This window comes from Accipiter gentilis, chromosome 34 (genome assembly GCF_929443795.1).
Source record: "Accipiter gentilis chromosome 34, bAccGen1.1, whole genome shotgun sequence".
NCBI classification, from domain to species: Eukaryota; Metazoa; Chordata; class Aves; order Accipitriformes; family Accipitridae; genus Astur; species Astur gentilis.
Window position 1 is genome coordinate 2,613,503 of NC_064913.1, and position 144,179 is coordinate 2,757,681.

Below are 144,179 nucleotides of genomic sequence, written 5' to 3' on the forward strand. Positions count from 1 at the left end.
AAACCTCTCCGGCTGCCCTTCCACCTCACCTTCTGGGGTGGCACCCTGCCTACCGAGCCCCACAGCCCGCTCCCCAGCCCGGGGGGGAACGACATCGCCATCGCCCTCTCCCGCCTCCGCCCGCCTCCCCTCACGTCCCGCTGGGGCGGTTACGGTTACCTCACACCGCCGCTAGGGGGCGGCAGCGCGGGTGGCCCACACCTGCCTCCCTCCCCCCCCCGCGGGCGGTGCGACCGTGGGGCGCATGCGCGGCAGCTGCCCGGCGCCCCGCCTCCTCTCCCCCCCCCCCCCCAGGTTTGCTGAGGGGACGCGGTGCGGCGGTCGGCGGCGGCCGGTCTGGCTGGGCTCGGCAGGTACGTGGCGGCGGGGCTGCGCGGCCCCGGTGGCGGGAGCGATGGACGGGAGGAGGATGAGGATCCCCGGTAACGCCGTCGTACCTACCCGGCGCCGCGTTCCCGGGAGTCTGTGCCCGCTCGGGCGGAGCCGGCGCCGCCGGAGAGGGTTGCCCCTTGTCGGGGTGAGGTGACCGGGCGCGGGGGGGGTTCTCCCGTGGTGGGACTCGCCCGCTCGCTGTGGCCGCCCCGGCTGCGGGGGCTGGGGTTGGGGGTTCGTCCCTTGCCACGGAAGAACGGGGGGGGCAGGTGGCGGCCCGGGCCGTGCCGCTGTGGCCGTCTGCGGCGGGAAGGAGCCGCTGGCCCGGTCGCTGCCGGCTCCGTCGGGGTTTGCGTGGGTGTGGGGGGAGAAGCCGGAGGCAGAGATGCGCTTGGTCCCCAAAATCCAAGGGGCAAAACTGGGCAAAAGTAGTTCTCGGGGATTACCCCGGTAAAGCGCCGGCCGCGCTTGCCCCGGGAGAGAGCCGGCGGCGGACAAAGAAGCCGTCGCACGCCCGGAGCCGGCGGCTGGGAGCAGCCGTCGGCCCCTCCGGGTTTGCCGGGGTGGGGAAGGGCGTCCGGGCAGGAATGACTAAAATGAGGAGGGGGGAGTTGCGAGGAGAGGCTAAGCCGGCGCTGAAGTCTTCTCCTCCGCTCACAGACCCCTCGGCCGGGGGGGAGAGGGGGGGGTCAGGGCCGCTCGGTGGGTTCACAAACTTCGTCCCTCTCCGCGGGGGCTGGGGCGGCTGGAGACGGGAGGGGAGGTCTGCTGTGTGGGACCGGGGAGCTGCGCTCGCCTCTGGCGTTTCTGGCTGCTTTAAGGTCTTCGAGCGATATCGAGGTTAATACCTGGTCGCCGGTAAGTATTCTTGTAAGCTCTAGTAGTTAAGCAGCAGGGTTTTCCAGTTAACCTTAATTTCGTAATGCTGTTAGGTTAGAGAGTAGGGCTCAGGAAGGAAATTCTGGTTACAAGTTGATTGCGAGTGATGAGCTGTGCAGAAATTTGTGCTGCCTAAGTGGTGATGCTCCACGAGTTGCCCGAGAGTCGCAGGGCTCTGGAAGCAGGAGAACCCCAAGTGGCCAAAGCCTTGGTGCTACCCTCTATGCTCCTCTTGCTGACAAAAAGCAACAGGGTTTTCAGCAGTTTAAGAGTGTTGTCCGTTTTGTTTGCAGACAGCGTGCTAAGCTTTATATTGCTCGATTCGTTCACCGTGTTTGTTTGTGAGCATGTTCTTAGGAAGTCTTAAAACCAGTGATCTAGATAGCTAAAATAATTAATCTTCCACAGACTTGCTGTAACTGTGAAATTATCAGCTTCTCTTTTGAAGCAGATGTAAGGTTATTCAGTATAGAAGTGTGTATTGGCAGCTACCATCTGTTCAAATATTTGTATTCCTCAGTAAAATGCAGGGCAAAACCTGAGGTCTTGTTGCTTTAATATTTTTATTGTTGTTTTTATTATAGGTCTGTTTAATGAGTTCTGGGAAGGGTTAAAGTCAGGCCTTCTATATTTGTGTCTTGGCAGTCATTCATCTGTTGTGCTAGGTTAATGTTACCTAGTGAGCAAAGAAGAATAAATAATTTACCATTCTCATTATGCTTTTAATAAATAACAAATGGGAGTGCATCTCACAGCTGCGACTGAAATGTCCGTCTTGTGACATTATATTTAAAAGGGGAATTTTTTTCCTGTAGGAGAACAGTCACAATAAGCCTTTTGATTATAGACTGCAGCTATCTTCATAGATTCTATTGACTTGATTTAAAATTCATGTAAAATGCCAGATGAGCTGGTCTCTCAGTGTTCCACTTAAGTTTATGGATTTTTCCCAGAAAAGAAATGTGTACTTTGGATTTTTATTTTTAAGACCCCTTTTAATATGGCATTTAAGATCTTGTCTTACTGTAACTTGACTAACGCTTGTATCGGACACTTTAATTATGCTCAGTAATATGCTAACCATTTTTTTTCAGAAGTTAAGAAAATGTTTCTTTACATGCATTTGCTGGTACATTTAGAAAGCTTTACATATCATGAAAATTGTGATAATTTTTACTTAAGTTTACTAATTGAGTATTTTCAGTGTTAGCTGAAAATGAGAGGGTCTTTGGGTCCAAGTCTTGGCAAGAAAGAGACTGTAGTCACAGTCACTACGATCAGACTTAAACCTGAGGTGGAATTGTGAAGTTGTTTCCAAGATAAGGCAGAACGTTGTTTAAAAAGAACAGTGTCTGCAAAGGTAATCATATTTGCAGTTAAATTAACTTGGTGTAAAGAGTCTTTGTGAACCGACAGCATTCTTTGAATGTTTGTTTACGATAGAAGTTTGCAGTATTCTACCTTGCAAAGCACTGATTTTTCTCTTTAGTAAGAGGTGTACTAGCTACCAGACTCTAAACCATGTTTATTTATAGGTTTCACAAGCACTTCATAAATATAGGTCCTTGAATCTTGTGTGCTGCTTGTTTCTGTAAGAGACGCTTGCTGTCTGCACCTGTATTTTTCTAGTTGAAGATATCCCTATAATAAAGTTTTCAAAAGAGATTTTTTTAATCCTCAATTCAGCAAAACAAAAATTCTTTTAACTTTATAAAATCTTGCTATCAAATAGACTGCATGTCTCTCTTCAAACAGTGTGAAATAGTGTTTTTGAATGCTTAACATGAGAGTAAAGAAGAGAGAAGTCCCACATCATAGCATTATATGACAACACTAGTGGGAATGCAGTAAAAAAATATTCTCACGTTGAACCAAGTGTGGTTTTGCTAGCTCTTGAATTCTGTAGTCTTGCCTAACTTACAATTTACCTTCTGTTTACCATCTTGGCTAATCTACCATCTGTTGGTAAATATGTAGTGTAAAGTCATTTGCAAATAAAAGTAGAATACGTAAAGACTGGAGTAATACAATGCTTTCTTTTCTCTCGTATCATACTGGCTCAGAAAAAACATTTGTTGCGTGTTTGGGCTCCTGAAGCAGAAATTTCTATCGTAATTGCAAAATTGTAAAGGTGGGAATTGTTTTTTTGCAAGCCCTAAGGGAATTCCTCTGCCAAATCTTGAATTGTGTTTGTGCAATGAACTGGCATTGATAACAGTGTTTGAACTTGCTTGAATTCTGTGGGTTAGCTTAAATACAAAACAGATTAGGGAAAAAAAATAAAAATCCACCAAACTTCTTTGTCCTCTGCCAATATCTGATGAATATCTCACACTGGATACTTTAAATTAGTGTCCGTATATGCTGTACAAGAATTTTACTTTTTAAACTGCCTGCTTGCACCTGATAGGTCTTGGTATGGAGTAGCAGTACTTAATTGAACTTCTTTAAAAGGTATTTATTAGTCCAGTAATCTAATTCCCTACTGAGTTCTTTAGCACTTAAAACATATTATATTCCAGACTGTATAATACCAAATATTTCAAAACTTTTTTTTTAAGCCCACTGAGAAGAATGCAGGCCCAGTGGTGGGCTAATGCCAGTCCTTTTGAGGAACTGCTGCAAAAAATCCACTTTCCTATCCCCTGCCAAATTAACTAAAGCAGACGTTGGAGTCTAATAAAGGAAGTCCTTGAGACTTTATTACATTTTGAAAGGCCTGCTGTGTGAAGATTAAAATGCTATACCTAATAGGCACCTTTTTTGGTAAATGCTAACTAGAATTTACTTTTCATCAGAAAGTTTAGAAACAGTAACTTGTTTTTCCTTATGTGATTTTTTTTTTTCACTTGAGCAGGTAACTGTTCTGTTGTGATGGTGCTCTTTACTATTAAAGCTAAAAATGAGATTTTTGATATGTGAAATTTTTGGTGCTGGCATTGGTTTTAAATGGGCTATAACAATTAGGAGATTGTTTTAAGTTGTCATCTTCAACCTGTATTGTATTTAAAAGCAATCTGTGAAAGACAAACTCCAGAGTTTGTAGTAGGTGGTTTTTGCCAATACTTTTTTTTTTTCCGGAAGAAAACAGACCACAGTAAGTTACTACTTTTCAGGGAGCTTTTTAGTATTTAGTTATTGACTGCTTTGATTCAGACAAGTAGCTGAACCCCTCTTAGACTAATAACAAGAAAATTAGATTAAGCATTTTGATTTGACTGCTGTTGAAAGTGTTCACAGTTCTTGATTGCTGTTAGAAGCTATAGAAACATGTTAAACTGACTGCTGTTAAACTGATTTCTTCATAGTATGTTTTCATTTAATATTAGATAAAATAGTGGATTAGAGCATCGTTTTGTCGTGAACTTATGTGGGTAGTCAGCAGTGCAAGTGTGGCAGCGGAGAGGTAATAAAAAGCTGCAACATTTTGACAGCTTCCACCAAATTTGCATTATTTCCAGATGAAAGTGTAAGGAAATTAATTTATTTTGTTATTTCATCCTGATTTATTACGCTGCTTGAATTTTGTACATCATCCAAATTGCATACTATCAAGACAGAAATAATCATGTATTTGGTAGGCACTAATGCTACTCCAAGCTTTCACCATATATTAATGTGGTAGAAAAAGTATTAAGAAAATTCACGATTTTATTCTAATAAGTGTGCTGCCCTGAAATGTCAGAATATCAGCTTTGTTCACAGTAGCAGTATTACTACTAAAGAGTGCTGTGTCAACACTGTGGTTTTTTACACACTGTCAGCTTGGCTTCTAGTAAAGCTATCTGCTTACCATGTGCTTCGTGTTCCTTCACAGCAAGGCTGTTCATTGCTGCCTTAGTCAATAATACGAAAACCCCTCGCAAGCCTTACCCAAGCCTGTAGTCTTTAATGACGCGGAAATTTAATGTGCTTTTTTCCCCTCCTTTTGTTTACCATTACTTTGAAGAGTTCTTTCCCAAAAGAGAGCTTTTATTTTTAGGACTGCCTAGCTTTTTGCATGTATGTTTGGTTTCATTAATGCAAAACGTGTGTTCAGCTGATGTCTTGGTAACAACGTAATGGTGTTGTGAATCTTGAAACGGGCATATTTAATATGAGCTGCTCTGTCTTGTATGGGTGGTGTACCCAGCTTATGCCTGCTCACTGCTAAGTGAGAAGTAACGCTAGGAAGGAAAAAAGTTGTGAATGGGAAGTGTTTTACACAGATGGTATGCTTACGAGTGCCCATTTGACAGGCTATGGGAAAAGTTTAGCTGAGGGACTTTATTTTCAGCTCTTCCAGGAATAACTTGTATAACTTCTTTACCTACTGTATCAGAAAGAGCTTGTTTTTTGATAACTGAGAAATTATGCATGGATTTATTTACTCATAAATGTCTGTTGTTTAGGCTGAGATTGATATTTAAAGTATAAGCGGAGTGATAGTCTTGTAAATAAAATTACATAATCTTTTGGGATTTGTTTTTTTCTTTTTTTCTGACTATTAAAAGCACTGCAAGATATAGGCAGGTTAGGTAGAAAAGCTGTAGGAAAGGAGTTAAATGGAACATTTCTCATAGGAGTAGGAGCATGTAGGTAGCATGGATTTTTTTTTTTTAATTTCCTTTTAATACTTTTTTTTTAACAAACATACCAGTTTGCTTGGTGTAGATTGATGTGATGGTCCTGAGCTAGAAATGCATTTGAACATTTGGAAGACATTAAGCAGGCTTCTAATCATTTTTCTCTGTGTGAGTCAGTGTGACTTTCTGCACTTCATAACGTAGCTGAATTTGTGTAAATTAGCATAAAGATATGAAATGGTGCATCTTTGAGCCTGTCGCTTACTTGATGTACTTAAAGTTTTTGCTCTAAACAGATAGCCCTGAGATTTGTGCAGAAATAGTAAAATACATTAAAAACTGACAAATTTTTCCTGAGCCTTTTTTCCCTTGGAAATGGCTAAATAATGTTTTTTAAAAATCAGTTTTGGGGAAAAAAACCAACAACCTTTCATAGAAAATTTCAGCCCAATGAGGTATGCAACTGAAAACGACCAGTGGTACTGGTGATGCGAAATACTGTGGTACCACTATTGAACATCCAGTCAGATTGTGAGTTTTCAGTGGAACTAGGAACATGTCTTTCAAACTAATCAACAGAGGGGAAGATGTGGCAGAAGAGTTGTTCCCATTTTGCTCTTAGCTAGGCTCTCAATCTTTGCTTCTCTTGGATGGTTTTTGGTGCACTTTCCTAGGTGCTGTAGGCATAGAAAAGGAAAGGCGTCTAGGCAGCCTTTCTACATCCCTGTTCAGAAGCCTGCATCTTCTGTTAATTGTGAAGACTGGAATCCAAAGAATTGGGAATGTAGAGACATCTTCATGGTGTTGCCAGTATAGTAGTATTGGGTATGGCTTGCTTGGTCATCAAAAAAAGAGGAGGCTGGTGGGAACAATGAAAGCGAATGCGTTTGTGTAGATGTGAGTCCGAGTTTGAGACTGGCTAGATAGGTGTTTTTCAGCTGGGCTCATGAACCTTAAAGAACTGTTTCTGCAATTTTATTTTTTTCAAGATGGCAGTATTTTCGCTTATTAAATGTAAACCAATGACATGTAATAGTTGCCCTGTAGAGCTGAAAACATTTTTGAAATTTAACCTTGAAGAAATGTCCTGTAGCTCTGGAAGTCCCTTCATTTTAATTTCTTGACTCAGCAGTCTTTATTTTTATCATCACTTAGAGCATGTAATTATAATGCTTATAACAGTTAAGAAGAACTATGGGGAAAACAAACAAGAATATTTTTCAAACTTAAAGTCAAAAATAAGCTGTTAATCTCTATGTTATGGCAGAAAAGCTCCAAAGCACAAAACTGACAGTGTTTTTCTGTGTAAATCATGTTTGTGCAACTGCTGTTGATAGTTCAAAATAAAACAAATTTCTGTGTGAAACTGTCTGCAGAAACCACCCCACCCCCCCGCAAAGTCCTTTTTACTCTTGTAAGGTACTTTTTGTCCCTTAAGTCTGGGTAGTTTCTTAGAGGTGGTTGATTTTGGTTTTTTTTGTGGGAGCAATTAACAGAGAGAAAAATTAGTAACATACTCTTTCTGTCTGAACAAATGAATTTTTGACATGTACCTGATAATGTGGAAAAGCAACTCGTTTAACATGGATGTATACACAGTACAATACTTGAGGCAAAACAGTTCTGAACAGTGTTCTCTGAGTTTAAGATGAGCAAAAAGTACTGATGTAAATAAAACATTACTGCATATGCTAATTTGGGGATTCCATTACTGCATATGCTAATAATGGGGATTCCATTCTTTGTGTTTTCCTGTGTGTTTTATGAAGTAGCTCATGAACTGGACCTACGTGTAAGTAGATGGCATCATCTCTTCATGGGCCACCATCTTTCTAGATCTTCTCTCTGCCTTGTCTTTTCAATTGTAAGATCCACGCAGATTTCTCTGTAAAATGCAATGTATTCTCTCATTTAGATGCTATGGTTCATTTTTTGCATGTTAAGTACCTTTGTGAAGCCTTGATTTTCTCTATATTTATATAACATGGAAAATGTTTTTTGCAGTGAATAATCGCTGCTAAGTAATTCCTTCACAAATTTCTCCATACTACTTTAAATTTTTAGTTTTGAATCATGCAAAGATTTTTGTGATCTCTGATAAGCTGCTAGAAAATAGCTTTCTGTTAGGGCTTGTAAAATTCATGTGTTGTGCTTGTTTTGTGTTGATCTTCTGAAAAACATAGGGAATTAAAAAAAAAAAGAAAAGAAGCCCAAACTAAAAGATACTGTCAGTTGAATTGCCTATTCATAGTACTCTTTTACCTGTAATATATTTTTGGTATGATAATTAGTCACAATTGTTGTTATCACTTAATCACGTGATGTATTAAATACACATCGTCATACTTCATGAGAAGTCTTATCGGCTAGTTCTGCCATTCCAGTGAACTGTTACAAGATCAGATGTGTAATTTAACCAAAATCACTATGGACTGTAATTTATTTAAAGGTTCACTGATGTCTGTCTCTAGATCATTTGCTTCGCTGAGATTAAAAGTCAAAGCTTTAGGTTTTTAATTTTTTTTTTACTGGTTCCCAGGGCTCCCCCTCTTTTATGAATGTAATATATTTGTGTTTTGATACAAAACAGCTCTAGGCTATATTAAAGATGATTTTGTTTTATGATATAGAGCATGTTCTTCATTTCATCATCCCATTTAGAGGCGAAGTCTGTTATTAGATCTTCTGCACTCAGCAGTCCAATGTGTGGGAAAAAATTGGTGGTTGAAGTTCATACTTTTGCAAGATTAGTCCAGAATTTCCATTATATGATGAAGTATTCTGAACATATTTGTCTGAGTGTTTTTTTTTAAGTCAAATAGTTGTCAGATATAATTAAATATTTCCTGTTTGCATTCTGATAATGTGATTATTTAATTCAGGGTTTCATATGATGAGGCTTTTATTATGGCCAGTGATCCCTTGGAAGGCTTTCATGAAGTGAACCTCGCTTCGCCTACTACACCAGATCTTCTTGGAGTAAATGAGCCAGGGACTCAGGAACAAACTACCTCACCCGGTGTTATTTACCGACCGCATCCTTCAGTTGTGTCCTCCACACCAATCCAACCCAATGCATTAAATGTTTCTGACCTTCCCACACAACCTGTTTATTCATCTCCCAGACAACTGAATTGTGGTGAAGTATCAGGTGTCAGGTAAGTTCTCTGTGTCTTTTTATTTAAATTGCTGATGTTTGTTGCATATAAACTGTTTGCTTTACTAAAGATAGTATTTTAATATTACTTACAATGTTGTAATATTAAATTGTGTCCATAATGATACATTCAGCACCACTACTGCCATTTCTAAAATATTTCTTCTTAATGTATTATATAAATAAAAAATATATCACTCTCTTTACAGCATCAATGTTACCGACGCAGTACTTTGTTCTACCTCTGGACCCCAGGGTGGGTCATTCAATCACAATAATTCCAGAAAGGAGAGCAATAACGTAGAGAGAGAGTTTTTGCAGGGTGCTACAGTAGCAGATGTTGCTGAAGGAAATGAAGATATTTTTGGGTTGAGTACAGACAGTTTATCTCACTTACGGAGCCCATCTGTACTGGAAGTAAGAGAAAAGGGCTATGAACGATTGAAAGAAGAACTTGCAAAAGCTCAGAGGGTAAGGCTCGTTGTCTTGTCTCCTCCTGCTTTTTCTCTCTTCAAAGCGGTTCTAATATTACACAATGATAGATGGGCCAGAAGGTGCAGTCTGAGTCTGCTCATTTCTTATAGAATTATTAGGATGTAATTGTTTTATGTAAAGTTTTCTGAATGTGTGCAGTGCTAATAGTTTAGAATTATTCCTTGATAATGTTTTTTTTCTAGTGCTGCTGCTACTTAACCATGGAAAGCTTTTGCTGCAATATCTGGTTAAAAATGCTTTTTCTTTGAAATGTAGACCATTCCTTCATTCTGACATTTGAGAATAGGAGTAATTTTCTGTCATTCCATTGTTACCGTATAAGTATTTATAGATGCTGATTATATACCTCTCGAGTCTTCTTTCTCCTAGAGTATAAAAGTGTAGCATGTGTCATGGAATATGCTTCAGAACAAGGGTGCTTGTGATGTTTCATAGGGGAATGCCTGCATAGGAAAGAAGCAATAAAGGTGTTGCTGGTCTTCAGAGTACTGTTACACCACACTTGAAATTGAATATGGATACCTTTGAAGACACTGTGGCTCAATTCATTAATATTTGTAAAGCGCTTTGTCTTGTTTGGATGGATGGTGCTATATAAATGCAAAGCCATTATTTATCATTTTAACATCCCTCTGTGCTTAAACTTTGGAGTAGATTTTGTGCTATTTGTATCTGTGTCCTTTCCTCTGCTCTACATGATTCTATTTTTTTGATTTAAGCTCATCTTATCTGGTGTTTGAACTTGTTTTCCTCTGTCTGTTACCTCATCTTGTTGAACGTAGTCATTGTTTCTGTCATAGTTGCATTTGCCTTTGTTAATGTGAATCTAAAATATGGATTCTGATATCACTTCTTCTGTTGATTATTTTATTGCTGACTAGTTGCTTCCTTTGCTAATGTGTTCGTTTTACTTAGCATTTGACCACTGAAAGGAAACATTAACCTGGGTTAAGTTTGAGGACCTTGCATGTGAATATATAATCCTAGCAGTTAAACTTGGAACCTTAGAAAGCAAGAACAAATTAAAGTTTAAACTTTAGAAGAGCTCTTCCAGCTCCTGACAGTATACCAAAATACAGCTAACGTACTTGAAAACAACAACTCAGATCTGCTGCTGTTACCTTGGGATTACCTGAAAATCTTAACTCCAGTGTATACCACTTTGTCTCTTAACGATTGAAGTGTTTTCCATTTCACTCCGAAATTTAAGGTCATTTTCAAGGAAATGGCATTAAGGCTGCTAGGACATACTAACTGCATGTTGTGTATTTTCACACCCTTTGGGTCTTCTTAACAAAAGCAATTCAGCACTAACTTGAGACTGTTGATGTCAAAGTTCTTGCTAATTCTCAACCCATCAGGTTGATTCTTATCAGTGATGGATAACTTCTTTGTTTGCTTGTCTTCCTAAACTTGCACTGTTTCAGAGTGGCTCAGTTAACACATGAGTCACAGCAGAAGTCTTTACAGACTGTACAACAATAGACCCTATTCCTTCTGTAATATCTACTTTGTTATGCTTCCTGCATGAGGACTAGTTTTTTCTAGCCCTAATTCGTCTCTGATAGCTTTTTTCCAAAGGTCATGGCTGTTCACATAGGGCTGTGCCCACTCTGCAGTATTCAGTATGTCACGCAGTCTTTAAACTTTCTTTTCCAAGTATATTCACTTTTGCCGATGTGTACTTGTTTAAAAATCTGTAGATACAATTAACAGGTAGTGCCTGTGTACAGCTGGTTGTTTTTTGCATAATGTATTTAAATTCTCTGTAAGTCTTTGTGCTGTTTATTAGGAACAATGAGAAAAATGAGAATTACAATTTGCACTTGAATTTGTGAGCTCATTGAGCCTGGAAACCTTACAGACTACAGACTTTCCAGGAGTGAACAAAGTAAACACAAATTTGATATCTTGCTTTTGTCATTTGTTTCAAATTTCTTACCCAAACTGTATGCTATTGTAATATGCATTAAAGATTGATTTGAATTTATTGCAGTTGTGATCAGAAAGAGAACTAGAAAGGAAATAGAAATTTTGAAGCTTGGGGATCCACTATCTGTGTGTTTTTTTTTTTTTTTTTAACGTCTCTGGAGTGCAACTTTCTTCTTAATATGCTCTCATTTTTTCTATATTGGAGAATATATGTATGGCATGTAATTGCTAGTCATTTAAGTATGGTTCTTGAAGAAATTATTCAGGAACAGAATAAAGATTTCTTTTATTTTTTTTTCTCCTTTGTGTATACCTTGTATTTCTTAAGACCTCAGACTTCACTTCTCAAAATGAACAGCATTGCTGGCAAAATTGTTAAAAAAAGTCTTTCAAAAATGTGTTTCTTGATAAGAGGAAATACACTTTCTGCTTCAATCTAGTTTGGTTGCAGCACCAGATCATGTCATAAGATTGGGAGAAGGGTTGGGTCAGAAGTAACAGCAGGGCAGCATTCTATACTAATGGACCATATAAGATTGGACATACTTTTGTCTTAAAATGCCCCCTTAATTAAAATGACATACATTTTTCACTCTTTGTTGAGACCATTCAGGTAATTTTTGCTTATTTTTTTCACTGAAGACATAATTTCTGGCTATATTCTATAAAGTGGAGCTGAAGAGCCCTTGCTTTATATGATCTGAACCTCCCTCCTTGTTTTGCTGCCCTTTTAAAGCAGCAGCAGCATCACGAAAACAGGTGTTAAAAGGCTAAGTGATTCAGTGCCTGGGACCTTATCTCCTCATGTCTCTATGAATTTGCATTTTTTCTGCCATGTTTGAATTGAGTTGTGTCACTGTGGTTACTGAAGGTAGATTAACCAGATGTAGATAACATCTTAGAGAATAGTGATGGTATTTTGATATATGGTATTTCTTGATGTGCAAGTTTAGTGAAGTCCTTGCAAAGGAATACCTTCTGTTTTTCATCTTATTTAACCAGCATGTTGCATGTATTTTGGATAGCTTGTTTGTAGTTTCTGAGCTATGGCAGTTTGTAGTCATGTTTTCCTTGAATTTTTGTGTGATTTGGCCCTGAAGTTACTTCTTCATCAGTCGGACTGTCAATATAATGATGTCATCCATGACTGCAGAAGGAAACTTGGGGTTTTTTGTTGATATGTTTTCTCTTGAAGTGTTGAAATTATGAGCTGTCACTGATGGTTAGCCCCCTTCTTTGATGAGGAAAGAACAGTCTACCAGAGATGAGGGTTGCAGATACTGTATTCACTTTGAGAATGAATTCTTTGCTTCCTTTATAGTAAGATCTGTAAGCTTGTTGGTAACAAGTAAAACCAGTTTTACTTTTTGTAGTAGAAATCTGAATTACTGATATTTCCGGAATAGAGTAAAACTGAGGGTTTTTTCCATGCTGATACAGTGATTCTTGGGAGAGAGGTGACAGTACAGAATGTGGTATTGTAGACTTCAATGTAGTTTAAGAACTGGATCCTCAGGTCTAGATTTTTCTTTCAAAGGTTTCAATTTCTGTATGCATTCTTCATCTCAGAAACAACCTGAGTGTTACAATTTGATCTCTTGTCTTCAGATCTTGTGTGTTGATACAGGATTTGAAGTAGATTTTTTTTTTTTTCCATTATTCTGCCTGTATTGTCAAAGCATCCAATGTAACAGAGGCTATTGCCATTATTATAGTGTTTCTGCGCAGGCTAATGCTGGCAGTTAAATCTATTTTTCCACAGTAAACGCAACACTTTAAAACTCTGCATGAATTAATGAATAGATTCACAATAACTACCCAGGAATTCTAGTAGTACCGTAGAGAACATTAATAATTTTTAAATTTCTGTTGTCATTTGCTTATAAGTTAACAAACAAAAAAATGAGGATGCTCTAGAATAATATACTATCTCACATCTCCACTGAAGAGCATGCTTTCAAGCTTTTCTACAACAAAGTACAACAAAATTGCAGTTGAACTGTAAGGCCACTGGCTTGTGATTGTTAAAGATTGATTGGTTACTGAAGGTGTTTCAGTGGTTCCTTGCTCTACTTGAGTGATGAAAGTTTTCAGTTTCCACACCTCTGACTGATGCTGTTGTAGTAGTATATCGTAGGCATAGAAAATTTCTCAGGCAAGTGGAAGACTACATGCAAGCAAAACGGAAGCGTCTTCACCCACACTATAAGATGATGATTCAGTAGTTTGTGAAATGCTCTTACCTCTGAAAAGATATTCTGGACCTTCTCTCATATTTAAACACCCTTGTAAATGTGTTTGCAATGGACTGATTTTTATGTAGCTTGTTTAACTTGGGTGCTGAGTGAAGACCAGTCCTATAGAAATAAATACCCATATAAATACAAACATTTTTGACAACTTCAGAATTCAGCAATATATCACAGTTCTGATTTTAGGTGATATCTGTAGAAAATCCTTGGTCTTTCTGTGGTCTTCCACATCTAGTTCTGACTCAGTTAAATTGCTGAACTAGATATGGGATGATTTTCTTTCTAGAATTTAAAATATGAATGGTTTTGAAGTAGTAATTTGCATTCCTTATCTCACTGGTTCTTTCTAAAGACCCACCTTGTAGTCTTGTCTGTGAAGATCAAAGTAAGCAAGAATACAACTCTGTGATACGGGATTTTTTTTTCCATTTTTAAGATTTTTTTTTTTTCCTATGCAAGTTAAATTTTTCTTATTGCCTACTTTGGTAACTGTGTGTTGTGCTTTACACTAGCTTATCTTTTTCATGTAGTTACTTTTCAGAACAGTAATGTGGGAAGGACTGCAGCATGGATGGTTAGTCTAGCACACACAGTTGTCTTTTCTGCTGCTATATTGTGAATGGCTGGGATGTCTCCAGTAATGCCTTTAAGACATAGGCAGTAGTAATGTTTCTAATAACTGCTAAGTTTTTTGCTTTGGGCACTTTTTATTTCTACCCTGCTTAAAAAATCCGAGCTATTAAACATGCTTGGCAAAATATTGTGTTACATTATGCTCCTCCTGAATCGTGTCATGGAAGCTTGCCCAGTGTTTGACAAATCTAGCTAAGCAGCCATGCATAGTAGACTGCCTGGTGTTGTCTCCTTTTTGTTTTCATTACGCAGCATTACTTGTCTACCTAAATTTTAATCTAAACCCCCCTAATCTTTCCAGTTGCAGGCAAAACTGTAACCATTTTACTTAAAATAGTGTATTGATAGTGGTAACCCAAAAGTGAACCAAGGGGGTTCACCAAGCCCCCAAGTGAAGAAGGGGTAGTTCTACCTTCATTGTGAGTTTGATAACTCTTGACCTGAATATTAATATAACATCCTTTTATGATTTATTGATGTGTATGTAGCATTTTCCTTGCAAATCAGTGAAGTAAACCAAAGGAAATGTGTTGATGTGTTCTCTGCGTTCATAGGAACACATGAAACTTGAACATTAAGCATTTTGCATCAGAATCTTTAATTTCCTTATTAAGAACCATACTTTATATGGAAAGTACTTTAAACCAATACAAAATTAAAGTTTGTTTCCCTTTTCTTTTTTAACCCCTTCTTTTTTCCAGTATTTTTTTTGCTCTTTGGCTTTTCGTATTACTTTTTCCTTTTCTTTCTTCTATCTGTAGCTATGTTCCTGCCTTTTTTTTTTGAGAGAGAGAGAGAGATGCCACTGTGTGCAGAATAGTAGCTAGGAAGTAAGAGTTGAGTACTATTTGAGAAATACCATGTTTTGGGAAAAACCCCCCATCATTTAAGCCATAATTTTAAAAATAGTTAAAAGGTTGCATATGGAAAGCAAAAAAAAAAAAAAAAAAAAAAAATCAAACTGGACTAAAAATAAATCAAAATGTCCGAAGTTAAAACTATATAGAAGAAGGGACAAATAATGCCTTTGATATTGAAAGAGTTTAGAACAGCCTTAAACACTTGTGAAATTTAGGAGCTGAAGACAAACAGGACCCTTCACCTTAGAGGAGAATGTATTGCCAGTTTCACTGCAGAAATTGAGAGCAAGACCTAATATCAGCATGCAACAAGGCAAGATCATTTCCACATCATGGTCGTGTACACTTTGGGAGAAATACTAACCACCTCCCAGAAATACAAGGGAAGGTGCCATTTGGGCCTTTTTATGACTCTCCAGTGACTGGCTTCCCAGAGTTTTCTGAAGGCAGCTGTTCACTGGTTTCTGGAGTTTTTCAAAGCAAATCATTGCTAGATTGTATTTGGAGTCTTTAAATGTCAGTGGCAGGCGTGGTTCCCTCATTTCAGGAGCAATGATAGTGTAATAGCTAGCTTGGCAGGGAGAAGAGGAGAGGAGGAAGAACTAGTGGGGGTGGGAGGGGAGTTACGGCCAAAAAAAAATATGCTTGAAAGGTCAGAATGGGCTGTCTGCTGCTTTTCTTTCCCTTATTTTTTCTTCTCCATCCTTTGTTTCTTGCAAGAGATTCCAAAGTTTAATGGTTGGGGAAGGGAAGAGGAGCTTTTTCAAATTCCTTGTCGAACTTTTTGTACTTCTCTGTAAATTACCTGACTTTTCCCTCAAACTTGGGACAGTACAGATGAGATTGGGCATGTGTAACCTTTATACTGTCAAATCTGTGAAAATCTTACTGTAAAAGTGGTATGGTCAGGCCTTGTTCACTCAATTTTTAGTGCTGTAGACAAATAACAATTTGAATTTCATTAAGTTGCTTTGACTTATATATCTGCATAAACAAGAGCAAGGATATAATTACTGTATGATTTTGGAATTGTGTTAGTTGTAAGGAGATCCACAGGAGAATATTTGTAGTAAAATATGTTGTAAGATTCTTTTAGAATTGTGGATTGTCTTGAGACAAAGTGCGCCCCCCCCCCCCCTTTTTTTTTTTTTTGAAAGGATTACTTTAAGTGTCTGTTAAGGAATGGGTAAACAGAACTGGTATTCTGTCTGTCCCAATAACTAATTTGATCTATATTTTAAGTGACTTTAGTCTTCTACACTTTCAGGAAAAAAAGTTGTTTTTCCTTCAGAGTATTTTGGAAATGCTGATGTCTAGCTTAGAGACATTTTAGATTGGCCTGGTATATTTCCGTATAGCAGGAAGAAATAGCTATGTATGTGCAGCATTAATTTAATTGCTTCTAGTGTTAAGGTTAATTTTTTGAAAGGCTTTGTTTAGCAAAGGTTTTATGTTCCTCTGATTTTTTTTTTCTTTTTCTCTCCCCTCTCTGTGGTATTAGCTTTAAAAGGCCAAATTACTACTCTAAGTCAGAATAAATAACTTTCAATTTTCCATAGGAGCTGAAGTTAAAAGATGAAGAATGTGAAAGGCTTTCTAAAGTGCGAGATCAACTTGGACAGGAATTGGAAGAACTTACAGCTAGTCTGTTTGAGGTTTGTTGGAGTCTTCGATGTGATATACTTAAAGGAAGCTGAGCCAGATGTTTTATATAGAATCAGTATATTGTATGCTGAATTTTTCTGCAATAAGCTTATAAAGGGATTTCTGTCCTGAGGATCTGGGTGTGTTGAAGTAGAGGCTTAAGAGCAAGCAGTAGATTTTTCACTTAGATGAAAGAGACCTTGTTTAGCTTGTCAGTCTGCCTAGAGACAAAAAGAAGAAAATAAGGAAAATGTATCAGAAAGCTTAAAACTATTTAGGCTTATTTTTTGGCATAACTATTTTGAGACAGCTTCTCTGTCTGACAACAAGGCTATCTAGATAAGAGCTAAATTTGGGGTTGCCATGGTGACTAAATAAAAAAGTAACGCAGTTCCAGATCAATGGAGGTAGTAAGTACATAACTTAACCATACTTTCAGCTTTTGAGTTTTGGGTCTGGCAGCATTCTACTCCCACAAACTTGAAAAGAAACATTAATACAGAGTGATGCACCAGAGTGGAACCTGGTTAGCAAGTGAGAAGCCTGAACTTTAAGTGGGACCTTTTCATTTGAGAAAAAGGCAATAGAGCCAGCAAAGATTGTGAGCTTGTATTACACAGAAAAAAATCTTAAATCCATTCTTGAAGCAGGATTAGTTCTCGTTTTAATCATAGGAATATATATAGGAAAACCTAGAGGCTAAATTGTGATACCTATAACTGTCAGAATAAATTTCATAATCTGGAGATGATTTGTATGTGTACCAAATCAGAAGTATTGGTTTTCAGTATATGCATAAAGATACAACATTAGGTATGTATTAGAAGCAGTATTTAAACCTGTGATATTGTATTGGTATAAAAGTGCTATTAAAACCTTGAAAGTACTGACATTCAAAAATTGAATTACAAACTGCTCTGTGGGTTGGCAATGCATGTTATTTCATCATCCCGGCAGGGCAAAGTTACTTAAAATGTTAAGCAGTTCCTGTGTGTAGAGAATAAATGGGAGACTGGAAAGGTACTTTTTAGCATAAATACTTGTGTATGTTGGGGGTGGGGAGGAAAATGTTGGGCAGGTAATTTAACTGTAGAGGAATAAAAATTATCAGTGAAATTTTATATTAATGACACTTCGTAACTTAGAACAATGTATCAATTTGTTAAAGCTATATTTGAAATACAGTGTATTAATAATTGTTTGAGTTTTAATTTTCAGAACTGTTGTGGGCATGTCATTTGAATTTTCTGTTGTGATTTGATATCACTAAGACGCCCTAACAAAACAGTGTTGAATTTCTTGATTTATGTACTGGGTTCTACAGCCCTTGAATTCATGTTCTATTCTGAATCCCACTAATCTCAGTGACCAAATAAGTGGATATGCTAAAGTTTATATTAATGCATCCCAGTGGAGGATCGAGACTTGTTTTGCACAGCTGGGTGTATATATTACATTATTACACTGTAATAGCACTGTAACATGCTTTGCTTTCAGGGGTGCATCACTAAGCAGAAACTGCATGGTCAATGTTAAATGTATTTGTACACATTGTATAAATGTGTATGTTCCCATTCCTGCATGTGTCTGTTGTTACTTAAGAGAATTTTACAAACCCATATTATACAGCTGTGTTGTATGCCAGTGGGAGCCAGATCTTTTGGTATGATGATGTATGAACTTTTTTGTTTTATTTATATAGCGTCCAGATATGTGCTAGGCGCTTTACAGATATGAGAAGGATCCTATCCCAAGTAATTTAGTTGGTGGCCCTGATCTTTCAATCTTTGTTGCCTTCAGTAAGTACCAAGTGAGAACTGTAATTTGATCATAGGTGCAAATTGCTGGATCAGAGCCTAAACAAATACATTATGCAGACAAAAGGCTTAGAGGTATGAGGTAAAAAGATGTTTAAAAAAATCCCCAGTCCTTTTATGCTTTCTTCTTTATTGGCTTAGCCTTGTTTCTTTACTTGGATTGATCTTTAGTGCTTTTTCTGTTCTGCTTACAAAGTGTTTATTAATCCACAAACTATTTTTCAGCTGTTGCTTTGTTTTATTGATGGTAAGAATTTAGTCTTCATAGTTGTTTGACCGGTTCCTTCATGCAGAAATTTACAGTTGACTAAAACTGGTTATTCTGGCTAGAAGAAGGGAGAAGTTCTTTTGAATGTGCTACTGTGCCCATGTTGCTTTTGTTGCTACTGGTTGAGTCTTTCTCTTGGGGGTCAAGGAACTTGACTTGTCAGCCACCGAAGCGTGACTGGAGCCTGGAGTTCATGACAGGTATTGTTCCTGCTGGAGCGGGGTGGGTGGACTTGCTGAATTTCTGAATCTGGGCTCAGGAAAAGGAGAAGACACTTGGTAGGCCAGTGATGAATCCAAATGATAGATTTGTAGGTATTTTTTGGTATGTAACTATTTAATTTCAGACTGTTGCATAACTTAATATTCACAAGTAGTTTTTGTGAAGCAAAAGTATGTCCTTAGTGTTTTTTTTAAACTGGATATTGTAAATTTGTGTGAAGTATTTACACTAGCTAAACATTTTTTTATAGGAGGCACACAAAATGGTTAAAGAAGCTAATGTCAAACAAGCTGCAGCAGAAAAACAGTTAAAAGAAGCACAAGGAAAGGTGAGTTTTTTCCAGCTTGCTTTGTCTTTTCACATGGTTATAAATCTAAAGCGTGAATCAATATGTAAATAGAGCATTATTTGTATACGTTATTAAAATACATACTAAGTTGTGTTGCCTTGATGTATTCTTAGCTAGCACCTATGGACACGGCTGGTATTTCGGCATCGTATCAGATAGCAAGCAAGGTGCATAGGACGCCAGTGTTACTACAGTATGTAGTTGCGCAGGCATCTGTGTATTAGTGCTGTTGGAAGATGAAGTTTTGATTTGGACTGAGATAACTGGAAATTTTGTTAAATGATTTAACGTATTCATAGCCTAACACAATATTTTTGTTTGTTAATGACTTTATTTCCCCCCACTCCCCAAGATTGACGTCCTCCAGGCTGAAGTAGCAGCATTGAAAACACTAGTACTGTCTACTTCACCAACATCTCCAACTAAGGAGTTTCAGTCTGGTGGAAAAACTCCTTTTAAGAAAGGCCATGCAAGAAACAAGAGTACAAGCAGTGCTATGGGCGGTAGTCATCAGGACCTTACCATGATGCAGCCAATTGTAAAAGACTGTAAAGAGGTAACAGTACAAGGATTGTCCTCTTTTTGCTGATAAGTTGGCCTTATTGTTTTGTTTTACTCACAGTAAATCTAGTATACATTAAATCTTCACGTAATACTATTTTACAGATATTTTTCATTAATGAAAGAAAATTTTTCTTATATGTGAATAGGTGGTGATTTTTCCAAGTCTTGTTTACCTTTACATCATTAAGGGAAGGTGACATAAAATTTGAAGATGGGAATTTTAAAAAAAAAAAAAAAAAGAAAGAAAAATATAGTATAACCGAATAAGTCCTGGTGGCTTTTTACAAGTCCATCACTGAAAGTTCATAAACGTTCATAAACATTTCATAAACTGTCATGTAAAAGAGGAAGAGTAATTTTATAGATCAATAATGGGTGAAAGAGACTGGGAAAAAGACAGAATCAATGATGTATTAGAAAACAGGAGAGTTCCACAGGACCCTGTGATTATTTTCTTTTTTTTCTTTCTCTTTTAAAATCTACTCATGTAATTGAAAAATGGGGAAATAATGAAGCGACAAGTTGGTGATTGAGTCCTTGGAATGATAGTAGCAAAAAAGTCACCAAAGAGTGGAGAAAGGTTTTATGATACTGAGTGGTTAGTAGAATAGCAAATGAAATTAAAAAACAATAAATGGGAAATAAGGCATCTAGGGAAAAATTGCAACTCTTGCAGATATGCAGTTTTGGACTTAGAAATAGCTACATTGTGCTGGGAAAAAAAAGAAGCAGGGTACTTGTGGATAATTCTCTGAAAACACTATTTCAGTGTTCAGTGATGGTCCAAGACCCACAGAGCCTTAGGAGTTGTTAGGAAAGGAATAAATAGCAAAAGAAAAAGCATTATACTGCTGTGTAAACACATAGTAAATGTGTGTGTCTATGCATGCAGCTATGATATCTTCATCTCAGAAAGGAGATAATGAAAATGTCTCATATTTTGAAGTGTGACATAAATGGTGAAACCTATGGAAGTATTTGTAGAGACAGACACCTGAGGTAGAACAAAAATCTGTGCAGTCACAGGTGACATAGGGAAGATGAATGGTGAACAAATATTAATGATTTCTTGTTGTAAGAAAACTCTGGAAGCTAAAAGGAAAATCATTTTCAGTCGGTACATAATGAAGCTTTACAACTCATTGTCACAAGTTAGCAAGATTAAAAATATAAATGTGTTCAAAATGTAGTCACGCAAAGTGACAAAAGAAAAGCCTGTCAAGGTATATAGAAGACAGATATGACATTTGGCTTAGGAAGCTTCTTTAACTACAGAATGCTAGAAGTTGGGAGGCTGTAAAATGAAGATACGTCACTGTCTGTCTTATACTGCTCTGCAGCCAGCTCTGTGACTGCTGGCCATTGTCAGAGGGGTAACAGGCTAACTGGATCTTTAATGTGATTCACAGTGGCCATTTTTGTACTTTGTTTTGCCAGTCATTACTAAGTGTATTTATACTATACATCTTTTTACTATAAATCTAGAAAATAAAGGCATTTTCCAGCTTCTGTTTCATACTTAGGCTTCAAAAAAAAAAAAAAGCTTTACATCCTGCCTGCCCACTTTCAGTGGTACCCAGGATGTTTTCCTTATAAAAACTGAATCCTTGTTGCCCTTCAGGAAATGGGAGAGCTGGGATGGAATCCAGTTGCTTTCTAAGCATCACACTGAGGTCATGACTCAATGAAACTCTCAGTGTCAGGCAAGAGTGAGGGGAAAAATCAGTTTTGCCTCAATTTCTTGTGGAGAGGAAGTGGTGAATGTGAAGGACAGGCTGCAGAAGGTCCGGTCTGCAGAAGGTCTGGTTTGCTTGACATTTTTCTTTAGTTCATTCTCCTCCTTTTTGTTGGCTGCATCAGGAGACACTTTGAGGCTGATCGAGGCTGCTTAGAAATGGTGACTATTTCTTCCAGTGACAGCCCAGGGAATCAGTAAGAAACACATGGATTTTTTACTCACTGCGACTTGAGTCTTTCTATCTCTCTTCTGAGTAGGAGTATTTATTTAATGGAGTGCAACATGGGGTGAAGAAAGCAAGACTGCCTCTGGCATGGTACTTAGGACATACTTTTAAGCAGGGGAGACATGCCTTCCCTGCTGCTTTTGTTATCCAGTGCTTTGTGGTTTTGTTTACTGCTTTTCTTTATTGTTGGTGTAAGCTAAGTGTTTTTATATTTCTGGGAGCTGGGTCTGAAATCTATTTCTGCCCCCTACTTGATAATTGTTCTTGCCACTGAGTTAGGTTACCTTTTGCATGTTGTTCTTCTGATTTTGAGTGACTCGGCTTCAAAAGGGGGGGCAGAGAGTACCCTTGCTCAGGGGTATGTAGTGGCCTTGTGGTGTGGGGAGCATAGCTTTGGACTCTTGTGGAGAGTCTACCACCTGGAGCTTTGCATTTTGAGATGTTGGATGGAGCTGGCTGGGAATACATGTCAACTCTAGGGTTTCTTTGTGGAATGTAGACAGAGTTAGAGTATCTGTCTGCCCTAAATGGCAGAAAGGTGCCAACATCCCAGAGAAATACTTCCTAGCATGTGGGAGTGATCTCTAGGATAAGTAGACATGTCTAATTAATTTAGGTATTAACGGGATTTAGCTGAATAGCTGCCTGGATCTTAGGTAGGCAGGTAGCATCCACTCAGCGTAAATGCTGATAAATGCATCAGTGTTGCTCAAAGAGAGCAGAAATGTTTCTCTGATGGTGTATTTTACTGTAAAATGAAAACATTAAAAAATTAACTAGAATTATTAATACAATTGGCTGTATATTTAATTGCAGGTAATCAAAACTTTGATCTAGTGAAAGTGCAAGTAAAGGCAGGGAGGAGATACACATGTAACTGTAGATTGGAAAGGAAGAGCATCAAGCTATATTCACTGAGCTGTTTTTTCAAGGCAGCTTCTTTATAAATTGCAGATTTGAGGAAAATTGAGTTAAATCTAGAAAATAACCAAGTTAACAAGAAATGCATCTTAATTTTTAGAACAGTATAGTACAAATCAAAAACGGCTTTTTTTCCTGCTGATATGTCTTGATTGTTTTCATTTTAAAGCCAGACCTGAGATGGGTTTTAAGGTATGGGAGATGTTCCTGTAGGGAGCAAGTTACACCTATTGAATTTCATTTGTACAATGAGGTTGGTGGCTTAGCAACCAGAGCATTTATGGACTAGCTTAATTAAGATGGTTGTTCCTGATTGTACCTGAGTGTAAGGCAAGTAGCTCTAATGGAAAACAAATTTGCTAGTCTAAGTTTTGCAGGTTCTTTTTCAAGAAAAACAAACAAAGAAAACCAACACAACAAAAATGACAGAAGAACTCCCCAAAATATATATGTAAAAGAATGGCAAATGCTGGGAGCTCAGAGAAGGGGTAATGCATGGGGAAAGAACAAAAGACTGAAAGAGGTTGGTTCAAAGCAGTTGTCCTGGTTTAAGACCAGCTGGCGACAAAGCACCATGTGGCCACTCACTCACTCCCCCCGGTGGGATGGGGAGGAGAATCAGAAGAAAAAGGTAAAACCTTGTGGGTTGAGATAAGGACAGTTTAATAGGACAGCACAAGGAGAGAAGAAGTAATAATACCAATAATACCAATAAAAGAATGTATAAAGCGTGTGATGCACAATGCAATTGCTTACTACCTGGAACCCGATGCTCAGCCCATTCCTGAGCTGTGATCCATGCTGGCGCCCTCAATTATGTACTGAGCATGATATCATATGGTATTGAATATCCCCTTGGCTAGTTTGGGTCAGCTATCCTGGCTGTGCCCCCTCCCAGCTTCTTGTGAAAACTAACTCTATCCCAGCCAAACCCAGGACAGCAGTGTACTGATCTTTGTAGTAGGATTAAAAATAAATTCTTTTCCATTTTTGGCATACATTATTTTCCCTCTGTCACTATCTTATCTACATTATTTGTTTTTATTATTACAAAATTTTAAAATTACATCCTGGCTTATCTTTGGCCTGCAGTGTACATCCCTTCCTATAGCTTTAGGTTTGGGTTTTAGGAGTATAGATCTGCTATAGTACAAGAAAGGGATTTAACCAGTTAGAGGGGAAAGGTGCTGAAGTCTGTGTCAGCAGAATGTCAGAACTAGTCTGCGGATGGTGTTGTATATCCCATTGGGGACTGGCATTAGTCTTTTACATTGGATTAGGAATATGCGTCGGAAGCAGTCGTCCCCACTCTGCTTGGTTCACGTCTTGGAGCAGCGTTGGTGCCTGTGAACAGTAACCCTAAACTAGATGATGTGCTCTGGGAGTACCTCAGTGTGCTCCAGCTGTTAGTGGGTTGCCAGCCCGTGGGACAGGCTGTCCCATAACGCAAACCTGGATTTTAATAGTGACCTAGTATCAGTCTCCTGAACGCCAGACTGGATAGGTGCCTTCCCACTGCTAAACTAATCTCAACACGGAGGTGACAAAACAAGGTGTTTTCAAAGCAGATAAAACCATCTCTTCCTAACCCAGACCATGCTTACTCTTAGTGTGATTTAATAGCTTGTTTTAGTATTTCTCCATTGACAAGAGGAGCTGTGGGGGAGCAGGCTCATAAATCATGCCCAGGGAGTATCCTTGCCTTCCTGTTGTAGCATGGCGTAGGAGAGAGTTTGGGCACAAAGGTGAAAAATGAAGAATAAGAGTATAGTTTTAATTGTTTTGTATATTGAATTCCTGTTTTCCTGTGTTAATATATTAGTGTGTTAAATGTTCTTTTAGCATTTGGATAGCAGTATGTTATGTTCAGATGCAGGGTGAATGTCTAAGATGTCTAGGATTGCAGTTGTTTTCTTTAGATTTCTCTGCTTTTCTGTAACCTGCGGAAATGGAGATGGGTGAAAATACTGTAATGAAGATACATTAAGAAGAAAATTTTTTGGGGGGCTTTTTTCTGTTAAACAATCACTGAAGTTTTTCAAAGCTATCCTGGAAGCTTAGGAAAAGGGGGAGAGGTAATTAGCATGTCCCTGGTGTTGTGGTGACCAGTGAATGCATTACCTCTGTGTCTTGAAAATGATATGTTTTGATTTGCTTATATTTACAGTCCTAGGAAAGTGGATTTAAGAAGGTGTTCATAGCTGGGGCACAATAGCATTCTTTCATAGTGCAATGGAAAGCATTTAGTTTTAATGCTCATTATTTACTTGTGGATATTTGCAAATGATAGACACTGGTGTGGTAATTGCAGTACTAAAATATGTGAATCTTTGTGTGTGTTCTAGGCTGACCTATCTTTGTACAATGAATTCAGATCTTGGAAGGATGAGCCTACTATGGACAGAACATGTCCTTTCTTGGACAAAATTTATCGGGAAGATATTTTTCCATGTTTAACCTTCTCAAAAAGTGAGGTAATGGAACTAGTCTAACTATGGTCACTGATGCTTTTCCCTTAAATATGTTACATGAAGCCAATAGACTGTATTAAAAATGTTTTCATATGAAGTTTAACCATTTTTGTTTCATTAGAGCGTGATGGTTTACAGTGAAGTGCTGAAGTTTAGTTTGGAGTATTGAAGTGATCATTTTTTCTTCACTGTTTCATTTATGCTGTTCCAGATGTGGCCTTTTAAGGTCTATTCCTTCAGATGTTACTCCTATCTGGCAGAATCTGATGTTTGTAGGAATGGATGATGGTTTTTTTCCTGTTATTTCAAAGATACTGTTTTGTAGAAATAGTGCCCTGTCACTGTCTTGTGTTTATATAGGGGGCAGCAGAGACCATTATATTTGATTTTGTGGACCAGTTTTCTCTCGTATCAATCAGAGCAGGCTGCAAGGACATTCTGAGTGTTTTCTTGAAGAGAGGTTTGAGTTACAAGAATTAGACTTTGCTACTTGATATGATTCAACAGGGGCTGTTTGGGAATGTGGTTTTAGATGAAATGAATTATGACACTTTTTTTCCCTTGCATTATTCCCACACACTCTCCTATACAGAGGAAAGACTGGAGTTTTACCCATCCTGGGAGTAAAGTGGAACTGATTCCAGCTCCAACTGCTTTACGTAGTTTTTGTTCTTAAGCAGCATGTACAGGCTGTAGTTGTGATATCAGTCTCTAGGAGAAAGTGACCATATTCTTAGATCTTTATAAAATAAGAATAACAAATTTTAAGGCCCTCAGACTTGATCATTTCCCCCCCCCCCCCCCCCCGCCCCCCCCAGTTAAACCCTTGCATGGAATGTTTATCTGTTGTTTTTATGTGGTATGTTCTTTCCCCATGCTTTTCATCTACTGTTACTTGCTGGCCATAAGTATGCACGATCTTTTAGTTAATTGTATACTAGTTCATTATGGTTGTTGTACAGCATCATATGAACCTATCCCACTAAAAAGTTTACTTGGTTACTATGGGAATTAAATTGCTTCTGCAGTATGTGTAAGTAGGCCATCCTGTTGTTTTTCCCAGCATCTCCATTTTGTTCTTTTCTGCTTCAGTGGTGATATAATTACTGTAGATTTGTATTTCCTCTTAAGGAAAGAATGAGGCTTCTACCACTTGTCAGTTATATCAGTTATTGTTTCCAGATGCAGTGCATAGTGACCAACTTCTGTTTTCACTTGAATATTGATAAACTAATGTGCAGTTAAACCAGACAATAAACTACACATGTATTGTGTTTTTTGAATAATTGGAAATGCAGTTATCTGAATGGTCGAAGTATTACATTAATTCTCAGTAGCCTCTCATGTTAAGTGTGTAGTGTTTTGCTTTTGGGAGATGGCGGAGAGAGTATTTCATATGAACAATTTCAATAGTAACATTCTGCTTTTAACACATTTGAAGTACAATAGAAAAATATCTTTATTACTCAGTAGGAAGGAATCTTGGCACAGCATTACTTCACTAATAACATAAAGTGCACCTTCTTTTAAATCAAGTAATGGCTATTACTTGTCTGTGCTTAAACAGTAGTCTTGGGCAAGTGTTGGGTCCAATGAAGCAAAATGAGCATATTTCTAGTGTCTTATGATTGTGTGTTTATAAAGAATTAACATAAAAAGCCTGAGCAAAGTTGCACTTTGTTTCATGAAGATAATGTTTTAACTAGACTAGTGTTTGAAAGTTGCAACTGGCTTTTCTTTATATTATGTTGGCTTTTCTAGATATTGTTCAGTCCTATTTGTTTGAACACCTTTCTAAAGCTATCTTTGGCTGAAAAACAGTGACATGATATTTAATTGTTTTTTGCAAGATAAGGAAGCACGCTGCATCATTTTGTGTTTCCATAGAACACAACAAAATTGGACTAATTTTTTTAAATAAACAAGGTTTGTGCCATATCCAGTCTCTGACACAACGCTGCATGTACAAATGCATGTGCTATTTGGGCTTATGAGGAATGACTGAAAATACAGTTAGCATTTTAAACATGCTTGACTACATTCCCAGCTGTAAAGGCAGTTATCTTGCCTCAGGGAGGGCAGGGTTATTCGGAGGGCAGAATTTAAACTGGAGCCTGGAAATGGGACCTCTTGCTCACGATGAAAGCAAAATCTCATTTGTAATTGAATTTCTGTTTGGCGAGTTGATTTTTTTCGGTGTTCTTAACTTTACAGAAGAAGAAATATGTCACTGCTTTGAGGCAATGGATAACATGGAGCTGTTTTTAAATGCTTTCTAAATTTCTCTTGCAGTTGGCCTCAGCTGTTCTGGAAGCTGTTGAAAACAACACTCTGAGCATTGAACCTGTTGGCTTGCAACCTGTTCGATTTGTGAAAGCTTCTGCAGTTGAATGTGGGGGACCAAAGTATGTTAAGCTATAACAGACAGAGGGGGGGAAATCTTGACTCATTTGATATAGTAGTTTTCTCAATCTAAGAGTTAGCAATTGATCACTTTAGTCAAATTTGTGTTTCTTAAACTTTATTTCTTAAAATCTAAGACTTCAGGATTGCTAGTTACAAAATTTTATGGGGAAAGTAACAACTAATAAAAAACTTTAAAAAAAGACTAATGCAGAACAAACCTCTAAGACAAATTCCCTTTTTGGGAGAGCTGTTTACTTCACTTGTTACTTTTGTGGTCAGTGCATCGTATTTACTTCTTTGGAGAAGACCATCTCGATACTTAAAACAGATGCTTTTGAAATAAGGGCTCTCTCCTGGAAAGCGTCGTGAAAGAAATAGGTACTAAAGCAGTACAGGTTGAATATCGGACATGTGGAGTATTTGTGGCATAAGAAATTTAGGACATGCATAGCACACTGACAAAGGTAGCTGAAAGATTTGAGAGGCGATATATAGAGTAAATCCTCTGAATTTGAGCAGGAGGAATGAAATGAAGTGGGAATGAAGGTGAAGGTGAGTTTGAACCTAAAGCAGGAAGTATGCTTGGATGACAGGGAGGGGCTTGCCTGAGGCACTGGGGGCTTTGATGGATGTGGAGAAGGGAGGGATTTGTAGTGTGCTTTAGTGTATGTCAGGGTTAAGCAAAGAAGGTCAGTGTTAATCTGGAGCCTTCCAAGTCTTGAGAAAGCCTTGCCTTTTCTGCTTGAGATCTTTTGGACAAGCTGATGATTCTCCTTGTAATATTTGTTTTGACAGAGCTCAATTTTCTGATGGAAAACTTGTATCAAAATGCTTTTGTCTGGCCCTTAGGAATTTTTTTTTCTTTCTCATTGCTATTGTTTTTTAGTTCTTGGTTTTCCTCTGTTTTTGAGTAGAAGCGATAATAGGTTTAATGTATTTTAAAGTTTTTTTTCTTTCTCTTTAAAGGAGCTGTATAAAATGAAAATTGTGGTTTATAACTTAGTCTTTGATCCCTTCTAGCCTACAAAATTCAGGCATTCATATATTCTTCAGCTTACTCCCATCACTAGAAAACATGCTCTTTGAGCTGTAACAGTCCCTCGTCAGAAGGATCCACCACCAATAAAGGAGCTACTCAAGGGGTGGTGATTTCAAGTCCAAGATACACCACTGTGAGCTGCGTTCCATAAGGGCAATAGAGAATCTGGGCAGCCAGAAGCTATGACAATGCATGTCATTAAAGAGCGATTGGCAAATTGGTTTAAAATCACTGTGGTTCAAGCAACTTCCCTATGTCTTGACATGATGAAATATTTACTCAAAAACAGGAGACTTAATTGCATCATTCAGAAGTTTAATGAGATTTTTAACCTATTTTCTCCAGTGTAAGATAAATTTTCAATTAGAACTCACGTAATCCTTAAATAGTTGGCTAGGTATAGATTAACATTTTGAGATGACAGTGCACAAATTGTAATTTAGTACTTTAGGTGTATCAAAAAGCCAGGTGTACTCCTTTCTCCCTTTTCCCGCTCTCAGGTAGCAACAAAAACTTTTGTGGTACTGCTTGTAGATAAGTAATAGGTGAGGAATAAGCAGTATTTAAGTGTAATTTGGAAGCAAATGTGCTTTGTCTTCTGTATGATTACTGGCACTGAAAGGGAAACAGGTGTTCCAGTTTTCACTGAATCAGAGTAGCAGTTTCACATTTTTTATTTTTATGTGGTGTAAAGCACTATTTTTATTGAAACCATGTTCTTAAATAGGTAATGCAATATAGACAAACTGTAAATAAATAATAACAAAAAACTAGAGTAATGTTTTTAAAGGAATTATTTTATTGTACAGTTGCCTGGGGGGTGGGGGAAGAGATGCATCAAATAGTGGGTAGTAGCCCAACAGCAAAATAAGGAGTGGAGGGCTGAGAGCTTTGATAACAGTGAAGAAAGGTTCTTGATATATACAGAAGTTATTGAATGGTGCCTGTGATGGTGTGTAGTAAGTGCTGCCTTAACGAAAGACAGCTGGGTTTCCCCACAGGATTCAAATAATTGTCCCCATGGGGAACAAAGCGCTAAGCTGCATGTGTGCTGTACAGTGCAGAACTGAGTCATTAGTAGTAACTGTCATGCCAGCATTTAACCTGGTGTGATGGAATATAACATATAGAAGGTAATTCTATAGCCAGAAGGGAAAAAAGGGCTTTATTTTCCTAGCATTGAAAGTCTGTCTGTCTTCTCACAAAAGCTTGACTGAAATTGCAATCAGCTTGCTTCAGCTACTGTAGGATTTCTTGGATCAATAGACTGCTGTCAGTCCTCATAAACTGCTGTGGAAAATCATATACACGCTTCCATTTTGTCCTGTCTTAACATGGTTCTGTGGACCAGCTGCAGGCTATTTAAAAGGGCCTCTGAGCCACTGTTTAGAACCACAGAAGCTTAGTAATTTTTGTTTCACTTTTGAAAGGCTGCTTGTTCTTACACTCCCTAATTTCGTGAGGTAGAAATGGAAGGGAGAAGAGCCAGCAGCTTTTAAAATCAGTGAAACCATGGGTGCCATGACAACCCAGTTCATCTGAGATGCTACAATATAGAAATTCCAAGTATATCAAATTCCCATTTTATTTACATTTATTATAATTGTATTAATAGCAGTTTTTTCAAGAGATTCAAAACACCTTCTACTAAAGAATGTTGGAGGAAATGTTGAAAATTTTTTGCCTTTCATGAATTGTTTTTTGGGAAGAATTCATGGTGACTACTGACCTTTCCTTGTTCTTGAATACAACTTACTTGCAATACTCCAGAATAAGCAAATTTGATTATTTTACCATCGCTTTTTGTAGTAGTAATGGAAAGAAGTATTGCCAAGCAGCCTCTTTTCCTTTGTCCCAAATTATTTTATACTCTGAATATATTGGGCATAAATGCAAAGCTGGTCTTAGAATGCATCTGTGAGAGGCTTCAGAGAGTTGACTGCTATTCTGTAGGGCTGATACTTTTTTAATGATAAAATGCAACATCAAGCAGAATTTTTAAAAAAATCTGTGTAAATGTTGGCATCAACTGATAATTTAAGCAATGTTTATTTCACATGTGAAGAGTTAAAGAAATCCCACTGTTCCAGAGTTGTCAAGCCAGCTTGAATTAGTGAATAGGGAAGTACATGACCAGAGCTGAAGAAAGTTTTAAAAATCAGAAATGCATCACGATGCACTGGTATTGAAACAAAATTAGTCCTTGTGGAAGTAAAATAATTGACAACATAATGTAATAATTGCAACTTGTAAAATGAAGGCAGAGACTTGGGTATCTGTGCCAATATGAGGCAATTACATTAACACTTTAAACACATGCAGGTGTTTAGATGTTAATGTCAGATTTATTCATTAAATCATGCAAACTTTCTATTTTGTAGGAAATGTGCTCTCAGTGGACAAAGTAAGTCATGCAAGCATAGAATCAAATTAGGAGATTCAAGCAGCTATTACTACATTTCTCCTTTCTGTCGTTACAGGGTAAGTAGATTTACTGTGATTTCATTTTAAGTAGTAGTTATTCAGTTGTTTTTTCCGTACCATTATGCAAAATTATACTAACCACCATTATTTTTATATGGGTTCAGATCACTTCTGTGTGTAACTTCTTTACATATATTCGATACATCCAGCAAGGACTGTTGAAGCAGCAAGATGGTGAGTAGGGAATTGTATTTGGCATATATAAATAGAAATATACTTAGTGCATGTACCTAAAATGTGCTGTCTGTACACAATAGCACTGATGTGACATTACAGAAAGGCTATCTATTGGTAGTCATTGTTGTAATTACTAGAATTTGGTGATACTCCACCTTCCAGTAAAATTACTTTTTTTAACAAATTAAAAAGCAGCGATTTTTAGACATTTACATTATTCAGTAAGAAATGTTATGATAAAACTCTGTAATGAGAGGTGTCAGTCACAGTTTTGCCACACAGTATTCAAAAAAAATCAAGTGTCTCTCATGGAATAGGGAGATATTTTAGACCAAAAAACCTTCAGTTTGGTTTGATCTGCGCTGTTTTTTCTTCTTTCACTTAGTGTTTTGGTGTGTCTTCACATTGAGAATTCAGACAGCTGTTCTTGTCAGACTATCTTGCAGGGAGAAATGGCAAGGATGACAGTATTTAGGGTTAAATTGTAAAAAATAAACATGAAACCATACTGTAGTCATTCATCTGAGTGCAGCTGAGACATGAGGTCTGGGTCATTGCTGTGGCATGGCAAAGACTCTTGATTAGGGCTCTGGTTATAAATGTAAGGCTTGATTACCCTCCACCCCAAAAGGGAAATTTTTATTTATTTAGTTATTTATTTATTACTGCCATTGCTTCAGGCTGTGGGGTTTTTTTCCCCCACCATTGTTGCCCGGTTGCTTTGTTCCTGTCAGCATATCCAACAACTGACTTTTTAAACTCTGTCTGCACAGTAATTTGGAAATTTGCTTAACTGTGCTGTTCAGTTTCAATATGTCCATATAAAAGAAGATGGTTATGAAAACGTACATGCTGTACACCTAGTTACTTAATTCTGGAATTTAAAAATAGATTGCATGTTGGAGTTTTAGTTATTGGTCTTTATGTGCAGGACTATTTTACCTGTTTATCACTATAAAAGAAAATGATGATGATTTGGTTGTGTTTAAACTGTATACAGTTGGTTTAATTGTATTGCCTGTCCAGGTCAAAGAATATTGTCCAACAGCCTTCAGTCCAAGTTTTTTTGTTGTTGGGGTTTTTTTTGGTGTTTTGTTTGGTTTTTTTTTTTTTTTTTTTTTTGAAACAGACTATATCACTTAGGCTCCTGGATTTGCTAAGCACAGATAGTGGGGAAAAAGTGTCACTAGCCCTGTGTCAATAGTTAATTAAAAAAAATTGCTTTCACTTGTAAATTTTTTTTAATTCAGTTGTATTTTTGCAAGTAGAGTAAAACAGCATTGTAATGTTTATGGATGTCTGTGCTTTTCATTCTTCCAGTCTTCAAGTCTGTGGGGATTTGCTTCACCCAGAATTCGGCTAGAATTAACCCCACTTTGATCTACCTCACCTATAGTTATCTCTTCTGATGTTTCCCCATTTCAAGAGCCCAGTATTTTAGCTACATTCAAATACTGTGTTTTCATTTCTAACCCGAAGTAATCCTGAGGTGACAGAGAGACTGTTCCTTACAAAAAATAATGCTGTTAACTTTCCTTGTCAAAGGGAATTATTTTCATGGAATTTGCCTGAAATTCACTATTTTGTACATTAAATTATGCTTAATAAAACCTTGAAGTGTTGGTCACTTATACTCATTTACTAGCATTGCAGAAGATCTTGAAAATGTGTTATTTAAGTTTTAATTTGGTTTATAGTTAAAAGGCTTTTACTTTGACCAAAAGGTCCTATATAGTTTCAACTAAAAATTGTTTACTTTGCTACTGAGATAAAGAAATTAAGTTAATATTTTTTTCCATCAAATAACGAAATATTTTCAGCATTATTAGAATTGTTCATTCTTCACAAGAAGTTTTGAAAAAAATGGAGTTTGGTGTTCCAGCTCAATTGTCATCTTTACCATTAAAAACATAGAATTTGCATTTGTAACTTTATATAAATATTTCAACAATACCTTTACAAGAATGTAGGCACTTATGATAATTGTCTGCATAATGCGTTGCATGTATTTCTACTCATGCACCATATAATTTTTGAGAGAGAGGTCACTTTTGCAAAAGTGGTTTTTGAAATATGATAGGGAAGACCTTGTACTTGTTGCTCAGGTTAATAATCTTTATAGTCATTCTACATCATGATCTTGACTGCATGGAAAAATTTTTTGTCTTGAATAATTACATACTCAATAATTTTGATTTATATTGCTGTGGCATCTAGAAGCTTAAGGTATGCACTAAGCTCATCAAGTTTAGCAAAATACAGATGAAATTAAAAAAGGTCTTTTTCCTCCCCAGTTTATTGTTGCTGGCAGATTACTGGTATAAAAAAGAGGGAGAAAGAAAGACTACAAATGGAAAAATTGTAACAAAATTACAGATTCTGTGATGGAACAATTTTTATCCAACAAGTTCTGCTTTTTTTCTTTTTGTAGTTCTTTAATTTTGCAGAAAATGAGTCAAGGGGCAGGGCAGTTAAAATGAGACACGGCAATTAGTGAAGCTGACGAGAAGTAGAAGTGTATTTTTTGTTCCCCAGTTTAAAAAGAAATCATTAAAATTTGGGGAATTTTTTATAGGACCATCATTTAGAATTATAATTTAAATATTTTTTAAAAATTTTGTCACAAACCAGCACAAATAGCCCTCACATCTTAATTCTGGTTTTACTAGACATTCCCCTAAGCTGATGTACAGTGAAGCAGCCTGTATACATCAGTTGAAATAAAATAGGAATTCAGTATGTTTAATGATATTTCTGTCTCTTTTAGTGGATCAGATGTTCTGGGAAGTTATGCAGCTGAGAAGAGAGATGTCACTAGCAAAACTTGGCTATTACAAGGAAGAGCTCTAAATCTTTTTACTCTTGCGCATGCATGAACTTCATTGAATATACATAACTAAAATGGCTGAATCGTTTTTTTGTCACTTGATATTTATTTCCACAAAGTGGGTCCAAGATCTTTCTCCTTTTGCAGATTGCACTAAGAAGTACTGTGATTGTTTTACACTGACCTATGCTGTATATGCGTACATATAATACTCAGTTGTACAAATGTGGTAAGCACTTGCAGGTGTATTAGTGATTGTAATTTACATTTAAAAACAAAACTTCTGATTAAAGTGTTAGTCTGAAGCAGTGTCTGTCTTCTGTTCTTTGTTGTGCAGAATGATGTGAACCTCCCTGATAGGTCATGCCAAAGTGTAAACCAGATGATTTTATGAAGAGGGAATAAATGCTTGACATTTTCTTCATTGTAGTGTTTAGATACATGTACGTATCTCTATACATGTATGCCAATACAGTTAACAGACAACTAGGAGAACTTGCGATTCTTTGAAGTGCTGCTTTTCTATATTTTTCATTTTTAAAATAACGTGAGAAGAGAAACATGAAGAGTCAACAGCATAATAAATCTGGGTATTTTCCCTCTAAAGTTGGGTGCTTTTCAAACATCAAGGAACAATAAAATTACCTTGGTCACTCTTTGATTAGAAATCTGTCCTGACCCCTATCTGACTGCTAAAAACTTTCTCTTCCCCTCTAATTTTCTTTCATGAGAATTTTTTCATTCCTTTAAATGATTTTTTCTTTCTTCCTGCTCTTTTGGGATTTCCAGTTTCCAGTGTCTTATACATCAATTTCCCACAGCTGTCCTTGAAACTTGAAAATATCCATTACGTGGTTGCTTTAACATGCTGATGATAATTTCCATATAATGTTACCAGTTTCTTCACACACACTATTTGCTACAAAGAGAACCCAAAAAAGGATCATGGCTTCTTAAGGAAGATGCTTTTTCTGTTGAGCTGCTACTTTGGCACTTCACGTGGTCCTTTTTCCCTGGGACTAGTCTAATCTGAAAGCAGACAGTTGATTAGGTTACAAGGAACATAGTTGTGGGTGTACTAGACTTGGTATATAAAAGCTCTTTTGGAAAAACACTAGGTCTTGATCACAACAGCTGTTTATTAGTTACAGGTAAGATTAAAACATTGGCAGGTAAACTGACAAACAGAAGTAAAGGCAAGTTTATATAGTTGGTTCTTTAACAAGAAGCATCTCAGTGGATACAGATGTCTTGTGTTTGATGCCGAACAAACCCAACACTATTCATCACTCTCTTACTGGACTGTTCTCTGTTTTTACAAGAGTAAATAGAATGAGCAGTGAAATTTCATACCATACTTGCATTCCTTGCATGTATGTGCCTGAAAACACTTCACAGATGTTGGCTTTGACCAGGCATTTCAATGTTAAGATTAAAACAAACAATTGAACCTGAATATTTTACTAGTAATGAAGTATGTCCAGCCTGGGCTATTTCAGTACTGATGAAATATTTTTATCAATCACTACTTCCTGTTGTAGAAACCTGGAAGAATTCTGCCTTAAATTGTTAAAAGTGTTGTTTGTTCTTTCAGTAATGCTAAGGAACTCTGGTTTTATTCACTCTTAGAAAACAAACTATATTTGTTGGTATGATGTTTTATGTTAGGCTGATAAATGCTTCCTAAGTGATTGTTAATCCTTAGTTTACATAATGAGATCAAACTGTTTCCAGGATTAGCTAACAGTAGGTAAATGATAGCTGGTAGCTGCTGCTATTCTGACTTAATAATCCTTTACAAGTGTTGCTCATTCAAGCAGAGAGAAGGGTCCTTTGTATACATGATAGTGTCAAGACATAAATGGTATCTAAAGTTTATTATGCTGAGGTGATTTTCTTGGACTAGGGACTACAAAGATGTACCCAGTGTATCTGGGTGGTAATGACTGTTTGGCTCGATTACATCAACATCTTGTAAGTGCTGATGGGCTTGCTTCTGTCTTCAAGTCCCTTCCCTGAAATTCTCTTCTATATTTTTAATATAAGCTACCTATCATGAGAAGCCTGTGTCACTGAGTGCCTGGGGCTTGTAAAAATTGCACAACAGTTATTTGTCTGGTGAATCTAACTACTTCAGAAAATGATCTTATTCCAGACTTCTTGACTTCATTGAGGCTTTTGTTCATAACCAGATGCCTCTGACAGATGCCTGCTCAAAACATCTGAATATTTTTCTCCTGTTTGCTGAGGGGTGACAGAACAGGGGCAATTTTCATTGTACAAAGATCAAATTAAAGAAAGTGAAATAGGGTTTGCCGCTGGCCTTAAAAGACCTTTCTTCAGCGTTCAGCTTTCCCATGTGTTTTTCAATGTTACCTTAGACAAGCAGGTTAATCTGTCATTTAGTTTAGTTAATAATAATGTGGAAGTTCTGCTTCCCTATAATCAAATTGCTGAGATACAGTTTTTTTTAGAGCAGTTGGATAGTCTGACGCTCAATTGTTTATGGTGAGACTGGTGATGGCTTTGCTGTTGCATTTGTGATTACTATTGCTTTCATCAGTAGTATTAATTACATCACCTGTGTGAAAGTACAGAGACAAGATAAGTAATTTTTATTGCTGCATTTTTTGCGCATGTGTAATTATGGTTAGTACTGGGACCAAAGGTCCTTAAAACAAGAACATTAGACGTACTGAACGGAAGAATGCACGTCACCTTCATCTTGCCTCAAAAGCCTTGTCAGATTCTCCTTTATGTGTAGCAGAATTTAAGTATAGTCCTGGCTCTAGTTATGGAGGAAGGAAATCACCTGGGACAAAGTCACTGAAACCTCGGACAAAAGCATGGTGTGTTCCTCGGCACGTTCGTAATCCTCTGGAAGAGAGACAGTGCGTTCTTCTCAGTGGTACTCTTCAAGCAGTAAGAAAGCAAAACACTTCTGGCTTTCCATGGATGTGGTGGGAGAAAATGAGGCCCTGCAGCAGTTCTTTGAAGGTAAGAGTCTAGTTGTAAGAGAGGGTCTCAGCAATTTTTGGTGGCAGCAAAAAAAATTACAGTCATTGTTGGGGGTTGGTTGAAGAAAGGAGGAAGAAAAAGAGCCCTGAAACCCAAAGCTCTGTTTACACAAGTCCATGGCGTAAGGCCGTGCCGGAATGACACGGCACAAACGGTACAGATGTGCTGCAGTGCCTTTTTCCTTCTGCTTCGGCCGGCAGACCGAAGGGAGGCTGGACCCAGCAGAGCCTGCAGTACTGCCGTGGTAATTCCCAGGAAGAAAAAACGGGAAGTGGCTGAGGTCTCCTTGCAGTTTATCACTTCTGAAATCTTAGCGATTTTCATGAGGTTAGAGAGCTCCCTCCCTGCTCTGCTCTACCAGGTCAGGTTAAAGAGGGTTTTCTTTCCACTGATACCATTCTGAAATGGCCTGATTATAATTGGGAAAATGGTAATTGTGGCAGGATCTTTGAGCTCCTTCTGAGAAGTAAAACTCGGATTTTTGTGATTTTTGGCTGGGATCTGTCCTGCCTTTTTCCCAAAGACATTTTATATTCAAGCAGGTCCCATTAGTCTCCTGCCTTTCTCTTACCACACAATTTAATTTCTTAACAGATTGCATGATAAAACTGCATTTCTCAGGCCTTGCCATAACATGATTCAAAATGGCTGTTCAAAGGCTTATGTAGCTTTTTTATTTTTCTAAGTTTTTTTTCTCTTCCTCCAGTTTACACTTTTTTTTTTAAAAAAATATTAACTGTTCTATTTCAACGTTCTCCCTCTGTATTTGTTTTCTTTCCATTACTTGTGCAGGTATTCACCATGATACTGATCTCAACATAACTTGGAAAACTACTTTTTCTGTTTTGGCTAATATGGACAACTTTTGTTTCCCTGCATTTAATTTCCATTGTGCCAAAGTGATTTTTTTTTTTTTTTTCTTCTGTTGAGCTTGGTGTGAGGTGGCAACTCCCAACTTTTAATTTCAAGCTAGGAAATTAAAGCATCTCCAGCATCGATCAAGAAAATGTATTTAAGCCGAGACATTTAAATCAGTGAACAACAATCTAGGGCTGCTAGCCAGCAAATGTGTTGTTTATAGATGTTAGGAAATTCTAAATTCCATGTTTCTTAAGTTCACTTTAAGTCATGGGGATCAAAAGCTAACTTTCTTGGCTTTGGTTTCAGCAACATGTTTGGTTTTATCAAGCTATTTGTTCAAGTACTGCATTGCATAGCTGTTAAATACTCCAAATAGTGTTGGAGATGAATTATATAGTAAAATCTCACAATCAGAAATTTTTCTAGGAACTGACTTGGAAAACGGGACTTTCCTAGGGAGTATAGATTAGGTTGTTGGCTTTTGTGACAATGATACTTTGATGGTAGAAGGTATCTCAGAGATTCTACCTGTATGAGGTCTTTAACTAGAATCAGTAATTGTAATTCTAGATTTATTAATTTAACTCTCTTTAGAAGGTAGTTTGGCAGAACATCTGTCTGGGCCAGCGCGAGGGGGAGAAGCTCTGTCGTTTCCATTTAATTGCGGGAGAAATGCACCATCTTGGGAGGTTACGTTCCTTGGGTAACGTCATGTGGTTCTGCTGTGCAGTGCTGGAATACGACAAAGGTCTGCGAACGCCGCGCAGCGTGCGGGGATGCTGTGAGATGGCCGAATTTCATTATCTGGACGCTGAGATTAGATACGTGTCAGGGCTACGAGAGCTAATCGTTATTTGATTCAGCAGGCAGTAGCTAGGTTCCTCTGGCTGCTAAACTATAGGTAAACCAGAAAAAGTGATTTAAAGGCAGGGTTTGCACTCTTCAAGCTGGGGTTAACCTCACTGAATGCAAGGCCAGCTTTAACTGATGGTCTCTCTCTAGCTTAGCGCTGCGGCGTGGGGGTTGGCTTTATAATGCCACCTCGTGAGGCAAGAGCAATAAACTGCTGGTGCCAACTTGGTGGCCTCTGAGATTAGTCATAGCAGCGTTAGAACATTGTCTTTCAAGGCTACAAAAAAAGCTGAGTCCTGCAATATCGAGTGGAGCCAATGAAAAAGTCTCTCCGCTGCGTCGGTAGTTCAGTTTTGGTTTCCAAATACATCAGCTGGCAGCTGAGCACATTTGTAGATCTGTTTTGTAAGATTATTTGAAATTCATGAGCAAAAAGGATCTCATTTTCCACATTGCTTTAGTTCCTTACAGTGCAGATTTGTTTTGACTCTCATTAGTGAGATAAACTCACATTAGCAATATTGAGAGGGCACAGTCTGAAAAAGGAGGTTTTTTCAAGGAAAATGAGATAATGTTTGTTTTCCTGCTGATCGCTCCTTTCAATAGTTAATAGACCTCTTAGATTAGATATGACTCTGACTGGGATTTGACCTTGGCTTTTTCTCATTCAAGTAAATGGCTTTATTCTTGTGTTGTGGTCATTCTGGGAAGTTCTTGTCTTTTTTCTGTCTCATTTCACTCCCACGCTAGAGATGTCATCTCTGATGCAAGTTTTCTTTTCTATGATTTCTGTTGAAATTAGTATTTTTGTATTTTTAATTAAAAGATCTGTATTTTAGGATCAGAAATTTCCTGTTTGTCAAGGGAAGGTCAGAATTCCTGATGTCCGTGTGTAGCAGAGCAGTCTATTCTTGCTGACGTTATCAGTGGGTTGAGGAACTCGAATGAAGGCCAACCTAGTTAAAACGTTAAACTGAGTCTTGTCATTTTTCTTGTTGTTATTAGAAGGTACACTGAGGTGTCTGAAGTGTGTGTGTTTGGTCTCAGTGCTCTCTGTGATCTAAAGAAGTGGAATCGCCACCTCTCTGTATGCTCATGCTCCTGCATGGATAACATGGAGTATAGTTTAGAGCTCTTGCTAAATAAATTAAGCCACAAAACAAACATGCCATTAAACGCAAAATGCTTAAAACCCAAAGCTGTCTCATACCATTTTAAGGATGAGAGATTGAAACAGGAGTAAAAGATGAAATGGGAAATTCAAAATATTAATGGCAAGTTTCTCTGGCAAAAGTTATTTTGGGGAAAAACCATCTATCTTGACTCAAGCTCGCTCCTTACCACTTGGAGTTACGGGTCTTCCTGATGTTGAATAACTTAGACTGTGATGTGTCGTGGCTGGGCGCAGTTCTGCCAAATACAGTGGTTTGTCTTTAACCCATCCCTGGTTCTCGCTGCCCTGTGCCCGAGGTCCGTGGCCGTAGCTCTGCCAGCCCGGCAGCTCTTACCAACGGCTCCGGGTCTGTTCCAGTCAAACCGAACTGGGCTATCTTGAACACTTTGAATAGTGACCAGTACTTGGAGTCCTTTAGCATGAAAGAAGTTAATGAACTCTATAACCCTCGTAAGCGATATTTATCTTAGCGTGAGTCGATGAAGTTCAGCTGGACTTTCCACTGAGCCTGTATAGCAGAGCTTGTAAAGTGCTGAGGCCTGTTTTAGTGGTGAAGTATTCTGAGATGAAAATCAGTTAATAATTCTCAAGTAAAAACGTTCCCTTGAAGTTGCAAGAGCTTGTAGCAAACATTATGAATTTGTCCTTTCAGCAAGCGGGAATTGCCAAGTGCTGACCGCGGTCCGTGTGCCATTTTTTACACCTCAAGCTGTATTTAAGTATTGTTCCCTGTACAGAGCAGCTGAGGTTTTAACATGAATCTTACTACAAATAGCTGGACTTGGCTGGGAACTTCCTGGCATTCTCTTTTAATGTCAAGAAATTACCAGTTTAGCATTGATTTTTAGTCAATACTAGAAGTTTTGACAGAGTTTTTTTTTGATTGTGGACTGAATTTATGTTTGCAGAAAGAGCACCCTGATAGCCTGGTTATTTGGGTACTCCTCTGGAAAGCGATGGCTGTGGCTCAAGCCAAATTCAGAACAGCGTCTGGCTCTCTGAAATGGCTGCGCTATTAAAGACACAAAACATCCTGCAAGGAAATTTTCTGGTTCTCTGTCCCCCCTACTTCACTTTGCATTTAGATACTGTTCGAAAGGGAGCAGCTGATTTAAATGCGGTCATACGTAAGGCACTACATGGAAACGGTGGGAGAATTAACTGAGGCGGGTAAGTCAGGGATGGAGGCTGATGGCTACGGGGGTATAAAGTGCACGACGAGCCTCGTGGCTGGAGGAAGGGCAGGGATGTCTGCCAGAGAGATGAAGCGAGCAGCTGTCGGATGAGGAGGCTGGAGTTTGGACTCATCCTTGGGGACACGGGGCTGGGAATAGGGACAGGCTAGGTGAGAACGGACAGGGAAACAGAGGGTGGTGGCAGGACTGACAGGTTTTAGACTTCAGATTGAAGGAGAGAGAAAAACACAATACCAAGCTTACAGAGAAATGGGAAAAAAAACATCATACGCTGATGTGTCCGCCGGTGCAGACTCTTCCCGGAGATGTCTGGGCAGCTGAAAATTGGGGCTCGCGATGTGCTCGCAGGGGTCTTTCGGCAAGGCTCGTCCCACCGCGTACGCGCGGTTCTCTGTCTTGCAGCCACCCAACGTCCAGGCGAGCGGCTGGCTTGCGTGCTACCCGTATCTATTAAGTGCTTACTGGGATCAAATGCCTGTGAAATGGATGCCACCGTTTTAAATAAATTTGCGTGCCATCCAAGAGCTCCTCCTCTGTTTAAACAGACGCCAGCGCGAGCGTGTGATGCCACCGGCCTGGAAAGTACATTCAGAAAGACAGAATAAAGTTCTACAGGGCAGCCCAGTGCACTGGCTCTTCTCTGCACCTCTGTTGCGAATTTTGTTTTGCCCACCTTCTTCCCGGTGTGTTTCCCTCCTCTCCCAGCACAGAATCGCTTATTCCTTCCTTCTCCTCCTACCCATTTAACTGCTTATGCAAAGTGGGGAGATTAAGAGGGGGTGATAGAGGTTGCTCTTGTCATCACTTGGCAACAGAGCTCATCTCTGGACTGTGGGATGCCCCTATTCAGGGCATGTCCTTGTTTGATTCGTAGCTGTACTTCAAAAGGGTCTCTGAACTTGGTCGAAATGAGGAATTCTTGTGTCTGTGGTAAAAGAAAACACTTTGTATCTGACCTCTGGCCTCATGTTAATTACAAAATTATATCATTCTGCATGAGGGCTAGGCAATTTGAACAGGACGGTAAAAGAAGGAGAAGGCGATGGAATTGTTTTCCTGTGGACTACATTAGCAAAAGGGGAAGTGTTTGAGATTCGAGGGGGGATGTCCTAAATTCAGACCTGAAGGACAGAAAGATGAGAATCCAGCAACCTTGGGAGAGGTTGCTAAGGAAAGCCAGGCTCTCTTGTGGTCTCAAGCTGGTTTTACAAACTGTTTTGCTGCTATTTCAAGACTTTCCATGTTACAATTTTGCTGAGGCAAGTAAATATGCTGCGCCTATTGAATCTGTTCTTCTCTGATATGCGGAGGACGGGCTTGTGTACAACGTCGGGATCTTGGGATGCAAGGATGTATCGGTAGCACACCTGCGAGTTGCTATCTCACGGTGAAAGGCAGCCAAAATTAAGTCAGCAGCAGCGATAAGCAAACGCTGCCTAGATTAACCTGGGATCACAAAGCAATTCGGGAGATGTTTCTTAGCAATGTGAATTTACATATTGAGACAGACACATGAAGGAATTCCTACACGTGGTGGTGGAAATGGATTTTTAAGGGAAATGGCGTGTCAGCTGCTCGGGGCTGAGCCACGCAGCTCTGGATGTATAGGCTTGCCCATTTTATCTTGGGTAGCAGTGCGACAGCCACACACGGCTCCTGCGCCTTGCTGGAGGGAGCAGGAGCTTCAGTGTCCTTATCTTGTTTGCTTTTGCCACACCTGTATTTAGGGAAGGCGTGCTGGAGAGGTGGGGAGCCTACAGAGTAGTTCTGTTTGTGGTTGGTTTTTTTTTTATTATTATTATTTTTATTTTTATTTTTTTAGAGAGTTCTGGCTGACTTTCTAAGAAAGTTGTCATGAATACTGGAGAATTTATAATCATAAAATCTGTTTATAGCCCTCAGTTACCAAGCAACAAAGGACAAAGTACTGAACCTTTCTATTCATTAATACGTTTAACATGTTAGTGGGCTGTTTTTTCAGGGAGGATAAAAGGAAGCCACCAGTCAAACATTTCTCAAGCTTTATTTGTGCTTTCTTCAAGCTCAGGATGGTGGATTTTTAAACTGAGTCTGTCACAAACTCACTTGCAGTACTAATGCAGAAAGTGGATCCGTGTGAGACAACGTCTGAGCTTTGACCCAGTTGCCTCTTTTGATCCCAGTGTAAAAGGGTGTGAAGTTATCTTCAAAACCCCTTTTCCCAGTTGCAGACTGGGGCCCTTCATCCTCGTGCTGTAGCAATTCAGCGAAGCCTTAATGCCGAGGATGAACTGGTGTTTGCCTGGTGCTGCTGTCGTCTTTGCCTTCCCCTGCACACCCTCATTTATTCTGTATTTCCCATCATCTTTTCTCCCAGGGTGACTAAACCAGAAACGTAACCCACCCGTTACACACAAGACAGGATGGATTTGGTTTTCCGTTGTGCAGGAGAGTGGGCAACGTTACTTAGCTGAAGTACCGACGATTCCCCCCCAGTTCCACTCTCATAATTTCTGTCTTTCTGACATTCTTAATTTTAGGGCAAGATGTCCATGGAGCCTTGGAGAATCCCATGGTGGATACAAGTATGTTGGAAGAATTCATCAGTAGTGACGCAGAGTTTGGATCTTTGTAAGTATCACCGTAACACGTACTTTCTCTCCTTAGCAACATCTCTTACGTTGTTTTCAGTAGTGCCATGATAAAATCGGAATGCAACAGTCAGACCTGAAATCTGAGTTTTAAGAGGATTGTGGCGCTCTTGATATTGTTACTTACTTGAAGCTGTATAAGATGATGTGGAAAAATGAATTACAGGCAGTAATGGAAATACAGTCATCTTGTTCAACAGAATGAATGATAATGAAGTCTGGGATAATTCACAACTGTTATGCTAATTGGGGCATTAAATGCAAAGCTGTTATTTTAACATTCCTGTAAGTGCTAGTTTAGTGTTTATGTACAGAATAAGTGATATAAGTGACACTAATGTATAGTAATTTGAGAGAATATCTTAAACCTCCCAGTCTGAGGGAAGCAGGGCTACTGTTTTCATTCTAATGCTTCATTCAGAACAGAGAGACTATCCATTAATCTCTTCTGAGACTAACTCTAAGAGATACAAAGGATGCATAATGCAAAGGGTCGTGGCCAAGGGTGGAAAGTTACGCAGCATAGATCTGTCAAAGACTTCAAACCCAAATCTTTCATCTAGACAACTGTCAGATGACTGTTGTTCAATGCAAAATATTATTAATGGGCTGACACTTGCACTAGCCAAGAAGCAGAGCAAGAGGGGATGTCTTAAAAACAATTAAATATGCGATTTTTTCATTCCAGACACACTCAGCAGCACACAAATTTACTTATGGTGGGCTAAATAGGCTTCTACCTGCTCTAAATCATGAATAATGAATTGATTCTCACTCTGCCCACACTATAAAAGTAGAGAAGAATGAAGAGGTGGTTATATATAAATATACATAACCTTTATTTTTTGAATAAGTAAACACGTATCAGGTAAACAGATTATTGAACTCCTGTATGACAACTTTGAAATATTATTCTTTTGCTTTTATACACAAAACATAGCAGAAATATGAATGTGTATACGTATCGTATTATGTAGCTTAGGTATGTTAGATATTGTAGTTGCAGTGCTACTAAATATTTACATGCAAGGAAATAATATGTAAAACTACTACAGGTTTGCAGGTTCAGCAAGATTTTACACTGATACTACAGTAATACTTCATTAATTGTAGGATTAAGAAGAACATTTACTGAATCATTAGATCTCTAAAAGTCAAATTATGAAGTGTTTGTCTGTATTGCAGACTATTTGTGCATAAACAGAATAGAACCTCATAAAGGAACTTGCCAAAATGCGTCAAAGGAGAAAAATATTAAAAGCCTCCAGATATATACATCAAATGCAGATCAGCATAATGGCATGTGCAATAGTGAATGCAGAGTGCAATGAATAGGGTGCTGTTACCACCAAGGTCTTGGGTGCATCTGGAAGTGTCCATTAAAAGTTGTCTTGCTTCAGGCAGGCTGTCGGCATTATATCTATTCTCCTCTTACACAGCATGTGAAGCACCATGTGATTTCCTCATCTTTTCCTACAGTGATAGCTTACTCTTGAGCGGTGGAAGGAGAAAAAGGGTTGCATATCCTTTCCTAAGGAGGCATTTAATTGATATGCTATGTCTGTAACACAGGATCACTTAAACTACAGAATATTTTTTCCTTAAAAAGCACAATACCAGTTTTAGTAAAGTTCTAACTTGGAGACATATCCCTACTACCTCTGTACTTCATGAGTACTTTATTTGTCCTATAAAGTGTTTGTCTCTGTGTTTTACTGAAATACTCTCGCTTAAAGCAGAAATTGAGTACCCAAGACAGCATTTGAAACTAGGAACATGAACCAAATGTGTAGAAGGGAAGTTTTAGACTTTTATGGATGTATCTTTTTAAATTTTACAAGGCATATTTAGAATTCAGTAGCTATGGATTAAGTATCCCACAGGAAAAAAAATTTCAAATGTTTACCTACTCTCCATTCAAAGTTGAAAACAATATTTAGAGCAGAAGACACAATATATAAAAGCATCAGAGAATTTGTTTTGAAGGAAATCAAAGATTATTCTGATGTGTAATTTTTAAATTTATTTTTTGAGAGTAATCATGTAGTTGAAGCTAAGCCAAAATGCAGGGTTGTGGATAAGGCATGTTAGAAAACCAATAGCAATACCTTTATGAAATACACAAGAACATGTCAAAAGTAATAGGCTGTGACCAAAAATGAAACTTTTCTCTCTCATGGCATCCAAACTCAGAAATACAAAACCTGAAGTAGAAACAGTAGAATGAAAATCCAGTGATGGAAATTTTCTGTTGATGCTTGAAAATATTTGCTGTGTATGTGGGAACACGTGTGTTTTCGGAATATGTGGGTGTCCGTTTAAGCAATTTTTTTTTAATTCAACTTCTGCCAGAACACTGAGCCTTAGTCGAGGAGGTGTGCCCCACTACATGTCTGTCATCCTTCCTCTGCTCTAGCATTTTTAGCCTGACATGTGTCATAGAATCACAGAATCATTTAGGTTGGAAAAGACCTTCAAGATCATCGAGTCCAACCATCATCCATGCCTACTGAACCATGTTCTGGAGTATAACCACGTTCAGGTAGTGCTTCAGGGCAGTGTTTGAGGCTACAATTCACAGGAATACCCGAAAGGGTTAAGAGTCCATTTCTTGAACCTCCGTCTATTCCTAAAGTAATAGAGAAACCCTCTGTAGGTCCTTTAAATGGCAGCGAGGTGGCATAGGATTGTCTCTCCCTTAAACTGCTTTGAAAGCGCCATCACGAAGGACTGAAAAACCTGAAATAAAATAGGAGATGTGACAGACCTGAGCTGAGAGGAGACAAGCACAGCCTCTCCGTAGCGGTCTGCCGTTGACTTGGGATGCTCCTGTGTTCAATGCAGAAGGAATGAAGTGGTTTTGCTACGTGGTGTGGGAACATCTGCTTGTTGCTGTGACCTACTCATGAAGGACTTGGCCTAGCTTAACTACGGGGTAGTTCCAGGTCTCACTCTGAGTAATCCTTTACACGCTGTCTGATAGAAACACTGTAAAAGCAAAGCACAGTATCACAGGGAGATATAGTGCAATATAATGAAGCATAGGTACCAAAGAGTAAATAATCAAGAACCTTTTTTCAAACCTTGGGTATGTGAATGGGCTGAGCTGTTGGAGACAAGCAAAGCTCTTAGTCACCTGCACACAAGGAAACTCAATTCCTGCCTGAAAATCGGGAGAGAGCTGCACAGTAAAATATGGGCTGGCGTGTTCTTGTACAGAGCAGTGTGCCTGAAGTTCTTTAGAAAAGAATTGTAAGAGGTCGTGTTTTCCAAGATTGACCAGTTTCAGTAACAAAAAAGAGTGAGCACTTAAAAATCACAGAGCACGCTTCAGTTATTTGGCTTTCCACCATGACCTCTCCAAGCAGGGGTGTTAAAGCATAAATCTTTCCTGCTTGGCTGTGGGGTTTGCCAAGGAGGTGGCTGTGGAGCACGTGGAATTTCTTGGTTCCCAGCCAGGATTCCTCTGTCCTGCCTCTAGTCCCTGGCTCTTGCCACAGCTGTGAGAGTGTAACTGCCTTTCCATCTTGTAGTCCCCGTGCCTCTGCACCTGCTCCCTGTGTTGTGGTTTAACCCCAGCCAGCAACTAAGCTCCACATAGCCCCCATCACCAGTGGGATGGGGGAGAGAATTGGGGGGGGGGGGGGGGGGGGGGGGGGAAGTAAAACTTGTGGGTTGAGATAAGAACAGTTTAATGGAACAGAAAGGAAGAAACTAATAATAACAACAATAATAAAATGTCAATGTTAATAATAATAAAAGGATTGGAATACACAAAACAAGTGATGCACAATGCAGTTGCTCACCACTCGCTGACCGATGCCCAGTTAGTTCCTGAAAAGCCATCCCCCAGCCCCACTCCCCCCAGTTTATATACTGGGCATGATGTCCCATGGTATGGAATACCCCGTTGGCCAGTTGGGGTCAGCTGTCCTGGCCGTGTCCCCTCCCAACTCCTTGTTTCCCTCCAGCCGTCTTGCTGGCTGGGCATGAGAAGCTGAAAAACCCTTGACTTGGTATAAACCCTACTGAGCAGCAACTGAAAACATCAGTGTGTTATCAACATTCTTCTCCTACTGAACCCAAAACATAACACTATACAAGCTACTAGAAAGAAAATTAACTCTATCCCAGCCAAAACTAGGACACCTGTGATGCTCCCATGGGGGGCTTGAAGGTGCTGGGACCTCCCCTCGCCCCAGGGTGCCGAGGGTGTTCCTCCTGTGCCCTGCTGATTGCCGACAGCCCCGAGCTGCTCTGGAGGTGGCTTTCCAATCCATAGGACGTGGGCAAGAGAGCCTAGACCCAAGAAATTTGTACTTTGATTTGTTACCAATTAACGCAGACCTTTGATCACTGACTTGTGTATTGAGAAAAAGAGAACATAAACAATGAAATGCTGAGGGAAACATCCTTCTTGCCCCCCTGCCTTTTCAAGGCTCAGTTTAAACTGAGCACTCAGGTGCTATAAATAATCAGTCAGCAATGGTGTTTGGGCTAAAACACGACTGAATGGCTTGTCTTCTGTGAGGAATGAGCAGTTGTTTTCTTTTTGAAGCTTTTCTTAGAGGAGGCTGTTGGGATAGACCTGTTGGTACTCTTTATTTTCAATTCTGTTGTGATTTAGATACAGAAGGTATTAATTCTTGGTCCTCCACTGTGTTATTCTAAACGGAACTATAAGGTTGTGTAGGACAGAAAAGAGGGAAGGTAGCTTGTCACCCGTGGAAACCCCATGTTAAGCTTCTGGATCTTTTTGGTGAGCTTGTAAAAGCTCTTGTTTCAAACTGGACTGGGCAAACGCGCTTCCCCCTGCGCTGGGGCTGCCTCTTGTGGTGAGCAAGGTGCTAAAATGGGACCTGCTGGCATCTGACGGAGACCGCGAGCGCTTTGGACACACTCAGGTCTTGAGAAATTGGTTGGTGGAGGAAGATGCCACAGATGTTTGACCTGCAGTCTTGAGGGAAGGGGTTTAGAGCCCTTGGGGGCTCCGTGTACTCAAGAGTCGCTGGGGTGCCCGGAGGCGATTGAAGAACGGCTCGTGGGGAGGAAGGAGGTCTGGGGTCAGGGGGTTGTGGGGGGACATTTGGGCAAGAGCTAGTGGGGATGGGGCCTCCCTGCATGGGGGGGGGAGGCGGAGAGCCGTAGGAGATGGTCTGGTGAAGTGTAAGTGATGTTGCTCCTGTGAGAAGGGCAGCAACCGTGGTGGGCAATGTTTCCTGAAGACCCGTGTCAGTAGCCTGATGGTGCCCCTCTGGCTGCTTTCAACGTTGCCTTGTGGTCATCCTCCATGCTTCCTCCCAGTAGAGATGAAAATTTCCTTTTTATCCCTAGGCAAAGCCAGTTGCCAGACTCCCCACCAGACTCTGGATCGGAACCGTGTTCTCCACCACAGCTCCAGAGTAAGTCGCGTGAATTCAGCCTTTCCCAAGCCCGTAGGAAGGTCTCCAGCAACTTTTCCTTGTCTTTAATTTCTTCTCTGTTTACTTCTTGCAGCCCCATGGTGTGATGCTACGTGGTCCGGTGGGCTGCAGCCTCCGCTCCCCTGCCCATCTGCTGGGGTACCCAACAAGCTTCCCTGCAGGTTCACGGAGACTTATTCCGATCCCGGCGCCGGTGGGCATCCCTGCGCCATCCCCCCGGGCTGCTGCCTGAAGACAGAAAGTGCTGTGACTCCTTGGAATAATTCTACAGCCTCCACCTGTTTGGGGTTTAATTATTCATCCTTTCAGCTAAATGCATCTCAGATTTCTGGGTAAATGATAAAGCGTTTACGCAAAGGGCGAGAGAGCTATGAAAAAAACGTTGAGCTGGTAGAAGACAGGGTTTAGGACCGGTGTCAAATCCCCGTGGGTGTAGGGTTTTCCACAGGATGGCAGTGTTTAGACATTTTTGAGACGCTTGTGGTTGAGGGTTCTTTAAACTTCTTGACTGAAGTTCAAATTGGAGGTAGGAATGGATTTCAATTTTGAGACCAACGTATCTGCTCCATAAGCGCATTATAAAAGTGTTCAGGCGCTTTGCAATACCTGTTGCAGGGATTTGTCCATAAGGATCTTGTAAGTGTTCTGACAAGTGGCACGAGAGAAAAAAAAATAATTGTCATATCTACGTAAGGAAGTGAAATGGTATTTGTACACCACCTGCCATATTCACCCACCGGTGTGTTGTGGATGCTTAATTATTTAAAATATACTGGGTAGTGCAAGTATCCAACCACAATACCTGGTAAGACTGAATTGACTGATGCATGCCAGAGGGGGAACTCTGGTTTTCAGGAGAGAAACGTGAATTTGTCAGTGTGAGTCCTGGGCTTGCAGATGCTCCATCCCCGTCTCCTCGTCTCTACAGAGCTCAGTGACGGGTTGGATGTGGGTGAAGGAAGCTGGGCCTGCGTTTCTCAGTGGAGCTATTTGTGTTCTTTGTTTTCCAGTAGAAGGTGCCCCTTAGTCGAAGTCATACTATTTTTTGAGTGAATGCTTTGGTTATTGGAACTTAAGATACAAAATACTTCTTGACCAAATGTGGAACTTTTGAAAAAACACAGAAAAAGAGCAACCGTTAATGTGATGAGCTGGCTTTTCTGCTACTCCTGCCTGCACCTTAGTCTGAGTGCCGACTGAGCCTGGAGTTTGGCTTGGGTTTTTTCTCCCCCATCCAGAAGGAGTGACCATCTGTCAGGATATTCTAGTTTACATTTTATAATATCAAAACTTTGGAATAAAGTTTTTTTCCCTTTGCACAAAGGAGCAGTTTTTGAAATCTCACTTTCTGGGAAAGGGGAAAAATGTTACCCAGCAGTTGCCCCTTGAGATCTCTTCATTAACACATTGGTTTAACTGCTACTGGTGTTTTCTATATAAGAAGGAAAGTGAGTTCACACTTGGTGCAGCATACTTATTCAAGATAAAGCTGTGATTTTAATGTAAATGTCAGGAAACAATAAAACCCTGCCCCTTGTGCACTGTGTACGTTTTTAAGAAGAGATCAACTTCTCTATTCATATGAAGTAAAAAAATAAACTGATCTATGTTTTGGAAGGAAAAATTGCATAATTCAGTTTTAAAAAGCCAACAACAATCACCTCCCCCGGCAGATCAGAGTTTGGGTGACAGTGCAGGTAGAATGAGATACCTGGGTGTTCTCTTGTTATGATTCTGTAACAGCTGTATTTAAACTTATTTATAAGTAATGCAGCGTGTGTTTTTAAAAAAGTATTTCTGCAGCATCAGGCAAAAAAAGGAAGCTCTCACAATTACTGGGAGATGCCCCTGATTCTCCAGTCCAGTCTCAGCACTCCAGGCAAGGTAAGCAACTGTGTGAAAATTAAATTTAATGTTTCATGCTATAGACAAGTAAATTTTAAGAGCACAGCTCCTGCTGGCTCTGAAAACGCAGCAGGATTAACAGTCTGGGCTCCGCTACCAGGTTTGGAGGAATTTACCTTTTCGGTGGTTTTGAAAACCGGGAGGTTATTTGTATTTGGCAAAGAGAGAAGAAGCGTTAGAGGCTCGTGTTTCCTGAGGACTCCTTGGACAAAATATTCTGCCCTTCTCCATGTGTGAGCCTGCAGTACACAGATGATACCGTACTCTGCTGACTTTGTTGGCACTAGATTGACTGGGCAAAGAACCCATCTTGGGTCAGCTGAACAGGGAATTAATGGGGTGGATGAGCAAACAGATTGCAGTTTCCCTTTATTATCTTAACTCCCTATTTTTTCTACAAAGTGTGTCCATGCGCAAGCTTGATAAAAGCTGTGTGTTCTTCCCCACCCCTTCCCCAAATTAATTTGGTTCATTGTTTTATCAAGATAAAAATGCTAAGCTTATACCAATTGAATCAAAAAAGCTTATCAGGCATGTACAGAAATGGATCGGCCTCTGTGAAGTGTGAGGCTCTCCATGAATGAGCAGTTCGTGATGAACAGTTTATCTGAGGAGTTTCACCCTTGTCTGCTAGCGGAAAATCTGAGAGTTGCTTGTTATTTCTTCAGAGTAAGTTATTTTTCAGCATTAAATGAATCTTTTAGAATGCTTTTAATGAGTAGCAACTGGATTTAGTAGATTACTTTTCCTTTGGTGTCTTCTGTTGGATCAGTGTAGCTTGATTGTGACTAGTCCTCTAAGTCTGCCACTGCTGGAAAGAGAGGATGTGTCTAAAATTGCTATTGCTGTTTTTAATATGTAAAGACACAGCTTTGAAATATGCTTTCCTTGGGGGACACTGTTAGTAAAATTGCACTGACACACGTGCTATTGGAAAAAGAACACAGCCCTTGGTTAAAATGGCATGGGGATCGTTTAGAAATGAGGTGTGAATTTCTTTACTGTGGGTTTTTTCTTATATTTTCGCTCTGCTGTATGTCACAAGTGGGGAACTGCAAATGAAGCTGGGGCCTGAAATGATTCTGTGGGCTCTGTCTTACTGTGCTGCCACTGGCTGTGGATGGATCTTAGCTGATATGCTCGACGGCATATTTTCTCCTGTCCTTACTGTATTCCATTTATCTGTCTCTTATCACATTCTCCTCTGTCTTCATTAAAATGTATAATATCTCAGAAAGCATTAACCAGTCAAACAGATATAGCGATGAATGCGTTTGCTATTGGAAAACTGCGCCTCCTGCTCTGGAACGAAGTACCTGTTGCAGTGAGTTAGAGTATATTCGGTTTAAACCTGTAGTAGAGAGACTGGGAAACTTATGTAGTTATTTTGCTTAATTGTTTCTTGCAGTGTTGCAGATTTACAGTAAAACGGTTGGCTCAGCTTTCCTTTCCCCTGCCTGCCCCCAAAGGAAACTGTCCATCCTTTTGGAGAGAATAAAAATAGGAACTGCTACTTGTGTAATAATTTGCAAATAAGGAAAGCTGAAAAATTTATTTTCTAGGGCAAGGGAATATAACACCATCTTTTGGAATAACTGCAAAGGACAGTCGGATTTAAATATATATGTAATGTGTTTGTGCTTTATATGTATGTATATATGTAGATATATTTATAAAAATGTTTATGCAGGATTTTTGGCTAGTCACAAAAGTAATAACTAAATTGTCACTCTCTCTCTACAGCAACTGTTAAGGACTTTGCAGCTGAAGTGCAAGAATATGACAGTGATGGACAGAATGTAGCTTTGGAAAAATGCTGTCAAGCTCTAACATGGCAACCGTATCAAATTTCTCAGTGGAACAGCTTATTTAACTCTAATTATGAAAAACTGTAAGTACTGATGTTTGCACTTGGGAAAAGTGGTTTCCTGGGTCCTTTTTTTTCTTTTTTCCTGGTACTGTAGTTCTATAGGAATAAATGATACATTTGGCACCCCTTGTTCTTACTGAAAATAAGACTGGAGAAGGAGGTATAGCAGGCATGATGGAATATGAATATGCAGATGTATCAGAAGCAGAACTTTAAACACTGGTTGAAATTCATGCCAGGTTTTCTGATTTCCCTTCAGGGATTTAGGGGCAAAAGGAAAATGAGTTTAACTTAAAATACTTGTTCATTTTTGTTTCTTTTGTCAAGCACGTTGGGGCAAGTAATTACTGAGCATATGGCACCTTTCCCTCTAAGGCCCTAAAATATTAAAGAAAAATGGAAATAGATGATACCTGTATTATTTCTGGGCTCATATAACCAAAGTCTTAGTAACTATAGACATATATATATATATATGATGTGCAACTGTTTAGTCAAAGGTTTAGAGTTCTCCTGTATGAATCAGAACCCTAAAGAATTTTTTTGCCACTGGCAAAGGTCATTCCAAGTTCACTTTACATCCCTGATTTTTCTCCATTCCAGTATTCAGTGAAAGATCCCTTTTAACAAAAGCCCTTCTACAGTGGCTGGTTTATTCCCCAGGACTGGTGCAAACATTTTGTCCCTGTCTCCACAGGACTTAAATAGCATAGTAAATTTTAATTTTCCTCGAGCCAAACCTGCTAAAAGCACTCGTGGGAGTTTGGAGTGTGTCAGTGTCGCTGCTGGACACTGTCGTTCCCTGTTGATGCCCATCGCGATGGGTCAGTACCCGTCGTGCTGTGTCCCACGCAGCCCTTCTCCCGAGGTAGGGACGTGACACGAGAGCAGACAGCTCGGTGTCCCCACCTTTCTACTCCCTTGGGAGCTGGATGGGCCAAGAAACCTCCTCCTGTGTTCGTCACGCAAGTTGTCACTCTAGATGGAAGCGGCTTCCAACTCCCGTCACGCTTTCAGTCAATGACAACGTGGGAGCTGTGAGCTGCTGGTGGGAGGTTGCTTTCCCACCACTACCCAACCACTTGGTGGTTCCCATACGCTTAAAGTTTGAAGTTCCAGGCTCATGTTTCTTGGTGCCTTGTGTCAACAAAGACAACGTGATGCTGAGCATTAAAGCATCCAGATACACGTGCCGCTGCCATAACTGTGGAAGGGGACTGAGATGTTATTTGCAGAGGAAGTCGGTGTTCATTTTAAGTGAGGTCAATGGCAGCACCTTTGCTCCAAGGTGTGCTGTAATTACAGGATGGATTTTCTGAGCGGTGATCCTGTATTTTGTTAGCCTCAAGAGTCAGGTACTTATCACTGCTCAGTGTAGGTGGATTGGTCCTGTACCTTGAAATTGCTGTGCCCGCTTTAGGGGCATTTCTCAGGTTAATGATTATTTTCCGTTGTATTCATCCAGTATTTTAACCTTTTGATTATTTAATTTTTACAACAAAATGCTATTAGCTGAGGTAGACTAATTAGAAAAGGTTACTCTACCGTTAATTATGCCCTGCATTGTGTCTGCTTGGCGCTTTCTTAGCTGCTTGCCCCGTTACTGTTGTGATTGGTGGGACCCTGTTCCAAAGATGTTCTCTGAAGACTCAAATTCTGAATAGAAAGAGGAATTGGAAGTGTGTTTCTAGGAGGGATGCTTGTGTGACAGGTGATATCCCTCGCTACCTGAAAGTTCTTCCAAGTTTTACTGTACTGCTTGGTGAGACTGACCATTCTTTGTGAGATCAGATCAAAATATGTATTTGCTCTTAATTACTGTAAATGGCATACCCGGAAAATGTTAAACGTGAAATTCCTCTTTGGGAGTCATTGTTCCAAACAATTCAACTTGGAGAAATGGAAATTTGTATTTCTGCTTCTCAATCTACTTGCCTGCGTGTAAGCAAGAACTTTGAAATTGCTTTAAGAATATCAGCTAATGAACTTGCTTCACACTTGAATCTGAAAAATGACTCTTCTCCCTACTATGAAGTACATACATAAAAAGAATTACCTTTGTAGAAAGAAATTGAAGAAGCTTTGCTTCTTTAATAATGATGGTTTGAGGAGATGGTAGATACTTCATTATAATTTTTAATATTAATTAACATATGACTTACTAGTTTTGGAGTAGGTACAAAGTAGTTTTCTCTTTATTCTCTGTCCTAGATAATCAGTGATTGTCTGAAAGGGGCCTTTTGTTCATAATTTATAAAAAGATAATAAAGTCTGTACATTTCTTGTGAAGTCCGTACATTTTGATTTTTCCAACTAATAATGTGCAAACAAATGGATGAGTTCTGAAAAGCCATCTTCAGTAATTGTGTTAATGAGAGGTTTTCGGTAGCATCAGACGAGATCATCATTATCAAACTTTCATTAGCAAGAAAAGCCAACGCCCATATAAAAGAACCTTGCCATGTAGTCCTGTTGTTTGAGAATTATGTATCACTTAAATCAGAGGACTGAAAACGTTGTTGGGATGGTGAGTTCACTGGCTCTTTTAGAAAGGTCTTTTGATACCTTTCCTTGTTTGCTCTGAATCATAAGGACAGAATACTCTTTCTCTTTGGGTGACAAATTAGCCTTTTGAATAGACAGAATAGGGTTTCCTTGGTTGGGGTAGGATGGACAACATTATAAAGGAGAATTTTGTAGTCATCTGGCCAGAGGGTCAGTGTCGATAGCTTTTCTTCTAGCTTGAGTAAAGCCGTGTTTGAATCCCAGCAGCTTCTGCAGAAGCACTTGGTGTGGGAATTCAGGAGCAAACCAGGGAGTTTTGCTGGCTCATTAGCACATTGTTGTCTGCAGCACTTGTTCAGCTTTGGTTTTTATAGCAACGTTATAATGAACGCTTGAACACACTAAAAGGTTTTATTGTGCTTTTAGGTGCACAGAGTCCCTTTGTACCAGATTTGTAAGTGAGGATTATGTAAGCTTCTCCACCTCTGGTTTCCAAACATTTCAAGTGTCAGACTAGAATTAGAGTACATTTTATATGCATTTTCATTTTTACACCTCTGAGAGGCTGAGAAGAAAATACTGGTAGAACCGGTGATTGTAAAGATGTATTTCAGCTCCCATTTTGTAATTAAAAATCAGATGGATTTTCAGACCACATGTAAAAAAATAGGAACTCAAGATGTCACTCAAATATGCCTCAAAATTGCTATTCTTTCTTCTTCTTTTTGTAGACCTGCTGTAGGATATCACATTGTCACAGATAAAGGATTTAATTTTTCAACAACAGATGATGCCTTTGTGTGCCAGAAGAAGAATCACTTCCAAATCACAGTCCATATTAGAATCACTGGACATCCAAAATATGTCAAAACTCAGCTGGGGGGGAAACCAATAGAAAAGTTTTACTTGAAAGCTTTTGGAATAAAGGCAAGTATTTCTCCTCTTTGTGATTATTACTTTTACTAAGTTAGTATGTGATTATCCATAGAATAAGGTAAATAATTGAAATGAACTCTTTTCTTAGTAATTTTTGACCGAGACAAAAGAGAACACTTTTAAGTTACTAGTGGCTTCTGTGTGGAACTCTTTTGCAAAAAAGAGACGTTTTGTGGATGCTTGCGCTGATACATGCCAAAAGATGACATGTTTGCCTGTTTGCTGTGGTTTCAATGAATTCCCTCTCTTTAACTGAAATTTCATTCCCTCTGTGGGCAGTGCAAGGGCGTCAGCTGGTGTGTAGGTGGCCAGTCTACCCATTGGTCAAAAAGAGTTCTCGAAAAAACCCCCAACAATTCACAAAGCAAAGAAAAAAATCAAATCTGGTTTTCCTGAACAGTTCACATGTAGAAAACCAACAAAATTTCCCCATTTCTTCTTGCCAGGGTTTACATTTTCATTTTAAGAACCAAATTCTTCCCAGCCAATATGGGTCCACAAGCTTGCATTTACAGGAGTAGTAAGAAATTTTAATCTTTCTGAAAGAATTTACCACATTTTTTTACTTACTACCAAAATTCAGTCATTTAAAAAAAAATCCATGTAGCTGTTTTACAAGGCAGCTACTACCAGATTTGCTTAATGCATTCTAATGCAGAAGAAATTAGTGAATATTACTGTCATCTGTTCCCATCTGAAGCAAAGTGCTGCTTGGTACCATTCCAGAAAGGTACAGAAGTTTAGATTAAAATAACTTATGGAACTACCTTGCACAGGTTCAGTTCTCACATTAAATATCTGCATTTATGCTCTGGGATAAAATGAGCCAAGAACAATCTAGATTCATAAAGCAATTTTTCTTTTGCAATTTAATGCATGACTTTTTTTTTTTTCCTTTTTTTTCCCCTTTTTTTCTCTTTCAAATTATGTCCTCAGAATGATTTGGGGCTTCAGACTAGCTGTCAGGTGTCAATTGATCAGAAGGCAATTCCTGTGTTACTTTCTGTGTAGTTCCATGAGAAATGAGAGACATTTCAGTCTTTCAGACAATTTGCCTGTTAACTTCTCTTTCAGTTTTTATGTGTTTTAAAATTTAATATTCCTGTCACTTTTGAATTTTTTTTTCTTCATAGGTGGAAGCTCCAAATCAAACAATTGCTATTGAACAGTCTCAGTCAGATCGAAGCAAAAAAACTTTCCATCCTGTTAAGTAAGAATTTTGAGAAAATTATTCCATTTGATTTCAATATGTGATTGGTTTGAAATGTGTAGTAGTAGTTTCTGGGAAACTTACATTAGTTCTAAGCCAGTTTTCTGATCTGTATCCAAATTCCATTCTGGGTGCACACATAGAATCACCATAGTAATAAGTGCCTGGTCTCCCTTCATTAAGGAAAATTTTCAGCAGCTTTACAAGTGTGTGAAGAATGCCTGTCCAAAATATTTATATTCAGCTAGCAGCACTGCTGTATGGTGTTCAGAGCTGTATGGCGGATGCATTTCCCATCTTAAAAAATGGCAGTGATGTTCCTGTTCTACACGGGCATGAGATGTATTTGCAGTGTTTTCAGGGGGAGTGCCTCTGCTAGAAACATCTGTGCGGCTTCTCCCCACAGCTCTCTGCCATTCTTCTGCGTCTTAAGTCACTGGCAGAATCAATGTTTGTTCTTCTGGCTTGAGTGTCTTCTGTTGGAGCTGTTCTGTTCTCTATAAATAATTAAATAAGCCTTAAACCAGGAAAAGATAAGACAGCATCAACTTCGACAGGACAGTGCTGGGATAAAGGCTGCAATATATAATCTGAAAAATGAACTTTGAGCTTGGGAGGAGAGCTCATTTTCACTAAATTATCTCTATCATGTCATTTTTCTTCCTTTTGCATACCAACAAATAGATTCTGGGTGTGTGTAAATTGTTTCATGGGTGACCGTTCGGCGGACTGTTTTTTTTTTTTCCATGCAAACTCTTTATTCATGTTGTTTATCACTTACAGGAGCAATGCCACTATGTATTTGAGACACAGCTGTATATTTTATACTTCTAGGCATACAAATTAGGTGCAGGTGAAAAAAAGGACAAGCAGTAACATTTATTTATTTTAATGTGGAAATTCAGATCCAATAATAAGCAATGTCAACCTTGGCAAGCAACAAATACCCATCCCATAGAACACATGTGGTTTTATTATGTTCAAGACTGTACAAACAGACCAAGAAACACAAGGCTCCTATTACTAAGAACAGTTTCCCACTGCTGGTGCTTTATCCTGTTTATCTCTTTGATGTAGTCACTGTCTTTTTAACGTGTTTTTATAAACCAGGGTTACTGTGTTTTTGCTGGGGTCCCTCTGTTTTTTTTTTAATTTTTCAGTTTTTCTCAGAACTGCTGTAATGAGTTTGAGGAAATCTGGCTTGAGCTGGGTAGATCTCCAAATGCTTATTTCCCTGATCTTGTTTCCTTTTCTATTTTAGAGTTGATCTGCCAGGGGACCAGATAACTAAAGTAACACTGGGAAGGTTGCATTTCAGTGAAACAACAGCAAATAATATGAGAAAAAAGGGGAAACCTAATCCTGACCAGAGGTATTGCTGTAGCTAGTTGGCCTGCATGTATGAAGTGGAAAAGAGAAAGTCTACTTTAGAATGGAGCTGATGTTTGTGCAAAATCTCAGTGTTGCCAAATCTGTGATTTTATTTCAAATTCTGTGATATTTGGTATCTCCTTAAAGGCTTCTCTTCTAGAGTCACAGAATGATACGAGAATAAAAGACCTCATCCTCATGGGTAGAGATAACTTCAGGAAATCATAGCCAGAATGATGGCTGACGAAACCAGGAAGCCAAAACCCCAAATCATGATAATTTCCTTCTGAGGAAGGAATGCTCTTCATCTTTGAGTCTTTCTTACTTTAATTTCTCAAAATTACTGTAATCTTTGTTCATTTTCAGTGATTGTGGGGATTGAAAGAGCATGTTGCTTGAGAATAAAGGAAGTACTTTTTCTTTCATATTGTAACATAAATACCTCTAAAATAATGTTCTGGCTATCTTTTGATGCATCACTAATAGCAGCTGTACTTAAAACATTTTATTTTTTTTCTGTGAGAAGACATTACTTCAATTATTGTCTTGATTAAATTGATTTCAAATCAGATACTTCATGCTGGTAGTCGGACTGTATGCTGTCTCTCAGGACCAATTCTACTTGCTGTCTGCAAATGTCTCTGAAAAGATCATTGTGAGGGTAGGTAGAAATTTATATTGCTTTCATGTTAAAAGTATTTACTGTTTTGATATTCACAGGAGACTGTGGGGAGGGTGATTCTTGGGCACACAAATTACCATTGACTGAGAAAGATTGCGAAAAAAATTACAGTTCCGTATTGTATGAGTATGTTATCTTTTAATTATCAGGAATTTAAAACGTTAAAAGTAGAGCTATAGTAGAATTTAAAAAGAAAGCTTGTTGTGAATTCCAATACAAAATACGCTGATTTTTCCAGATTGTTTTTTCTTTGAGGTGAAACAATTTCCTGCACTTGCCAGGAATTTGGTAAATGCTTTCGTTGGCTAGATGCATCATTTTCAAAGGAGGATGAGAAGGAAAAAAAATGCAAGGAAAGAAGGTCAAGCAGCTCTAGGAGGATTTAAGACCCCCAGCTGCCCCTTTCTGGTGTGTTTCCAGTGTCCCAGCTCCTAATTTGCTGGATGTAATACAGGTTTCAAAAGAGAAAAAGGAAGGATTGGTCTCTTTTCCTCACGACCATTACTTTTCAGTCCCCTGATCGACATAGATTTTTCCTTTTAGTCCTCAGCTTTAGCCTACAGTGAGAGTTGGACTCGGAAGAGAGCTCTGTTGGAAGAGGGGCTCTGGGGGGTGAGGGTTAGGAGAGAGGGAAGGCGCAGAGCCCCAGGGGGGCTGCCGAAAGCTTTCCTTCAGTCCTGGCCCCTTCTGCATGTGACCGGTAGCCGTTGGGTAACGTTTGAACTGGGCATAGTCTCGGGTTATGGTTATTTCTAGGATGTAGATTATGGTTAAGGCTTAGGGAGATAGGGGATGGCTAGGTGCCGTGCGGTGGGGCTGCCGAGGATGGGGAGGGACTCCGAGAGATGCGGTCGAGTGAACTTTCTCGCGTGGGACAATCGAGGAATTGCTTCTTGTTTGCCTGGGGTCTTTCTAGTCCTTGGCTTATGGTGAGGAGTAAGTAGGCTTCCAGCCAAAACGGACTTCATTTTCTTCCCAGTGGCTGGTATAGTGCTGTGGTTTGGATTTAGGATGAGAAGAATGTTGATAACACACTGATGTTTTCAGTTGTTGCTCAGTCCTGTTTATACCAAGTCAAGGGTTTTTCAGCTTCTCATGCCCAGCCAGCAAGACGGCTGGAGGGGCACAAGGAGTTGGGAGGGGACACAGCCAGGGCAACTGACCCCAACTGGCCACTGGGGTATTCCATACCATGGGACGTCATGCCCAGTATATAAACTGGGGGGAGTTGGCCTGGGAGGATCGCTGCTCGGGAACTAACTAGGCATCGGTCAGCGAGTGGTGAGCAACTGCATTGTGCATCACTTGTTTTCTATATATATATTTTTTTATTATTATTAATATTTTTCTTTTTTTTTCTCCTTCCTTTTCTGTCCTGTTAAACTGTCTTTATCTCAACCCACAAGTTTTAAATTTTTTTTTTCCCCCCAATTCTCTCCCCCACCCCACCAGGTGCGGGGGAGCAAGCGAGCATCTGCGTGGTCCTTAGTTGCCGGCTGGGGTTAAACCACGACAGTAGGCGATTGCTTGGGTCCTTTTTGGCAGCACGTCATCTGCCTAGGCTTGTGATTACAGCCTGGCTTAGCATTTGGGTTTGGAGAGAGCAAAAGTGCAAGTCCCCAGTATGTGTGGTGTTGCACAGGGGTTTCCCAAGGAAGATGAGGGCTTTCAGAGGGTTTCAGTCCTGGCTCCTTTTTCATCCGGGCCATAACTTTGTGTCCCCTCGTGCCATAAGCCCTCTTCCCGCGGTTACGGTTAGGTTTTTGGAGGGCAGCGTGGCCGAGAGCTCCTTGCTGGGTGGAGCTGCAGAAGGGCTTTGAGGGCAATGTTTGGAGTTCAGTAGTTTTCTGCCCTGCTGAGACATTTTATCATCCTGGCTGTTGCTATGGGTTCTTTTATTTCAGGACACTGAAGCATTATGTTTGTGTTATTCCTGCATATTTAGTTCTTTTTCTTTTTTTGTCCGTTAATTTCCACAATACTGCTTTCATCTGACTTTCTCTTTCTGCATCTAGCAGTGTTACAAATATCATGTCTTTACTAATTTGGGAAAGCTGTTGAATTTCCATATTTGACTCATCCTTGGGATCATTGTTACCTTATAAGATACGTATTTTTATGTATGATTTAGAAATTTACATTTTTCTACCATTTTTAGAGTTAGATTCTATTGAAATTTCAATAAGGAGAGCTCCTTCAATGTATCTGAGACAGTTTTTCAATAGGAATCCAGGGAATGAGATTTTGCAAACCTGGCCACTATTCCAGACAAAGAAAAAAGGAGGCAAAAAAGCAGAAGGATCAAGAGGCTGTGATTTGAAGCGGTGAAAACATCAACAGGAAAACTGAACAGAAAAAAAAAAAAAAAGTCATTTTCCAGATGTCTGAGAGGGCTTCAGTGGCAGGGTGTACAGTGAGCCAGCCACTGGTTACCTTAAAGTGGCAAAGCTGTGCAAATGCACTGTGAGAGAAAGCAGCTCATGTTCTGGCCCTTTATACACTCAAACATAACCACTGCTCGGCTGGTAGTTTTGTTATCAGGCATATCAGATCATGCTCTAATTGTGACAAACAGTGGTAAGTGCAGAGCCTTGTAGATGGCAAGGCCCTGTAAAAGCCTGGCTTCTTTAAATGCATGCAAACTTTTTATTGTCATCATACTTTTCGTTCAGACTCAAATTTTAAAGCCTGAATTCAAAGTTTAAAAAAAAAATTTAACAAAATTTATTATTGAAATCAAATTCCTTTTCTAACTATACACACTCCCTTGTTTTATTGGTGTTCTTTGGAAGACCCTGTTTCCTCGACGTGAAATTTCTGATCTGAGTTATTTAAAAATAGTACAGAGGATTTGGTGAATCACATGTGTTTAATCTCTACCTTGTTTGGTCTTTTCCAATTTCCAGCCTCAGCTAAAATTTGCTGGTAAATAAAGAACGGTTATGTGGCATAACATTGAAGTTAGAATTTGGAAAGCTTTGGACATTGATAATTTAGCTTAAGGTGATAATAAAGTAGAATTCAAGTGAAAAAGCAATGAGGCCAATGCTGTGTGAGCAGAAACACTTGGAAGTGACTCCACTCTTTTTTTCTTTTTTTTTTTTCTTTTTTTCTGTTGGTGTGTTAGAAAAGCTCTTGAATACAATTTAAAGATTTAGCCTTCCATTTTCCCTGAATTTCTAAAGGAATAAGCAATAGTACATCCATGCTATGCTATACCTTTAAACATAATTTTTTCTTCCAGGCATCTAACCCAGGGCAGTTTGAGAATGACAGTGATGTACTGTGGCAGCGAGGACATGTTCCAGAGACAATAGTCTATCATGGTCGAGTAGGAATTAACACAGATGCACCAGACGAAGCACTGGTTGTCTGCGGAAATGCAAAAGTTATGGGCAGAGTCATGCATCCGTCTGACAGCCGAGCAAAACAGAATATCCGGGAGGTGAGGGCTGTGGAGTATTTAGGGCATTTATGTTTGCACCACAGCACACGTGTGGATCATCGTTCTGACACATGAAGCAGCTGCTTTATCGTGGGTGTGCGGAAAGGCTGGCCTAAAGAAACCAGCTGCAGCGCTCTGCTCTGCAGAGCCGTCGCCTATGGATTTTGGAAGAGGCTGGCCGTGCAAGCTGGGATATCTGTGTAAATGGGAGTTGTCAGACTGAAGGGTCACTGGCAGCGCAAATACAAATAGCGCTCTGCTGATGGGAAGACGGTCCGTATTTTCGGATGCGCGGATCGCCCAAGTGGCCGCGCCAGGCTTGTCGCTCTCTCGGCGATGTCCTCGATGCCGTGACGTTCGTAGTGTTGTAACGTGAATCTTGGTGTTTGTCCAACTAGGTTGATACGAATGAGCAGTTGAGAAGAATAACACAAATGAGGCTGGTGGAGTATGACTACAAGCCTGAATTTGCATCTGTTATGGGAATAAAAAATACCCATGAAACAGGTATTCAGTCAGCTCTGTCCCCGTTTTTCACTAACTTCCACCGTTGTTCATTGTGCCATAGTGCCTTTTAACACCCTGCTGTTTCATCCTCGTTTCTTGGGATACTACAATTGCACACTTTGCTGTCTATCTCCTGTGATAGAAAAATGCCAAAATTAAATATTTCTGGTAATTTTCCAACTTCTGTTTCAATTTTTAAAGACAGGAGGTTGTTTTTCCAGAGGTTTAAGGAGAATGAAGTACATGATCACAAACAATTTTGGTTTTTATTGCAGAGAAGTGGGAATTCTAAAGGTTTCTGCTTGTTTTCTGTGGGATGGGGGAAAAAAAAAAAGGTGAAATCCTGGATTTTCTTACCACAGAGAAATTCTAGATCACGTTTGGCCCTACCTATAGCTTTTAGGATGATCAACTCAATGCACACATCCATGGTCAACGGTATGCCACTGTGTTTCCTGACTTCAATTTGTTATTTTGTGAACAGGAATAATAGCCCAGGAAGTGAAGGAGCTTTTACCTCAAGCTGTTAGAGAAGTTGGAGATGTTGCCTGTAATGACGGAGAAAAAATAGAAAACTTCCTCATGGTTGACAAGGTATGGTCTCGAGAGAGAAAGGGCAAGTGTGTATTTAGATTGTTCCTTTTGTATGTGGAGCTGTAAGCACACGCTATGCTTTATAGAAAGGTGTAGGCTTCCACGTGTATTTACAAAAATAGCGTTTGGCAAATCATTGAGGAAAAACTGAACAGCCAGATGTTGGTAAATGGCTGAATCCTTTAATGACAAAAAGTATTTACATTAAAATCTCATTATAATAACAAATAAACATACAGTAAAAGAGAGAAGGAAAAAACCTAACTTTGCTGAATGAAGGTGGGTAGCGATTTCACAGCATTGGTCCAGCAAGTGGGACTCCAAAACATTCTTTTGGGTTTAAGTGTTTAAGTTAATTGTTCCAGAAGTGAATTAAGCACTGATGGCATTCTATTTGCTAAATAAAAACTTCCTTACTCTATTTTTTCATGCCAAATCCAAATGCTAGCTCCGTGTGCTCTGTGGGAAGGTTTCTTTGGCCATCTGAAATCCTTTTTATAGCTTTAAAATCACATACTACAAAATGTTTATGGCACACAAAGTAATTACCATGCGCAGAGGTTGGAAACGATGCCTCGGTCTATTGTCCTGTGCTTTCTCCCCCTCCTTTCCCTGTAGAACAGACAGCGCTCGGCTGGAGCTTTGCTCGGAGCAGCCCCTCTGTTGTGCACTGGTTCACTGCAGGTCAAGGACCACGTCCCAGCTTCTTCCCACTTACAGCTGAGAGTGGGAAGAGGGAGGTTTTACAGATTGGGAACCTTGTCCTGTCTGGATGATGCCATGAACGCGATCCTGTATTCATTATAACCATGCATTCTTTCGTTATTCTATAGAAAACACAAAGTTTATACCACCAAACTTGGAGAAAATATCTATAAAAATACTGCGTTTCACTTGTCATCTTTTGATAGGCTACAAATAAGTTAAATTCATAGGCTAAATCTGCTACGCCGTATTCCATATAAAGGAAACTCATATGAGACCCCTTGAATAAAGCTGTGGAAAGAGCTCTTTCTAGAGATACTGTTGAAAAGGAGACTTAGAAAATTTGCTGTATTTGGTCAGGTGCTCACAGAAGAGCAGTGGTGTTAGATAGTGACACGAAGTTCGTTTTGTCCATCAGCCCTTCCCATTACGCTGTGACAGCTGCAGCATCCTTTGCATTTCTGAGCCCCCCCCAAAAAACCTGCTTTGTGGTAGCCAGTTTTTTTCTGACAAAACTTTTAGGTAGGACAATTGAGCTTTTGACTTACCTCTCCCTTTGCTGAAATATCACACAAATTTGGGCCCTGGGGAAGTAGTGTTCTCTTTCTCCTCAGGATGTTTTCCAGGGATGTGACCCAGCAAACGGAGACAGCCTACAGCACCCGGTGGGGCCTGATTCTGCCACCGACGTGGCCCGAGCAGGACTGATTTGTTACAAAAATGGCTTTTTTTTTTTTTTGCTGCTTAGCGTTTTCTTGACTACTTGGCTAGGTCTGGGATTGCTTCGCAAACGCTTTGACATCGTTTTAATGCGGTTAGGTAAATCTGCGCTTTCTCCTCTTTCTCCTAACACCTGTGGCAGAGGATGTGAATGTCGGTTCTGTGACCTTTGGGGTGACGGGGGAGATCTGTGTCTAACAGTTTAAGACATATATTGAATTCAGAGATTTGGCACACCTGATGTCCAGGCGGAACATCTGCTTTCAATGTCTGGAGCTCCCGACTCCAGAGCAGCCCCACACCTTGAGTAGTAAATGCACAGTGCTTGATACCTTTGCGTTCGGTAGGGCAGGTGATGGGGCCCTGAACTTTGTTATCTCACATTCCACGTCTAGTTCCAGGTCAGCAGGATATTGGCTGGTTTGGTTGTGTCTCTTTGTCAGTTACCTGTTTGGAGCTGTCGAACCCTGTAAAATGAATTGTTTGCATTACACATTTGAACCAGGCTCTACCACTTCCTAGAGAAATGTCTCAACTGTGTGGAAATTTGCTATTTTGGAACAAGACTCTTTCTGCTGTTCTCAGTCACACTGTGGTCAGTACTTTGTCATCAGCAGGGCAGTAAAACTCTAATCAGTCCTTTTTTTCTCAAAGAAAGCATTCCTTCATTTTGCAGATGAGTCATTTTCTCAGCTAGTTGAAGTCACCTAGAAGAGATTCATGCATGATTTGAGGAGAATGGAAAGGGCAGCTGCTACATATCATTGATATGAGGACAAGTGACCGTATAAATGATTTCAGAGTTCTAGACGCAGGAGGTTATTTTGAAGTCTCTTCTTAGTTAAACTGGCTGTTGGTCTTCTGGCAGTAGAGAAGTTTGCAACTTGCCACCGATACCTGTGCTCAGCTTCTGTTTATACAAAATACTGTCTGTTTTTGTGGAACGCGGTCACCTTTAAAAGAAAGGTGTGTGCGGCATTTACAACGTGAAAGGCGACACTCTGCTTTTGCCTTACTTCTGCATGACTTGCCTAGACTGGAACACTTAGCAAAACTAACTGCAGTAATAGCTTCATCCAAGGTTTAATGGCATCAGCCTGGTTGTACATTAGGATGAGAAAGCCGTTCTTTCAAACGGAGCGGAGAAAATACGCTGTTACCACGCTCCTGCAGTGGATCAGTAACCATTTTTTGGATCAGAAATGGATAAAATACTACTTAGATGCTTGGGCTTCTCTGGCAGCAGATTGATACTGAGATGATAAGCAGGGGGTAGAAGAATACAAAGCTTTTCCTGGGTAAAATAGTCAGAAGGAGTAAATGGAGGGTGTCTGAACTGTGGTAGCTGCAGAGCTGATCATGGTATTGGAACTTATAGGACTCCTGTAAGAGGCTGGAGGGGTTGAAGGGGAGAACAAAATATTACACCATCACAGCTTGACCTCTGCTTTGGATCTTTCCCGCTCTCAGGGACTCCTGTCTGATTCATGCTATGTGTACAACATGGATGGAAGCTCTAGCTTGTCTGAGACAGGTTAGTCAATCCCATAGGCAGATGGTTGGATGTACATTTTGCTAAGGGATTCTGAAATCTATGTTCGGCTGCAGCACTACAGATCAAATAGTAGATGCCTGTTGTGACAGTGTTAAGGTTTAAAATACAATGCAATATGAAGGTAAAATATAGTTTAAATTCTTGGTGTACAAAGCCCTTTAGCTTCTTCAAATTTTTCTGCAAGTCCTCATTTTCAGTTTACTGCAAATTGAACAAAAGCAATTCTTACAATCTAGCAAAAGGGTTTTAGAGTCGTGAGTCCCATTTACAGTGAGATAACTTGTGCTTGCATTTTAAATATTCAATATATCCTTATATAGGTGAATTCTGTACTCATTACTGCTTGTTACATCTGATTGATGAATATACTGTATCTACTTTTGTCATTGTTTTGCTTCTCAGGATCAGATCTTTATGGAGAACGTTGGTGCTGTAAAGCAGCTTTGTAAACTAACCAACAATCTTGAAGTCAGAATAGAAGAATTGGAACAGTGGAATAGGAAACTGGCCAGGCTGAAACGGATGAGCAGTTTAAAGTCAACAGTCAGTGAAGAGAGCAAAGTCAGGTACGTCTGTCTGGGATGTTCTCTGATAGTTGTCACAGAAACTGGTAAAGTGGTCTCTGCGGTAGAAGCGAAAACCGATTTTGCTCGACAGTGGAGTTCAGCTCATTTCCAGCATTTAAGCTGTGCAAAAATTTCAAATTTCTCATAATTTTTAACTCACTGACAAAATTAATATTTGAAATGGCTGTTAAATTGCAGTCATTTTTATAATTGCTTCAGTTGCGTAAAGCAAGGGTAGATTATGTCCAGTTACAGCCCTGGAGCTTGGAAATTGCTGCTAAGAGAAATCTGCAGAGCTGCTTCTGCAAGAAAGAATCTTCATTAGTGCTTCAGTGGAAGTGATGAGTGTTTCCTATTTCTAAACCATTTCCCCAAGTTTTCTTTGAAATCAAATGTAGCATTTAATAGCATTCACCTGAATAAGTTAACGGGAGGCCTTTGTTCTTGAAAATGAATCTGATGACACTTCTGCCTTTCTCTTTTTAAATGTTAAAATTGCAAAAGCAAGTGACATTAACACCCTATTGAAAATGTCTCTTTTTCATTTGTTAGTTGCCGAAGCATTTGAATGTTAAAGAGATCTTGTCTCTTACAGCAGGTGTAGTCGAGCTACTAGTCTTTTGCCATCAAAAAAATCAGTCCCGCTGAAATCCAGCAAGGTGAGTGAAATTAAATATATGAAATGTGCCTATGAGAGGGTTTTTGTAAGTGCTGAGATATCGGTGAAAGCTTTCATGTTTCTAAATATAGAATCAAATTACTTAGCCAGAATTATTTACTGTCATGCTAGAAGCTTAAAATCTAACTGCACTGAGATAGAAAATATGTATGAGGCACTTCTACTTCTTGCCTATACATTGTGGGTGTGCGAGTAGATCCACGCTGTATAATGGTGTGAAGGAGGAGACCGACAGGACAGAGTTGTTGAGCCCGTAGGTGTGCTCACGTGGTGCAGTGCAGCCTTACACAGAAACGCTCACTGCGGTTTGGAAGTCTGCACAGTGATAATTCTTCCTTGGTTTGCTTTCTTGGATGACTTTCGCAGTGGTTTGCAGTTAGCATCTCCTGTTTTGTACTGGGTAGCGCTGTCTTTCAGGTGGTTAAGACCTGGATGGGACATCGTTGCTATTGCCGAATGACTTCCTCTTGCCCATAACCTGCTATAGAAAGAGGAGACCCCTTTTCACAGGGATTGAATGAGTTAGGGAAATATATGTTGACCTTGTTCAAGACAGTCTTTCTAGGCTGCTAAGTCCTGTTCTTCAAGACGAACCAATGCTCATTTGCCTACCTTGCTTTTGCCAGTGCCAAAGAGCAAGAGAATATAATAGGTCAGATGTTCTTATTCCATGATGACAATCAAATGCTCCATCATCTAAGATCATCCTGCTTGTTTGGAAAGTGCCTTTCTGTATTTCCACCAGCCCTGGTTTAACATGGCCTGAGCATGTACTGAAAGCTGCTCCTCTTTTAGTTCTGGCCACTGCTTACTGAGTTCTTCATTTGATTTTTAAATACTTCAAGAGTATGAAAAATGGCAGGAAGAAAAGAGAAGGAGCTTTCTTCCTGTGTAATGTTTGTGTCCTCAGACTGTCAACAGTGTGCAGTGCACTCACAGTTTTAGGGAGCCTTTCATTACTTAAGTTTTTCTCTTTAGACGTTGACCCCTACATAAGGATGACTTGTATGGTTCCTCTGAAAGAAACAAGGTTAACTTAAAGTCAGACTAGTGTAGTATTTCTTAATCTACTAGTAGTAGCTTAGTTATGTACCACTTAAATTAACCAAACATGTATTTTTTTTTTTCCTAGTTTTTTTTGTCAAAGACGAAAGAGTCTTGTTCCGTGAAGATGTTCCGGGTGACCATAATAACTTTGATTGCTATTATGGCACTATGGTAACAGTTAATTATCAACAAGTTGACTTGTTTCTCCCTTCCCCTTTCTACTCACCAGAAAGAAGATTGCAATTTTTTTCTTCTTCTTACCCTTCCTACTCAAAGAACACTATGTATTTAAATTAACAGTGAATATGCCTGGTAATATTGTAAAGTTGAAATCATTTTAGAAAAGTGAGATACTGATGTGGTGCACGCACAGGTAATCTCTGTCCATGTCGCAATGTATGGTGCACCTTGAATGTATGTATCTTGGTGGCTCGTGCTACAGGGGCAAAGCTGGACTCGTGAGACCCGTCATGTTTTATGCAATCATTCTGTGCCAAAGTACAATTTCTGATGTACAGAGTGATTCTATTGGGTGAAATGAAGCTGGACTTGTTCCCAGTGTGATGGGCAGTCCTGTGACTCTGAAAGTTTTACTTGTGACATTGGACTTGTGGAAAGGAAAGTATGCTCTGGAGACATTGCCATTTTCTGTTTCCAGTCCAAAACCCCACGGATTACAATCTCTCTGTGAACCGAGTACTTTGAACTGGTGTTGTGATTCTATTTACAATGGAAAACTGACCATATTTTGTGTTGAATACAAGTATATGTATATATACAGGTATATGAATACAATACTGTATACAAGTATCTGATCTAAACCCCATTAAATTCAGTTGAAATTTTTCCCGCTAAAGGGAAAGTGATCAGATAACTCTTACATTACTACATTTGGACGAGGTGCGGTCAAGGTGTTATTCATATTATGTTACGTAAGAAGATGGATGTAAATCTACAGAATAATTCTCTTTCTACAGTGCTTTGACAATATCAACCCTATATTTACTTAGCATTCATGACAGACGTTTTGAAAATCATCCGATTTACAGGCAAGTAGTTAAATTTGCGTTTCTGAATTAGAATTAGTAATAGATTGTGGACCAACCTGTTTTGGTCCACAACTCTGATGTCCATTTCTTAATGAGTTGTTTTTCTTCATCAGCAGTACCTCAAGTTCTGTTCTACTCTCTCCCTCTGCCACTACAGCAGGTACGGTATCTCTGTTGGTCTGCGTACACGTAACAGGCTTTCAATTTCTGTGCTATTATAAAATGCCAATAGACACACAGCACTAGTGAGAATTGTGTCTTTTTTTTTTTTTTTTTTTTTTTGCCTTTAGCATTGCAGGGGGAAAGCACAATTTCTCAGAGCACGCAACCCGTCAGCAGGATCCCTGAAGTGAATTTCTGTGACATTTTGCCTTGTGACAAGGTCTATTGTTGTCCAATTCATCAACCAAAAGTCAGATCTCTAAGTTATGAGAAAACCAATGCAAAGGAGAAACGTAAGTTGAAGCATTAATTTCTGTTATTTACCATATAAGTAAAGACTATATGAAGAGTGTGGGGGAAGGGGCGAGAATCTTGAAAGGTAGTTAGCTTCCTACAAAAAAGCTTAGTCCAGAGGACTTAAAAAATCCTGATATAACTAGTCATCACTGCAGTCAATATGTTTTTGGAAAATCTGGCCTGGTTACCTTTAAGAATTTTGGGTCCTAAGATGTTTTGTCAGGTGTCACTGTTCTGCCTGGCCATTCATGGTAAATGATTTCATGTGAACCAGAAAGTCACTAATCCCTTTAATTAACCTTTGTCTGTAGTTGGACAGGAGTTGATTGCGGGTAGTGGAGGGTGAATTAACAGATGTAAAAAAAAAAAAAAAAAAAGCCCAACAAAACACAAAGCACTTAATGGTGTCACAGGTGGTGATACTACATCTTTTCTGTGGGCAGAGACAGAAATTCAACTGCCACAAAACATAAAACTGAGAATTAGAACTCTGCTCACTCAGGCAGGGTTTTTGAGTAGAGTAATGTTATTTGAAGGCAGAGCTCTGTGAAATAAATTACTTTTACTGGAATGAATTCTCTTTCAGCTATTGTCTGCCAGATGTTATGTGTGTAATATACGAGTAGGTGTATTGTTTACAACTTTTATGATATTTATAAGAAAGAGTTTAAATATAAAGGCATGCACAAGTTGTTGGAATGTGTATTCCTCTTTCCCGGACCTTAACACTGGCAATGTCTGGAAGCAAGCGTTAATATTACTAAACCCAGCAGTCATAGTCTTCCTTTCTTGGCCTTGGGAACAATTCTTGCACCAACCACAGTTAGCAAGTTGAGGTGAAACTGGGGACGGATGCAGTTCAGCCTCTGAAACACAAATGTCTGCCAGGGCCGGCATTGCCGGTCGCTGTGACACTCTATCTATCGCATCAGCTGTTCCAGTGGGATTCACCCACTGGCCATTCTTTATGCTGGAAAGTGCTGTTGTCCCCCGACAAGCTGCGGGTAAGTGGTCCTTGCGGTTCTTGTGATGAGTGCTGCAGGAAGCCCCGTGGCAGATACAGCTCAATACAGCGCTTTCAAGAGGTCGTACCCAAGTGATTTGTATTGCTCTGAAGCCTGAAAGAGTGTTGATTAATTAAAAAGATGTTAATCTCATTTACAAATGAGGGAGCTGTAGACGGATGAAAATGAAATATGAAAACCTTCTATCCACAGCTGGCTGCTTTTGATATTAGGTGGAAAGGGAAGATAAGAATAAACACAAAGCATTACCTTCTCAAGGTCTTATGCTCCAAATAGCATTAAATGTGGATCCAAGAGTGAAAAATCAGCACAGTACACAAGCTACTGAAAGATTTCAGATCTGCACAAGTTTAATGAAGCTGAATGTATCCCCAGATGGAAGGTAACAATGTCAATATGAAATCCAAACAGAAGGAAAACCGACAAGCTGCTTAATGTAGCTGTAGCCAAGATAAATGAGAAGGAAAATGTTTTCAGAACAAAAAGCTAAGAGTTAAATATGGGGAATAATTAAGATAAACAGTGAATATTTTAGAATCAGCTGACTAGCCTGATTCACGGAAAGATGAAACTATTTGAAATCAAAGTTGAATTAAATGCTAATTCAGGAGTTCATCTTTAACAGACTTTTTACTGTTCCGCTACGCGGTACCTGAATTCTGTGGGTGCAGGCTACTGCTGAGTGCATCCATTGTAACTCCTAATCCCTTGCACCTCAGATTTGTTGAGGAGAAGGCTGTTAGGAGTGTTCAAGTAGAAAAAAAGCATTCATAAGCAAGACAAAGTTTATTAAACAAAAATTCAGCATGTCTTTATGTAGTCTAGTTTGATGTGGCCTTTTTTCCTCATACTTCATTTGTCTTAAGAACTGGTTTCTCTGAAGGATTTAGACTTTCAACTGAGCAGCGTTGAATACCCTTCAGCATCTGGGCTTTTTCTTCTCTCTGCTTCCATGCCATTAGTGCTCATCGCTCGCCCCTTTGCATTAAGCATCACTGATAACCAGGGACTGGCCTTACTTTCTCTGCGTGTTGTTTCTCGCTGCTGGCTCTCCCCTCACAGTTAAAGCTTGGTGAGGATTTTGGTCAAAGCTGCTGGATATTGGTCAACTTAATGTATATGCGTTTATTGCCTTCGGATGGTAATTAATGGATTTGTAGCAAGGTACCCCCAACACAAGAAATCATCAGCAGGTTTTTTCCACACTGCTTATAGAATATTACAACTCATGTGAATTAAAACCAGAAAGTGCTTGAGGGGGAAAAAAAAGGATACCACATTTATTGGATGAGTTTATCTGAATCTTATCTGGAGATAATAGTTGTCCTCATTGTATTCTGGTCATGCTCGTACTTTTATATTTGTTATTGCATTGGATCTTCACACGACACACGGGCCTTTGAGAAAGCCCTCAGAGGTACTGTATGTGTCAGAGTGGAAGTTTACCACAATGTGTTGAAGGCTTCTACGGTGGTTTTGGGGGGTTCTTGGTGTTCCCAGTTGGCAACTTGAGCTCTAAATAAAAAAAAAATCAGGATTCAGTTTTCTACATTTCATTTGGATTGCATCAGCTTAAAGGACAATTGAATAGTAACTTTATGACAAGTGAAAAAAACAAGTAAAAATGAATTTCTGTACTGGTTACTGACTTAGTTTAAATAGTTGAAATCTTAGTGAAGTAAATCTGTCTTCATCCTAGTTTTTATACAAAATTCTGATAACCACTTAGTGCTTTCTTCCATCATCTGCAAAAGCATCACAGTATTGAATGTTTAGTAATTCAGAGTATTTAATAAATATTCCTGCCAACACTTGCACGGCTGAACTATTTTATCTACAGGGAGAACACTTTTCTTTCAGTGAGCAATCTTTTGCCTTTACCACGGGATACAGATTTTTCTTACAGAATAGCCCTCTGTTAATGAAAATGCAAAATGGCAGGGAACATTTAATGCATTGCTAACATAGCTGGATTATTAAGGGAAAACAGAAGAAAGTGGAAGGAAGATGTGACAACTAGTTTGTAAATTAAAAGGGAGTATGAGAGAACAAATAGGCTTTTTTTAGATCTGCCTCAAGACCTACTGTACATGTATAACTGATCGCATGGGTTCAGTGGGCATTTGTCTAGGTGTGTGGAACAGTATAAAAAAAGTGGGACAGCAGATGACTACTAAGTGCAAGAGTTACTACCTGAGTTGGCAGAACTGGTAGATCGGTATGATGAGCAATTAAATAGAAAATGGATTCAAGGAATAACTGGCAGCAGTATCACAGATTCATAACAAAACACAAAAATGATGGAAATCCCAAGGATGATTTTACATTGCATTGCTTCTGGGCCCTTGGATACCAGTTGTTCAGGTTGTTCCATGCTCTCGGTCACCTACTAGCGTGAGAAAAGCCTGGATTTTCTTATTCCCCAATACTGAAATGAAAACCAAAATCTGGAATGAATAAGGAAACAGTAAGGTCAATGCAGCTGTCTTGTTTCAATCTCAGTGAAATAACACATTTTGATCCTTTCTTTTGTAAAATTAATTTTTATGTAATAAAACAGTGACTTCTGTTCTAAACAGTCATTTTGAAATCAGAATGTTTCCTTTGGAAAACGCAGGAATGGAGCACCTTGGTATTCTAGAAATATGTGATTCTGGGTTGTGGGTTTTTTTTTTCTTTTTTTTTTTTTTTTTTTTTTTTTTTTCCTCTCCACAGATTAAATGGTATTTGATGAAGCATGTTAGTTTAGGCAAGATCAACATTTCTCAGTGCCAGCTTATTGGTAGCATGTCTCTGGACAGAGTCTTGGCTGGCAATTAGTGTAAAAACACAGGAATAGCTTTAAACCATTTCCCCTGGGCTTGAAGGGCCTTCTGCCTCCCCCCAGGTTGTACTATGTGATGATTACTCAAAAGATCTTTTAAAGTTCATTTTTCTAGAGAAGTGCTATGAAAATTAATAGGATTAAAAAAATAAAAAAAATCAGCTTATATTTCCCAGCCTAGTTCAATGTCTGAAATTACAGAGGTGACAATCCGTGAACGTGGTGATCATGCTGTTAGAGCTGTGTATTTCCCTCTTTAATTTGGTGACTCGCCCTTCACTCTGTGAAGTACCGTGTCTCACTTGGGTCCGTCCTCAGTGTCTTGCATCTCGCATTCAAACAGCGAGGTTACTCCCCTGGCCTCGGTTTGTGTGGCAGATGCTTATTCTTACTAAGACTATTTTCTCACTGATGAGGGAGATGTGGCTTTATGATCAGATTTGTGCTGAAGTGCCTGACTGGATCTTGACGTTCACTTTGGCTCTGTATTATAACAATTGGTGATATTCTGTGTGTGGGATGAAATCTTTTCTCTTAGGCTATTTTTTGAAATGTTTTAGATATCCTGTAGAATTTCAAAAGCTTGTTTCTTGTTACCTACAAATTTCTTTTGACTGTATATATCTGCTTCTGAAAGGAGGTGCTTTGTATTTTAAAGATTTCTCTTGTGGTTACGCATGCCTTTATCCAAGAGAGAATTAAGAAAACGTCTTCTGGTATCGTATTCATGTTTTGCTGTTACAAGTGTGCAAGGCTAACCTGGGGACATTTGTACATACATCCTTTCACAGGAAACACAAGTGACATGTTACCTGAACGAGATCCAGTCAAAAAATCTACTGGAAGACCTGATCTTGGAAATGACTGTAAGTCCCATAATTTTTTTAAATACTGTTGGAATGTATGCTTTTATAGCTTTGAAGAGTTACTTTTAGGCTTGGAATTCTGCTGCTGGAATTTAGAGAAGTTTCATTTATAACTGGTCGTTATAGAGAATTAGCACTTAGGAATCTATTAAATACTTGTGATTTGCTATAATTTTCTTGTCATTCCAATTTATTCTCACATCTTCATTAGGTTTTTATAGACATTCTGGCTGCCCTCTAGAGAGTTCTTAGACTTGGCTTCAGATGCAATAAAACGACAAGTGATATTTTCCTTGACAGGGACTAAAATCTCGTGAGGTGCTCAACACGGCGAACCCTTATACAGCAAAATACGTAAGGATATGAGTGTCGTATGAGTGCGGTATTTGTGTGCAGGCAATGCACGATACAGTGTTAAGGAAGAGTTTGGGGTTTGGCTCCATTGACTAGCGGATTAAAAACATCAGCTGAAAGGGGCCATCTCTACCTTAGGATGCTGACACTGCCTGCATCAGTGGAGATGAAATGAAGTTCTTCGACACAAGACTTTTGGGTTGATTTCAGGCTGCCCTTTTAGTGACTGCGCACTGCTGTCAGAGCCAGTCTGGGCTGAAAATATTGATTCTTTCCCGTGAAGACGAGTATCTGCTGATTACATATGTTACAATGGCATGCTCTGGCATTCATTCAGTATGAGCAGGATTATGCCTTCTCTTTTCTGTTTATGTAGATGCTCTGTTTTAAGGTTTGGGTTTTTTTTAGAGATATTTGATTAAAGATTAGGCAATATTTGGATGATAAAACACCCGTACACTGGCACGCGCTTAGAGCAGTTTGCTACCCAGGGCCACGTGAGGAATAGAACACAGGCTCTGCTTGTTGCCTGGGTATTCCCCAGTGGGATGATCTGGGCAAAATCATTCCCCTTTGGATTATTATTTTTTTTTCCACATGGTTACACACCTCAGAAAAGGGCCTCTGTGGCATTACTATGATTCACGTTTTAATGAGATGCTGTGTCACAGGGAAATGTTCTTCTGTGCTAGTTCTTTGAGATGAGCATGCTCAATTTCCCTCTGCCACTTGAGCATATATGTGGATATTTGCATGCTGAAAGTTAAGTATATACTGCCAGCAGATGTTTTATAATCGGAGCGCAGGTCAGCCTACAATCACGCAGTTTCTTTGCAAAGCAGGGAACTGCTGCTGTAGACCAGAAACACAAAACCAGCGTTCACAGCGTGACATAGTTCAGACTGGAGTGGGCTGGTTTAGGACCTGCCGCTGATGGGATGCTCTGGAGGTATCCAGGAAAAATAAGCTTTTCGGGATGTGGCGGTTCCTAGGCCAGCTGTGAAAGCAGAAGCTGTGGTGCTGTGTTGGCACACTGGTTCTTGCTGCCTAAATCTCCGCGGGGTTAATCTGCCTCGGGGACGAGCCACGCCATCGTGGCTATACTCTTCATCCTCTGCATAGAATAATACAAAACTCTCGAGTTCCCGCAAGTTCAAGGCAACATTTTATGAAGAAATTGTAATATTCATCAGAGGTAGGTTGTTCTCCCGCACATAGGATTAGAAACAATTTTTGCTGCATTCCAAATTATTTCTCTCAGCAAAGATAATGTTTTTCAAATTAACGTTCACTTTCATGAGCATGGCTTCTAGTATATTAAAATGAACATTGGCACATTTGTATTCCGCTTGGACTGCCGTCAAAATAGCCTTCAACGTCTGCCCAAAAGAAAATGTTACAACGTTAGGTGCCCAGGATGTTTGTCCTTGTAAATCAAACAAGGATCTTATTTCCCCTGTAATGGCAGAATGAAGGTAATCAACCAGAGGCTTTTTACTGAGCGCTAATTTAGACCTGCAGCAGCTCCTGTAATGGCAAGCAAGGGAGTAGATGCCACTGTATTAACTGCAATTTTATTATACTCTTCTCTAAGATTTCTGACATAATCACGAATAAAATAGTATTCTTCATATTTTTAGGGATTGATACAACAATCAGTTCTATACAGATTTTGGAAACTCAGCAAAGCATTGACAATCGCTATTGCAGTAAAAATCTACAGTGCAGGTAGGTAAATTGTTTCATTATGCTTTGTTATGGTGGAATAAAATACCATTGATTTGGCTGGCTCCTCCTCACAATCGTTTGCTCTAGCTTGCAGAAGCTTTTTTCTACATTTTTGTAATTTTTTTTCTTTTAAAATTTAAATGCAATTTCCATGTTTTTGCAAAGATACCGTCTATCTTGAAATCCTGTGTGTATTAATGCTGCCTTTTTCAGGTCCGGAAATTACAGCTATATTATTCCTGTTAACAAATACACACCCATGGATGTAGAAATCTCACTGGAAATAAAGTAAGTACAATTAAAGATAATCCATGCATAATAACAGTGGTTCGTTTTTTGGATTGTAATTTTTGCCTGATTTCTACTGTGACACGAATTTGTCCCTATTCAGAGGAGCGGGACAAATCTATGCACAACTAAGTTCTTCATGTAGACCTTTGGGTAGATCCTTTGCTGTAGCGTAGGCCCAATACCACTCTCCGCCCAATAACGATTTCACCCATTGATTCAGATATTAAAATTCAGTAGTCTTAAGGTTCAGTCTAATAATCATTTGAGCAGACATGTATGCATATATTAGCAGGATTGTGGCCTTTGGCCTAGGGATTTGATTTTTTTTCTGTTTTTCAGTGTAGAGGAATATTGTTAGGAACGTACATAAATAACTCCAGAGAACACCTTTTTTTTGGTCACCTTGGTTGCGCCAAGCCCTGTAAAAGGGGATTCTTGTATAGGAACCTCTGGTAGTGCATAAAATTGTGACTTGCAGCAGACTTACTGCCCTCAGCAGATATTTTCTCCTCAAATAAAAGCCTAGCTCCACTGCGTTCTCCCAGAAATGACAAGTCCTTTCTTTTGGGGTTCTTCCTGGAGAAAGTCCAATGATAGCCAGGAGAGCTGCCAAACACTCTGCTTTGATGACACTTCATGACTCCAGTCTCTCCAAGAAAGGGCTTGGTGAAGTTATGGATGGTCTTTGGGTCCAGTCTTTTGATCTTGAATGTTATCCTTGTAAACATCTGCCTTTTTCAGATAAGAGGAAATATAACAGTACTCCTGAAGTACCTGCTTGTTTTCTACAGCCATTGCAAATTTGTCTTTTAGGTGTATGCCATGATAATCTAATAATACAGCCCTTCCATGTAGGGATTAATATATTATACTCAGAGTTTCACTGAAGCAGTTACTGAATTTATTTTGGATATTGGTTTGTGGTTTGGGGGGAGGGGGATTTTCAATATATGCCTTTTCTATATACTTTCACATAAGAAACCACAAAATTAAAAAAATCAAAATACTTAACAAAGCCCAAACATATTCGGATTACTGCTGTGTCCAAATACTGCAAGATACTGTAAATACTTCAAAAATTTGGAAAACCTTTATGCCTGCTGAATAAAATCAAATTAAACCAACACACATCACTAATAGCCTGTCTAGGACAGAGAATCTGCCATATATGAATTACATGCATTAAAATTGCTGTTTCTTATAACACCTTGTTAATGTTGCAAAAGCACATTTTGTTGGGGGGTGTTTCATTGTTCCCCACAGCATAAACTAGAAATGTTCGTGTCACCTTTTCCCCACCTTCTGCTTTCATTTCTTCTGCTAGCCATTGCCATATCCGAGTTCCTTTGGATCTCCAAGGCATTTTTGTTTGTTTATGCTCTTCTCAGAAAAGCCATCTGGTAGGCTAGGAAGTGCTGGAAACTCTCTAGGGATAGTTTGGAGAAGATAGGACCACAATGTCCTTGCTGTTGAAGAATTCTGAATGAAATTCTGTTTACCACTGCTTTCCAAGATAAAGTCTGGGATATTTGTACTTCTTTTTAATGATATATTTGCATGTGTACAGTGTCAAATGGGAGTTACTTATATGGGTCCCTGTTTTAAGGCTTATTATGGGGTGGCATTCCATAAAACTGAGGTTGTGTTAGATGCCCTGGTACCCTCTGGCACAGGTATATTATGCCTATCCTTGATGTAAGCCATGCAACTCAAGCGTGTAGTGACCATTGTCGTGACTTTGTATAAGAAGTCATATACAATAGCTTCTAATATGAACATTCTTAATGTTTGAGGAAGTATAGTGTACAGTTCTAGATTTATCTTAGCGACTGTAAAGCTCACCCAGATTTCCCAATGCAAAACATCCTCCATTCATGGGAGGGAATGGGACCAGATCAGAGGTTGGTGGCTTAGGTTTATCTCCTTTGTATCAACCAGTGAAGTAAACTCCTCTGCTTTATTTCTCCACAGTTCAATTCCTTGGATTTTTTCCCCCATATGTATATTGTATTTATATATATGATTATTCTATTTAAGAGCAATGGGATAGATCCTTATTTTTCTCTGTTTCTTGAAGCACCACAGAACCATTAATTATATTTCTCTGCAAAGTCACATTTGGAAATTATTGCTCCTATTATTCTTCAAGCCAAAACAGTAGGAAGGATTTCCTAGAAACCACACAGGTAAGATTTTTGCAGCAATACTCCGGCTTGTGGGGATCATTTTTATAAAATTAATGGCTGCAAAATTCTGATCTTGATTATGGTAGTAGAAATTCAAATGGTACTTTGAGTCTGCTGGTCGTAGCTGGCTTTGGCATGACCATAATGAGATGCAACCCTTTTGTAGGAGTCAATTTTCTGCTGGCTTTTATAAAAATCTAGTGACACTCCGCAAGGACAGTTTTGAGTCTGCTTCAGCCTAACTCACCGCTGTAACTTGTATCTCCAGAGATACTTAAGAAATGGGGGTACTTCTCACCCAGGACCTTAGGAGACAGAGTCCTCCAAACTCTCATCTACTCTACTGTTTCCATTATTGTCTTATGGGTAATGAATTCCAGTTTTTAAGTCTTGAATTCACTGGAAACAATGGTAGTATTCCCCTTTATTTCTCTGTGAACAGGAGTTTACCAATAAATCTCTCTAGGGAAAATTCTTCATCGTAAAAGCAAGAGGTGTTTACATGTCATTCTCTGGATTGCCTCAATGGGAATAAATGCTGGTAAAACATGTTAGCTTTTCCCAGTAAAAAAATATTTGGAGACTGGATCTTGCAAACTTTTGATTATCTCCAGTAAATTGATGAAGGCCTTAAACTCCCTTCAGATTCTCTGGAAATATAAGACTCTTTCAGGGCCTTGATTTGTCCACATTGCTTGAAAATGCTTATTCTGGCTGAAACGGTAGGAAAGGCAGAAGCAAGGATAGTAGCATTTCTGAACACATTGTAGGAGAAACCTCCCTGAAGTTGGAAGTCATTTCAGAGTTGTCTTTAGATTTCTGATGTATGTTGCCATACGTGATATGTTCTTAATTGGCGTGAAATGACTTTTTTTGGTGCTTTGTCAAATTTGAGCTGCCCCACCCTTAAGCTGACTTTCTGATCAACTTTTCAAATGTCTTTGCAAAAAGTTATGGGCTTCTCTGCTACTGCTGTAAAGCCATCAGAAAGCCAAAATTGCCCAAGTTTTGACCTGTCTACCATAATCCAACAGAATTGAAATTAAGGGAGTTTCACAATGCAGAAATATCCTTGAAGCTTACTGCCAAAACTGGTCAAAGAGATTTCCTGCGTCAACCCGAAATCCACATCAAAAGACTAAAGCTAACTAGCCTCCAGCAGCAGGGAGCATTCAGGTTTGATGTGACTTGGAATAGAAATGCTGCCTTGTTGAAGAGTTTTTTTTTTCCCAAGAGGATTTTCCCAGGGACTGGAAGGCTTATTCCCTACCAAAGGGCAGGACAGCAATCATTTGGACTCAGCGGTCTCATATAAGTTGTATCACGCGAACGTATCATCTCCAACAGAGAGAACGTGTCAGAAAGCGAAGGGGGGAGGGAAAGGTGAAGGAGTTGAGACACTAGAAACTGATGAAATAAAAGTTACCATGGATCATCAGGCTAAAAAGAGGTGAAGACTGAATTTTATTTTATTCAATGTAGCATAAACATTTCAGATGCAACACATATTAATTTCCTTTGTACATGGCGGGACACCGCAATCAAAAATAGCGTGAAATCTTGTCTGCATCTGTTTTTGAAATACTGAATGGAGATGCTACCTCTATCTTTGGAATATAGAGAGGGCCTTTCACTGCCTTCTGAGGACTACTGAAGTTGCCTTTTCAAAATCAGCAGAATTGCCATTTGCTACTATTACACCTTAAAGCTCTCGGGCCACCTGGCACGTCAGGAACAATCCCTCTCTATTGTGGGATTTGCCTGGAAAAGGAGAGAGGGACTGCGGTTATCCAGAGCCAGCTGAGTGTCGCTGGAAGGCAGGTGCCTGAGCAGAGCCGAGCGGAGCAAACCCACGTTCGCTGGGTTTGGCTTTAAATACCCTGACTAGAGCTATCAAGTCTTGTTACCGTAATTACTTCGCGCTGCGTTTGTCAATGAAATGTTTCCAGAGCCTATCCTTCTCTCCAATTTAATGTGAAATAAGGTTATCTAATCTCTCCCTCTCCTTTATCATCTAGGGACGTCAGCATATTTGGACTCTCCCCGTAGCTAAACTGTATGACAGCGCGTACTATTTTCGTGTAGCTGCACCGGTAAGCCTCTTCAAACGGCAACACAGCAAAAAACAAATAGCGTTTGAACTGAGAGAAGATCCTATATGAATCTCCTTTATTTTTCTTCTGCAGGGTTTTGCAGGCTGCTCGACAGATCCTTATTTTGCTGGAATGTTTTTTACCGATTACTACTTCTATTTTTATCGGCAGTGTAACTAAAATGTCGCTGATCGTTCTGTTCTTTGGGGAAAAGACAAGGAAGCTCTTGATATGAAAGAGACACTTGTGAATGGCCCTGGATATTTTTTTAAACCTCTTGCTGAGTTGTATGGCACTTTCTTTTTTGTTTCACTTTTAAATTAAAAAGAAAAGGAGAAAAATGAAGTGTTTGACAACAACCATAGCTCTGCATTTCCAGGAACTGTTTCTAAAAGGATGTGAGGCAATGGAGTATATGATGTGTAAATAAATAATCCCACTGATCATAGTGAAGTTATATGATATTGTACATATAGCAGACAAGAACAAACGGGTAGGAGCTCTGCTGAGCTGGGATACACTCCAGTCCTCAGAAGATGGTAAGATAATAAAATGTTATTTGCAGTCAGGAGACCTGCTTCTGTCCTACAGGCATATACCTCCTTTTAGTATCTGCTGTCCTTTATTTATATGTAAATCTACTTTTTTTTCCCCTAACATAACCAAAAGCAAACAAAACTTTGAGAGAGAAAGGTAGCACTGTGCAAACGCCCTCTAAAATAAGTGCTGTAAATTAGGGAACAACAGGTCAATTCTACAGTGTAAGTATTTCCATTTCAGAAAGCAGTACCATCATTATCATTACAATTGTGTGATTTAATGACACTGCTGCTGTTTGAATGAGATATATTTCAGCAACCCTTTTCATTTTTTTTTTTAACTGTACAACAGGAATGAACTATTTGCTGCTAAATTCAGGTTATTTTTTTCTTGGTGTCTGTGATTTGTGCTAGTGTGATGAAAAAACAGAAATATTTGAGAAGACTAATGTCTTGCCTGCACGGCTTTCTAAGATGGATGTGGGTACACACTTGCGTGGGAGAAATCTTTCTGTTTACATTTAGGAAATACATTTTTAAGGTACAGCTATTTGAATGAAATTTCACATTAGTTGCTCAGACAGAAGGAAAACAGATGTGAAAACCAAGTACACTATCAATAGTGTTGTGGGGTATGTTTAGAGCAATCATTCATTTTGTGTAGAGAAGAGAAAGTAAATATAATGGAGAGACTGTAAGCTTTTAAAGATTTATAATGTAAAAGTTACATTTGAATAACCTTACTCTGAATGAAATTCTGTATTTAGCAGTGAAAGGGAAACATTAGGTAGGAGGAAAAATTAATCTCTACAAAAGAGCTGACTACAGTCTTTGTAAACACCGATGTGTCATGATTGTATATTTATTGCCTGACAACATGATGGGAGAGTTTAATTTGTTTCTACGCTTTCATTTGGCATTTCTTTTGTCACTATTTTGGGATTTCCTTTAAGGATGACCTTCTCGCTCATTTTTGTTTTTAAGACGTGCGTGTTTCAGTTGGGGTTAACTGCAACATCCGTGGATTTTGTTGCCTTGAATGACTCACCGCTTTGACCTTAAACATATAAGGGTTTGGTTTGGGGGTTTTGTTTGTTTGGTTTTTTTTGTTTTGGTGGTGTTTTTCCCCCCCCCGGGAAGTATTTATGGTGTAGACCGCATGTTCTGTAATATCCCAGAGACTAACTGGTCTTGGAACTCTGGATCCAAAAGCATCAGAAGTTTGTGCCTTTTTTCTTTTATGGTCCCTACTTAAGGGTGATTCCTAAGAAGTGTCACCAGGTCACAGATGATAACACATGTGCATTTTGAACAAAAATTGTGCCTGTCTAGACCCACGTGGTTTTCATCACACTGTTCGGGGTTGAAATACTCTTCCCAGTGGCACAGAGCACTGCAGGAGGAGAATGTAAGCTCCCAGTGTTTTCTGTCATCAAAAACCGCCTGTGATTAGAGTCTGGGATGAGATGCATGTGGGATAGGAACTATTTTTTTTGTGAAAAAGCTTGTGGTGCTTCTATTACACATTACTTTGCCCATTCAAGAATTTTCAACTATTTCTTTACTCCTGTCATACGTTTTCAGGAAGGCACTCTTGAAGATTTTAGTCAGGTTTAAGATGACAAGTTGCTGTACAGAGGCTGTGTTCTAACATGACCGTGGAAACAAAAATTCACCTTGGCAAAAGCTACAGAGGAACTGGCAGAAATGAAATACTTCACATTGAAAATACTGTGATAAATAGTGTTCAGGCTCCTGAGAAAATCTGTGAATGACAATGAGCTGAAAGACTTTTTAGATGGGATGACGTATTAACAGTAGTGTTTTGATAATTTTAAATGGGGACCAGATGACTTCTGGCTGTTTGTGACACTAATTATATCGGGGTTACCTCTCAATGAGTTAGTGGGTCAGGGGGCCAGGAGAAAATACTGGTAATGTAACAGAACCCTGAGCATCCATGAACATGCCCTGTTTTTTCCATTTAGAAATTTAGTCCAGCTAAAAAAGTAAAACTTTGCTATTTGCCTGGGATTTCACATATGCCGGGTCCAAAAGTGCAAGAGAAGAAGATACCTGATGTAACAATTCAACCTATAATTGCATTATGGCTCATTTTAATGAGAGTCAGCCAGGTGCTTGGTCACCTGGGAATCCCAGAAAATTCTCTTTCCCCCTGGCTAATGTTTTCAGAATACATGGAATTGGCAGGCATGTGCTGGCTGGCTGCACAGTGCGTGTACAGCGGGTTCAACAACCCCAGAGAGTATCAGCCTGTACGGATTTTGGCTGGGATGGAGTTAATTTTCTTCACAGTAGCTAGTATGGGGCTATATTTTGGATTTGTGCTGAAAACAGCGTTGATAACACAGAGATATTTCAGTTACTTCTGAGCAGTGCTTACACAGCATCAAGGCTTTTCTACTTCTCAGACTACCCTGCCAGCCAGCAGGCTGGGGGTGGGGGGGCCACAAGGATGTGGGAGGGGGCACAGCCATGACAAGGGATATTCCAGACCATAGGACATCGTGCTCAGTATATAAAGCTGGGGGAAGAAGAGTGAACGGGGGACATTGGGAGTGATGGCGTTTGTCTTCCCAAGTCACCGTTAGGCATGATGGAGCCCTGCTGTCCTGGAGATGGCTGAACACCCGCCTGCCCGTGGGGAGTGGGGAATGAATTCCTTGGTTTGCTTTGCTTGCGTGCACGGCTTTTGGTTTACCTGTTAAACTGTCTTTATCCCAGCCCATGAGTTTTCTCACTTTTGATTCTCTCCCCCACCTCATGGGAGGAGTGGGCGAGCGGCTGGGTGGGGGTTGGCTGCCTGCCGGCGTTAAACCACGACACAGCCCCACCAGATGTACGGCGGGTGATGTGCACGCCCAGATTTTGGTCCATTTTGGTGTGGAAATATGGAAACTTTAGGAATGATTCCCACTCCCGTATCTGCTGAGCCTTCGCTTTCCTGTGTTTGGGGAGGTAGAACTCAGGTTGACACCACTGGACTGGTGACATTCTCCACCTCGTGCAGTCCTTCTCCCTTGTACCACACTGAACTAGCACTGCTGTAGAACAGCACGGGGAAAACATGGCCGGCAGCATTTTCTGTCCTGAACAACTAAAGGAAGTATGGATTGGCTTTTCCAAATGAAAAACTTGGTTCTAGAAAGTTCAAGGGTCTCAGTTGGGTTTTTTTTTTTGCCATTTCTGTGTGCTCAGTGATAAAATTGCAATGATTTTTAATGGTGGTAATTACAATGTAATTTGAAACAACTTTTGTGGTACTGAATAATGAATCGTTGATGTTTTATGTACGTTCAACCTGGAGCAGGAAATTCCCTTTCCCTTACCTGTTCTTAACACAATGTGGATGAATTGTAGAGGCCTCCAGACATCCATCACCGGAATAATTCCCCCTAACTTGAGAGGCAGCTGAGGCAAAGCAACTGTCCAGTCTGGGTGATAAACACAGCCATAAATTGCAGAAGGGAAAACTAGAGCTAGAATAGGGTGATCTGGTACTGTTTGATCTGGGTTTCAAACCATGCTGTTCATATCAATGAACATGATACAGCAATTCACGTTTTTACTTGACTGTAACACAAATTACCTAGCCTTGCTTTCGGTAAGTTTGATCTAGCGGTGGCAGTGGCATTTTAAGTGAGGACCTGAGATCACTTGGAAGCCCGGCGCACTAAGTAGAGAGGCTATAAAGGGAAAAACCTGCACGGTCACCCCATGGAAACCAAGTACAAGGCAGAAAAGCAGAACGAGTGGTTCTGGGGTGTGAGCCCGCAGCTGGAATTAGCCGATAGCCTTCAGGCACAGCCCCAGCTGAAGCTGTAGACAGCTTCAGACATTTTTCTGGGATCATAGCTTGCTTTCTAGAATCAGAAAAATACTTGCATTGAGAACTGTTAGCAGGTTAAATTCTGCTCACAGTGCGAGAAGTTGCTCACTCAGGAGTCATTGACTTCTTAAATTACAAATCCATTGCATAGAACCTGAGTCAATCCAGCTGCAAAATGAAAACTTGATTTACATCAGGCTTACTCTTTCTGTTGACCTGAGTGCAAGAGTATGTTTAAAATAAATCAGTTCATTGTAGGTATAGAAACTACTTTCAAGACACACAGAAAATTAATTGTAGTTTATAAACTAGTTGCAGTGCCTTAGGACTTTTATATGATACCTTGTTTATAGGAAGACATGGCTTTTATATATGACATTATAGTATGCTTAAAAGCATTAAACACAACTGATGGAAACTCATTATAGGAATAGTTTACTGATCTCAGCTTCATCTTGGAATAATTCTACTTAATGTCCCAGCTAAACTGTGACACGGAGAAACAATTTCCTGCAGATTTGTGTCCTGTATTGCTGATAGTCTGCCACTGCAAAAATCCCAGCCGCTCTGCTGTCTTCTGTGTATCGCTCTTCCACATGATGTTTGCTTCCTCCTGGATTCCCTACCTGTTGGATGAAGCAAAAGGCAGGACCAGCTCCGATCTGAGCTGTTCTCATATTCATGGGGAAAAGCTGGCTGCTTCTTCACGCAGGGAATTCCTACCTGCCTTTGGAAATATTAGATTGTCCCTGTCTGTTTCTTTGTTTGGGCACCAGTTTGGATCTTTTTCTCTTCTTGGCTTCAGACTTTCTCAAATCTTGTAGAAACATAATATGGCTGAGCCTCTATCGAATTGGATTGTAATTGGTCAACACATTAAAAATTACTAGTAAGCACAACAGGGAGTTTGATCATATCAGCTTGGAAATTTGAGGTTCTCTTTAAAGCCAGGATTTAGTTCATTCCGAACAAAAGAATCTTGAGTGATGGCTCTCAGGTTCCTTAGGAGAGATGGTGCTTTTTGAAACAGGATGTTTGGGAAGTTTTAATTTGTAGATCCAGAGCTTTGGATAACATCTTTGACACAAGGAGGCTGGGAATCAGTCTGGCCCCTCTGTAGACCTGGAGCCACTGATGGAGCCTTCATGCTTCCATTGCTCACTAATAAGACTTTTCTAATAGTATTTTCCCTCCTTGAAGGGAAAGGGAACTGGAAGTGGGGCAGTGTTGTAAGGGTAAATGCATTAAACACGCTGAGATGCTTATATGTGTCAGGTTTATATATGTCTGAGACTAATCAAACAGACCCTGTTTTAGTAAAACAACCTGCTCAGCACTTTTGAAAAATCAGGCGCAGTGAGGACTGTATAGGTCTAACTTTAGCTTTCCAGTTTGAATGCTTTGGTCTTGGCATGTTAACTCAAAATCCTCATTAGGCTTTAGAAATATTCCTCCAGAAAAAGCATGAACATCTTTTTTTCTGGACAATGGTGATCAAGCATTTGTAAGAAGCAATTTTCACTGTTACATTTCCACCCACCCTCCCTTGGTCTTATGCATGCAGGGTATTTGTTAAATTTTTCTCGTATGATATAGGTGTGTTTGCTCACTGTGGAGTGAGTAATTTTAATTAGCAACTGCAAACCACGAAATAATACCTGGAGTGGCAGCTGCTGCCTATGTCCCATGCTCCTAAAATTATTGGCTGAAACAACAGTGCTTCCTAAGGCAACACCAAGGCGTAAGAATGTCCCAGTCTTAGGTTATGCGTATTTTGTCCACTGACTTGCTTCCCCTCCTGCTAAGCTTTGGAGAGGGCCGAGCGGTGGTCGCATCCCAGTAGCAGGCACCAGCAGCCTGGCCAATGTGCTGTGGGTTCTGCTGGGATGGACTGGGCTCCCGTACCCGCCTGGCCCAGCCTCAGCGATCCCTAGCGAGTCTCCAGCCCATGGGACTTGCTGCCGCCCTGGTTGTGCTCAATGAGGTTCGAGATGCGTTAAGGCTCTTTAGTTAGTCCTAGTGTGTCTTGCCCAGGTCCAGCGTAGGTTAAAAAAAGAAAAATTCACGCGCTCGCAGCACTTCGGGCAGCTTGACGTCCTCATAAATACAGTCTCCTCTCCCCGCCTCCAGCTTCCCAAATAGCACGTCGTCTTGTCAAAACAGCACACGAATGAACATTTCCAGCGCGAGCCCAAGGCCTATGTTCAAAATCGCGGGTTTCGCATTGGCGATCCTGACCCGATTTTAACCCCGGTTGCTATGGCACTCGGCGGGCCGGGCGGTCGGGGCGATGCGGCGGTGGCACACAAGCCCTTTTGTTGCTCCTTGGCCTGGCTCCAGCCAGCTCGTCTCCCCCCCTTCTCCTTCCACCGTGCAGCAGCTGGCAGCAGCCTACATCTGCCGGCCGGGTCGGTCCCGCGGTGGAGTCACCTTCTGCCGGGCACCCAGAGCTGTTCCCCTGCGGAACACGGCTCCCATCCTTTGGCTGCATGCCCCTCCGTTGGAAAAGCCTTCGTCTTCCCGCTCCCGGGCTTTGAGCAGCCTCCTTCTCCTCTTCCCTAACTAGCTGCTTTCCAGCTGTCCCGTGTCCTGCTTTACTCCCTCCCAAAAAAAGGAACGCGTTACAATACTTTTAAAGGATGAGATTTAAAATAGGTCATCTTCTTAGTAACGGGTAGAAAGGAAAGTGACTTTTATGAACAGGATTTAAAACAAAACTCATTATTTTAGAGGCGGATGTTTTAATTTCTAGTTGATGTTAAATATATCGCAATTGCCTACAAGCAGTGATATAAGCACAGGATTTGCAAATCTGAGTTTAATGTTAATTTAGCTGGTAGAGATGCTCTGCGGGGTAATCAGTGCTTTGCATTTTTCATTCAATCTTAATGTTACACTTTCCCTTCCACAACATAATCTCAACCACAGACCAGCTGGCTGTGTTGATTAAAATCCTCTTTCTGCTTTTTATTAATCTTCATGGTTTTGCCCTAGAATTATGAAGTGGTCACGGTCTATCAGGAAGGAAATCTGCTGGGCCAGAATGCAGTATTTACAAATCAAGATTTCTGCCTAAAGCATATTGCTGAGTCCTAAAATAAGTGGTGTCCCGAATCCTTTGTTATATCCACAGAAAGTCTTACATGAGTTTGGAACAAAGCTCTTCAGATTAAATTACTTACAAATAATTCATTATGCATTTGGCTGACGCGTTTTCTCACCAAAAACCTAGATTAAGAGAACGTCATTAGGGGATGGGGCTGACTGCAGACTTTTGTTGTCAGTAGGCCTAACTCTGCATTTTGGAGGCGTAGAGTCGTGCAAGCCCTTTTTGTGGACCCTCGTTGCATTTACCTTGATAGCAGAGAGGGAATCGATGGGGGTCAAGGTGTTGCTGGAAGGGGGAGCACTGATCCAGGAGTCAGAAGTTCCTCGGGATGCACAGCAAAGGGGTGGGAAACCTTCTCAAATGGAAGGCGATGGAGCAGCGGGAAGGATGCTCTGGTTCCCAAGATTAGTCCAAAGGCTGTTGGGGCACATTCTCGATCTTCCTTGCTCTGCAAAGCTCCTTGCACAAAGGCTGTTTGTCCAGACTGGATGAGATTCACCCCAAACAAGTAATATGCTCTGTGTGTTGTTGCTTTTTGGCAAATAACTATTTGATCACGATGAATTGATTTTTTTTTTTTTAAAACTAATTTGATGTGATGATTAGGCAATCGCTTTAGCACGTGTTTTTTCAATTATCTCTCATTAACAAAATGAGGCAGTAACTAAGCATAATCTGCCTTTTCCTGATTTCTCACAAGGTTAATTAAGACTGCGGATATTCTTGCTGAGGGGGTTGGATATGTTTGCATCTAGGATGGTTAAAGTGGTTATATACTGTATTTATGCCACCTATACTTTGGCCAAGATCCTACGCTTAAGGAGGGTACTCTGAAAATGTTACACAGGTAGAGAGATCTGCCCACAAGGTCTTTGCTGTACCCTTCGCTACTGTATGTTGCTGTTGGGGACTGTGTCAGTGCATGCATTTGGGGCAGAGAGAGCACAAAATGATGATGGATGCTTATAAATAATGCATACTAATACCTCAGAATTTTGCTACAGGGAGTCTGGTTTAGTCTTAGAAGAAGGAAGTTTCCTATGAGCCAGCTCTGCTGTGGCTTGAACTGTTGAACACAAGCTCTGGCTGTTTGGGAATTAGTCTTCTGTGAACGGAGCTGTTCTTTCTCTGTCTTCTTGTGGGTGTCTTAAACTTTCGTAGGGTCCCCTTTCCTCGAAGTTTCTCAGTTTCTAGGCTTGTTTGGAGTCTGCTGCAACCTTATGATTTTGCAATTTTAATCTTCAAAAAGCAATTCCTTTTTCTTACTCTGGAGGGCCTTGGCTGCAAAAAAAGTCAGTTCTGATTTCCTCTCTTCCCAATTTACTTTTATCTGTTTTCCAGGCATTGATAGTAGTTTTTGAAGCTCTGATTTCTTCAGGCATAGCAACTTGCACTAGCAGCTTGCTGTGGTAACCTCAGTGCTGATAGGATGCTGGTGAGCATCGCTTGGCTGACTGCTGACGGCTCATGGGTACTACTCAAAGAAACCAACGCCCAAAAGGCTACTGGGTGGTGCAGGTTAATTGCCTTATTTTTCTCCTCGTGACTGCCCGGCTCTTACTTGCATTGGACTTTTGCCATCTCAGGCATTTTTTTAAATATAGCGTGCATAGCAGCTGTGAAGTGACAGGTAGCGGCATTCAGTGGATGCTCTTCCCTTGTAGCCTCCAGCATTCCCATGTACCTTCCCCCAACAGCATCGTGGCCAAAGCAGCTCAGATTACCCCTTCGGCAGTAGTCTTACCACTTTCCTTTGTCATCTGCTTGCTTTAAGGATCTGTCTGTTGCCTTGTCTGTTGGTAAATACCATCCCAAATTCAAAATTCTTGCCCTTATCTTCCAGAAATATTCAGCAGCTTGGGATCTCTCTGCTGGCTTTTGTGTTTCTCCCTCCTTTTGGGCCATCGCTTTTGTCCCTGTGCTTTCTCACATAAAGCCCTCTTCCAGGTCACTATTTCCTACCAATACTAACCTAAATCATCAGAGGCTCAGCCACGCCACCAAATAGGTATTTCATTAAGAATCAACGCTACAGTATGAAACCTCGGTGCCTTCTGTGCTTGTGGATGGTCTTACTGACTTCAGCTGGTGGTCCATGGAGCACCAGTGGTCCTCTGGGACTGGGCAGGCCTCCGGTCCATGGGGGACAAGCTGAACACTTCACAAGCAGAAAATACAAAAATGAATAGAACTGCTTAACAAGAATGCAAACTCTGCATTTCTGGTTCACTTTACTGTCCCTTAAGGGTTTCTTTTTGCATTAGGTTACGTGGTTAAATGTAGTTTTCACGACAACAGAGTGACCTGAAGCATCTCGCTCAATGTGTCTGTCTTGGCAAGGTTGAGTTTCCTTGCTTCTGTTCAGACAGCTACCAAGAACTGTACTCCCTGTGTTTACTTATTTAAACTGAATTAGGTATCATGGTTACACGAATCAAAACAAAAATAGTCTGTGTATCCAAGAAGCAGCTGATGTTCTGTTTCTGGAGTAAAATATATGTAGAGAAATTTTTCTTCATTGCAGAAAGAAGAAAAAAAAAATCCGAACCTGTCAAAGTCAAGCATATTAAAGGAGATGGTTGCAAGAAGACGACCCATATGCTGTACATAATATATGACTTTCTTCCTCTTCTATATCTGCCCTCCAAAAGATGAAAAATTATGAGGGCTGAAACTGAAAGCATCATTAAATGTTAATCTGCTGGGTCTTCCTTAGTGCTAGCGAGGTCAGGCTGAGCCGCAGAACACAGCGACAGATGGAGCATCCTCTGTGAAATCGTTCCACGTTGCCAAACGCCGCTGGTAGACGAGCTGTCTGTCGCCACGCACGTGCTCTGGCCGCGCGCCCCGTGAGCTCCCTGCCCGGGCTGGGAGCGCTCCGAGGGACCCGGGGGTCCAGGCAGGACGATGCCGGCGTGGGCAATGCCACGTGTGGACACCGAGTCGGGAAGGACGGGCTTTAGGTTAGGGCCGGTAACGAGTTTTCTGCCTCTCTGAGCGTTAGCATAACCTGCGGGCAGGAAAATGCGGGTTTTTTGCAAATGGTTTGTCCTGGCGTAGCGCTGAGCCGGGGATCTCTAAATCGCTCGGAAGGGCACTCTCCCTGCTGAGCCTGGTTCCTGTGTTTTTCATCACCTTGTACGAAAAAGAGTCAAGTCTCGGAGGCTTGCCGTCTTTGCAAAATTAAGTTGAAAGCTCCTGACTGACAGCCTTAAGGGTTTTTCCCATAAACGATTGAAGCTATACGGCAGCTGCGACAGAAGGGTAGGTTTTGCTTGGTGTCTAGCTATGCCTGCTTTTGACCAGGCTCCCTACGCTGCTGCGCTTTTGGCATCACCACTTCGTAACTCGCCAGCTAATTTAGCGATGAAGCTGCTGACAGGAAAACAAACCACTCAAGTTCCTCCCTAAAGCTTCGGCACAGCAAAAAATGGGAACGATCCCCAAATCAATGCCTGCCCCAGCTCCTTTTTGCCAAAGTCCTTTGCGGCAGAGGAGCCGAGGCTGTTCCCCAGGGCTGCCAGAGCCAGCGTCGCAGACGCTGTGGCCTTAGGATCTGTCTGCTCTCATTCAGAAGGGAGATAACACGAGCGTTATTCAATGTCACCTACCCCAGGGATGTGACACAGAGGTGGTCTGCAAGCCTCGTCCTCTGCCTCGCGTATGGAAGAGAGCTCTTCCCGCTGCACGAGCAAAGGGGACGAAGAAGACCTAAAGCTCCAATGTCCTGTCTCCAGTGTCCTAAAGCTCTGGTGAAGCGGTGGTGTCACCGCCTCGGTGCTACCCGATACATTTTGGTGATGACCTGGGTTACACGTGTGGTTCAAGCGACTTCTGAGAGGCAGTGTCACCGCTGATACGTTAAATAATGTTTAGGGCTGTAGCGAAATCCTTAGAAAACAGTGGAGCTTTGCTCAGTCACTGCTGGTTATGAGTCTACTCGTTTCAACTGTGTCTAACCTGGGTTGCACATTTTCCCAGCACAGGCAGTTTCTGGGCTTGACTGCTCGTGAGGGCCAAGAATGTTTGTGGAACCTTAAAATGAAGCTTTTAAACTTAAGTGTTAGATCAATAATTGAGTTTTTGTATTCGAGCTTTTTCCTCAGATGAACTGAGCAGCATCAAACCTGAAACAAATGGGTTGCGCACCTTCACCTATGCATTGCAGCAAAGAGGAGAGCAAAGTAATGTTTGCTCAACAGAAAAACATTATACTTGCCAACAAAGGTTGTAGGTACTTCTGCTTTTGAGGCAATGACAGGCTTTCACTCACAGTGGTTGTAAAGAGGTAAATACCCAGAATATGAAGGCGGCTCAGCCCTGGACAGAATAACGTCTAGGGCAAACCGGTACTGGTGGTGGTGTACCTTTAAAATATCAATATATGAATGGCAGGTAGACTGACAGGCAGCTCAGGTGTCCATGAAGTGGGGACAAGGTGATAAATTGTCAAGCTGAGCTAGGGACAGCAGAGTCTGAGACTACTCTACCTGAGGTTACCCAAGAGGACCCTGGCAGAGCAAGGAGCAGAAACTGCATCTTCCAAATTGCAAAACGGCCTCCAAGCCAAGGGCTCGCCTTTGCTTTCTCACTGACATCTCCTAACTCCTCTTCCTAAGCTCTGCTCTGTGCCTGCCTTTCCGTAGGTGGCAAAGAGCCAGCTCACGTGGGCTCACAAGGAGTTTTGTAGCCTGATAATATTTCTCAAAACAGCAGGCATCACACTGATGCTGTGACAGTTTCACGTTGGGTGAAATCTCACTGACTGTGGGATTAAATTTATGTTTCTCCAAAAAGGCTAATACAAAAATGTGCTTATCTCAGGAGAAGTGAAGTTCTCCCTTGGCTGCGTGGAGTCATTGCCTTATCTTCTGGGGAGGGAGGAAAAGTGGCCACTGTTGCATGGGGTATCTGGGAGCACAAGCTCTACCCAGGATGGGAAGAGAGAGCCAAGGTCGCTTCCCTTACGATTCTTCTTGGATTTACAGCATTTCTGTGGGTTGTGGAGTTATAAAATCCTGGCACCTGCGTGTCTTGTCTTTGCTTCCTCGTCCTACAGGTTTTATTCAGACTTGTGTCAATTTTCTTCTCCAGGTATATGCCCAGCTGGGTTTTGATAATGCTTCCAGAAGCCCCTGTGCAGTTTTCTCTTCAATTACTGCCTCCCCTCTGGGAAGATTTTACATTTCCAAATGTGCTGAAAAGCATGTTTCCTACATCTACTTTAACAGTGCTAACAGAGCTCCCTCCCCAGGCTCTGGAGACTCCCAGGACACACAGGGTCAGTGCATTGCTCTGCTTCAGCGTAGCCGTGTCAAGTTTTCTTTTTAAAACGTCTCATTCAACATATCGTAGAACATTAATCCTTTCTCTTCAATAGATAAGCCTGCGTTTTTGGCAACAAATGCAGGAAGATAGCCAGTATGGAGCAAGAACTGTGTGAATTTGCTTCTACTGAATGCTGCATCGTGCTAAGGTACTCTGGTGCAGATGGGGCTCCAGATGGGGGTCAGACATCCACCGTTTAATGTCTCTGGAGCAAACGTCCCCCTCTTTCCGTGCTTGCGTTTGCAGGGAGCGTGCTGCATGTCTGAGCAGGGAGATGGCCATTTGTGTAACAGAGCTGGTGAAATGTGTTACAAACAAAAACATGCGCTGTGCTTCATCCTGGAGGCCCTGCTCTTGTGCTTTCTTCTTTAATTGTTTCAGTGGACGTAACTAAGCCACTCAAACAGAAAGTCTGTGGCTGGTCCACGTGCAAGAAACGCGCAGTAGCCATCGTGAACGGGTGATGCGGTTCCTGGAGCTCTGCCGTGGACACCCCGAGACCGAGGTGCTGTCATTCACCCGCATCCATTCGTGACCCGGAGAAAGAGAATTTGACATATTAACTTGGTGCTGCAGTGTCAGCCAGTGCCTTCTGAGCGAGGGTACAGCTGCGTGGTGCTTTTCAGGAAGAAGTGGGCAAGCCAGCTAGAAACCCACCCCAAAATGTAAGGGAGGTCTCCACAAATATTGCTGATGAGCTCTGCAGAGGCACGACTAGAGAGCCCTCACAACTTGCAAAAGCTCTCCTGGCATTTGTGTGAAGTATCAGGGAAAGAGGAACAGCCCTCTTGACTCCTCAGGAGATGTCTTCTGACATCTGCCGCCGGGTAGCGGTGGTTTTTTATCACAGTTTGCATAACTGCAGATATTCATCCTGACTATGAATTTCACTTTCGGGAATCTGGGCAGGAGAGTTTATGTCAACTGAAGTATTGAATGGATTCGTGTTGTATGATGTGCTGGGTGATCCAGATGGTTAAACATCAGCTCCCACATGGCTGAGTGGTTTGCTGGAGGTTTTTCTTCTCACCTGCCTTGCCTCTGTCTGAGCCCGGGCTGCTGGTTGAAGCTGCGAGACGGAGAGCCAGAGGGTGCAGCAAGGTGGCTTCTGTGGGGGACGAAGGCCACCGGCTGCCACCTCAATCCTCCATGAGCAAACCCATTCCTGATACTGACCATTAGTCTTACCTGCAACGAGCAGCAGCTCTTCTCTGGTTTTTATATTGTTTGGTGCTTTTCCCTTTGGAACAAGAATGGGTATTCTGCTGTTTTGTCCCATTATTTGTTGTTTTTCTTAATGAGTTCCCCTAAGGAACCTTATTTAAGCAAACAAAATTTGAAATGTAAACTTTAGAAATATTTCACACACATATGTATCTTTGGCAGGATTCAAGCCCAGAAAAGAGGGAACAGAGAAACCGACAGATGGAGAAGGATGCAGCCGAAGGAATTGCTCCGTGAAGGAGCCTCTTTAACCTGTGAGGCTGCTTTGTACTAGCTATTTTTACTTCCATTTGAATTATAATGTCAAAGTAACTAAAATAACCAAAGTACAGACAGTCATACTTAAAGGAAAGGACGCAATTAAGGATTTGCCTGCTTGAGGAGAAAGTAAGGGCACTTCGTTACCTTAGGCACAAGCTAGATGGTGCTAGAGCATGTGAGTAGGTTGATGTTCATCTATCAGCTGTGTGAAATTAAAATGTGATGGTCAAAAGAGACTGTACTAAGGGAAACTCTTCAGCGTTACAGGCTTTTTAACACCTGGGTTTGCCTGCTACTTTTGTTCTGACTCTGTAAAAGTAGTTTCTACTTCCCCTGAGCCTCTCAAAACTCCCTGTCAAATATATTAACTTACGGAAACCTCTCTCTGATATTCTTGTATTGAACCCATTAATACAGATGACCCTGCTCTGTGATTTGAATCTGTTTGCATTACATTGGGAGAGCGGTCAGACATTCCCCAACGCCAAAGGGCAGCGCCGCTCGGCATGGAGCTTGCAAAGACAGACGCGCGTTGATGGAGTAAATGTTCATAAGCATTTGTGGGACTGAAGGGCGTAATTCCCACTGAAAACCAGTGGGAGCTGTACTTTAGAGTTTCCTATGCTGCAGAGCTTCCCCTGGTGTGCTTAAGTCGGTACTTCCCCTGTTCAGACTCAGGAAAAAAACACCCTTGGTTGCAATTTAAATGATTAAGTGATTTTTGGATGTTTTGACTTGCTTAAAAATGAGTTGTTTTGAGCCGAGGAATGAAAGAATGTCACTCTTTCAGTTTTAACTGCAGACAAAAATTTGTGACCATAAATGTAGTCAGAGGATCCAATCCCTCTGGGGCCTGGCCAGCTGCAGATCCCGTGCTGCTCCTGCACGTTTTGACGGGTCCTTCAGAGCAACGGACCCCACTCGACAGAGCCCGGAGTGCCGTTGGGTGGAAGCGTGTGTTTGCATCAGAGCAGAGAGGAAGGGGAAATGGTACCATGCAAGTTGAAGAATTCTTCTTTTTTTATTTTTTTTTAATTTTTGTTCTTACAGGTTTTGAAATGCAAGATCTTTACACTTATATAAGCATGGCCTACAAAGAATTTAAGATGCATATAACTTCCTCCATGTAAGAAGTTGAACTGGAAGCAAAGAGATTATTCACTTGGGTAAAAATCCCATGTGTTTTAGCCCGCACACTTAGCACCTTTCTTTGAACTTGTACAGCTTTATCAGCACGTGGCAGATACAGTAATGTCACTGCACTGAAATGTGATGTGATGGATAGAGCACTAGATGGTGAACCAGGAGCTGTATCTTCTGGCTCTTCCCATGCTGTATGATCTTCTGCAGGACTTCATCTCTACTTTTCTTCACTTACAAAATGCTGTAAAGATGTTTTCCTAGCTGCATAAAGCACCTTGCTCTTTAGAAATGAATAGCGCTGTGACAGATATGTATTACTGAGTGTAGCAAAAGGAGTAAAACTGGAAAAGCTGAATATGTTCAATGCATTTAAATCTGCCTGGAGGTTAATAATTTAATTGGCAGAGCACCCTAGTATTCTGGCTGATGGGCCTGCCACGTCTGACATACTGTCCCGCTGCTGTTCAGACACAGTCGTACATCTGGTGATCCGAGCCGTGCTGCTCCATCTCTCGCACCCCTTCGGTGAGCGTGTCGGGGCCGGGGTGACGCCAAAATACTCAGCCAAAGATCTGTGCTTTTATCTGAGCCTTGAGGACGTGCTGGTAGCGACCCTTTTTGCAGCGTGCAACGTGATCGGCGGGCACGGTGGAAAACTGCTGCAATGAGCAGAAGAAATGGTGCTTGCACAGCACCGGTGCTGCTCTGCGAGGTGTACACGTGGGAATATAGGTCAGTGAAGCATCCAGAGGGGTTGCACAGCTGCAGAGGGCGTATTTATGTGCGCAGGGTGCAGACGGCAGGCTTGAGCTAGCCAAGCGGCTGCTGAGCAGCCTGGCGTGTGCCTGGGGAACGGTGTGCCAACACACTGTTCCAGCCTGGTCCTCAAAAATAGCTACAGCACTTTTGTCCAGAGCTGCCCTCAGGCTGGCATGGCTGTTTTGGCTCTGGACTGGGGTACCTGTGGCACAGGGCTGTGGGGTGCGTGGATTGCGCGGGTCCTGTGGCTCCCCTGGGAGTCCTGGTGGGGGTACGTGCCTGGTTCTTGGAGCTGTGTTGGGCTTGGTCACTGTGAACGTGAGCAAGGTGAGGGTTGGAGGCTAGAGCAGGTATCATCTGTGTTTTTCAGGTGTATCAACAGACGTGGTTTTGGACCCACAAGTCTTTTTTCAGGCCTGAAGCAGTAGCAGCTAGTTTTGCTCTTAAGCAACCCAAGACTGTGCAGCTTCACTTGCATCAGCTGGTGGAATGTTTATAACTTTGTACTATGAGGTGTCCCCAGGTTCTTGGCCCCATGCTGCTTATGTCTGTGTGTGCAGCATCTTGAAAAATTTCTCCATTCTTTGCTGCTTGCATTTATTTGACTGCTGTGATTACCCTGGTATAAATACAGGCTGGGGGATGGCAGGATTGAGAGCCGCCCTGCAGAGAAGGACTTGGGGGTACTGGTGGATGAAAAGCTGGACGTGACCCGGCAACGTGCGCTCACAGTCCAGAAAGCCAACCGTATCTTGGGCTGCATAAGCAGCAGCGTGGCCAGTGGTCGAGGGAGGGGATTCTGCCCCTCCACTCCCCTCTCCTGAGACCCCACCTGCAGTACTGCCTCCAGTGGTGGGGTCCTCAGTGCAAGCAAGACATGGACCTGTTGGAGCAGGTCCAGAAGGAGGGTGACAAAAATGATCAGAGGGATGGAGCACCTCTCCGGTGAGGTTCTTCAGCCTAGAGAAGAGAAGGCTCCAGGGAGACCGTATTGCAGCCTTTTAATACTTAAAGGGGGCTTATGAGAAAGATGGGGACAGACATTTTAGTAGGGCCTGTAGCGATAGGACAAGGGGCGATGGTTTTAAAGTAAAAGAGGGGAGATTTAGACTAGATATAAGGCAGAAATTTTTTTACGATGAGGGTGGTGAGACACTGGCACAGGCTGCCCAGAGAGGTGGTAGATGCCCCATCCCTGGAAACATTCCAGGTCAGGCTGGACGGGGCTCTGAGCAACCTGATCTAGTTGCAGATGTCCCTGCTCATTGCAGGGGAGGGGTTGGACAAGATGACCTTTAAAGGTCCCTTCCAACCCAAACCATTCTTTGATTAATTCCAGACTGTTTTTAAGGTCTTAGGAGAATGAAAAGACTCAGTCTTTGGGGTTTTTTAATTTTATGAATTTTATCACAGACTCACTAGGAAATTTATTTTCACCCAACAGTGGACGGAGCCTGTGGAAAGGTCCTACTGAAATGTCAAGCCACCGGACCTTTTGTCCCCATTTGCCTGAATTTGGAAGGCACACACAGCTCAACTGGGACTCTGTCTGCCTTTTTAAAGAGCATTGGAGGTTTATGGTTTGAACCAGCTGCTGTTACAATCAGCTGAGGACAGCAGCTTGATGGTGGAAGCCTTTCCTATCCTTCCTTCTAATAATTACTACTTTATTTTTTATGCCATGAAAAATGTGCTGCAGGGTCCTGCCTGGGAGTTCTCATTAATGAAGAACTGAGATGTCTGAACACCTTAAGCTGCTGCCTACAGCTTTCTTCATGATCCTCCCCTGAGACTAAAAAGAAGCACCCAATTCCCAAAGTTCCAGTGAATGCTTTATTTCCCTTGATCTTCCCTACCAGCGGGCTCACCCTTAAAATTTGCCTGCAGGGACGCACTAGAGGCTTGCTTGTGAATTAAAGAAAACAAACAAACAAAAAAAACGCTTAACATTTCATAAGACATTTGCTGCCAACATGAAGACTACCAAAGCTTATTGCGCTATTACTGAAGAAAACATTTTTCAGAAGAGTTATTTTGACTAGCTTTAATTCCCTAGACTTCCAGAGTTCCCAAGCACTCTCTTCCCTAACTGAATAATGGAAATTTGCTGTAATCAGTTTGCCAACCCATAACCAGATATTAGTTTCTTTGGATCCTTCACACATTGGTTTTCACCGAAGTGATGAACTTGCTACTCTTATACTGGCTTCAGTTTCTCTTGATAAAGGAAAGAAAGGCATTAAAGACCAGCCCTCCACCCCATATGTTGAGAAAGTATGCTAGCATTGACAACAGGCTGGCTGATATTCATAATAATATTTTAACTGGATTGCAGTGAAAGTTTCTACTAGTCTTTTGGCTGTTCATAAGTATTGTATGAAAGCATCCATACTTCTCAAAATCAGTCTGTATGCTGGCAATAATTTCTGGTTTTGCAGTAGAAGAGTGGAGGTTGAGGAAAAAACCATGGGTTTAAAGGAAGTTGGGAATGTCTTCCTGCCACTTAGCCTACCGTGTTTGATATGTTCAGCTATGCGCTGCTTGGAAATCAACCAAGGATGTTACAACAGATGTCTCACTAGTCATTCAGCTGAGTGTTGAAGATTCAAGCAGTGCTGAGCTTGAAGTCAGCTGGTGGTAGCACTTGACCCAAATTCAATGATAGCACCCCAGGGTTTATTGAGCGTGCAGTGATTGTTGGGTGATGTTATCCAAGCAGATGTTCAGCTGGCAAACTTGCTTTACTCTGTTGTTCTGTCCTCTGCGAAAACATGGGAAACATACTTTGTTGGGTCTTCCTGAAGGAGAAATTGAGGCTGTGGGGAGAAGAGATTGCTGATAGAGGCAGCCAAATGTTCCCACATGGAATTCAACGTGTCCCCCTGTCCATCTCGGTGAAGCTGCACAGCTGAGTTCACTGGCAGCTCTTCTGAGTTTGCTGCCTGGTCTAGTTTATGAAACGAGCTCTGTAAAACCTATCCCATATGTTTATCTTACCAGAAATCCTATTGGGTTTTGATACCACAACTGAGCGTGTTCATGGATATTTGATCCCTGTCAGGATAAGACAAAGATTTGCTCTACAAGGAATTTTAAGTCAAATGTTAGTTCTGCCTCAGCCCGGATTATATATGTGCTGGCAAAAATTAATTTGGTGTTTTATTCCTGCTGTGAACAATGCAAGATTTTCCTTTGGGGATTCTAAGATTGTTCTTACCTAGTGATTAAATCTTAATTATGTTTTTGCCAAAAGCAGTATCTTTGTCTTGCAAGGAGGGAGGTGTCTCAGTGTCCGTCTGTCTCTTCTCCTCCTCCCAGTTGCGTTTGCCTTGTCAGCTGTTCAATCTCTGACTCTGCAAACTGATACTTGGATCTGCTGTGTGTGAAAAATCCCTGCTCTGCATTGTGCCAGGAGTTATTTCCTTTTGTTCCACTGCGTGCTGGTTTTGGCTGGGATAGAGTTAATTTTCTTTGGAATAACTTGTACGGGGCTATGTTTTGGATTTGTGCTGAAAATAGTGTTGATAATATGAGGATGTTTTCGTTATTGCTGAACGGTTCTTCCACTGAGTCAAGGTCTTTTCTGCTCCTCACCCCACCCCACCAGCGAGCAGGCTGGGGTTAAACCACGACACCCTGGTATCCAGAAGAGGTTTTTCTTCCTGGGAATTACACGCTTTTTCTGCCGGGAGCCACGGACGCACAGCATGTCTGGCACAGGGCCATCACGTGCCGTACCTGCCCGCTGCCAAGCTGGGGATGCGCGGCTGAGAGAAAAGGGCTGCGGGCAGGAGGTCCCAGAAAGCTCCCGCTTCTCATCCATCCCGAGGGGCTGCTGGTGGGGTCACCTTGGGTAAATGGTTTCTGTCCTCCTGACAGCCGGCCGGCAAGACTGTGCGTGCGTGTGTTGTGGTTTAACTCCAGCCAGCGGCTAAGCCCCGTGCAGCCGCACGCTCACTCCCCCCCCCCACCATCCAGTGGGATTGGGGAGAGAATCGGGGAACCCCCCCCCCCTCAAACTCGTGGGTTGAGATAAGAACAGTTTAATAGAACAGAAAGGAAGAAACTAATAAGGATAATAATAACAATAATAAAATGACAATAATAATAAAAGAATTGGAATATACAAAACAAGTGATGCACAATGCAATTGCTCACCACCCACTGACCAATGCCCAGTTAGTTCCCAAGCAGCGATCCCCCCCAGACCAACTCCCCCCAGTTTATATACTGGGCATGACGTCCCATGGTATGGAATACCCCAGTGGCCAGTTTGGGTCAGCTGTCCTGGCTGTGTCCCCTCCCAACTCCTTGTGCCCCTCCAGCCGTCTTGCTGGCTGGGCATGAGAAGCTGAAAAACCCTTGACTTGGTATAAACATGACTGAGCAACAACTGAAAACATCAGTGTGTTATCAACGTTCTCCTCCTGCTGAAGCCAAAACATAACACTATACAAGCTACTAGAAAGACAATTAACTCTATCCCAGCCGAAACCAGGACATATATAATGCAGTGTGCAGATGTGTTATGTATATTTGTATATATATAAGATTTTATCAACATCAGTGATTGTAGATGTTTGTCCTGTTGTGAAATCAATCCCATATGTATCCTGTCCTGGATTCTGACATCATGTTTATCTTGTCAGCAGTTGAGTCGTTTCTTTGTTCTCCTCAAACCCAAATCCTTTAGTAAGAAAGTTTTCTGTAAGAAAATGCAAAATAGCTCTTTCTTTGTATTAAAGGATAGTCTTCAAAAGCATAAAGTCACTAAGCTCTACAAAGCCTTTTGTACAAGTAGTTAGGTTTACAGATGAATTAGCTACCACGAAAAAAACAAACAGAACAACTAACAAAATCCAACTGCCTTTCCTGTCTCTTGCTCGGACTACTACATATATCTGTCCCAATGACAAATCTTTAAAATTAATCACGGATTCACTTCCAGCTAAGGACAAACTATGACAATACAATCTATTGGAATGGAGTTTTCTTTTCTTTTTTTTGTTTTCATTCTGGAACCATAATCTGTGCTATAGGGCTTTCCAATTTAATGTACAAACGTCTTTCTTTTCCAGCCAAGAGCCAAACATACATTAATGTATGTATGAATGCTTATTTCTGTAAGTATTTGTTATTTTTACCTTTTAAAATGCACATAAACATTGCTAGATATGAAATGTTTAGAGCTTGCAGGGCTGAAAAATGTGGTACTACTTTAGCTTTATCACAGCTTTGTCCTTTGCATGACTCAAGGACTTATTCTGCTATGAAAATTATATGCGTATCCTTGGAGAAACCTTTTCTTTTTCCTTTCTTTTTTTTTTTCTTTTGCAGACATAATCTACATGATGGTAATAAAAATTAAGCCTCGGTAGAGTTTTGCCAGGAAGAATATTAGGATGCTTTCCCATTCTTCTCTCATTCATCTTGGAGGACTCGGGAGGGATTTGGTTTGGTTCTGGTTGCCACCGACGTGTGCATCACAGATGCCAGAAAGGCCTTTGGGAGACTCAGATGCTGTCATGCAGGAGCTACTGGTAGTGATGACTGCATGCTGTTTAGAGAAGGCATTCACTAATTCCTTTTGTGCTTCTGACATAAGTTTGTGAAAACAGACCAAAATGGTGGTTTCCACTGCTCAAACCCATGACCGGTGTGGAGGAATAAAGCTTTTTTCTGAGTCAGATTTCTGTGGCATGTGCCAGTGTTCAGAGTCATGACACCATAGCCAGATCATTTCAGTATGAAGCGTGTTGCGAGGAGAAGCTTCTGTCACCCATTCTGAAAGATCAAAGACCTCCGAGATGTGTATATGTTTCACAGTCAGTGGTAATTGGTTTTATGTCGAGCTTTGCTACAAGATTCGTTTCGGATTTTGTCCATCTGAAGTAACATAGCAGTTAAGATTTACCTAGCTTACAGGGGTAAGAATTGTATTAGAAATAATTTGCCTAGTGACTGGTATCTGAACGGTTTCCTTCAGCCGCTCTTCTTGGGCAAGTCCACTGAAAACAGAGATGCTGCCTTCCCTTTCCCAATGGTAGGATCCATACCCTATTCTCTAGCTTGGATAAATTTCCTTGTACAATGCACGAAATTCAACTTCTTTCTGTGCCTTTAAAAATGGAAGTAATTTGAACAATATCGGGACTTCCCTAGCTGCGTGGGGTGTTCTCTCTGGATATCTAAGCGGCCTGCTCTCTTCCTCTCCCACCCACAGACCATCAGAGCCTTCTTCAGTCCTCCTCCTCCCACATCTCCCTGCCTTCCTCTGGCTTCCAAGAGCTATCTATCTCCAGTGCTCCCCTCCCAGTACCTTGCTGGGCAGTAGCAGAAGTCAAGTAAGCTGCAGCTAGTTTGACTCAGTGCATTTGCTCCCATTTTGTGCCCTCCAGGTTGTGCTTGGGTCAGCCACCTCCCTTGCTTTGCCCCTAACACAGCACCGCTGGTCTTCCCAGTATTTACACACTGGCTTTCATTTAAATGCATAAGCACAAAGTGCTCGTAGGAGTGGAGCCTGGGGCTGACCACCAGCTGGAGACCACCAGTGGACCACCAGCTGGAGAATTAGTGCCATTTAAGAGAGTATGGACATTTTTCTGGTGGTTGAAGAGACAGAAGTTGAAGGGTAGTCAGTAAGATCCCCACCGGTCAGTGCCAATGCCCTGGCAAGCATCCTGGCAGCATGTCCTTAGAAGATTCCCTTTGATTATTCCATGGATGTGTAAGGATAAAGCCAGGACTCAGTTTACCAGTAAGTCTGGCTCCAGAAATCTAGCTGAAGCTTTTTTTTCTTTTGGGGTGGGGGGGTGGGTGTTGGATTCAAGCATCACCAGCTCTTGAGACCACAAAAGGTACTCAGCCTTGCGGGTGCCTCCTGTGCACTTACAAAAGGCGAGCTCCTCCGCCTGAACGTGGAAGGTGTTTCGAGGGATAACGTACAGAGTATGTGAGCTCCCGGTGAGGAGGCTACGTGGCAAAGCATCAGCTCTTTCTGTGGACAGACACCTGCCTACTCCAGAGGTGAGCATCATGGAAAGCTGTCTGCCTGCTTCTACATGTGCACATGGACTGTTTCCACTGCCTCTAGTTTTCACCTGTATTGTACCTAGGTAAGGATGGGGAGAGGGAAAAGTCAAGGCTCTTTGCGTGGATTACGTTTTGGCAGCGGGTTGCTCCAGCGAGAGAGCATTACCGATGCGATGGTGCAGGGGGAGCGGGAGGGATGGGAGATACCTGCTCCTGGCTGGTTTCCTGCCTCTTACGATAAATCTACAGCTTACATTTTTCTCTGCAGCCTTCATCATGCTGACATTGATGTCAGTCTGTGCTGACTTGTTTTCTCACAGCGAACACGAGCAGCGCTTGGTGTGCATATTGTCATTTTCACAGCCCATATGGTCTTCTCAGGTTCCTCAGGTGCTTGGCAGAAAGGGGTTATTCATCAGCAGCTTAATTCATGGCTCCTTGGGGAGCCAGGGATGCTCCTCAAGGAGGATGAGCAGCTAATCCCAAGCCTAGCACTAGCCTCCATCTAGGATGGTCTGATAATTGGCAATGTGGAGCATGGGAGTAATTTAAGAAAAAAAATGAACCACCCTGAGGAAGGCAAGATTCCTGAAGTTACTGTAGTCATATGTCAAACACCTGCGTGCCCACGAGGAGCCCAGCTGGATCTTCTGCAGTAGCTGGGGCTGTAGACTTTTGCCCCCTTAAACATGAAGTTGGAGCTGGTTGTCCAGAGGAAAGGGCTATGAAGTGCAAAAGCTTCAAAAGTTTCAGCTACTGTTTCCTTCTGCCTGGGGTCAACCGCCTTAAAAGCGAGACTCTGGCTAAACCAGCCTAGGAGGCGCGGGAATTTCTGCCAGAACAGAGAGGCTGGGTAATCAGTCACATTAATTTGGGCTAAGCGAAGCATGAATGAGGCCTTTACCATTCATTCCATGTTAATCATATTGTTAGCTAGAATAACAAAACTGACTCTGTAGAAATCCAGTCTAATTTCCTTTTGTTGTAAAGTTAATCCAACCATGTTGTTATTGCGTAGAAGTTCTGTCTTCCTAAAAGATCTTTGACATTGGCTTAATATCTCTTTCATAAGCTTAATTCTCCTGATTGAATAGTGTTTTGGTATTTAGCAGAGATAACTACTCCATATATTTTATGAAAATAAACTTGGAATCATCTGTATACCCTTGGAAAGGAAGACTACCAAACATGTGTCCAGGCAGAGTATGATAACTCTGAAATAATAAGGAAGAATCAGATGAGGAAATAATAATATAAGTAGTGACCTAGACATTGTCCAAAAGGTAAAATTGCATGAGAGGTACTAAGGTGTACCTTCCCTAGAGATGGGACAGATACATGTTTATACTCATTTTGTGAGTGAGAGAAAACAAGGCTTGGAAAGGACATCTTAATCACTGTTATTTGAGGCGTATTTCAGCTCAGTAAAGAATTAGATCATATGTATTACCTAAACCTTGACTAACGATGGTTCTTCCTTAAGATGTCTTTAAAATACAGAACCACACCGAAGAAAAGGCTTAGGTCAGTTAATCCAAACTTACCCCAATCTTAACCTCTGATGCTGAGATAATCAAATGAGTTGAAAAATACTATTAAATCCCATTTTCAGGTCTGGCTTTTGAGCATTCCTTGTGCCTTCCACTTAAAATATTGCCTTAAGGTATGCTCACATACTTATACACAAAAGCATGAAAATATGTATACACAGACACAGAGTAAAGTCGCTGGCAGCCAATGCATTTAACTCTCAGCCAACTGCACTTGTGTGGTGCTTGTCCTTAGTGAACCTTCCTCTGGTATTTCTTTTGTGTTTCAAGCTCATGTAATATTGAGTTTTCATTGCAAAAGTAATGGGGTTCCATTTGATCGGTTGCCTGGTTCAGGGCGGAGAATGGTAGGGGTTTTCCTTTACATCCAAGTCTCAATATAACCGTCTCCGATATTGCCTGAGTCTACCTTGACGTGCTTAAGCACGTGCTCCCGCGCTGTTCCCGGAGGTCTGGGTCTGCCCTCTCCACCCTGGTGCTCCCATCTCCTCCCTGTGATGGCGTCAGTAGCCACACTACTGTGCGGTACGTTGGGTTCGGGTCGAGGAACACACCGAAAACTAGTAGAGCAAATGAGTAAGTGGAGGTGAATGCCTGGTCAGACCCGTGAGCTGATCTTACACACCGTGTGGTAGCAGGATCGCCAGTCTGGACCCAAGAGCAGCCATGGGAACACATAGCCAAGGACCGGCTCATGCCTTTCAGCCACAACATGGTCTTGCACTGGCTTGAGTTGCCTATAATGCCTTTCCTTAGCCCACGTGACTAGATTTATAGACAAAAGAGAAAAATTAGTAGTTTTAAATTCTTCCTTTAAAGATAAATCTCACTGTCTAAACCCAGGAAGCGAAGAAGAAGAAGAAACCCTTCATTTTAAAAATTCCTTTCTCTTAAAGCCGGTTGCGTGACTTTTTGGCAGGCTGACCTATAATGTCCAAGGCCCTACGTTCAGTAGCTTTACGGATGAAATGCCCTCTTGGAGTTATCTTCCAGTTAAGTGGCAGATCAGAGTAGTGATTTTCATTTTCATATTTACAGCTGCTCTTTTAGTCCCACTAATTATCTTAATTTAGTACACTTCAGCAGAGGTCCTAGCAGTGCTCTTGTCTCTGTGTGTTTTATGACTGGCCATCAGACAGAGCCAAGGTTGTGTCTCAGACTTTTGTACCTCCAAGGCACGGACTCCCCTCCTATGCAGAGACTCCCCTCCTACGCAGGGACTCCCGTCTACACTTCAGACGTTGTTCTGGCAAGAGAGGAAGCAACTCACCATTTGACTTTTATTTTCTTGCAGACAGCAGGACCAGATCCCCCCCAAATTCAAAGACTTGGGTCTCTGTCAAAAGAAAGTGTCACGGGACTTTCATGCAGCGTGGCATGCCAAGCTTGAAGCTCTTCTCCCCGGCCCCTCCAAATACATATCGTGTGTTGCTCTGGACATCGCTGGCTGTAAGAGTGTAAAATGTCTACGTGATGCTCAGCATCACTAGCACAATTCTTTCTCCTGTTAATTAACCAAAGCCAGAGAAGGTTAGAAAATATGTTGTAAGCACATCTCTCCAGCTGCCACCCTGCAGCATCAAGGACAGGAGCGGTTCCAAATCTTCCTTATTTTAGTGGATTTCTGGGCATGAGTGAGGTGCCAGGTCTGCTCTGAAAGGAGGTGTTCGTTTTCTCCTAGGCAGAAAGTAGCATCAAGAAAGAACACCCCAAATTCCAGCACCTTTGAAAGCTGGGGAAGTTGGGCTATGTTTTGGCTGATGGCAACCCTGAAGACTCGTTGCCTGGAGGTTCTGGTTGTTATCAACACAAAATTGTTGTCTCTCTGCCTGCAGGTACCTAGGTGGGCTCATAGGGGGCTGTAAATCACTGCTGGGGAAGTGCTTTCCCTGGTCTGTTCTCTCTTGTCTTCGTGTGTCAGAAAATAATTAACAAACATCTGTGGGGGATTCTCCATAATGGGTTGTCGCCACTCTTTTATGGATATAGGAACTGCCTTCCAGGATAACCCCCGGTCCACACCTAGGTCAGTGTCCTATGTTTGATACTGGCTGATGTCGCTGGGAAAAACGCCCATAAACTCCATAATAACACAGTGCCCATGCATTTCCCTTGACCTTATGTGCGATGCCTGAGTACCAATAAAACTTTTATCTTTTTCTCTAGTGTGCTGAGGAAAATGAGGACATTTCTGCAGGCTGCATTTTAGGGAATGTATCCTGAGGATTCTCTAATGCTCCCAAGTTTTCTGTGAGCTACAAAAATATGGCATGTTTATAAACATGTTTCAGTTGTAATGCTAATCAGCTGAGGCTGACAGCCAGCGTTTTGTTGGGAAAGGCTTTCAGTCCTACGGTGCTTTTTAAAGATGTTGTCCCATGTACATCTGTTACTAGGCTTATTGCCTGGGATGTGGTCCTCAGTACTCCCAGTGTCTTTCATGTGTGGGTGAGGGGCCGTTTCCGACCGCGTGGGCAGGCGGTCCGCGCATCCTCATCTTCGGATACGCCTAGTGGGATTGGAGCCCTGCCTGCCGTGGAAGGGAAAGGCGTGAGGTGTGCCATGCAGGCGGTCTCCAGCCCAGCAGCTCAGTCCTGGTCCCCCCAACCACCTCAAATTGTCCATCAGCTGCTTTAGCAGACGAACGTAAGAATGAGGTCAGATGACTGCCACATCTCGTGTGCTGGGATTATGCCTGAGGTGCTGCATCTTTTATTATCCTTGGCTGGCATCACGTTTGCCTGGTTGTGTTGCAGAGATGTTTTAAATTTGCTATTTCAAAGTTCCGTAATGAGACAGTCCTAGCTGCCATACCCTTGTCGTGGTTATGACTTCTCATTCCTGTTCTTCTGGGAGACTTCAGACTTTGGTTTTCTTCTATTTCAGTTTTAAAGACGGAATCTGGTGGCTGGATCTGTTTGGTTTCTCCTCAGCGCACAGAGTAAGATGGCCATTGGGAATTAATTTTCCGCAGCAGCTGTTAGGGGAGCATTGCTCACCTCTGGAGAGATTGTGACCACGGGAAGGCCAGCACAGATGACCAGCATCTCCTCACACTGTCCTGGAGCAATTTCATGGGACAGTGGTGCCCTCCTTTGTCTCTCAGGATAAATCTGACATTTTCTGACTCATTCTCATTTTACAAGAATTTGGGGACAGAAACTGTCCTCAAGAGATTTTATTATGAAAATGTAGTCAGGGATTTGGCTATTTTGTTTAACAGAGCTGTTAACAGATGGAATCAAATGTCCAAAGTTTTTTTAGTTTTGATTGAACGGGCAATGGTATGAGGTTAATTAACTGCCACCTGATTTTTGCAAACAATATTGGAGAACAGGAATTCTGAAACATAAAATTAGTTGCAAAGTTATCAACCTGCAAATGTTTTTAATCAAGTGGCTTTTAATTAATTGCAACTGTTGCATTGTATTTAAACATGTACTGTGATTGCTAAATTCTAATTAAATAGCGATTGATTACTTAAAATAGAAGAGGGGAAAACAATCTGCTCTGATAACGTCTTACTCGAAGCATAGATTTCTGCTGCCCTCCCTGCGCCCCTGCCAGCACTGGCCCCATCTGATATCAGTAATATTTTCTGTCGGGAGAAAGACCGCTTCTCACTGAGATGTAATTAAGTAGTAAATTAGCGTTGGTCACGTGAACGATGAAAACTCTGGAGCGCTTTGCCGGTGTGCGCGGTGAAAGCTGCTCCTGGCTGGCGGCCGATCCCTCCCTGGGATGGATGCCGGAGGTGTGTGAGATGGGGAACCCTCCTGCGACCACCCCACCGGGGATGTCCCCGCTCTCCTTCCAGGGCCGTGACGGGGACGTGCTTCGGCGGTGAGACGCGTGGCAAACCCGGGGCTGACTTGGTGAGGATAGAAAAACAGCAGAAGCTGGTGCTGTATCCCGCTGGTCCTTGGTACGTGTCTTTTGACATGTCTTTCTTAGGCAAGTTAACGGTTAACTTTTAGGTTTTCTTCTCATTGATCTATTACGAGAAGAATATGAAAGGCATACAGTGACTGATACGTTATAAACAGGAATAGAGAAACGAGTTATATCAGTAAGAAAGGTATCAGGAGATACAGGGATGTCCAGCAGCAGGATTTTGGAGAGGCAGAGCATGAGAGGATAGCTAATGGACCTTTCTGTGGATGGGTTAGGGGCAAAGGTTGCTTCCCCTCTGAGTTTTCACCCATAGCTGTTACAGTCACGGGACGCAGGGTCATGGGTGTTATTCTGCGTGTTATTCAATCACCAGTCAAGGGAACCCCTCGCAGGAGCTGGTATTGCAGAAGCGCTCTGCTGCTCCCTATTTTGGCAGAGAGACCAGGGACGAGCAAAGGAGGGACTTTTTCATGCTCTGAAAGGCGCAGCCTTTCCAGACAGACATGGGAACGCAGAGATGAGCCAGTTTGCAGGAGCTGATGCTGCACTTGTGTCTCCGTAAGGCATCTCTGAATAAAGAAATACAGCTTCCAGCACTGTCAGTTCAGCACTTTGCCTACCTCAAACACAATGACAGGTGTTGTTTTGAATTAGGGGCAAAGTAGTCATCATCAAAATTACACTTACAATATGACAAGCTTTAGCGTTTACCAAGAGTTATGCATCTTCTGTACATTTATTGGTATTTAATCTGCAAGGTTGGATCACCTCAGCAGAAAAGTTGACATTGAACTGCTTTCTGGATTCTCTCAAGCACCGTAAAACACAATTATCTTTACTCAAGCTCTCTGCAGATGAGCTAGAAAATGAATTACTCTCAGATATTATCCTTTAAGAAGCTTTTTAAGGGAGAAGAAAACAAGTTGTAAGCCCTGCAAGGAAGGCTAGTTCTCTCTTGCGGGGTGGGAGTATCTTACAATCTTGTAAACGCACTGAAATAGCTCCTGTAACCCAAAAATCCCAGTGAAGACAATTTTTCTTACTCTACCGTAGTTACCTGAGGCCAAGCCTATATGTTGTTTAGTTGAGCGTCACCTCAGTGGTATCCGGGTTAAAAACCCACACCGATCAGGGTGTTGTTTCCGTCAGGTTTTGCGCTCAGCCAGCCGGGCAGGATTTGCTTTCCCCACGAGGATGCTCCGTCGCCTCGCTGAGGCTGTGTCGCCCAACGTCAATGCTCCCAGGCTTGAAGCGAGTCCGATCTCTGGCCCTCGGTGGTCACCACGTTTTGGGTCTCCCGAGGGGAAGAGCTCCTCGGGAGCTGTGGCTGTGTCCTTGCCATCAGCTCAGAGGGCAGGGTCTCCATCAAATGGAGGAGCTCTGATGCCTTGAATGTCTTGTGGAAATACCTTGGCTCCAATAAAGGAGGTAGAGAGTAGGCAAAGCAAACAGACTTCGGTGACCTTTTCCTCCTAATCAAGAGGGAAAGAAAATAATTGGGTTTGAAACTGTCACTGTTCAGCAGACCAGCACTTCCACCTTCTGTGAGAGAGACATGGAATTATTTGCTTGATGTATTAGTAATCTTAAAAAGAGATGAAAAAAAAAAAAAAAAAGAGATCTGTAGTTTGCAAATGGCATCAAATCTTTAAGTTAGGAAAGAAAAAAGAAAATATGCAAATGTACAATTTATTATTCATTGGCAATAGCTATTTCCCCTTAGAGCAGGCAGATTGGGAAAAGCAATTAACTAATGGTCTCGTGTTTTGGTGTGTGTGAGGGGGAGCACAACCCATTCAGGTTAGAGCACGCAGTGGAGGCAAAAAGTACTTTTTTCCCTCCTGGATGATGTCTGAGAGCCAGCCCTGAGCCTGCCTCCTGCTGAGGGGCAAAATTCACGGTGGTTTTGTGCTGTGGGGTGGCCTGGCCCTCGCCGGGGGGACGGGACCCAGCCCGGCATGGCACCGAGCAGCTGTGTCCCCACCGAGGTGATGAGGTCTGGGATCAGTGCGTGCGCTGGTGAGCCGGCCAAGACCTTCACAAGCTGCTGACAGGAATGATTTGAACGATGGATTTACCCCAGGGGATGCTGGATTAATTTGCAGGCGGGATGGAGGGAAAAAGCTAGATGTGACTGCCGACAGATCACAGAAAACCTCTAGCTGATGTGCTTAGTGATTTAAAAATAACAACCCAAGTGCCAGATTGTGTAAGGGACAGAGTGGAAAAAAAATTACATGGGATTACTGTTTTTCCTTTCGAGGAATTTGTTGTCCACCCTACCAGAAACGTGGCTCCTATTCTGTTTGCCTGTTGTTTAGCAGAGCAGAGAGTGCTCTGAACGGGGCAATAAAAATTAATGAGAGCAGGAAAAGATCTCCAGGAAATACAACAGGAAAAAAACAGATTTTTTCAGCTAGAGAGGAGATGAATGCAGAGACATGGTGGAAGAATGTACAATAACAGACAGTACAGAGAAATCAAACTGGCCCAACTGAATTTCCTTCTAGTACTAGCATAAGAGAGGATTTTGTAAAATGAATGCATTCGTGTAAAATGAACGACTTAAAAGAACGTGTTAGCAATCTTACTGAAAGGAACAAACTCAGTGTATTTCAAAAGCTCTGCATATCCTAAATCATCCAGTTATACAACCTTTGCAGTAATCATATGGCCATCATGGTATTACCATTTTACAAAACATCACACTGAAATACAGCTTTCTTGTGATGAATACTGGTTTCAGTAAAGAGTGGGGTAGTTTTACAGTCAGAATAATCTTAATGTTCACCATCTCCTCTTCAAATATATAATTGTGCATTTGTTTGATAGCTCGCTTGGGATGAGCACACTGCAGATTTTTTTTTTTTGTCCTGCCTTGTAAGTGAAAAGAAATAAAACATGGCAGAGAGATTTTGGGTTGAGATGCGGGTGAAATCCAACACTCGCTTCTCAAGAAACAAAGAGGCTTTGTGCGAAGGGCCGTGGGGCACACCATTGATCTGCCCAGGCAACGCCGTGGGGTAGGGATACAGCGCTCGTGTTTCTGTGGCCGATAAGCAGCAGCTATTTCTTCGTGATATTCACAGGAGAAGTCATTTTGATCTCTGCAGTCACAGGGAGGGACCAAGTCTTGCTCCAGACCTGAGGAGCGCTCACTTCGGCATCATCAGAAGGACGGGTCAAATCAGAGGTCCCTCGCCCCTTGTTTTTTGTCTCAGGCATTTTGCTGCCTGGCCCCTCGGTTATCGTGTGGTTTCCAGTGCCTCTCGGGGCCATTCAGCAAAGCCCGTCTCCAATCTTCTTTGTTTTTTCGAGATGACTATGTGGGAAAGCACACGGTGCGGCACGGGTCCTACCTCCTGCTAAACGAAGAGGCCTGCAAAGCTGAGGCTCCCTAGGTTTCCGACTCAACTTATCCAGTGAGTTTTTTTGCGTAAAACTAAGAAAAATCCATCCCCTTTTCTCCTCCCAGTACCTTCCCAGGCATTTCTCTAGAATTGCTCTGCTGGTCAACCAAAAAACTGTTTTTATTGTTGCTGCCATAGTATAACGAGATTTCCCTCTGAGATGTTTTTATGTACTTTTCAGAGTAAAACCGAACCAACTACAGTTTTAACATGGCTTCTTATCAGACTGAAATTGTACTGACTACAGAGATTAATTTTTTTCCCCTCTTTCTTTTTAAATTGGTTTCTGATCTACCATTGTATATAAAACTGCTTACTTGGAACAGTCGTTTCTGAAGTGCTGCGTGTTCGATTATTTCCGTGTTTGTTTGGTTGTTTTTTTCTTGAAATATGGCACCTGTTTTTCCTAGTAATTAGTGCGACGGTTCATGCCAAAGCTAACAAATTAAAGGCTTGGCTTTAATTTAATCAGGTTACTAAAGCATGAGCTCATCTCTCTATTTTTATTCATCTAATAGTAAGTATAGTTGCCAAAAGTACTCTTCTAGTTCCCGCTCCATGCTCAGAGCAGGGAGAGGGGCACCCACAGAAGGTTATTTAACCTGCAAATCTTAAACACTTAAAGAGATGATCTGCTATTTGGCTCTTTTTCCTCTTTGCCAGCGAAGGAAATCTACATGATCAGCCTAATCTAGCCTACACCTAGGTAAGACAAGTGCCATCCCAATTTACCAATTTACTTAAACACTTACAAAGATCTTTTGACCGTGAGGTTGTGGAATATCCCACTGGCCAGAGTGTACACTGATAGTCCTGGTTTGGTACCTGGACTGTAATGCAAAATTTATTTTAGGAAAAAACCCCTCATAACAATGTTAAACACAAAGTACTGTCTTATTTAAATAATACGAAGTGCCATAGTATTTAAATTGAATTTAAAAAGTCTCATTTTCATAAGCAATTGTTTCTTTATTTCCTGCCTTTATTCCTATTATATACGCTGTTTGTACAATGAACAAATTAACAAGATTCAACAAATATTTTTCAATGGCAACTGAATTTAGCTATGAATAGAAATGAAGAATCAAAAGGCTAAACCCCAGTTGTGTCAAGAAGTATGTTAAAATCCCTCCTATAAAGCAAAGATACATAGCATCTCTGAATGGGGCTCTGTTTTGTATAAAAAGTGGGCTTCATACATTTTGAAAGTTTGAGGGGTTTTTTTGCTCTTTTGCCTTGTCCACTGGTACCCGCTATGGGCTTCCACCCACCTTCTCTCTTTTGGTGGAAGGACCCAGAGATTACAGCAACTCTGAAATTTCATGGCATGGGAAAGCCATTTTCCAGCCGGAGTTAGTCTCAACCACAGCACCTGTGGAGGAATTGATGAGGTGAGGTGAGGTTTTTTTAAAAATAAAAATCATATTCTTTTTATTAGCACTACGTTTTCTATCTAAATATCCAGGGACCACAACAAGATACCCCACCAAAAGCCATCAGAAAGACACTGGAAAGTTTTAATCCGTTTTCTCTTTTTTTTCTCTTTTTATTGTTGTTTAGCAGCTACCTCAGGTCAGAGCCCCCAGGTAAAATGTCCCTTGGTTTTCTCCTCATCTGCAGTCCTCACCATATGAAATCTATAGCCATGGCTGGCCCCAGTGGGTCACGGCCAAGTCTTTTCTCTGAAATAGCAGTGCAAGGTTTACCATTTTTTTCTGGCAAGAAGTGAGTTCTCCGCAGTTTGATAACACGTTAGAGATCCAAGAGTGGTGTCACTGCAAAGGGGACTTAGGTTTTTCTCCTGAACTTTGTATCTTCATTGCTTCAATTTAGATGGGTTCGTCTGGAGTGCTTTTAATTAAAGTATTAGTCAAAACATTCCTGTTCCTTATTTGGGCTCCAATATCCCTGGATGAGGGACTGCCCTGTCCGGCGGGCAGCAGGGACGTGTCCTCTCAGCCCTTTTTTCTCTGATTTCTGATGCTGTGCAAGGCACTGCATGCATCACTTAGGAACAGTAGGAAACTGCCTGCATCCTGATCTGATTTAAATTATTATGTTGTCTAGAGAAACAACATCAGATCAAACATCTTTAAAAAAAAAAAAATCCCATATGCTGTGAATCCCAAACAAAGCATGAGTTTGCCTGGGACGTAATGACACCAGCCTGTTGTGCTCTTCTGCAACAGCCTGTAATTATTTCTCTCCTCAAACTGTGCATACATCATTGAGGAGGCTGATACATAAATAAAAAGGCTGCATTAATTTCAAGCTACATTAGGAACGCAGGAGTAAAAATAACCAATGTCTGATAGATAGGAAAAAAAGGCAAAATTAGAAGAAATCTGACTGGGGGGTTTCTAGGAGAGCAAGGAGGAAAAAAAAATTAAACCAGCAGAAAGCAAAAAAGTTTGTTATTGCTGCAGGATTAGATATGGCATGTGGGCTCTGCAGGTTCCTGCCAGTCTTACACTTAAAGAAGCATAGAATTGTTTAGGTTGGAAGAGACCTTTAAGATCACCGAGTCCAACCGTAAACCTAACACTGCCAAGTCCACCACTAAACCATGTCCCTAAGTGCCACATCTACACGTCTTTCAAACACCTCCAGGGATGGTGACTCAACCACTTCCCTGGGCAGCCTGGTCCAACGCTTGACAACCCTTTCGGTGAAGAAATCGTTCCTAATATCCAATCTAAATCTCCCCTGGCTTGATCACTGACAGGCTGGGCAAAGGCAGCGCTGCAAAGGTGCGGCGTAACCCCTGGGTCTTCATCCTTTCTTCTTCAAGGCCATGAAGAAAATGTGATTGCGTGAAGCCCAGTGTGATTTTCTAAATCACATTGTTTCTCCAGAAGGAGGATGTGTATTGGGAAAATGAGCAGATGGAGCTGGCAGAGGCCGTCAGGCACGTGTTGGGTGCTCCTGCTTTCCTTCTGCTGTTCTGGAGTCTGCAGTTCAACTTTGAAGGCTTTGGTGTGCCCAAGTACCAGCTATTTGAAGTAGTGAATTAAATTGGGACTGGAATTTCACACGAAGCTTGGATTTGGTGTGACAAATCAAGGTGGCTTCCTATCCTCCCTTCTCATGTGCGGTCAGTTCACCTCTTGCAGCTAAACACAGATATCCTCCATGCGCTCTGGGGAGATGCTGTTTTGCCTGCCAAAACAAGCTCTTTCAGGCTAAGGGACATTCTCGTGTCGTTTTTTTTATTTTTTCACAGCAGCTATGTATAACCAGGAAGGAGTCGGCCACATTTTTCAAATCAGCATGTTAGAAGTTAAGAATTTAAATCCATAATTGGGTACGTAAACCTGAGCAATTTGGTTCCTGGACGAGCTGAGCGTTCACGTATTCTGCTGAAATCCCAAGGGTGACTGTTTCAGCTAGCAGGTAACATACGCTACATGCAAAGCTTTTTTTAAAACAAACCAAATAATTTCTAACCTTAAGTGTTCAGAAATCAAGGCCCCTGTTAGAAGGGAGTGTAATGATGAGTAACCCGCCCGGTGCGCAGCCACGTCCTTCCCCGAGAGCACGCTGTCGCCTGAACCAGATGTGCTCAGCAACTGCTCTTGCCGCTTTATTTTTCCCGAGCTCATACATCAGACGCAACTTTTCTGGCTAGGAGCCGAATGGTGACCCTCACCAGCATCACTCTTTTGGAAATCTCCCTCCATCTCTCTGGCAGGGACTTTTCCTGGAGGCAAAGCCCGGTGCCTCTGGCCCTAGAAAGGGAGCTGGTGCCTTGAGCCGGGAGGGAGGAGATGGGGGTCCCGCCGAGCACTGGTGTGAGCGGAGCGGTGGGGTCTGCAATGCCGGGAAGGGCTGCCGAGGTTCAGAGAGCAAACGCCGCAGCCGAGCAGGAGGGGTGAGAGCCAGGCTCGGACCCCCAGCCTGCCTCACGCAAGGGGGGGACCCGGCGGGGGAGCAGAGCCCCGACCGCCCCAGGGTGCGATGAAGGTGCGAGCTGGTGGGTCTCCAGCGTTCGGGGGCTTTCCTGTGCTGCTTCTGAACGTGCAAGGCTTTCCTTTTGCTCTGATCCCAAAATCTAACTGGGATTCAAGAGTTTTGTTTTCTTTCTTCCGTATTTCAGGATTTGGGAAAAAGAGGTGGGCTGAAAATGAACACAAATTTCTATTGAATTTTTAAAGGACCGTGCTATTAGCCGGTTTTCCACGTGACGTACTAATGCTTACTGAATTACCAAGGGCAAGCAATGAGGGACCAAGGTTTTTTATGCAAGGTGTTTTACAGAAATCTGTTAAAAACCGAGTGCTGACAGATCACACTTTCCAGTAGAGTTTAGGATTACACGGCTGCTACTTATGTTATGACTAGAGCTGTACCCTAGATTCAATTATGGGTATTCCATGTCAGGTTTTACTGGACTGTATATCCAAATTAATCTCTGTAGCTTGACTGAATGGCACCAGTGAGAAACCTGACTCATGCAACACAAGCTAACAACTTGCTCCCTGATAAGTACTTGAGAATTGGCTTTTTCTTGAGTGCTAGCAGGAGTCGATCCAAATAAATTCTTCTTCCGGCAGAGGTTGCTGAAGGACATGGAAAGTTTTCCTCTGGAGTAACTGCATTTGTCTGCAGAAAGGCTGAAGAAACAAATGATTGTTTGGGAAAATGTGTTAGATTTTTTCCCCCTTTCTTTCTCATCTCATCATTGTCTGTTGCTTGCTCTTTTACACGTCAGTCTCTTTAAATAGGGAGCCGTGCCAGCTGCATCAAAATAATTTTCTTTTAAGGGTGCATGTTCTTCTTTTGTTGATCAAAAGCAATTAGAGAGAGAAGAGCTGACAGTTTCACTGAACTGTCAATGAAAATAGTGTAATGAACAGTTCATTTTGAAATAACCAATTCTCCCATTAAATGATCTGTAGCCCTGGGGGGAAGAACTCTGTGGGAAGAAGAAGTATTGTTTGTTGCAGCATCTCTGTCTTGATCTTTTGATATTTTCTGCAAACACAGTGGTATCAGCATTTTGAAAAGAGGCTGCAGCGTACCAGGATCTGTCTTCTTACTGGTGACCACGAGAAGTTTCCTTCTCTCTTCAGGAACATCTGGGTGTGTTGCCTCTGTCAGAGCTTTGCTATAAGCACAGAGCTCTTGTGAACCTCTGTTAAAAATGGGGGAAGGATGCCAAGTCCAGCTTAGTGGTCTTAAATAACTTTATCTGATTAATTGCTTCATAATCCCAGCTGTACAGGTGATTAATGAACCTTTTCTTTAATATGATCATGAATGGTTTGAAGCACTGTCCTCCTCCCCTGGGAAGGGTTTTATAGGACGCCACATATCCTTGATGTGGGCTGTTGGGTGTGCACGTATACACCGGTATCTTATTTCATAGGCAATTGCATCCAAAGAGCATCAGCAGCTGAAAATGCAGCGCATCTTTGCACCAGGCAGGGTCCCTCTGAAAGACCCCCGTGTCTCTTCATGGCCACGCTCTCACGTCAATGCCTGTGCTACCGGCACCTCTGGCTCTGCCTGCCCTGCCCAGAGGAGAAATGAATAGACCAAGGAACTGGTTTTGGTGACAAAACCAAATGCTAGAAAGACGTTAAACCCTTGGCGGAATATCAGAGCATTTTGGTCAGCTGAGCAATCGGCTCAATGTGGTTTTGATATACCCTGCTTAGCCTAAAATCCATTAAAGAAAATGAACCTGTCCTTAATTGACTGTACTAGGTAAAAAATTTGGTTTGTGCTCTTGAATGCTCCTTCTCCTTGACTGACTTCCCCAGGGCCACCAATACCCAGACTTTTCCTACTTTCTCCTTTCCTTTCCATGACCTCCAACATTCTATACATTTAGGGCTTCTCCCCCATCCGTAGACAAGTTGACCTCCTCCCCTCTCTGCCCCATCTCCTCTTTCCTGTTATTCCTTCCCCAGACAGCCTCTCCCCAAGCCAAGCCTGATCCTTGGGCTTGCGAAAGCACGAGGGAGAAGAGTCTCCTCTGCTCCTCGCTGTCTGATCCCGACTGACTCGCTGCTGTGATGGCGTTTGACCTATTTCCAGACCAGGAGGTGGCACGGGGTGAGCGGCTGTACCCCTCTCTGCATCTCGCAGACGTGATCTCTACTGTGTTGCTTTACAGCCAAAGTGAGACAGAGCGATTGCTTCTCTCTTGACCGGCTGATGTCTCGTTTACCTCCCTGACGAAGCGCGGAGAGGATCTCATGCCTGGAATTACAAGTCCCCTCCAGGTGAAGGAAACTTTCTCAAAACATGTCTGAAGCTAACCTGTCTCAGAAACAGTAGAGCTCGTTGTTTCTGTTTTAAGTGTTCTCTCCTTATCCTGGGATGTGAAGAACTTCTCCACTTTGCTCCTGGGGCAGGGCCAGGGCTGGGCTTGCCGTGACCTTTTAGCAGTGTCTCAAATGGCAAATGGCTTCCCCTGATATGGTCTGGTGAAGGACTTGGTCTCCATGGCACACTCAGGATGGGACCATCTTCACATTTGCTTATTGAAGGACTTGGTCTCCATGGCACACTCAGGATGGCACCATCTTCACGTTTGCTTATTTGGGATGTATTTTCTCCCACAGGGTCCCACTGCTCAGCGATACGCATCTGGTGTGACCACCCATTCTCCCCACATTGTGGCTCTGAAGCCGAAGGAGAGGGAGGTGTGCCGAAATTCCCGGAGGAGCCCTTGGGCTGTAGCAGGTATGGTCAGAGCTCGGATGGCCGGCGTAGGTGCTGAGTGAGGAGCTTGGCTGTCTGAAGCTCTTCCCTGGAAGGTCTTGTTGCCATGTCTTTTTGGTAGTCATTAGACCAAATTTACGTCTTGTAGCACAAGTATCAGAAATAGTTTGTACGCTGAAATGACCGGCTGGCACCCCTCGCACAGAAAGTCAAGCCAAACTGCCGGTAATACCGTTATAACCATCTTTCCTGATCCTTGCTGGCCTCTTGGCACTGCTTTTATAAATGTATGTCATGGCTGCATCTCAGTCACCGATGATCTCATTCAGTCAGGCATCTGCTTGAACTACCAGAAGCTCCAAAAATAGGGAAGAAAAATTGCCTTCCATAAGTATCTTGTGGTCTAGGGTATGGTAGCCATTGCTTAGGCACCTCACTGCAATTCGCAACAGGCCACTTTGAAAGTATAACCGTTTAGTCAATGTAATTAGCAAGAGTTCAGAAATCAGCACTGAATGTAGCAAAAAATGGATGTCCAAGTTGGTGTCTTGTCTCCCAGTGATATGGAAAAAGGAACTTTGTCTTTCCTTCCAGGCCGGCCAAATCCCCCAGCTCTTACAGGAACTTTCAGGCTACTGCTTCACTTCCCCGCTCCGGAGCATTCAGCTGAGAGTTCAGAGCTCATTACGTATTTTTCTGGTTATGCCTATTTTTTTAGCATGATTTCTCTCGCATACTCTTCAGGGTGTGCATTTTGTGTTAATTCCTATGCTAATAAGAATCTGTGAAAAGCCTTTTCAGGGGGGCAAAATGGATCCCAAATTATTAGCTCTGCTTAGTTATTGCTTCTTTTCCCAATTATTGTTTCCAAATAAAATTTGTCAGTTTATGCCTCCTGACCCAGATGTAATTATAGCATGGCTGTCAAATAAGAGCTGGTTTAGTGCCAGCAACTAGGGAAGCCTCCTTTGTAGAGACATAAGGAGACCGTTACTTGCAGCTTCTCTTACAGGGTTTGGGTCCTATTGAAATAATGAGAAAATAGCTGTCTGTCTCCAGGAGAATAGTATAAATGGCTGTCTTTGAGTGAAACATTTGGTGCTGTTTTTATGCTTTTCATGTTGCAACAGCATGCTGCCTCAGTGCAGCCTGATACAACCTCTGATGTGTCCAAGCTGGAGATGAAAAACAGCAAACATAACAATTTTATTGGGCTGTTGTTAGGATTTTATATGGAGTTTTCCAATGGGAACCAGTGCTGCTGGGGTCTTGTTGGCAAACATGAAAGTACTAATTATAGATGAAAAGTGCAACTCACTTTGATTCGAGCTCTGTAGGACTAGGTTATTTTTGTGTAACTCGTGGAATGGCATTTCATACTAACATCTGATATATGGATGGATCCTCTCTTTATTTTGAGAATGTTCATCAAGAGCAGTGGGTTGCACAAAGGCTTGGATATGGTGGGCCAAACACCCTTTTTTTTGACTGCTGCTTTGCTGCTTTTCATTTGTGGTCCCGTATTGTGTGGCATGAACAGCCAGCATATGACCATGGTATTTTGGCATCCTATACAAGTTCTCAGCAAGTCCAAAGCTAAGCAAACATCACGAGCGTGTCCTAAAAAGGCAAATTGCCTCCAGAAAATGGCATCCAAATAATGGAGTTTTTCTTCTTGTCCTAGAGGTTAAGCAACCGTCTTTGGTCACTTTGCAGACCAGAGGGGATCGGTTCCTTTTAGGCACGTTTTGCCTCGTTGCAATGTCCCTCACAACATGCAACTTCTGCAAACTGACTTCTGTGAGAGGTTGGCGTCCGTACGGACAGGGGCGGCGTTCGCTGGAAGGGGGTTCAGCGCTCCGGGGAGGGCTGGATGTGGCAGAGTGTGACGCTGCTTTATTTTAGACCTGCAAAACGAATACACTGCCAGGTCCGGGGTCACGCATTGCATTTGGGCTGAGGCGTTCAGTGAGAGCGTGTGTCCCTGCTCGGTGTCCTCGGGCACTCTGGAGCAGACTGGTTTAGGAGCTATTGCCTCTCCCCGGGCAAGATGCCCTTGGTATTTTGCCTCTGGCAGAAACGGGAGGGTCTGGGACCCTGGGAGCTCCCAACCCTGCGAGAGGCTGGAGCGGCTCCCCGCTGCTCTCCCCGAGGTTGGAGCTTCATCCCTGCAAGGAAAAGGCAAAACATCCAGGTGCCTGCTGAGCCTGGAGCCGTGCCAAGCCTTATTTCTCCGTGCTGAGCACCGTCGGAAAGATCAAAGCATTGTTGAGAGGTGGAAATAACAATTACTTATTAGAATTAACTTCTGCCTCAGAAATTGCATCTCCCCCTCTCTAATTCAGTTGCCTCTACCCTTACTTGGAGCAAGGAAAATCTCCAAAGCCCAGTTTTGGATTTCATTAACACCGCTGGAAAGCTGGGGCAAAGCCACCAGCTCCTGCAGGGTCACTCCAGCTGTGCACCTGAATCCGGTTTGACGACGGCAGAGCTGACGTGACAGCCAAGAATGTGCAGGAACAATTTAAAGCAGGAACGGAAATGTTTCCTCTTTAAAGAAAAGGAGGTGATACTGAGCCCTTTCCACATGCTAATACCCATTTCTGAAATGAAAGCCAGGCTGAGAGCAATAGATATATCCTGCACAGATTGCAAATCATCTCATCTCGTGTCTGGTTGCCAAAGTCCTGGATTTTCTAAGCTCTTTTTCAAAACTTAAAAAACTTTTTCCTAAGTATTAAATCCAAGGCAAATCCATATGGTGGATTATAATAAATGCACTGATGTTAAAAACCAAACTCTCTGAATAAATGATGTGATCATCTTAACCAAAAGCCTTTGGCCGTTGTGGAAGCTCTGCACTGGAAGACCTTCAGTTGCTGTTAATTTTGCTTGCTTATGGGAGCTGTGAGTAGGAACTTAAGAGCAGCACCTATAGGGGCACCTCTCACTCAAGTGGCCTGTCCTGTGACCCACATCAGAGCTTATAAGCAGGAACAGAGGGCGAATTCCCATGGTCAGCTGAGAGAAAAAAAAAAAAAATTACCTTTCTCTTCATAATTTCTCTGTATGATTCCCCTTTTTATCCTTAGAGCTCAAAATCCAGGATCGTGTAGCCGGCTCTAGAAATGAAACCCTTAAAGTGTGGTTAATCCTGCCGAGAGGGTGAGGAAGGGCAGGAAAGCCTTAGTGAGGACCGACCTTCCTCCTCCCTGCTCACCCGAGTGCTCGTTGCCGCTGAAATCCTCCCACCGGTGTCTCTGAGCAGCTCTCAGCCCGTGAGCCGGTGGCACTTGGAGGCGGGGGGATGTCTACCAGGTCCATGGAGGACAACAAAGAACAAAGTCAGGAACGCTGCGAGGAAACCCAAATTCGCTGCCAACATTTTGGAGGGCAGAGTTGAAAACTGTCACCTGAAGGGCTGCGGGTTGTATGCAAGGTACCAAAAAGTGACGGGGCTGTCACTCCATCTGTTCCATTCGTTACCTGCCCTACGGGGCGGTCGCCCTGATTTTGCTTTTCTTGGTGGCACAAAGCTTATTGGTGTTATCCCTGCCGCTGGGTCACAGCAGCAGTCCTCAGTTTAGCACATAGATAATACACCTCTGCCTTCCACTTCCCAGAAAGCGGTAGTAACATTAACACAAACCCTCTTTTTCTTAGTAGTCCCTGTGGTTAAAGAAAGCAGTGATCAAAAATCATAACTTTACATGCAGCTTTTATACAGTTTGAAGGGCTGGAGTCTCCAGTGCCCTTCCCGTGTGGAGGTGCAAGGTGTTTCCAGTCATGGAAGAGATGCTGAACTCGGCACACTGGGCTCTGGAGCGATCAGCACTACGTACGTAAGAAATAGCCTTCGGATGTTACCTGCATTGGTGCAACCTGCCAGAAAGAAATAGCGTTAACAACTCGCGAAGCAACGCGGCGCTGGGCAAGGACGCGGTGACGGTGGGTCGTTGGAACCCTCTCCCGAGTGCTGGGGCTTCTCCTACCCGCCTCTCCCAGGGATCCCTTCCTCTCCCAGGACCCATCCTGCCCACCCTGGCTATCTCCTCGCCCTGGCCCAGCTGCACATCAGCATCTGTGTCCGCATGGACCTCGTGCTGCAGCCGACTGGCCAAGCACCTCCACCGGGCAGAGCCTCTGAGCCAGGGCTGGGCGCCCGGCTGCGCTGCAAAACTCAAAATATCTATACAAACTATCATTGCCTGCAATAATTCGGCACGATCAAGTGATGAGCGGCTCGTAAAGGACTGCATAACCCCATAAAATTATTGGACTAATAACACAGGCACTTGTGGCCTGTAAGAACCAAGAGGTGGTAAATGAGGTACCAAGGTATTATTCTCCAGTCTGTCTTTACCCTAGTTTGTTTGTAAACTTGCAGGCGTTATGCCCGATATTGATGACAATGGAGTTGACTGTATTTGAGAGGCTTGACTTTAAGTTTCAGCAGAGGTATAAAACCCAGAAATGCAGCAAAATCAATCTGCAATTAGGAACGTTTTTCTGAACATCTAGATTTACTCACAGCAGTAGAAAATTAAGTGTCCATCACTGTGATTTTGGCACTCGGAGCTGGATCAGTGCCTGGTGCTAAGGAAAGAAGATAATTTACAGCACCACAGTTCCACCTTCCACATCAGGTTAGTGAAATTACCTTGAACTGGAAAAGGTGCCTTTGCAAGGAAGGAGGTTGAGTGCACTGCAAGAGCCCCTGCTTGCAGACTGATAGAATATGTGTGAATTGGAGAGTCCTTCCCATTGCATGTATAATCTTAATATGGGAATAATAAAATAAAGGAAATATTTGTCTGCAGGTTATGGTTGTCTTGATAAACTTGTTAACGCTGCTTAAAGTGCATATTTCCTGGGTAGTGTCTGATGAAGGATGTTCATATGCCAGAGATTCAGTTGCCACTAATATAATTGTTATGTGCCACTGGAGTTTTATTTCACAGCAGGTGTATCTGCCTTGTGGTCACAGGGACATGATTGTGTGGACACAGCAGAGTGGCTTCAAGTGCTGAATCTGCATTTGTTAGCATACGTGTAAATATACTTTTCTCTGCTTTGATGGAAACTACAAGCCCCCACATCTTGCCCCAAGCATGTGAAAGTGGTGCTGGGTGGGAGGTGCTGAGCACGCAAGCCTAGCCTGCTGCCGCCTCCGCTGTTTTTCTCTCCCCTGATAACTGGGATGTCTCTGCAGGAGCCGTCCTCTGCAGCCACCACCCTGACCTCCAGCTTGGGTCGCGTTAAGAGGACCACCTCTTTGTGACTTTTCTTAGTCTGTTCGTAGGCTGTCCCCTGTTTTAGGTAGTGCCTGGTTTTTGTAGTCTGGGTGTCTGGAGAAGCAACTTGTAGATGTGATGGGATCCTGGTGACCTGCTAAGAAAGGTGCCATTAACCCCTGCCATTCCTCCTGGACTTTCCCTTCCATTCTCCATTCAGACCTAGCAGTTCTGTCGCAAAGGGGAATAAACTGCAGACATCTCTGGAGATCTTTAAGAACCAGCCAAACCAACACCTGACAGAAGTGGTTTAGGGAGCGCTGAATCCAGCCATCAGGGTGAAGGGTGGACTAGATAGTTCTTGACCTCTTTTCCAGCCCTAGCTCTGTGATCGATGCTTACATTGTTCTACCCATTTCTTCCTGATAGCACAAAAAGCCCTAAAAACATGAGTTGAGAATAACCAAAACGTTCAGATTAGAATGCAACTAAATAATTTTGTAAATAATGTAATTATTTCTAAGACAGCATTATGATATTTTTATGCCTAGCATGATTTTCTGAAGCCTTAAAATTAGCGATTTTAGGTATAGCATATGGCATATAGGGTTCCACAGTAGCAGTAGATAAATACAGGCCTGTGTTTGCATCTAGAGCCCCCTTCCCGTACTAATCCTGCCCATTCCACACCTGCACCTCTAAGGGCATGAAGGCAGTGCCCATTTATTCCCTTTTTTCTTAACATTTAACAGCAACAAAAGCTAATGCAGCTAAATATGACAGTGGGATCTGAAGCTGTAATTGAGATTCCTAGGTGCTGCAGGTATCCACGTAATTTAATTGGGTTGTTACACCCTTTGGTGAGGAATCATTTGACAGATGGACACGGGTCTTAGCAAACCCAGCGAGAGCTTTCCTGCCATAATACTCTCCTTCTCCCTGAAGAAATCAGGGTGAAAACGTCAAGCCAGTGGTACTTTTGTCCTGGATGCAGCAGTCAGGTCCAGCTTCACCCTGCAGATGTGGTGGACATCTAGCTAGCTCTCATGCAGATGCAAGCACAGCTTGCCTGGAGAGCTGTCACTCAGCAGCTCGTTCTCATTGATAACCTTGGTAGAGTTCGCACCTTGGCTCACCACCTCACTAAAATAACCTGGATATTGCAGAGGAAGCCCGAGTGAGCTGTCTTAGCTTAGCACTACAAGTTCATTTATTGCAAGTGGAAAGAAAGGGGCCCAAGGAAATGCAAGGAGAGGTTTTATTTCTTACCGCCATTCAGTCCTCTTCCTCCTCGGGTCGCTGATCGCTGGTCTGTAACGCTGTTTGCTTCCAAGGTCTGTTCCCTGGTGGGTATTTTAAGGTTTAACCTTTTCTAGGGAAAGGTGGGGTTTTTTTTTAGGTAGAAGGGCCAGGAAGTTTCCTGAAGTTAATCCAAACAACAGGACAAGTCCTGGCAAGTGGCCAGCCCTCCCTCGGAGCCACCTGGGGCAGGGAGGTTCCCAGACAAGCCCTCTTAGCAAAGGGTTTCTCCTCAAACGGCCCTTTGCCCGCGTGTAGCTATTTCAGGCTGTAGTCGAAGCTAAATTGGGAAGTTACGCTCCTAAGAAACTTGGCTCCACTCTAATTACATATTTAGTTACACCGTTATTGAAATATTATAAATAAGTTTAACAGTGGACCAACAGCCTGCGCTTTACGTGCAGTTTGGTAGCTCCTACCTCAGCCGACGTTTGCCTCCGTGAGCACACGAAACACTTCTGAAACCTGGAGGGAACCTCTCCCATCCAGACACAGCAAGAGGTGAGGTCCTCTCCCCTAAATTGTCAGGGGTACACAGAAGTGCAGGCAGCTTGGCTGCCAGCGGGCGCAGGGATTCGGGTCACTGCAACCCAGATGGGTGAGCAACCAGTTTATGGCAACCTTTCCTGTGAATATGTCAGAGGGTTTGGAAATGGGTAGGGAAATATCCCTGTGAACTGACGGACAGCTTCAGGAGTTCCTCTGGATGTAACAGTAAACCTGCCTGAACTTTGCAGGGTTTTTTTCCTGATGACCACAGCTGGTTGGAAACAGAAAACAAAAGAAGCTCCAGTTTGTTTGTCATGAAAGTGAATATTATTTACCAGCTACCACAATGGTAGGGTTACTGGTTTTCTGTAAAATAGATGTAAACTGTCAGTTACAGGCTAATGGGAAGCAGATGTTGTCCAGAAAAAACCCCCCTGGTGCACACAGCGTGCAACACCGGGCTTCCCGCTGCTCTGCCACATCTGCAGGGAGCGGGCACCCTCCGTCACCGCGCAGGAAAGAAAAGCATTCTGCCTTACCTTGTCTTTTACTGATTCAGGAATTTTTGAGTCCGGGCACTCGCAGGCCTTCGTCAAAGATGTTTTCTTTCATTTAAATGAGAGCGTTTTGGGAACAGGCAGCAGGGTCACAGCTGGGAGCATCACACACCGGTTCAGCCTCTGCTCTCGTAACCGCAGCTCTCGGCTCCCTCCAGCAACCTCCGCAGCCGAACAGGGCTCAGCTGAGCCATCAAAAGGCTTTAAATGCACTAAATACAACTGTCACTTGGTGTGCGACAAAAAATTTGGTTAAAAGCAAAATTGACCGGATTTTAGCACGTTCTTTGGTGGCAGGACCCTGATGGATGGGACCTGCCGTGGGCAATCTAAAGAAACGTGGCGTTTAGCTGCCGCCTCGCTCTCCCAGCAAACTGCAGCCAGGTTCATCGCAGTGCACGGGGTGTGTATGTCTTCCCATGAGGACAGGGCAAAGGCCGCGCCAAACGCTTAGAAAAATTGTTTCCTGGTGAAGCCAGCTTGGTATTTAACGAGGACAAGGTAAACAATTTTATTAGTAAAATATGATGCTATATATTTCTTTTCTATGCACCTGCCTGTTTGCTGACGGTAGACTAAAAGTGCCTGGGTATATTTGGGTGTATTATACTTTATTGTCACATTTTGAACTGAAACCATCCTGCCCAGGGTGTGCTTCTGGTGTGTGCTCTGGACTGGTTGTGCGCGCTGATTTGCAGCACCTTCTGACTGCTGGCACGTAGGCACCCTGCAATAGGTGGGAAGTTTGCTTTATGAGACTACCTCTGGTACAAAATAACACTATAGACAATATATATATATATATATTTCTCCTATTTTTGTAAGCAGTAGCGGGACTTCTGCACAGCAGAACCTTGCTTCATTTCTGTAACTCAGTAGGGACTCCGTAGATTGGCACTGAAATTGTTTAGCCACTGTAATCTTGGATGGTAATGGCATCACCAGGAGGTCCTTCTGTGCATATGCAAGGTCCATTACCCAAACACCCACCTCCTTCTGCTATGGCGGTCCCACCTAATAATGACTTTTTAATGAGTTTTTTCCAGGGCTAAGGGGTTTTCTTTTAAATCCAACATTTTAATGACCTTTTTTTATGGCATAATCAGACAGTCTCCCCAGACCGTTAGACTGTTTGTAAGTGTTACAATGTCTAATTGTGAATCTCAGTAACGGAGATTAAGTGCTTCCCCTCTTTCTCTTGGTACCTGGCTGCACTTAGAAACCCCATGGAAGACAAAGGCAGGGTTGTGCAAGGGACAGTCCGAAAAATAAGGCGATACCCTGCCAGTTACAAAGGACTTTATCTCTGTAGCAGACAGACCCCTGGCAGATGAGGGGACGCAGGCAGCGAAGGTCCCACGCTCTCACCCAGCCTGCGGCTCCGAGCACAGCGTCAAGGCCAGCGTGCTCGGGGCAGACATCTCCGTTACTCGGAAGGATTTTGAGTGGATGAACTCCTAGACTGTCCTAAGCCACCCCCAGCTTCCAGTCTCTTGTTTTATAACTTGCATATTTTCTTTTTTTTTTTTTCCCCCTCATAATTGCATTCCCTACCTTTTAAAGTGAGGGTTAGCAGCTGCCCACTTTCCCATTTATGAATGTGATTTTTACCACGACCTTTTTTGTACGAATGATAAATACTTCTGCGAGGACGGAGAACTGGTTTAAAATCCTTGTTTCGTACAGCCTTCTCTGCAAAATGAATCTTTGCCAGTTTTTCTTCAGCTCACCCACCTCTACCCAAGAGAACTCGGGTCCCAGTTTCGGCGACCGTTTCCAGACCTCGCAGGTTATCCGCGCCTTGCCAGCCCAGATTTGCAGGGGACCCGGTTTAGGAGGCTGAGTAGCCAGGCTTAAGCTCTGGCTCTTGGTGGGACACCTAATTGCATAGAAACAACTTCTCCCCGTGGGTCTCCGGGAGGGCAAGGGACAAGGGGCTCTCCCAGCCCTATAGACACGGCCGTTTGGCTCGGGGCAGCCCCGTCCCTGCTGCAGGGTGCAGGGCACCTGGTCTCAGCACCCCTGCGCCGATGCATCCCCTGCGCTGATGCATCCCCTGCGCCGATGCATTGCCTCCACCTCTCAGTCCCATCGGGAGGTCCTGGGGTGAATCCCCTGCAAACCTTTCACTTCCAGCCCCTGGCTTTTTTTTTTTGTTGTTGTTGTTGTAGTATCAGTAGCTTTGCCTTCCTGGGTTTTTATTTCTCTTCTTTCCTAGGTCTGATTTGTTCCTTTACTACAAGGCTTTGTGGCTGGCTCAGCACAGAAGACATTCGGGGTTTTGCTGTTGAATTTGCTGGTCCAGTTATTTTATCTGCTGTCGAATCTGCATCTGCTGCTTTGCTCAGCAGCCCACCCTCGGCCGCTCCCTGCCCGGGTTAAAGACGAGCTCTGCCACCTACGGCCCCACGTGATAGAGTTTGAAACCCTCTCTGGGCACAGTTTAACATCCATTTCTTTGATGTGACGGTTCATAGCTCTGACAGGCTCTTCCCACAGCCACGGCGGCTCTGGCCTGGGGCACGTAGGGCACAACTTTACAGGTCTCGGAGACCTTCTCCCCTGGAGAGCCGTGCCGAGGGCATGGTGCACGGCATGGCGTTCGTACGTCCCTGCTCTCTAGCCGAGGCCGTTGCAGGCTCGGCACCGAATTTTTCCAGAAAAGGGTGAGCCTGTGGCCGTGGATTCGCAGCAGCTGCTCCCTCGAGGCGAGCTGGTCCCAATTTGCACGCAGGGACGGCTGTGCCCCTGCCCTCAGGGGTGGCATCTTCTCTCATCACACTGTGCTCTGACCGTCCTCCCCAAAGGGGCTGAACCTGCCTCTCCTCACCAGTTCCCTCCCAGCACCGTGGGCACTGGGCTGTGGGAGGGATGGGGGAGAGGGGCTGGGAGGTCTGGTGAGGACACTGGGGAGGGTGAACCAGGGAAGATGCCCAGACAGCAGCTTTGTCCTCCATATGCTGTGCCATTGGGTGTAAGGCACCCCAAATTCTTTTCTGTAGTGGGAAATAGCTTCAGTGGGATAAACGGTGAGAGCAGGAGAGCTTTCTGGTAGCGGACAGGGTGCTGTGGAGTTCAGCTGAGCAGATCAGCGTTTGGGGTTAAGGTGCCACATTCCCCTTCAGGCAGTGGGGTCTCCTTTTGGATCTGTCCCGACACCCCGTCATTGATTTGGCCCTTCGCATCTGTGGTCTCTTCGAAATTGAAGTGCAGCTTTCCCTGGTTATTCAATGCTGGTTTTATTTTCTTTACTAAATCCAAACTGAACCACTCTTTGTAAACTAAATTCCCATTCTTGACAAGTACACAAAGATAAGAGATTTGCTTTGGCCCTCGGTACTGAAAGCTCTCACAGTTCAGCATAGCAAAACAAGGATTGTTTGGGCTAGAACAGCCCCAAATGTACTTTTCCAGCTCTCTTGTGGAGAATACTTTAAACAATGCCTTCCTTTTGTCTCAGCATTTGCTCAGCTCCCAGCTTTAATCAGAAGTGAGAACAGGAGTTCTTACGAGGGAAAAGCAAAAAAAAAAAAAAAAAAAAAAAAAGTGGAGCTTGATTTTTAGGATTTTTAAACTGATCTTCAGCCAGGTTTTGGCAATGAGGAGCCAGCTGGTCCCCTCGGAAGGGAAAATGGCTTTAGTGCAGCAAGGCCACCGAGCGATGGTACCTTTCCAGGCTGAGCAGAGTGAACCGTGTGTCAGATGGGGGTTGTGGGACCACAGGCTGTATCCAGCAGTTAATCCCTGTCTCCTCACCACCCCCCGCTCCTGCTCCTTGTGTCCTTTCTCTTCCCAGCTGTGGAAGAAAGGGTGTTTTCTGTGCCCTGACCCCCTGCCCAAACCCCCTCATTCCCCCGTCACTGGTTCCCGCACCTTCATCCCATCCCCACAGCCCCGTCCCCCCCTGCAGCCCCTGCGCTCCCCAGGGAACGTGCCTGAGTATGGCACTCAGACATTTTGGTTTTGAGGAGAATCGTCTCAGCACAGGAACGTACGTGAATGGATCTGCCCCGGAATCATCTGCAGCAGTAACAGCACCTTTTGTTTCTCCCGTGTGCACGTTAACTTTATCAGCCGTTAGACCTTGAAATTGCATTCTACCCTTAAATATACTGTTGGGAAATGAATTCAGCTGAGTAAATTGCAGCTCTCTCCAAATGTATATAGGACTGGGCCAGCTGGTATTTAAATTTCTTTTTATCGTATACTTTCTTACGGGCCACAAAGTGTGTGTGTGCAGTTCAGAAAGAAAAAAAAAAAAGAAGGATTCTGCTGCAAGGAGATCATTTGCAAATATTGAGCGAGTGCATATGAATTTTGCAGTGTAATTAATATGATGAAGCTGGTGTTTACACAAGGAAGTTGGTTTGGCAAACCCGTGTTTGAGCGACGTGTCTGTAGGAAATGCGTTGAGAGCCCCGGGTTACGTCTCTGCTCTGAAATAAATCCTCTGCTCCATCCATCCTGATGAGGATCCCTGAGGTGCAGAACTCCTTCTAGTACGATGTAATTCATTTTTCAATATTGTTAGCTTCCTGGGTAGCTTTTGGTGCACATATTCAAAACCTATAACCCACACCACAAGTGTGTTGTAAAAGCCATCAAGACCGTGTTCTTCAAATAAGATAAATCTGAAAGACTTGCGATAAATGTCACAGGTAAAAAGCCAAAAAAGAAAGAATGGGACAGAGCTCAAACAGCAGAACGAGAGGACATCAAGCAGGCAGGTGTCTCTTTAGGATGTTCTTGAAGAGGGAGACAATTCACATTACCCAATGTCAGGCAGCAAATGTGGGTGCTGCAACAGAGATGCTTCCCACGTAGCCGAGGCGGGGATGGATTCGCCTCCCTCCCTGTTAACTCTCGAGGGCACTCAAAGAAATGCCCCAGCACTCCGAGACCTAAACTGGCACCCTGAGAAGCCATACAGGAAGCTCTGACGGCTCCTTTTCCCTGGAAGTGCTATGTTTTCCTTCTCACGCATATCCTCCCATTTAAAACGCTGATGTACATCAGCATTAGAGAATTAGAAATACGGTGCGTGCTGCACGGAGCCCTTCATGACCACAGAGATAACAACTTAGGGTCCCACGCTGAGCAGTTCTCAGACTCGCCCCCTCCTGCTGTGTGTGTTATATGAACTGAGGAACTTTGATTCTAAGTAATTTTGATTAGTAAAAGTTAAGGGAAATTATAAGAAGCTTGTTTAAATAATTTAAATGGATTTATATATTGGGCAATATGTATGTAATTGAAGTCAGAGGGTTTTATTTGATTAGATATAACAGGTGTGGATGTTAGAAAAAAAAGTCACATATTCATATGTTGCTGGTTTCTAGGCTGGGTCCGTGGAAAACACTGTAAGAATTTCGGGGTATCAGTGAAGTGTACAGCAGCAGTGAACATCATGCATTAATGCTGATTAAATACTCATAAAAAACCTCATTAAATAGAGATAGAAACTACTGAACTGAGTAGTACAAACAAAATGTATGTGTGTATGTATATAAATAATATATCTGTCTGGAGTGTTTTCTTCAATACTGTTTCTCATCTCAAGAAAGAACATAGGTTAGAAAAGATGCAAGGAAGAATAACAAAGTTAGAGATTTAATGAGATTTACATTTAACGAGGAGAAAACAAAACCAGGGAATAGTTATCTTCAGGAGAAAGACAATGTAGTGAGAACCTGATTGATTATGATAGGTATAACACAGACCAATCTGTTCTCTTGACTGCATTGTATAATAAAGGAACAGAATGATGCTTACGGGAAAGGGCAGTAAAATTGTAAGCAATAAAAAGACTTACTCCCACAGTAAGTTCGTGGTGGTCAGTGCTGGAAGACGTCATCTGAGCAGGCGGTGGCGCAGGATTTAAACAAATGTGCATCACGCAGGAGCAATAGGGAATGTGTTCTCAGACAGCACCGTCGGGACCCCCCCCCCCCCCCCCCCCAAAAGGGGTCCAGAAATAAGCCAAAGAGGAATGAAAAGCAGCCTTGGACTAGCCTTTGAGGCCTGTCATGCTCATGGCTTCACACATTGAAAAAACGGTGTTAATATATTCCAGGGTGGGAGGCCAAAGGGAATGAAGTGAAACATTGTGGTAATAGGACCAGATTTGCTGAAGGTGAATTTGTCCACTCGACATCCACACAGGGTTCAGCTGTAGGACGCATCTCATTTGAAACTATTGGAGTCAACAGCAATTCTAGCTATATCATATACACAACAATTTAAGATTACTGAAGATACATGAGGTGCACAATGATTAATATGTTGATTTTTTTTATAGTCTGCATATCACGTTCCCTCCTTTCATACAATGTAAAGTCTGTCGCATCTGCTCACCAGCAGTTGCTACGTCTTGGTTTACACCACCAATGGCTTAACGCAATATTTGTGACAGAATTCCTCTAATTAATGACCTTAACAAACACTCAGAGATTTTTCACAAAGTTATTTTTACAACGTTGGGTTTGGGTTGTTGTAGCAAATTTCTTAATTATCAGGCAATGTGCTAATTTAAACTAGGCTCTACTTGTCTCTGGGAATAAGGTTCTTAATATATAATTAGCTAAAACAACATTATTTAGCTGTGGTTTTCAGAGCCATATTATATTTTTAAATATGCCTTCAGTGGGATGGCATTATCCTTTTATTCTTCCCTGGTGGTGTTGGCTCCCCGAGTCCCTGCCTCCAGAGACTGCCAGCCTGGCCCCCCTTTATCCTGGTGGATCCAAGGGTCCAACAAACCTCACCCCCACCTGCGGTCCCGGGTTTATCCCCCCCCAGACACCGGAGGAGACAATCACTGCAGCTCTTTCTGGCTCAGCTTGAAGCCCTGTTTCTTCTTCTGTTACTCTGGTCCCTGTAAGAGAAGAGAGATGGTCCCCGCTCCCACTTTCATCTCCCAGACGCCCTCCAGAGATGGGCACTGGATTAACTGATGGGATGCCGGGTTAGCTGCTGAGGCGAGGCAACCTCTTTAAGCAGGGTGCATTCATACCCGGCCAGAAGATGTGCTGCCATTTGTAGCAGTTTTAGCGTGCCGATATTATTCTACCAGTGAGGAAAGAGGAGAAAGTACCCATCATTACAGCTACGCTGGCCCTGCGGAAAGTACCAATATTGCGCCTGCTGTGCCATCTTTAAGCTGATGAATTCTGTACATAAAACCTTGTGGAAAGCAGAGATTCACATCAGATCTATCCACAGAAATCAAGATATTTAGCAATCCCTCTATCCTCAATTAACCCTTAGCTTCTACCAAGCCTAGGAGCCCTTTGACAGCTGTAATAGCATTCTCTGAAGGTAAGGAAGACAATTGTGTGGGCTGAATGGCTTATTCCATGAAGTCTCTTTGTCAGGAGGCAATTAGTTAGGCTATTTAGATGTCTAACTCTTAGATACCTTATTCCCAACGGGACTGATGCAAGGTGAGTGCCTAGGTAGCTTATTATGCTAATTGTTTTCAGCAGGTTTGGGGAAAAGGAATAAAAAAATGATACCGCTTTTTTTTTTTTTTCTTTTTTAAGAAAACCACCCAAATCCGTACTTGTTAATGAAAACATTTCACTTTCAAGTCAGAAAAACCAGAAAATTTTCCACAAGAGAAAAATATCTGCGAAAACGTGTTTGTGTGAGAAACTCATTTTTTGTAAGGTAGCTTTAATGTCCTTTCCCCCCTGCAAGTATGAGCCTTTCTGTGCTAATTTCTGAAACACAAGAAATCCTAAACTGAGGAACCAATGCTGGTGATTTGACAAGGGAGAAGGGATACGCTAATGCAAAGTAAATAGAGGTAATTAAATTTATGCAGGTCTTTGCACTCCCAAGGAAAGAAAGGAAAAAGGTTTTTTTCAACTTTTCGTCTCCATCATATCCAACCTCTGCACCACGTAGTCCAGGAGACCCCGGGGATCCCCTCCAGCTGCAGGGATGCTCCACAGCCATCCCGGCATCTCCTCGCCTCGGGACAGCCGCTCCAGCGAGCCCCTTGCCTCCCGCGCTCCGGCTGCCTGCCTGGAAATCATACCTGAGCGGAAAGGAGATTGGGAAGGACGAAGGATCGGGCTGAGGTCCGGGGTACTCGTCTGCAGAGCTGCTGCCGCTTTAACCTCCCTCAGCAGTCAGGAGTTTGCTTCCTCTTGTTTTACCCCAAATAATTCACGAGGCTCTTAAAACGTATCCTGCACGGACTAAACAGGGAAGCCCATACAGCGCACCTGAAGGATGGTATGAGAAAATAGGATATCTGAGGAGGTGCTAACAGTTTTATTGGGTCTTAATGACTTGGGGGAGAATTTTAAAGGCTGCTGGAAGACAGAGGTTTCTTTTTTCCAAGTATAACAACATGCTCTTCTCGGGCACAGCATGGAGGTGTGGAGCCCCTTGGCTGGTCCGCGCACAAAAATGATACCAAAAACCCTCCAGCGGGATAACGCAGCAGAAACTCAGGCAGCGATGCGGTGTGATCCTGCTGTCCCACTTGCACGGGCATGTGTGACAACAGCCATGCCCGGCTGGCTACGTGCTTCCCCGGGACAAGCGGAGTGCCCCACGTAGTACTGGGGGTTCCTCCTAATTGCCTGCAGACCGGCTGCCTTCTGGGAATTCTTGTTTTACGAGTTTAAAAAAAAACAAACCCTCCACCAACCAGCTCTCCGGAGAGTCTGGCATGCTGTCAATCCTGAAATGTCCGCAGGCTTTTCCTCCTGCCTGAGAGTGCGTGTGTAGATTATTCTTGTGTATTTCAAGTTTACAAGCACACACACGCCTCGCTTTTGACATGTAGGTTAGTCACAGTTACATCATTTCTCCTCCTCCCAGGTAGATGCATAGGCACTCACAGAGTCAACACCTCTGTCTGCTAAAAACAGGAATAATAATAATATTATAAATGATATACAGACACATGTACGCATACACACACACACACAGTGGACAATCTATCACTTCTCATCATTCAGAACTAACCCATATTTTCGGAGAGAGACATCTGACCCACACATGCCAATCCTCAACGCATCCTTGGTACAGCGAGCCCAACAGGTACAGTTATCCTGAGGCCCAATAATGAAAGACTTGAAGAACAGCAAAAATGCTGTTGCCCTAGCAAGTGAGACATGTTTTATATAGCATACGCCTGCTTATGGCAGGGCCCTTTGTCAGACACAGACGCAGCTGTTGGTGCTTCATTCAGCAAAGCGAAGGATTCTGCACCTTCTGCATTATCAAACCAAACACTAGCTTTCCAGCTGTGAAAGAGAATTAAAGATTCCACTGTGAAGGAAACTCAGAGATTTCTGTGGACAAGGTAGATGCAGGCAAATAGTTCCAAGGAGAGACAATACAAAGAGTTTCTTTTTTTTTTCTTTCTGGTTACGGTAGCCCCTGTAAACATGCTTGTTAAAACGGTTATTTCTTCTAGTATGCAATTAATGGTCCTCTGCTTGGCGTGCTCTTGCACTGCCTTGCGATTTATGAACCATTTCTATTGCAGACAACGAAATTTTGACATGTGACATGGGATGTATGGAACGGCTCTCAACTGCCTTTGGGGCTAATTTTAAGCCGATCAGTCTGGAGTTTAGCTGTTGCCAAGCACTTCAAATGGGTGCATCCTTCTCCTTGGTAATCCCTTTTATGCTATGTGATCTTTTTATGGGCATTAGCTGCTTGGGATACACACAACTTCTGTTTATCATTTTCGGTAGCAACCAATATTTTCAAAGATGCCAAGAAGCAGATCATTAGCTCTGAAGCAGCGGTATGAGTGACTGACATGCAAATCAGCCCTTAACACAATTCATCCACCTCTCGGAGGATTTCTCCAGCATCGGGCAGCCCCCAGGGCGCGCACGGCTCCTGCATCTACCTGTGCGTAGCCCCACAGCCTGGGGACTGGCATTTCGGCGTTCACTCCGAGGTGGCAGTGGCTGGGGCTGGCAACCACCAAATTCCAACATTTATAGCCAAAATGTGGCCGGCACGGCATGGGGACCAGCACAGGCACCTGAACCCCCTCATCTCCTGTTGCTCGCCCTCTGCATCCCTGGGGTCCGTTGTGCTGCATGCAGGATCAGGAGAGGGTGCAGCCAGTGTAAAATTTCAGAATTAGCCTAACGTGGTCTGACAAATGAGGGAACGGGACAGCTCTACCTCAGCCACCAAGCCACCTCCGTCCTCCTTCAGGAGGAGAGCTCGTGCTACTACTGCCTTTGGAAGCTCGGTGGGCTTCTGGAGCACAGCTGATGACCCCCACGGGGTCTGCGTGTCTTGTTACTTACATCTGTGATTTTCAAATTTGGATGCACTGATCGTGAAGGATTTACACAGCTGACCTGATTTTCCAAATTACTGAAAATTAACATTAGCATCTGCAGCAGTGGCAGCTTATGGACTTGGGACCACTCGTTTGCCCACTGAGATACAGACATGGCTCTTCTCTCTTTGGTCGGAGGTATCTCTGAGCACCTGGAACTTGCTTAGCACCTGATAAATGATTTGCACTGTTCGCACCAGGCCTGAAGTTAGTGCCAACAGAGAGCTCTCGCCCAAACGCTTCTGTCTCTCTCGGCGTACAATCCGGATTTGGGGCTGGGCGTGTCACTTCATTTTGTGAACCCAGGCCATCTTCCCTTATAGTCTGAACTGTCGATGAACTTAAAGAATGTAAGATCTTCTCATTACATTTCGTAAACCAAATATTTTGTGATTGGTGATATTACTACAGAATATCACAACAGCGCAACTTTTCTGTAGGGGCCACAGTAAAAATGAGGAACTCAAAGAGAAAAAGCATATTCTCCTGGGCTCCTGGTACAGATGAAACTTGAAGACTTTCAGAAGTCACCCAGAGGGAAGATGCCTTAGAAGGTGTGCAGATAGAGATTTTACATGGGAATGCCAGCACGGAACAGATGATGGGTGAAATTTTCTCTCTGATGGTAAAGCCCCTCGTTCACAAGGGTTTTCTTAAGATAATTGGAGGTTTGTTTTTGTTTTAACTTCAAAGAGCTTTATAAGCTGAGGGAGGGGCTCAGGAGGCCTGCAAACATTCATATACGTTCATTTCATGATCTATAATCAGAGGTATCTGCTCCATGTGAGAAACTAGCAATTCTGTGAGTAAAACAACATGAGTTTTGAACAACTCGCCTCTTTACCAGTGACCGGGTGCGACGCTTATTTCATAAAGCATTTTGAACCCTAACCCAGGGAGGAGACATGCAGGCCATTGTCCACTTCAGTGATTTTTTCCTAACTCTGGTGTTATTTAAAGCCTGTTCCCCGCCCCAGGACCCTCTGAGAAAGGGCCCCCGTGTGTAGAGGGAGAGGGTCAGCGGATGAAGCTGCAGCAGGGCTGGACGTCAGCTCTGGTGGGACTTATTGGCCCCCCATGTGTCAGAGGTAAGACACTCTCAGGGGGGCTTTTGTAAAGAAGAAGCCTCAAAGAGGACTTGTCTTACCAAGGCAGCATTCGCCTAGCCTCTGTCTTGGAGAGCTCGGGCTGTGCTAATGCTGAATGCTTTAAAAAATCATTTCCATCCTCATTTACTTGTTGTTTGGGGTCTGTTGCTGAGGGAACTCAGCAAGGAAAATGTGGCGAATGAATTAAGCTTCATTAATAACAGACGATCCCCATTATCTGTTGAAAATAATAAGACCGAGTTGCCTAGCTGATGCAGTAGGTGCTGTTTAAATCACTCCTATAAGCAGTAGGGCTTAGAAAAGTGCAAGTAGTGCAAGTTAGTCTACATTTTAATAATGTATCTTTGTGTGTAATTGGAAACTGGAAGGCAAAATGAGCAGCGGAAACCCAAATTCTGCAGGGTGAGCAGTAATGAAACAAAAACATTTTCTTCAGTGTTCAAGATATAAAAATTACCAGAACGAGATTTCTCAGTCTACCAGAAATAGTAAGAAATGAAGAAGTGGGGGAGGGAAACTATCTAACTTTGAAAGAAAAAGAAACAAATGGAGAAATAGCCTCATGCTGTGGTAGAACCTGGTTTTGCATTGAGCAAGAGGCAAATTCCCTTTTGACTTTTACAGAAGACAAACCTTACTTTTCATCAGAGCTGCATGCATTGCACCCATGACCACATGCCTTCTACCCATGTAGCTGTTGGTCACGTTCGGATTAATATTCTGCTTGGGAGTGGCCAGGCTCGGAATTTCTCCTACCAAAGAGGGAGATAGCATGTGTAGCCTAACCCATGTCCCATCCATTACATGGGAAGGCTCCAAGTGCACACAGAGGAGAAAAACAGGCTTGGACCTTCACAGAGCCCCAGACCTCAGCCACCGTCCCTCCTTCGTTCAGTCTAGATGGTGGCCTTGGGAGTCTAGGCTTCGAAACCACATTAGGTTTATGTTTAACAGGCAGTAAATTCATAATTGTATAATGAGCACACGGTGCTAGGAAAAGCTAAGAAAGATGCAGCTGACTCTAAGATAACCAGTCTGTCTGACAAGGGTGATGTGTGTCAATAACTCACCTGTTGGTGCTGGGCGAATGAACCTAGCCTCCAGATAAGGTTTGACAGAGAAATTGTAGATTCTTCCCCCATGCATTATTTATGAAGATGGATGCACAGAAAATGCTGCAACACTGGAAAGTAAGTGTAAGATACTGTGTGCGAAGAGAATAACTGAAAGAGCAATGCCTGGAGGGAAAGGACTTGGGAAGAGTAAAGAAGGAAAAGTAAAGGCAAAAACTGATACAGTAAAGTTGTGGTAGTGAAGTTATTTTAAATTTCTGACCATTAACAATGACCATTTTCATAATAGCTTTTTATGGTTATCAAATAGATGAATAAAAGAAGTGACCAACGAGCATGCCAATAAAGGCTGATAAAGTAAATGATTAAGAACATTTACAAATGTATTTTTCCATATATTTACTTGAATGACTACAGATATAGCAACCAAATTTAGTGACAAGACACAGAGATAATATGATGTGATTACATTCTCTCTCTGTAAGGAGACAAACGCTGCTATCCTAAGACTAGCTGTGGTTTCTGAACAACCGCGTTGTTATTTTCGTTACATGATGTGAGACCTGGATGCTACCAAAGTATCTTTTTCGTCTGGGAGGACTGTCCTGACAAAATACAATTCCTTTGCCTCTTTACTATTAATGAGTTTGAATTTTTGCAGGGTATGTTTTCCAAATCCCTGCTCCTACAAATTGAGTCAGACTAATGTCACCAAATAATATTGCAGCAGCTATGAATCCAGAAACATTTGTGTATTTGTCACCGCTTCTTAACTAATGCAAGTATTTTTTTCATTGCTTATGACTAATTGTTGTTGTGTCAAAAGCAGTAGACAGGAAAATTGGTGTTTCTTCCAAACATATCATTACAGTCACTAAAGTAATGAGAAATACATCAGATATTTTTAGGTCATCATTTTTTGTCAGGGAAAATAACAACCTTTTTGAATAAACTGGAAATCATTATTGCTTCCACTGGGATTCCCACTGAACACACTAATTATGGTGAATTCATTTGGTACTGACAAAGTTACAACAAAGTTATTTCACGGAAGCTCCATTATAAATTGCAGTGGGCCAGGTCGTCCCCGGGCCAGAAACTTGTCTTTTGGCTGTGCCAGGCTGCCCGTGCCCCCATGGGGTGCCAGAGGGCGAAGAAACAGAGCCGAGGGGGTGTAAATCCCACCCGCCAGCAATCCCCTGGGATTGCTCTCCTGGCTCCCCGTGGCAGTGGAAGGAGGGGCCGGGGGCAGCTCCTGCCCTGCCCTTTCCAAAATAACTTCATGTATAGGCACAGCCTCAGGAAATTAATCTGCATTAACTAGCGGTAAGTGTGTAAAGTACCTCATTAAACCACAGCAGGCTGCGGTACGCAGATGTTCGCTAGACTTCCAATGAACCAAATTAAGGCTATCATCTCACTTCCAGCCAGGAGACCCTCGGCGCCGTCTGAGACGTGCGGGTATCAAGCGTGGTGCTTGATTCCTCCTTCGTGGTCCTCAGCCACAGTGTCAGCTTCAGGCTTTCCTGCCCCGACGTGGCTCGGTGACATGGTGCCAACGCTGTTTGTGGGGCTGAGGGTCGCGGGTGAGATTTTGTTACACGGCTTTGGTTTAGCAGCAGTTTAGGGTTTATTAATATTTTGGAGATAGATCACACGGCTAGGTTGTATAATTTTAACAGTACTTAATCACCAGCCAATTTAACAGAGCCATTCAGTGGAATTTGTTACAATCAAGTTTGCAACTTAGTTAAAGATTCGAAAATGGCAAGGATCACCCAAAATTTACAGCAGGGCTGCATGCAGATGGAGGTTAAATCAAATCACACATGCGCGCAGACAGAGAAAACAGTTCTGAGCCACGCGCAGACGGGCAAAATAGCTCCAAACCAAATCACACAGAGACAGGCAAATAGTTCGAACCAAACTGCAAATGCGTACGCACAGGTACAACGGTTCTGAACCAAATTTTACCCACACTCTGCACTTGCAATCAAGCTAGCAGCTCAACGGGAGGTTTTCCCAAAGCATGCGTAGCTTATCCTGAGATCTCTACGTGGCCTGGGGGGCCGCACCACCACCCTGAGCAATGAGTCCTACCAGGGAACGTCTCTGGGTGGAAGACAAAGCCTTCCCTCTTTTCATGCAGGCTTACTTTTATTCCGAGTCAATTAACTGATATAGTTTTACCATGTGGCCCTAAAAGCAGCTGGGGAGGCGCAGCAGAGACGGTGATGGGGAGCCGGAGTGTGTGGCTGAAGTCTGATGGAAACATTTGAGCCAGCACTACCACTGAAATAAAACTCTGTGGCCCTTGGCTATCACTTGTCTGGTAGCATCGTCTCCCTCAGACTGGTTTTGTGATCATCTGTGCTTTGAAGATGCCAAAATGCTCAGGTGTTGTCCTAGTATGGACACCGGACCTCATTTATGCAGTGAAGAACATCCACAGAACCAACAACCTTGATGTCTTTTCAGAACTATGCCTCACAGAATCACCAAAAAAGGCTTCCCCTCTTTTTTTTTTTTCATATGGAAATTCCCTGGGAAGGGAAGGGAAGGGAAGGGAAGGGAAGGGAAGGGAAGGGAAGGGAAGGGAAGGGAAGGGAAGGGAAAGGAAGGGAAGGGAAAGGAAAGGAAAATCCCTTCCTAACACCACCCTCCACTTTTCTTGGGTGTTAAGAGGATCACCT

At 42.0% G+C, this 144,179-nt stretch overlaps 2 protein-coding genes across 4 annotated transcripts; both read left to right on the plus strand.

Moving 5' to 3' along the window:
• The first annotated feature begins 282 nt into the window (after positions 1-282).
• RAB3IP (RAB3A interacting protein) lies at positions 283-34,603 on the plus strand. 3 transcript variants are annotated; one of them, XM_049792062.1, is made up of 11 exons: positions 283-353; positions 8,699-8,974; positions 9,183-9,444; positions 16,705-16,800; positions 19,347-19,424; positions 19,798-20,001; positions 25,240-25,368; positions 27,658-27,770; positions 31,192-31,291; positions 31,399-31,468; positions 34,239-34,603. In XM_049792062.1, the coding sequence occupies exons 2-11, from the start codon at positions 8,724-8,726 to the stop codon at positions 34,319-34,321; spliced, it is 1,386 nt and encodes a 461-aa protein (XP_049648019.1). In that variant the 5' UTR covers positions 283-353; positions 8,699-8,723; the 3' UTR covers positions 34,322-34,603. The 3 variants fall into 3 exon arrangements, with proteins under 3 accessions (XP_049648019.1, XP_049648018.1, XP_049648020.1); XM_049792061.1 differs by lacking the exon at positions 283-353 and adding an exon at positions 396-517; XM_049792063.1 differs by lacking the exons at positions 283-353; positions 16,705-16,800 and adding an exon at positions 396-517.
• A 9,347-nt stretch (positions 34,604-43,950) lies between these two features.
• MYRFL (myelin regulatory factor like) lies at positions 43,951-82,815 on the plus strand. Its single transcript, XM_049792017.1, has 25 exons — positions 43,951-44,009; positions 49,364-49,431; positions 49,526-49,784; positions 51,245-51,336; positions 52,592-52,681; positions 53,101-53,248; positions 56,464-56,659; positions 57,802-57,878; positions 59,140-59,250; positions 59,820-59,910; positions 63,176-63,376; positions 63,775-63,883; positions 64,368-64,477; positions 67,860-68,023; positions 68,619-68,682; positions 69,835-69,920; positions 70,727-70,798; positions 70,912-70,958; positions 71,089-71,253; positions 75,898-75,972; positions 77,967-78,054; positions 78,268-78,342; positions 80,423-80,531; positions 82,550-82,624; positions 82,718-82,815. The coding sequence occupies exons 1-25, from the start codon at positions 43,951-43,953 to the stop codon at positions 82,802-82,804; spliced, it is 2,718 nt and encodes a 905-aa protein (XP_049647974.1). The 3' UTR covers positions 82,805-82,815.
• Positions 82,816-144,179: the final 61,364 nt, after the last annotated feature.

Coding starts and splice junctions, on each gene's coding strand:
- RAB3IP (XM_049792062.1), top strand. CDS start 8,724: ATGGCCAGTGATCCCTTGGAAGGCTTTCATGAAGTGAACCTCGCTTCG. Junction 9,445..16,704: donor AACTTGCAAAAGCTCAGAGG/GTAAGGCTCGTT, acceptor AATTTTCCATAG/GAGCTGAAGTTAAAAGATGA. Junction 16,801..19,346: donor TTACAGCTAGTCTGTTTGAG/GTTTGTTGGAGT, acceptor ATTTTTTTATAG/GAGGCACACAAAATGGTTAA.
- MYRFL (XM_049792017.1), top strand. CDS start 43,951: ATGGTGGATACAAGTATGTTGGAAGAATTCATCAGTAGTGACGCAGAG. Junction 53,249..56,463: donor AACTCTAATTATGAAAAACT/GTAAGTACTGAT, acceptor TTCTTTTTGTAG/ACCTGCTGTAGGATATCACA. Junction 80,532..82,549: donor ATTTCCTAGAAACCACACAG/GTAAGATTTTTG, acceptor TTTATCATCTAG/GGACGTCAGCATATTTGGAC.